Below are 144179 nucleotides of genomic sequence, written 5' to 3'. Positions count from 1 at the left end.
TAAAATAATTACCCAATTACCTGTAAAATAAATCCTAACCTAAGTTACAAATACACCTACACTATCAATAAATTTAATAAACTACAAACATCTATCTAAAAATACAATTAAATTAACTAAACTAAATTGCAAAAAAAAACAAACACTAAATTACAAAAAATAAAAAAAAGATTACAAGATTTTTAAGCTAATTACACCTATTCTAAGCCCCCTAATAAAATAATAAACCCCCAAAATAACAAAAATTCCCTGCCCTATTCTAAATTAAACAAATTTCAAAGCTCTTTACCTTACCAGCCCTTAAAAGGGCCTTTTGTGGGGCATGCCCCAAAGAATTCAGCTCTTTTGCATTCAACAAATACAATCCCCCCCCCCCCCCCATTACAACCCACCACCCACATACCCCTATTCTAAACCCACCCAAACCCCCCTTAAAAAATCCTAACAATACCCCCCTGAAGATCTCCCTACCTTGTCTTCACCACACCGGGCCGAACTCCTGATCCGATTCGGGCGATGTCGTCCTCCAAGCGGCAAAGAAGAATTCTTCCTCCGGCGACGTCTTCCTCCAAGCGGCAGCAAAGTCTTCATTCTTCCGGCGGCATCTTCAATCTTCTTTCTTCGCTCCGCCGCCGCGGAGCATCCATCCCGGCCGACTGCTAAACTTGGAATGAGGTACCTTTAAATGACGTCATCCAAGATGGCGTCCGCCAAATTCCGATTGGCTGATAGGATTCTATCAGCCAATCGGAATTAAGTTAAAAAAATCTGATTGGCTGATTGAATCAGCCAATCAGATTCAAGTTCAATCCGATTGGCTGATCCAATCAGCCAATCAGATTGAGCTCGCATTCTATTGGCTGATCGGAACAGCCAATAGAATGCGAGCTCAATCTGATTGGCTGATTGGATCAGCCAATCGGATTGAACTTGAATCTGATTGGCTGATTCAATCAGCCAATCAGATTTTTTTAACTTAATTCCGATTGGCTGATAGAATCCTATCAGCCAATCGGAATTCGGCGGACGCCATCTTGGATGACGTCATTTAAAGGTACCTCATTCCAAGTTTAGCAGTCGGCCGGGATGGATGCTCCGCGGCGGCGGAGCGAAGAAAGAAGATTGAAGATGCCGCCGGAAGAATGAAGACTTTGCTGCCGCTTGGAGGAAGACGTCGCCGGAGGAAGAATTCTTCTTTGCCGCTTGGAGGATGACATCGCCGGAGGAAGATTTCTTCTTTGCCGCTTGGAGGACGACATCGCCCGGATCGGATCAGGAGTTCGGCCCGGTGTGGTGAAGACAAGGTAGGGAGATCTTCAGGGGGGTAGTGTTAGGATTTTTTAAGGGGGGTTTGGGTGGGTTTAGAATAGGGGTATGTGGGTGGTGGGCTGTAATGGGGGGGGGGATTGTATTTGTTGAATGCAAAAGAGCTGAATTCTTTGGGGCATGCCCCACAAAAGGCCCTTTTAAGGGCTGGTAAGGTAAAGAGCTTTGAAATTTGTTTAATTTAGAATAGGGCAGGGAATTTTTGTTATTTTGGGGGTTTATTATTTTATTAGGGGGCTTAGAATAGGTGTAATTAGCTTAAAAATCTTGTAATCTTTTTTTTATTTTTTGTAATTTAGTGTTTGTTTTTTTTTGTAATTTAGTTTAGTTAATTTAATTGTATTTTTAGATAGATGTTTGTAGTTTATTAAATTTATTGATAGTGTAGGTGTATTTGTAACTTAGGTTAGGATTTATTTTACAGGTAATTGGGTAATTATTTTAACTAGGTAGATATTAAATAGTTAATAACTATTTAATATCTATTATACCTAGTTAAAATAATTAACTATTTACCTGTAAAATAAATATTAACCCTAACATAGCTATAATGTAATTATTAATTATATTGTAGCTATCTTAGGGTTTATTTTATAGGTAAGTATTTAGATTTAAATAGGAATATTTTAGTTTATAAATTAATTAGATTAATTTAATATAAATTTAGTTAGGGGTGTTAGGGTTAGATAGAGTTAATATAGTTAATATAAATACTATAGTAACTATATTAACTATATTAACCCTAATATAATTAGGGTTAATATAGTTAATATATATAATGTAATAACTATATTAACTATAATATACTTAGGGTTAATATAGATAACATAGCTGGCGGCGGGGTAGGTAGATTAAATTAGGGGTTAATCATTTTTATATAGGTGGCGGCGGTGTAAGGGGTCAGATTACGGGATAGATAAGGTAGATGGCGGCGGTTTTAGGGGCTCACAGTAGGGGGTTAGTTTATGTAGATGGCGGCGGGGTCCGGGAGCGGCGTTTTAGGGGGTAATAACTTTATTAGGGATTTCGGGGGGGGGGGGATCACGGTTGACAGGGAGATAGACATTGCGCATGCGTTAGGTGTTAGGTTTATTTTAGCAGATCGCGGTTGACAGGGAGATAGACATTGCACATGCGTTAGGTGTTAGGTTTATTTTAGAAGATCGCGGTTGACAGGGAGATAGACATTGCGCATGCGTTAGGTGTTAGGTTTATTTTAGCAGCTAGTTTAGGGAGTTACGGGGCTCCAATAGTCAGCGTAAGGCTTCTTACGGCTGCTTTTTGTGGCGAGGTGAAAATGGAGTAAGTTTTCTCCATTTTCGCCACGTAAGTCCTTACGCTGCATATTGGATACCAAACTGCGCGGGTTTGGTATACCTGCCTATGGCCCAAAAAACTGCGGGTGACGGCAGAAATATACGCGCGTAACTTCTAGCTTACGCCGTATATAGGATACCAAATCCGCGCAATTATTGGCGTCGCCGGCTTTTGCGGGCGACGCTTTATATCGGATCGACCCCTTTATCTTTCTCTCTTTTTCTAGGCTTAAGCACCTCATCAAGTTCAGATATTTGTTTGATATTATCCTGAATTAAATCCAATGGATAACCTCTAGAAATAAATAATTCACCCATCTCATTCAATCTTTTGTTAACCCTAGTTTTATCTTAAAGGGACATGAAACACAAATTTTTTCTCTTATGATTCAGACAGAATACAATTTTAAAAAAGTTTCTTATTTACTTCTATTATCAAATTTGCTTCATTCTCATGTTATTCTTTGTTAAACAGATATCTAGATGGGCAGCGTGCACATGCCCGGAGCGCTACATGACAGGAAATAGTGCTGCCATCTAGTGCTCTTGCTAATGTATAACATTGTTGCAAAACTGCTGCCATATAATGCTGCAGACACGTGAAATTGCCTTCCTGCTTTTTAACAAAGGTTAACAAGAAAACAAAGAAAATGTGATAATAGAAGGAAATTAGAAAGTTGTTTAAAATTGTATGTTCTAACTGAATCATTTTTTGGTTTTATGTCCCTTTAAACAATTCTCCTAGCCCTTAACAGTTGACTTCTGGGTAACAATCTTATTAAAGGAGTAGATTGAGCACTTTCATAGCAGTTTTCTTATATAAATCTGTTTCAAATCCATGCTCTCCATTGTAGATTGTGATGTCTAAAAAATCAATAATATTTTGCTGCGGAATCTGTTGGCGCTCTACAAATAACTAATAATAATAATAATAATAATACCAACCTCACTCCATGATATTTTTTAACCTTTTAATGCTGTTATGCCGTTGTATTCCGTCACAACGGCACTGGGCTTTAAAGCCATTATGACGGAATACAACGTCATCGCAAACGGCTATTCTGAAGCCTACTAGGCTTGCAGGATTGGATCGCGGTCTGGAGGGCTTTCCTAGCGTCTTAGGGACGCCCCCCAGACCCGATCCCATAATTGAAATCTCGCAATCTTTTGCACGATCGCGTGATTTTAATTTTCTACATCGGAACGCTGTTCCGATGTAGACTTTTTAGCCCGGTCATGAAAGGGTTAAATTGTATCTGTCTAGAGGCCTCTGAACATATTTACAAAGGGTTTCAATGTTTCCACTCCGAACACTAAATACATCATCTATAGAACCATCAGGTGGCACATATTTTAAAGAGGGGTGAATTCTCATAAACCAAGTGTTCCTCAAAAGTATTAATATATTGACGTAATTGGGGGCAACATTGGAACTTATTGCTGTCCCTTACATCTGCAAAAAAACATCTGATCTTAAAACAGGCAATAGTTATAATAAATAATAATTTCTAGCAATGCTAACAAAAAGGTACATTGTAATGGGCCTATTTATGATTGTGCGAACGGACATGATCCGATATAGGGGATCATGTCCGCTGCACATCGATAAATGCAGACAGCATACGCTCTTGGCATTTATCATTGCACCAGCAGTTCTTGTGAACTGCTGGTGCAATGCCGCCCCCTGCAGATTCACGGCCAATCGGTAGCTAGCAGGGGGTGTCAATCAACCTGATTGTATTCAATCGGGTTGATTTCTGTCCGCAGCCTCAGAGCAGGCGGACAGGTTATAGAGCCGCGGTTTTTAGACCGCTGCTTCATAACTTCTGTTTCCCGGCGAACCTGAAGGCTCGCCGGAAACACGGGGCATCAAGCTCCGTACGGAGCTTGATAAATATGCCTCTAAATCTAAACATTTCTAACTAGTAAACAAAGTTTCTCTTATGGCACCCAAAGCCACAAGTGTTAGTTATGGATGTATACAAGCTAATTACATGTAATGTGTACAAAATGCATTTATCACATTGGAAAGTTTATTATGTTTGTTTAGGAAGTCCCCTGTATGTTTAATGTATGAACTGGCCTGTGCCACAAAGGGTCTAATAATTACTATTATTGCACAGGTGTTGGCAGACGCCTGCAGCATGCACTTGAATAGTCAGTGAGTGTGCTGAACTTTAACTTTGTTTGAACTAGTCCAGCAATGCCCCCACTGCAATAAAAAATATAAATGATAAATGAACTGTTAAATATTATAGAAAAGTGTACTGCAAGAAAAAAAATATTTCTAAATCTGATTCTGCACACAAAGAATGCATTAGACTGTAAAAAAAAAAAAACAGCACACATTACAAGTAGTACTAGCACTAGAACAACTAAAACTGGTAGAAACTGTGGGGGATTTTGGCAGAGTGCCTGTCTGCACCTGCACTGACATTCCATATAGCTGTTTTGTGATTTGCATGGTAGAACAACTAAAAGTATAAAATAGCTGTTGATTGTATTTGAGGTAATTACAAATAACCAACAAAGGCACACAGATACACTTTACAAAAGCTGAAGTCAAAGTGATTAAAGATGACTGAGCATCCCCTACTCTCCCACCTCCCTATGCTAGGTTAAAAGTATATTGTACAAACCTGTATGGCATTAAATGACTGATTTGCTCCCCCTAACATTAATCATTTAGTGATGCTCTGTCAGGATTGGACAGAGGAAGTTGGACATATGTATGTGTACATCACTGCAGTAGAATTAGCTGATAAAACAAATAATCTCAGCGCTTTCCCCTTTTCCTCTGCTTCCTGCCCACATTTTTGATGCTGAAAGTAATAAATAAATTAAACAATTGCAACTAACAAAGTTTTGTTTGTATGTTTTGTTCCCTCGTTCATCTGGATAGTCAGGGTTCTGGCAAATGCCTGAATCAGCCAAAATTCAGACAAATCTTTATTTGTACGAGAGCTATGGGATGCCAATTCCAAATATCAATACATTCTCATTTTGTCTAAAGCATAGTCAAAGGTAATTTATATTGGAAAGAAAAAAGGCCTCTCCTCTCTAGAGCTTAATTAGAAACTTTTGTAAGAATTGGACTTAACACATTATAAGTTTTTTGTAAAACTCCGCAGTTAAGCCATCAGAACCTGAGGATTTACTGTTACTTAAAGAAGAAATAGCCAAGACTACTTCAGACTAGTCAATGTGGGCAGTAACCAAGTTTGTTAATCTGTGCCTAACTGAAGTACAGTGACTACCTCCAAGAAATTTGTCAATGCAATTCTGATCTTGTTCAACTTTGTCAAATGTTATATTTGTTAAAGTTTATATTATTCAAATATAAACTTAAAGCGAGAGTCTAGTCAAAATCAAACTATCAGGATTTGAAAGGGTATTCATTTTTAAACTACTTTCCAATTTATTTTTATAATAAAATTTGCTTTGTTCTCTTAGTATTCTTTGTTGAAAGCTAAACATAGGTAGTCTCGTATGCTAATTTCTAAGCCCTCGGAGGCCACCTCTTATCTCAGTGCATTTTTACAGTTTTTAACAGCTAGACAACGCTAGTTCATGTGTGCATATAGATAGCAGTGTGTTCACTCCCATGGATTTATTTATGAGTCAGCACTGATTGGCTAAAATGCAAGTCTGCCAAAAGAACTGAAATAAGGGGACAGTCTGCATAGGCTTAAATACAAGGTAATCACAGAGTTAAAAAAATATATTAATATAACCGGATTGGTTACGCAAAACTGGGGAATGCGTAATAATGGGATTATCTATCTTTTAAAACAAAAAATTGGAGTAGACTGTCCCTTTAAGTATGCTAGTTTTATCCTTAAGTGGCCCTGTTTGGCAGAGTTACCAACTGGAGTTATATCCATAATGCTGTCATCCAGAATGCCCTACTAACAACAGGTATGCCCAACTCTACAAGTATACATTTCTTCTGCTTCCATTACTACCCTGGCTGTTTGTCCACGTCCCTTTAAATTGTAATATATTGGTATGCATTTCTTCTGCTTCCATTACTACCCTGGCTGCTTGTTCACTTCCCTTTAAACTGTATTATCAGTATTTGCCTTAACTCCCATTTCTCTCCTTTTCCTCCTTTGAAGTTCACTGCATTTGGCTGTTCTCCCCCCTCAGAGTGGCAGTCACCTATCACCTGAAAAAAAACATTTAGTATAGCTCACCTCAAATAACTAATATTTATATTTATAGTGCAACCTAGAAATAAACGTATATCAAAATTGGTAAAGTAGAGAGTAGACCACACAAATAAGTGCAGTCTAAAAGTCTAGGCAAATAGCACCTATAAATAATGATCAAAAATAAAAAAAAAAAACAAATTGGAATGCGTGCAAAAATTGCTTTATGATATCAAGATATATCAATGTACATAATAATAAATAAAAAAAAAATTTTTTTATCCCATTCATACAGCCATATACACATACGCACACATACTAAGGGGATCCCCCAAAAATCAAAGCGCTTGTGAACAAATATAGTGGTGCACCACAAAACAGAGCATGCAGTCCTTTAAATGGAGTCTATGAAAAAGCAGCAATAGATGCAATCAAGCAGAAAGTTGTTAAAGCTTTGGCATGATGGTCATGAGTATAGCAGGTTTAGTATTAGCAGCAGATGCAATATCACAGCATATGGTTCATAGAGTGCTGGTATCATCCCATTCAAGGCTGTAGCTCACAATCACATGCATCAAGCGAAATAACAAGCCATACAGGCTCAACCAGGTGTCCTCATAGCAAGTTAGAAAAGCACTGCACCACAGATATCATATAAATGTTCCATGAACAAGGTGCTAATAATGCTTATGAACAAACACAGTTCAACCGCATCGAGCGGCGTGTCAGATGTTGCTGAGATCAAGGAAATACTTATCCACAAAGGAACATGAAGTAGACAGCCAACGTCAGTTCAGCTAAGAGGATTTCTTCCAGTGGACGATCCTCTTAGCTGAACTGACATTGGCTGTCTACTTCATGTTCCTTTGTGGATAAGTATTGCCTTGATCTCAGCAACATCTGACACGCCGATCGATGCGGTTGAACTGTGTTTGTTCATAAGCATTATTAGCACCTTGTTCATGGAACATTTATATGATATCTGTGGTGCAGTGCTTTTCTAACTTGCTATGAGGACACCTGGTTGAGCCTGAATGACTTGTTATTTCGCTTGATGAATGTGATTGTGAGCTACAGCCTTGAATGGGATGATACCAGCACTCTATGAAACATATGCTGTGATATTGCATCTGCTGCTAATACTAAACCTGCTATACTCATGACCATCATGCCAAAGCTTTAACAACTTTCTGCTTGATTGCATCTATTGCTGCTTTTTCGTAGACTCCATTTAAAGGACTGCATGCTCTGTTTTGTGGTGCACCACTATATTTGTTCACAAGTGCTTTGATTTTTGGGGGATCCCCTTAGTATGTGTGCGTATGTGTATATGGCTGTATGAATGGGATAATTTTTTTTTAATTATTATTATGTACATTGATATATCTTGATATCATAAAGCAATTTTTGCACGCATTCCAATTTGTTTTGTTTTTTATTTTTGATCATTATTTATAGGTGCCTAGACTTTTAGACTGCACTTATTTGTGTGGTCTACTCTCTACTTTACCAATTTTGATATAGTCACCTATCACCCTCCTGCACCAACCTCACAATTCTTCAACAACTTTGCCGCCTGGCTTCCTTACTTTCTCTCTCCAAATATACCTGCTCTAATTCTGGGGGACTTAAACATCCTGATTGATAACCTATTTGCCCTTGCTGCCTCTAAACTTCTCTATCTCAAACTCCTTCAGTCTCTCACAATCCACCCTATTCCCTACTCACCACAATGGACACTCTATTAATTTGGTATTCCTCTACCTCTGCTCTTTATCTGACTTCACCTGTCTTCCATTTCAGACCACCACCTGCTCAACTATAATCTTAATGTACAGGCTAAACTTACGTCTCTACCCTCACCCCCACACCTGTAGAAATCTGTACTCTGTGGATCCTCTCCAATTTTCCAACCTTATTCAACATCTCCTCCCCTACACTTCAACGATATCCTGCCCACTATAACAATGCTCTCTCCTCTGCACTAGACAATCTTGCTTCTCCAAAACTACATAAAACCCCAAGTTGTCAGTTCCTGTCCTGGCACTCTCAGCAAATGTGCTAGCTGCAAAAAATCTCCCAAACTGTTGAGCGTGACTGGAGGAAACCTCAATCTGAACCTGATTTCATTCACAATAAGTTGATTCTTCTTTTTTACACATCTGCCTTTCACTTAGCCAAGCAAACCTACTTCTCGTCTATCTACTCACTCCTCAAATCCTAAATGACTCTTCTCTACCCACCTGCACCACCCCCTTCATCTGCCTTTAGTGCTCATTAACTGGCAAAATACTTTTTAACAAAATGCATATTAGCTGAAGCAACATCCTAACACAAGCCTGCAATCTCCACCCCCAGTTACCCTCTCTGCCACTTTTTGCATCATCCCCCCAGCCACTGAGAATGAAGTGCGTTCCTTATTGTCTTCCTCATGCCTCACTACCTGCCCACTTAACCCTATCCCTTCACATCTAATACCTTCTATATCTTCCACACTCACATCTTCAACCTATCCCTTTCTACTGATTCATTCCAATCTTCTTTCAGACATACAAAGGTCACCCTCATGCTCAAAAAACCCTCCCTCAACCTTAATTCTCCTGCAAACTATTCCCCCAAATCACTGCCTTCACCAAGGTTACCATCTTCTTTCTGCTAAAAATAACTGCCACTACTCTATACTTATCTTACTTGACTTCTCAGCTGCCCTTGACACAATTGGCCATGCCCTGCTCCCACAGACTCTCAGCTCTCTTGGTCTCTGTGACACCACCCTCTCTTAGATTCACTCATCTCTCTAACATGTCCTTTTCTGTCTAATTTGCTGGTGACTCCTCTTCTTCAATGCCTCTGTCAGTTGGAGTACTGCAATGCTCTGTCCTGGGTCCTCTACTCTTCTCTATTAATACTTCTTCACTGGGTAAAGTTATCAACAGCTATGACTTCAAATATCACGCCATACCCCCCAACTGTCCCGATTTTCGCGGGAGAGTCCCGATTTTATGGGTCTGTCCCCCTGTCCCGGGTTGCTAGCCATCTGTCCCGATTTGCCCCAGGCATTAAAAAAAAATAAAAAAAATGTTTTAATTCTGTTGGGCCCATACTCAGAAGCAGCTGGCTTTGCTCTCACAGGGTTAGATACCTGTTAGATTCCCTGTGGAAAAGGAATGGTGTGTGGGTTAAGCAGGAGTAAGAAGACTGTATACACTCTGACCACAAGTAATGGTGACCTCTCTAACCTACCTCTGGTAGTGATGATGTCTAACCCCTGGTGATAATACTAGCATGCCTTCAGTTTTATACAATGAGAAGTGCTAATACCAGGGTAACGAACAGTGGCAGCCGCAGACTGCCAGCTAATGTGCTTGCCAACCCCAGGACCCCATACAATGAATTACAGATACCCCTATATGATGTAGTGTGTGTGTGTCTATCTGTATCCATAACTGTGTGTGTATCTGTATGTATAAGTTTATGCTATGTAGTGTGTGTGTGTCTGCATGTATAAATGTAAGCTATGTAGTGCCTGTATGTGTATCTGCATGTATAAGTGTATGCTATGTAGTGTGTGTGTGTCTGCATGTATAAGTGTATGCTGCATGTATAAGTGCATGCTATGTAATGTGTGTGTGTGTGTGTGTGTGTGTGTGTATCTGCCTGTATAAGTGTATGCTATGTAGTGTGTGTGTGTGTGTGTGTGTGTGTGTGTGTGTGTGTATCTGCCTGTAAAAGTGTATGCTATGTAGTGTGTGTGTGTATCTGCATGTGTATGTGTATGCTATGTAGTGTGTGTGTATCTGCATGTGTAAGTGTATGCTATATAGTGTGCGTGTGTATCTGCATGTATAAGAGTATGCTACGTAGTGTGTGTGTATCTGCATGTGTAAGTGTATGTTACGCAGTGTGTGTGTGTATCTGCATGTGTAAGTGTATGCTATGTAGTGTGTGTGTGTATCTGCATGTGTAAGTGTATGCTATGTAGTGTGTGTGTGTGTGTGTGTGTGTATCTGCATGTGTAAGTGTATGCTATGTAGTGTGTGTGTATCTGCATGTGTAAGTGTATGCTATGTAGTGTGTGTGTGTGTATCTGCATGTGTAAGTGTATGCTATGTAGTGTGTGTGTGTGTGTGTATCTGCATGTGTAAGTGTATGCTATGTAGTGTGTGTATCTGCATGTGTAAGTGTATGCTATGTAGTGTGTGTGTATCTGCATGTGTAAGTGTATGCTATGTAGTGTGTGTATCTGCATGTGTAAGTGTATGCTATGTAGTGTGTGTGTATCTGCATGTGTAAGTGTATGCTATGTAGTGTGTGTGTGTGTGTGTATCTGCATGTGTAAGTGTATGCTATGTAGTGTGTGTGTATCTGCATGTGTAAGTGTATGCTATGTAGTGTGTGTGTGTATCTGCATGTGTAAGTGTATGCTATGTAGTGTGTGTGTGTGTATCTGCATGTGTAAGTGTATGCTATGTAGTGTGTGTGTGTGTGTGTGTGTATCTGCATGTGTAAGTGTATGCTATGTAGTGTGTGTATCTGCATGTGTAAGTGTATGCTATGTAGTGTGTGTGTATCTGCATGTGTAAGTGTATGCTATGTAGTGTGTGTGTGTGTGTGTATCTGCATGTGTAAGTGTATGCTATGTAGTGTGTGTATCTGCATGTATAAGTGTATGCTATGTAGTGTGTGTGTGTATCTGCATGTGTAAGTGTAAGTGTATGCTATGTAGTGTGTGTGTATCTGCATGTGTAAGTGTATGCTATGTAGTGTGTGTGTGTGTGTGTGTATCTGCATGTGTAAGTGTATGCTATGTAGTGTGTGTGTATCTGCATGTGTAAGTGTATGCTATGTAGTGTGTGTGTGTGTGTGTATCTGCATGTGTAAGTGTATGCTATGTAGTGTGTGTGTATCTGCATGTATAAGTGTATGCTATGTAGTGTGTGTGTGTATCTGCATGTGTAAGTGTAAGTGTATGCTATGTAGTGTGTGTGTATCTGCATGTGTAAGTGTATGCTATGTAGTGTGTGTGTGTGTGTGTGTATCTGCATGTGTATGCTATGTAGTGTGTGTGTGTGTGTGTGTATCTGCATGTGTAAGTGTATGCTATGTAGTGTGTGTGTGTATCTGCATGTGTAAGTGTATGCTATGTAGTGAGTGTGTGTGTGTGTATCTGCATGTGTAAGTGTATGCTATGTAGTGTGTTTGTATCTGCATGTGTAAGTATATGCTATGTAGTGTGTGTGTATCTGCCTGTAAAAGTGTATGCTATGTAGTGTGTGTGTGTGTGTATCTGCATCTGCATGTATAAGTGTATGCTATGTATTGTGTGTGTATCTGCATGTGTAAGTGTATGCTATGTAGTGTGTGTGTATCTGCATGTGTATGTGTATGCTATGTAGTGTGTGTGTATGTTATGTAGTGTGTGTGTATCTGTATGTGTATGCTATGTAGTGTGTGTGTATGTGTGTGTGTATCTGCATGTGTAAGTGTATGCTATGTAGTGTGTGTGTATCTGCATGTATAAATGTAAGATATGTAGTGTGTGTATGTGTATCTGCATGTATAAGTGTGTATCTGCATGTATAAGTGTATGCTATGTAGTGTGTGTGTGTGTGTGTGTGTATCTGTATGTGTAAGTGTATGATTTGTAGTGTGTGTGTGTGTGTGTGTGTGTATCTGCATGTGTAAGTGTATGCTATGTAGTGTGTGTATGTGTGTGTGTGTGTGTGTGTATCTGCATGTGTAAGTGTATGCTATGTAGTGTGTGTGTATCTGCATGTGTAAGTGTATGCTATGTAGTGTGTGTGTGTGTATCTGCATGTATAAGTGTATGCTATGTAGTGTGTGTGTGTGTGTGTGTGTGTGTGTGTATCTGCATGTATAAGTGTATGTGTGTGTGTGTGTATCTGCATGTATAAGTGTATGCTATGTAGTGTGTGTGTATCTGCATGTATAAGTGTATGCTATGTAGTGTGTGTGTGTGTGTGTGTATCTGCATGTGTAAGTGTATGCTATGTAGTGTGTGTGTATCTGCATGTGTAAGTGTATGCTATGTAGTGTGTGTGTGTGTATCTGCATGTGTAAGTGTATGCTATGTAGTGTGTGTGTATCTGCTTGTGTAAGTATATGCTATGTAGTGTGTGTGTATCTGCCTGTAAAAGTGTATGCTATGTAGTGTGTGTGTGTATCTGCATGTATAAGTGTATGCTATGTATTGTGTGTGTATCTGCATGTGTAAGTGTATGCTATGTAGTGTGTGTGTATCTGCATGTGTATGCTATGTAGTGTGTGTGTGTATGTTATGTAGTGTGTGTGTGTGTGTGTGTATCTGCATGTGTAAGTGTATGCTATGTAGTGTGTGTGTATCTGCATGTATAAATGTAAGATATGTAGTGTGTGTATATGTATCTGCATGTATAAGTGTGTATCTGCATGTATAAGTGTATGCTATGTAGTGTGTGTGTGTGTGTATCTGTATGTGTAAGTGTATGATTTGTAGTGTGTGTGTGTGTGTGTGTGTGTGTGTATCTGCATGTGTAAGTGTATGCTATGTAGTGTGTGTGTATCTGCATGTGTAAGTGTATGCTATGTAGTGTGTGTGTGTGTATCTGCATGTATAAGTGTATGCTATGTAGTGTGTGTGTGTGTGTGTATCTGCATGTATAAGTGTATGTGTGTGTGTGTGTATCTGCATGTATAAGTGTATGCTATGTAGTGTGTGTGTATCTGCATGTATAAGTGTATGCTATGTAGTGTGTGTGTGTGTGTGTGTATCTGCATGTGTAAGTGTATGCTATGTAGTGTGTGTGTATCTGCATGTGTAAGTGTATGCTATGTAGTGTGTGTGTGTGTATCTGCATGTGTAAGTGTATGCTATGTAGTGTGTGTGTATCTGCTTGTGTAAGTATATGCTATGTAGTGTGTGTGTATCTGCCTGTAAAAGTGTATGCTATGTAGTGTGTGTGTGTATCTGCATGTATAAGTGTATGCTATGTATTGTGTGTGTATCTGCATGTGTAAGTGTATGCTATGTAGTGTGTGTGTATCTGCATGTGTATGCTATGTAGTGTGTGTGTGTATGTTATGTAGTGTGTGTGTGTGTGTGTATCTGCATGTGTAAGTGTATGCTATGTAGTGTGTGTGTATCTGCATGTATAAATGTAAGATATGTAGTGTGTGTATATGTATCTGCATGTATAAGTGTGTATCTGCATGTATAAGTGTATGCTATGTAGTGTGTGTGTGTGTGTATCTGTATGTGTAAGTGTATGATTTGTAGTGTGTGTGTGTGTGTGTGTGTGTGTGTATCTGCATGTGTAAGTGTATGCTATGTAGTGTGTGTGTATCTGCATGTGTAAGTGTATGCTATGTAGTGTGTGTGTGTATCTGCATGTATAAGTGTATGCTATGTAGTGTGTGTGTGTATCTGCATGTATAAGTGTATGCTATGTAGTGTGTGTGTGTGTATCTGCATGTATAAGTGTATGCTATGTAGTGTGTGTGTGTGTATCTGCATGTATAAGTGTATGCTATGTAGTGTGTGTGTGTGTATCTGCATGTATAAGTGTATGCTATGTAGTGTGTGTGTGTGTATCTGCATGTATAAGTGTATGCTATGTAGTGTGTGTGTGTGTGTGTGTGTGTGTGTATGTGCATGTATAAGTGTATGCTATGTAGTGTGTGTGTATCTGCATGTATAAGTGTATGCTATGTAGTGTGTGTGTATCTGCATGTGTAAGTGTATGCTATGTAGTGTGTGTGTATCTGCATGTATAAGTGTATGCTATGTAGTGTGTGTGTGTGTGTGTATCTGCATGTATAAGTGTATGCTATGTAGTGTGTGTGTATCTGCATGTATAAGTGTATGCTACGTAGTGTGTGTGTATCTGCATGTGTAAGTGTATGCTACGTAGTGTGTGTGTATTTGCATGTGTAAGTGTATGCTATATAGTGTGTGTGTATCTGCATGTGTAAGTGTATGCTATGTAGTGTGTGTGTATCTGCATGTGTAAGTGTATGCTATGTAGTGTGTGTGTGTATCTGCATGTGTAAGTGTATGCTATGTAGTGTGTGTGTATCTGCATGTATAAGTGTATGCTATGTAGTGTGTGTGTGTATCTGCATGTGTAAGTGTATGCTATGTAGTGTGTGTGTGTGTATATCTGCATGTATAAGTGTATACTATGTAGTGTGTGTGTGTGTGTGTGTATATCTTAGGGTTGCCACCAGTCCCTTAAAATACAGAACATTAAGCGTCCAGGAAAACATGGCTGAGGTGGCAACCCTAGTGTATCTGCATGTATAAGTGTATGCTATGTAGTGTGTGTGTATCTGCATGTGTAAGTGTATGCTATGTAGTGTGTGTGTATCTGCATGTGTAAGTGTATGCTATGTAGTGTGTGTGTGTGTATCTGCATGTATAAGTGTATGCTATGTAGTGTGTGTGTGTGTGTGTATCTGCATGTATAAGTGTATGCTATGTAGTGTGTGTGTGTGTGTGTGTGTATCTGCATGTATAAGTGTATGCTATGTAGTGTGTGTGTATCTGCATGTATAAGTGTATGCTATGTAGTGTGTGTGTGTGTGTGTATCTGCATGTGTAAGTGTATGCTATGTAGTGTGTGTGTATCTGCATGTGTAAGTGTATGCTATGTAGTGTGTGTGTATCTGCATGTGTAAGTGTATGCTATGTAGTGTGTGTGTGTATCTGCATGTGTAAGTGTATGCTATGTAGTGTGTGTGTATCTGCATGTGTAAGTATATGCTATGTAGTGTGTGTGTATCTGCCTGTAAAAGTGTATGCTATGTAGTGTGTGTGTGTATCTGCATGTATAAGTGTATGCTATGTATTGTGTGTGTATCTGCATGTGTAAGTGTATGCTATGTAGTGTGTGTGTATCTGCATGTGTATGCTATGTAGTGTGTGTGTATGTTATGTAGTGTGTGTGTGTGTGTGTGTGTGTGTGTGTGTGTGTGTGTGTGTATCTGCATGTGTAAGTGTATGCTATGTAGTGTGTGTGTATCTGCATGTATAAATGTAAGATATGTAGTGTGTGTATATGTATCTGCATGTATAAGTGTGTATCTGCATGTATAAGTGTATGCTATGTAGTGTGTGTGTGTGTGTGTGTGTGTATCTGTATGTGTAAGTGTATGATTTGTAGTGTGTGTGTGTGTGTGTGTGTGTGTGTGTGTATCTGCATGTGTAAGTGTATGCTATGTAGTGTGTGTGTATCTGCATGTATAAGTGTATACTATGTAGTGTGTGTGTATCTGCATGTATAAGTGTATGCTATGTAGTGTGTGTGTGTGTATCTGCATGTGTAAGTGTATGCTATGTAGTGTGTGTGTATCTGCATGTGTAAGTGTATGCTATGTAGTGTGTGTGTGTATCTGCATGTGTAAGTGTATGCTATGTAGTATGTGTGTATCTGCATGTATAAGTGTATGCTATGTAGTGTGTGTGTGTGTATCTGCATGTATAAGTGTATGCTATGTAGTGTGTGTGTATCTGCATGTATAAGTGTATGCTACGTAGTGTATGTGTATCTGCATGTGTAAGTGTATGCTACGTAGTGTGTGTGTGTATCTGCATGTGTAAGTGTATGCTATGTAGTATGTGTGTATCTGCATGTATAAGTGTATGCTATGTAGTGTGTGTGTGTGTATCTGCATGTATAAGTGTATGCTATGTAGTGTGTGTGTATCTGCATGTATAAGTGTATGCTACGTAGTGTATGTGTATCTGCATGTGTAAGTGTATGCTACGTAGTGTGTGTGTATTTGCATGTGTAAGTGTATGCTATATAGTGTGTGTGTATCTGCATGTGTAAGTGTATGCTATGTAGTGTGTGTGTATCTGCATGTGTAAGTGTATGCTATGTAGTGTGTGTGTATCTGCATGTGTAAGTGTATGCTATGTAGTGTGTGTGTATCTGCATGTGTAAGTGTATGCTATGTAGTGTGTGTGTGTATCTGCATGTGTAAGTGTATGCTATGTAGTGTGTGTGTATCTGCATGTATAAGTGTATGCTATGTAGTGTGTGTGTGTATGCTATGTAGTGTGTGTGTGTATATCTGCATGTATAAGTGTATACTATGTAGTGTGTGTGTGTGTGTATATCTTAGTGTTGCCACCAGTCCCTTAAAATACAGAACATTAAGCATCCAGGAAAACATGGCTGAGGTGGCAACCCTAGTGTATCTGCATGTATAAGTGTATGCTATGTAGTGTGTGTGTGTATCTGAATGTATAAGTGTATGCTATGTAGTGTGTGTGTGTGTGTGTGTATGTGTAAGTGTATGCTATGCAGTGTGCTACTGTGCATTTTTGCTGACCAGGCCAGAATTTAGAATATTAATGGGGAATGCAGAGAGCAGTTTTAAAGAATTTATTATTAAATGTCCAATTATGATAAAAATATTTAGCAATGTCTTTGCAAAGGATAATTAAATACATAGCTCACATAGCCATAATAGTGGTTTGAGCTTGTGTTTGATTTGCTGCCTAAGTGTATTAAAATCTATGACTTTATTTAGAATTTTAATTTATATTACTATGGTCTTATAATTTTCTTAAGCCGCGTCCACCACATTTAAAGAATTTTGCCGCGGGGGGAGGTATGCCTCTATGGTGATGATGCTCAGATCTAGCTCCCCACCACTGCTCTCCCTCTGTTCCTCTCTCATGTTAGTGACTGTTTATCTTGCATTTCCTGGATGGTCTCTCACAACTTAAAGATTAACATGTCCAAGACTGGGCTCCTCCTAATCCCCCCCTCTTGCTTTACTCAAATTTCTGACTTATCTATAACTGTTGGTAGCAACACTATCTCTCCATCACCCCATTCCGCTGCCTTGGGGGTTAAACTTGACTCCAATCTGTCTTTCATCCCCCACATCCAATTGCTCTTTGGATCCTGCCGCAACCACCTATGCAATATCTCCAAAATGTGTCTATTTCTAAGTGCTGACAACCATTTAGGAACTTATTCACTCCCTGGTAATTTCCCAATTAAACTACTACTAACGTACTAGCTGGCCTTCCTCTCTCCCGCCTCTCCCCCTTCAATCCATCCTAAATGCCTCTGCCAGGCTAAGCCATGACCTACAAAGCCCTTAACAATGCTGCCCCACTACCTATCCTCACTAATCAACAAATATACTCCAGCCCGCCGCCTAAGGTCCAACAATGAACTGTTTCTTGCATCTTCTAACATCACCTCCTCCCTTGCAAGACTGCAGGACTTCTCTCATATGGCACCAACCAACTGGAAAGCACTTCCTCAAACTGTCCAACCTTCCCCTAATCTGTCCTCCTTTAAACACCCCCTAAAGACACTTGTTCAAGAAATAAATAAAAGTTAGATGTGCCTAATATCAAAAGACGGGTTGGGGATAACACAATCAAAACACCTAGAGTGTAGATATGCGTTGCAAAAAAGAAAATATGGTGCAATATATATATATATATATATATATATATATATATATATATATATATATATATATATATATATATATAAATAAATGTGCACAAATAAGATGATAATATTTGAAACAATGAGCTGCCACAGATGACTTAAATCTAAAAGTTATCCGTGTGAAATAAATAGAACAATGTACGTGCAAATAGAGTGTATGTGAAATCTCTGTAAGTGTATCACATATCAAAATATAGACAAAAAAACAAAGACAAACATAATCACAATACTTATTAATGATAAAGTCCTCGGAAAGTCCCAAAATAGCAGTGCCAAATGATGTCCCTTGTGAAACCTTGTTGTGATCAAAAAAGGACGGGAAAGACCAGAGGCTGCAACCTTCTTTCAAAAACCTAAATGGTGAAGCAAGTATGCTGAATCTGTAGAAGGGTAGAAAAGAAGAGGGCGCCACAATAGTGCACGATCAGTGGTACTAGGTCTTCAGACACGCATTACAAGTTATACTTACAAAGTATAAAGCACTTGAGAAGTGCCACAGAGGCCTGCTGAACCTTTATCAGTTGTCCAGAATGCTATCCTCTCACAGTGTAGATATGAGGAGTCTCCAACAGAACTGCTTTCACCTACAATCTGTACACTGCCACTTAAATCCAATTCATTCCGCACACACCTTGGATGGAGAATGGAGCATTCCGTTGGAGACTCCTCATATCTACACTGCGAGAGGATAGCTTTCTGGACAGCTGATAAAGGTCCAGCAGGCCTCTGTGGCACTTCTCAAGTGCTTTATACTTTGTAAGTATAACTTGTAATGCGTGTCTGAAGACCTAGTACCACTGATCGTGCACTATTGTGGCACCCTCTTCTTTTCTACCCATCTACTTGTTCAAAAAAGTCTATCACCCAACTCCAAAACAAATTAATTCCACTAACCTAATGATTTCCTTAATCTCACTCTGTACTGACATCATTCTAACCCTTGCAGTCCCCACTTCCTGGTTCTCACCCTCCTACTGTTCTAGTTTTTGAGTTCCCATGGAAATAGGGTCCTCACGTATTTGTTTGAAAAATGTTGTCCTGTCTCTTAAAAATATTGCCAAAACCAATGATCAGTCCAGCACTCAAAGCAATGCACTCCATAAAGGGTTACTACTTAAAACCTCAGCATAATACAACAAAGTCCAATAAGTGGCAGCATACAGATATTTATTCATATAAGCACAAAGTTACAAAAATCAACATTTCAGGAATGTTCCCTTGATTAAGGGAGCAATCCCAAACAGTTGCTTTTTGTAACTTTGAGCTTATATGAATAAATATCTGTATGCTGCAACTTTTTAAGACTTTGTTGTCTTACAAATATTGCATCATCGTTGTACTTGTATCTTTTGTACCCATGGACAGTGCTGCTGAATTTGTCTGTGCTTTATAAATAAAGTGTTATCATAATAATAAATAAAATTATAATAATACGCAAACAAGTCAGGATTAAAATCACCTAAAGAGGGGGGGCGTGGCCAGGAGGCAACTATGGCGGACGCAAAATTCTGCAGCTCTGCAGCTTGATAACCTAAACTTATGATTCCTTTGGGAGCCATTCACAGTCTGAATAGACTAAATATATATCTAGCTTGCTGAAATACTCCGCTCTCAAAATACATGCTTTTATCGCCACTTTACCACTGAAGTTTGCTGGTATGAGCACATCGTGTGAGACAGAGGCCTACCACGTGGACTCTCCTTTCATATAGACCCAGCCACGGGAGCTAAAGTAAAGGAAGCATTACAGAAGACATAACATTGGACTACTCCATAACACCTCTAACTCCCAGCTACTATATCGCTATCTGTTTACAGCGCATCATGGAGATAGAGCCGGAGATGGTTGCAGCCCTCCTTGAGGGTCTGGGAAAGCAGATGGACCTGCACTATAGCCTGCTGACTCGCGACATCCGCTCTATGGGCTCGGATAAGGGCCGTCCTGGTCTTCATGCTATACCTGATGAGACATTGGAGGAGCGGCCCCGAGCGGTACTATGCTCTGACCCTCAGGCGCTCACGGAGATCTATAACACCGCGCTCCCGCATATCCCTCCATATACGACCAGACCCTCCACCTACTCACCACCCGATGCCTCTCCTGAGCGGTCTGTAAATAAACCAGACCATGTCCCTATGCCTCTGACATCTGCCGCAGCTTTACTCTCATCTCGCCAGTCCACCCGGCTAAGTGCTGGGCCGCAGGCACAAATCACCACACCCGCCTGGAGACGACTTGAGGATCTTTACACTGCCATAAGGAGACCCAATAAACAGCGCAATCCTATACATATTCGCGCTCCCTCATTAAGCCGCATCCCTTCAAAGGCACTCAGTAACTTTGATATAACACTTTTGCAAGGCTTTCAGAAGCTTGGGATCTGCAAGAAAGCAACTGAACTATTTCATGATGGAAATTTAATTAACTCTTTCGACCCAGGAGGATAGTCCCAATATTGGTCTGTTTGATTATTAACCCTGTCCCATTTGGCAACATCAGAGTTGATAGGGGTTCAAATCAACCATACTATTATCTGAGTTTTGTAAACCCCAGCTTGTTCATATGCTAATACTGTTAACCCCATGAGCTTCTATTATACCTTATCAATATCAATGTTGCATGTTCATAGTTCCTAACTGAAACCCCTTTCCTGCTTAGTATTACAGATCTATATTTGTTAATGTAGTCACACATAAATTTCAAAAGGTCTCTCAAGCTACCCCTCAGCCCTACGGAGTAACACTAATGACGATATGCTTACCATGTCTGATGTGGTGATTTATTGACTGTTCATGGTCTTACTTCTACTTTGTCCTCATGTCACCCCTTGTTTGAAGTGTTAACAATAACCATACGCGTAACTAGTTACTGTTATCTTATAAACTTTACTCAAGTATTTTTATATGTTGAGAAATGAATGTTATTGATTCTAGCTCTAGTATGACGTATCTGGTTAGATGCAGATATTATTATCCTTTACCAGCTACCTGATTGCAATCTGTCTCCCCTACGCTTAAGGCTCAAAACAGCATCATTGTCACTTTACCTACTACCAGCATATTACGTTAGTTATCTTCTGATCTATCTACTAGCTTTGCCCAACCTAATAACAGTATCATTACACTAGAAACTATCTCATGAGGTTTATTATAAATAAGATATATATAGCTTGATGGGAAACATATTATGTTGCAACCCTCAGTTAGATGGAGAGGTGATTTTTTTTTTTTTTAATGAAACGTATACCATTTTGCATCTCCAAACAGCTCCCTTAAATTTAGAGATACGCTGTCTAGCCATTACAGTGTCTCCATACAAGTATTGCTAGTTACTGCTGGGCGGTGCTAACTGGGAAGGCACGGTCCGGCATATAAATTTTTATTTCTTGCTTATTTAAACTTGCAGGCTTTTTCGGCAGGGAGCTGACATATATTGTAATATAGGTTACATGAGAAATTAACTCAGAATATATGTGCTACATGATTCACGCTTTTCACCCCCTCATCTATACACTCCTGAACTTATCACTGTTTAGCTTCTAGACTTAGGTATCAGGGTCTTCTACCCCTATATAGATTATCTCTATGATGTCTCCTTCTATATTATATCTACTAGTGTAAACATTGGAGCTTATGATTAAGCAGCCTTACTGTTAGACCCCTATAAGGTGTCTAGTCCTTAAGTTATCTATACTCTCCTCACATTCACTATGCCCCCCCCCCCTAAAATCCCCCCCAAACTAAAAGTGGCTCTTGTCCACTGATCTCCCCCTCCCCCCTTAAACCATACCACCACCAGTGAATAGTGCTGAGTCCCTTAATTAAATAACTGAATCTATGGGTTCCCTCTATCTAGAGTACTTTGACTCTTAATACTCCCCTATTCTCTCACATATTATTCGCCTTCCTATAAGGACTCACAAATATATATACTCATGCTATATTGCACTTTCTTATATCAGGCAGTGGTTGGTCTATGGTAAAAAAAATTAGAGGTCATTCCTACCCCTGCACAGGTTTGTCACTGTAAATCTCCTTACCTTTTTCCCAATACTTACTTCAAGTACTTGGATTGCCTAATCTATGTCTACTGTATCAAGCTGTAACACTACTATGTATTCTGTATTTAACCTGTGCTGTTGGTTCACTGTTTGTTAACTTTTACTTTCACCTCAATAAAAAAATATTTTGGAAAAAAAAAAAAAAAAAAAAAAAAAAAAATCACCTAAAGAACAATAATCTTAGTTTCCTCAGCACAGCTTTGACTTCAGTAAATAACTGCTTGGAAACATTCTGATTTTCTTGCACATCTAGGGTGACCATAATGCAGCTTTAAAAAGGACAAATATGAAAAATACATATGTCAGGGTTCTTATACAAAACATTTATTTAAACAGCCCTGACATATGTATTTTCTATATGTGTCCCTTTTTAAAGCGGCAATATGGGCACATCTGAAAAGGTTTCTGTAGTTTATACTTACATGAAAAATAATGAAAATATTAAATAAATTGAAGAGGTCTACCCAGTCATTATAAAAACATACATTTGTTTCTTGATCTATAATCAGAGTAATGCGATTCATATAATTTCATTCTCCATTAAATTAGAATTTAATTTCCAAAAGCAATGGCCATGAATTATAGACTCTTTAATCTTAACACCCAATAAAGCATAGTCAGAAAATACAACCAGGTCCAAGGAGACATCACAGAATGAATAGTGGACTGCACATACATTTTTTCTATATGGCTGCAGCACTGGTATATATATATATATATATATATATATATATATATATACATATATACACACATATAGCCTCCTTTATCACAAAACTATGTGACATACACATCTTTTAGCCATGCCTGTTTACACATATGATTAAGGAGATTATAATCAAATTTAAGCTTATCCCAATTCCTCATATCTTTGCTAAAAGTGGTACTGTTAAAATCACAAGCAAATATATGAAGTATGCAAAAATGGTTGGAAATTTGTAAAAAGTTTCATTCTTTCAAAGTTGTTTGCTGACCATATATATTAATCAAGTGATACTCATGATTTCTTATGCATACATCTAACAATAAACATCATCCTGGTATTATATCAGAACCTGATGACAAGATACATTACAACCTTTAAACTATACTGCCATCCCCCACATTTATGATTATTAAAGGACCCAAATTATGGACCCCATAGCCAGTCTTTCCTACATGCAAGAGCACCCTAAATTCTAGACAATATAGTCTCTTGCAGGAAAGCATGTCCATGGGCAAGTCTCTAAAATACAGATAAAGCCTCTTTATGAGCCTATTTAGACTTAAATCAATTTACATTAATTGCTATCATCACTGATACTGGAGGTGGTCAGGTAATTGCAGATTTAAAATACATGACTGTCATTTAAATGTATTCTTTTGTTTTAGATTTCTTACCCCTTAGAACAGATGAACGTCTCTTGTTTGAAGGAAGTACCATCTCCACATCAGAAGGGGGATGCTTGGCCTGTGATGCTATATAATAGTCCATCTTTTGATTTCCATTTGATGGGGAATTCAACCTACTGGACACCTCCTGTGAAGACACTGGTGTTACCAAAGAAGATTATTGGGAATTATTCAGTTCCAACAAAGGCAAAGCTTCCAAAGTACTTGTCCCAAAACAATTAGAGGTTGTCTCTGCCTCCTCTACTTGGTCACTCTATGATTTGTAGAGGGGCTGGAAACAATTTTAAGCTCCAGACTCCTACTTCCCAATCTGTACTCTTGCTTTTGGACCTCTTTACTGCTTAGGAGGTACACTTTTCCCTTTCCATTGTTGAATTTTCTTCTTAGTTGCTCTAATTATGATGAGCCTCTGGACTCTTAATATATGAATGACCAAGCTTATGGCACAAATTGCAAACAATGATGTAGGAACATTCACATCTTTGAAGAACAAATTCTTTAGTTACTGCATCTGATTCTTATATTATCCTGTCAAAGAAGCTCAACTTCAAACAAATTACCTCCATTATAGTAATCACCATTATAGATCTCCTGCTTAGGCCCACTAAGGACATTATTGTTTCAGCCAGAATATGTTCTCTACTGGAATGGTTTAATGACCAAATACAATGCTTACAGAAACAGACTCTAGCCTGGTAAATGGACTTGCCTCAGAATTCTTCCACTCAGATGTGTATTTTATTATTTGATACTTCTGTTAGAAAGTCTCTAAATGAAAGGCTGTAATCATAATTCTCTGAATATGCAGCATATAGAAGGGCATAAACAGCATCTGGATGAAATCCCAATGGTATCTTAATAAGACCCTGGCCCACGAAAACCAATCCTTATTCTCTTCATGATTGCCATAAAATTGTAATCTGACAGCATTCCTCCTTTTTAAATGATTTTTTTGTATATTAGAAAGAGACTTTGGGCCTCTACAAACATCATATCTGGTAGTTGAAGGTTGTTCAGTAAAGGAATTATGAGGATTTTTTTTTTTAACTTGATACAGATGCTTGGGGTACTTTAAATGCAGGAGGTACAAATGATACAACACTGGCAAAAGACTTACTGGGACCTGCTGCTGCAGGACCATGTGATCCTGTAATAAAAGGCTTTTTGGAAACAGCTCAATTCCTGGCAATGCTGTTGTTATAGGCTGATAAGTCTCACAGTTGCTCCATGCAGTTATGTGTGTGTGTCCCCACTGCTTACTGAAGCTTCTGGCTTATGCTGCAACACTGTGTTTTGTTTGCTACAAGCTGCAGGAGTTTCTTGAACTGTGTAATTAGTATTTCTTTTGCTTGCAGGCTGCATTATATACTGAGAATTACATACAGCTATTTTTTTTCCTCATTACTCTTCAGAATCCCCATTTGTGGTGTGTGCACAAACACCATTCATGTCTGTATTACTTTACCATTGCAGACTTCTCTCCCTTGGGTTGGGAATCAGCTTCCATGTTTACACACTTTAAACACTATCTGATTGAAGCACCTGCATATGGTTGCAAAAGTTCTTAGCTCAGATTCACTACAGCAAGATTCATTTTCTGCTTCATTTAAAGTCTTTCTTTTCTTTTCAAGCTCCAAATCCCTATTGTTTTTACTGTCTGCAGCAAAGATATACTTTTTAAACAACTTTACATTTTGTAATTCAGCTTTTTTTTAAGGCTTAATCACTTTGCACATCCCCAGTAAATTTTATTACCTCAGAAGCTGACATTTCATGCTGTTTTTTCCTTTTTCTTGCTAAATCCATGACAAATATTTATTTTCATAGCTCTTTTCCTTTTTACTTAAAAGGCCAGGCTGAAACCACAGTCTTTCTGTGCTTTCTCTCCTCAGGTTTCTGCACCTCCTCCTGGGTCAGCAGCCATACTGAGTCCCTAGTGGAAGTTCAGGAGAACACAACCTCACAGTGCAATACACACAGTGAAATGCAGGAAACGCCCATTTGCAAGACACACCGGATTAAAAGTGGAACAAAAAACATTTTATAATTTTTGAGTGCTAACAGTGCTCATGGTAAATCAATAGCGCTCCCATGTCAGTGCTTGTATTAGAAGTTACAAGCGAAAGGTGCGAAAATATCTGTAGGTCAGATATCGTGACAGCATTAAAGGGACACTGAACCCATTTTTTTTCTTTCATGATTCAGATAGAGCATGAAATTTTAAGCAACTTTCTAATTTACTCCTATTATCAATTTTTCTTTGTTCTCTTGCTATCTTTATTTAAAAAGCAGTAATGTGATACATAGGAGCCGCCCATTTTTTATTAATAACCTGGGTTATGCTTGCTTATTGGTGGGTAAATGTAAGACTCCAATAAGCAAGCACTATCCATGGTACAGAACCTAAAATGGGCTGGCTGCTAAGATTTACATTCCTGCTTTTAAAATAAAGATAGCAAGAGAACGAAGAAAAATTGATAATAGGAGTAAATTAGAAAGTTGCTTAAAATGTCATGCTCTATCTGAATCATGAAAGAAAAAAAAATGGGTTCAGTGTCCCTTTAACTTCTTCTTCACATAGATTTTTATGGGGCACTCTATTTAGAAAAATCCTAACACTTATTGCTTGCTCCCTAAACTAACATCACGTTAGACTAACTGTGCTAAACTCTAGGGTAGTTATGCATGCTTTACATTCCAATGTTCTTCACATAGAAGAAATGTTCTTTTTATTTTAAAATAGATCTCTCTCTATATATATATAAATATTGTACATACAGATATATATTTAGTAAGCGTGCCACTTGTAATTTAGCCCTAAATACATTTTAAAAGCACAACACAGAGATTATTCTCCGCCTTGCCCTAGTCATAGGTGCCACCATGTTGAAATCTAGCATTCACTGCATGTGCAGCAACACTCCTTCAGATACCTCTAGTAAAACTAAGGTTCCAAAAATGGAGGCACCTATAATTAGTGTTTAACCCTTTGAGTGCTAAGCACTTTCCCACCTGGGTGCTAAGAATTTTTAATGTTTTTTTTTTTTTTTTTTTTAATTTGTTGAACAATTTTTTTTTAACTTTTTTTTTTATTTTTTTCAGACCCCCAAGACTTACACTGTTGGAAAGGTTGGGCGATTACATTTCCAATGGTGGGTCTTGGGGGTCTGTAGCTGCTTAGATGCCTGAGATACAGGCTTCTAAGCAGCATGCCCCCTGCTCCTATACATAACATTGTTAAGTATAAATAAAGTTGCACGGTGACGTCATCACGTTATTGCGCGTGACGTCACCACGCAAAACTGGAAGCCCCGGAAATGCCTGTCACTCTACAGGCACGATCGCCGGGGTAGGAGCGGGTGGGAGCCCCCAAATCTCCCTCAAGGTGGGAGAGTGCTAGTGACGGCTCTGAGCCGTCATTAGCACCAGAGTGGGAAACTCTGTGACGGCTCAGAGCCATCATTAGCACTCAAAGTAACCCTTTGATCTTTTACTTAAAGGGACATGAAACCCACATTTTTTCTTTTGTGATTCAGATCAAGCATATATTTTTAAACAATGTTACGACTTTCTTCTTTTTATCTAATTTGTTTTGTTTCCTTGGTATCCTTTGTTAAAAAAATTGTACCTAGGGAGACTCAGGAGCTGGGAGCTAGCTGCTGATTGATGGCTGCACATATATGTCTCTTGTGATTGGCTTACCGATGTGTCCTGCTAGCTCCCAGTAGCTCCTTCAAAATATTGATAATAGCAATAAGTTGTAAAGTTGTTTACAAACCTATGTTCTATCCGAATCATGAAAGAAAAAATGTGGGTTTCATGTCCCTTTAACATTTTTTTCTGGCAAAATATAATCTTTTTGAGTTGTAAATACTACTTTTTTCATTTGCATGATAAAAAAAAATATCTTTGTATACAACGTCCTTTTAAAAAGGGACATTCCAGTCAAAATTGGCAATTTAGATTTAAATAGATGCATATTTGCAATATACATGTATTAGCAACAATTCTTCTAGTAAAGAGTGTACCTAAGTATACTCCGTGCACCAGCATTTTAAACACAGCGACCTAGATTTGGAGTTTGGCGGTAGCCGTGAAAACCAGCGTTAGAGGCTCCTAACGCTGGTTTTAGGCTACCTCCGATATTTAGAGTCACTCAAAATAGGGTCTAACGCTCACTTTTCAGCCGCGACTTTTCCATACCGCAGATCCCCTTACGTCAATTGCGTATCCTATCTTTTCAATGGGATCTTTCTAACTCCGGTATTTAGAGTCGTTTCTGAAGTGAGCGTTAGACATCTAACGACAAAACTCCAGCCGCAGGAAAAAAGTCAGTAGTTAAGAGCTTTCTGGGCTAACGCCGGTTTCTAAAGCTCTTAACTACTGTACTCTAAAGTACACTAACACCCATAAACTACCTATGTACCCCTAAACCGATGTCCCCCCACATCGCCGACACTCGAATACATTTTTTTAACCCCTAATCTGCCGACCGCCACCTACGTTATCCTTATGTACCCCTAATCTGCTGCCCCTAACACCGCCGACCCCTGTATTATATTTATTAACCCCTAATCTGCCCCCCACAACGTTGCCGCCAGCTACCTACAATAATTAACCCCTAATCTGCCGACCGCAAAGCTCGCATTCTATTGGCTGTTCTGATCAGCCAATAGAATGCGAGCTCAATCTGATTGGCTGATCGGATCAGCCAATCGGATTGAACTTGATTCTGATTGGCTGATTCCATCAGCCAATCAGAATTTTCCTACCTTAATTCCGATTGGCTGATAGAATCCTATTAGCCAATCGGAATTCGAGGGACGCCATCTTGGATGACGTCCCTTAAAGGAACCTTCATTCGGCTAGTAGGCGTCGGGAGAAGAGGATGTTCCGCGTCGGAGGTCTGCAGGATGGATCCGGAAGAAAGAAGATTGAAGATGCCGTTGATAGAAGACTTCATCCGGATCATGGACCTCTTCAGCTACCGCTTGGATGAAGACTTCATCCGGATCATGGACCTCTTCAGCTCCCGCTTGGATGAAGACTTCAGCCGGATCATGGACCTCTTCAGCCCCCTGCTTGGGCTTGGATCAGGACATCGGAGGAGCTCTTCAGGACGGATCGGTGAACCTGGTAGGGTGAAGACAAGGTAGGAAGATCTTCAGGGGCTTAGTGTTAGGTTTATTTAAGGGGGGTTTGGGTTAGATTAGGGGTATGTGGGTGGTGGGTTGTAATGTTGGGGGGGGGTATTGTATGTTTTTTTTTACAGGCAAAAGAGCTGAACTTCTTGGGGCATGCCCCGCAAAGGGCCCTGTTCAGGGCTGGTAAGGTAAAAGAGCTTTTAACTTTAGTAATTTAGAATAGGGTAGGGCATTTTTTATTTTGGGGGGCTTTGTTGTTTTATTAGGGGGCTTAGAGTAGGTGTAATTAGTTTAAAATTGTTGTAATATTTTTCTTATGTTTGTAGATATTTTTTTATTTTTTGTAACTTAGTTCTTTTTTATTTTTTGTACTTTAGTTAGTTTATTTCATTGTAGTTATTTGTAGATATTGTATTTAATTAATGTATTGATAGTGTAGTGTTAGGTTTAATTGTAGGTAATTGTAGGTATTTTATTTAATTAATTTAATGATAGTATAGTGTTAGGTTTAATTGTAACTTAGGTTAGGATTTATTTTACAGGTAATTTTGTAATTATTTTAACTAGGTAACTATTAAATAGTTCTTAACTATTTAATAGCTATTGTACCTGGTTAAAATAATTACAAAGTTGCCTGTAAAATAAATATTAATCCTAAAATAGCTACAATGTAATTATAATTTATATTGTAGCTATATTAGGATTTATTTTACAGGTAAGTATTTAGCTTTAAATAGGAATAATTTATTTAATAAGAGTTAATTTATTTCGTTAGAATAAAATTATATTTAAGTTAGGGGGGTGTTAGTGTTAGGGTTAGACTTAGCTTTAGGGGTTAATACATTTATTAGAATAGCGGTGAGCTCCGGTCGGCAGATTAGGGGTTAATAATTGAAGTTAGGTGTCGGCGATGTTAGGGAGGGCAGATTAGGGGTTAATACTATTTATTATAGGGTTAGTGAGGCGGATTAGGGGTTAATAACTTTATTATAGTAGCGCTCAGGTCCGCTCGGCAGATTAGGGGTTAATTATTGTAGGTAGCTGGCTGCGACGTTGTGGGGGGCAGGTTAGGGGTTAATAAATATAACATAGGGGTCGGCGGTGTTAGGGGCAGCAGATTAGGGGTACATAAGGATAATGTAAGTAGCGGCGGTTTACGGAGCGGCAGATTAGGGGTTAAAAATAAAATGCAGGTGTCAGCGATAGCGGGGGCGGCAGATTAGGGGTTTATAAGTGTAAGGTTAGGGGTGTTTAGACTCGGGGTACATGTTAGGGTGTTAAGTGCAGACGTAGAAGTGTTTCCCCATAGCAAACAATGGGGCTGCGTTAGGAGCTGAACGCGGCTTTTTTGCAGGTGTTAGGTTTTTTTTCAGCTCAAACAGCCCCATTGTTTCCTATGGGGGAATCGTGCACGAGCACGTTTTTGAGGCTGGCCGCTTGCGTAAGCAACTCTGGTATCGAGAGTTGAAGCTGCGTTAAAAATGCTCTACGCTCCTTTTTTGGAGCCTAACGCAGCCTTTATTTGGACTCTCAATACCAGAGTTATTTTTATGGTGCGGCCAGAAAAAAGCCGGCGTTAGTTTTTCGGGTCGTTACCGACAAAACTCCAAATCTAGCCGAGCATTTGCTTGTATCATCTGGTAATGACTCAGGGGCGTATTACAAGTGGAGCATTATTTAACGCTCTCACTCAAGCATTTACTGCGTTAGAAGTAAGCTTTTGCATGTAAAAAGCCAAAATTAGAATATTGTGTGCAATAAAGTTTTCCCTGAAGAAGTCGATGGAGCAAAAAAGGTGGAAAAAAACTCACACACAAACACGATCGCACAATTGCATATTCTCAAGTCTGATAACCCAACATGAAAATATTAATATTTCACATTCAAATTGTCTTTACATAGAAGAAATAGTTTTATTTATTCATAAATAAATAATTCTACATATATCTGATGACATTTTGGTACAATATATACATGATTATACTGCCACAAACAAAGTCTGTAGGGAAAAAAACGCTCTCTTTTTCAGTCAGAAGAAGACGGCACAATGGAGAATGGGTGTTAATATCCTACTGATGCTGGGCAATCAGTGCTGCAAGCAGTGTGTCTGCTCCACACACAAAACCAGTGACCAAGTGCGCATGCGCACGAAACGCGTTTGCGTAGAGACTAGACTACACTTACCTGTGTAAGCCTTTTTATTACACATCTGATGTTTTTGAATTTTGGATTAATACAATTTGAAGAATTTATTTTATGCGGATGTGGATTGTCCTTTGTTGGGAGTCAGAGCGCACTACTTCTGGATACCTATACATAATTATATATAGGTATATATTTATAAAAGATACAATATATATATATATATATATATATATATATATATATATATATATATATATATATATAGGAATATCTATTGAAAATAAATAAATAAAAATAAATTTAGAACATATTCCCCAATTTGCAGAACATTGGAATATCAAATATTTATAGTAAATACATAGTTAAAACCTTTAATAATTATGAATATTGCATACATTTTTTTTTGTTTGTTTTGTTTTTAAGAAGGTTTTATTGAGTGATAAACAGATACAACATAGATAATACTGCATCAATCTTTCAGTTGCTTCACAAAGCAAGTATGATCATTATACACAGTCAAAGAAAATCATAAGAAGAAAAAAGGAAAGAAAAAGAAAAAAAAAGGAAAAACTAAAGGGGAAATGGGAAAACATGGAACAAAAACTTGCGCACTCATGAACATTTTCTGAGCCTCAAAATCACAGCATTATTCCTCAATTCCATAAGATCTGTTATGGCTTAAAACAATTATACATGTAACTATTCTTCACAGAATTACACACCATTTTGGGGTAAAATCTAAATTATACCAATAGGATAAGGCCCTGTTCAAGTCAAGTGTATTACTACAAGCTGTATGATGACCTATATTCCTCCCACAAAAAGGAAATGGACAAATAATCATCTAACCTTTTAGATATCACGAAATGGTACTTTTCTAACAATATTGTGTTGGATACTAAAGCTCTCCATTTCTCCACTGAGGGCGGATCTATCTGCTTCCAATGTTGCGGTATCAATCTTTTGGCACTATTAATTAGTATATACAATAGTTGAAGTCTAAGTTTACATCTGACTTTTGGAAATTTATTAAATAATATTATCACCGGGTCTAAAGGTATTGTAATTCCAATAATCTTATTAGTTTCTCTTATAATATCTGCCCAAAAGAGGGATATTTTAGGGCATTGCCACCATATGTGCACAAAAGTACCCGGATTCCCACACTGCCTCCAACAAGCTGGTGAGGTGTCCTTAAATATTGTAGCTAGCCTGGAAGGCGTGAAATACCATCGACATTGAAGTTTAACATTCATTTCACGTATTAGTACTGAGGAGTTATATCTGTTCATATTCTGAAATATCTGCAACCACTCCTTTTGTGGTAAATGGAGCTGCAAGTCCTCCTCCCATTTAGTTGTATAGGAGGGAAGCTGTCTAGAATGGTATGTCAATAGTAGTCTGTATGTTAAGGATAATAAACCTCTTTTAGGAAATTCCATGTAACATAATGTTTCAAAGGCGGTAAGGGGTCTTAAAATATTTTCCTTCTCTTTATGGCTATTGATATAATGAGTAAGTTGTTGGTAGCGGAACCAATGGCTAAATATCCCACCCTGACACTCCTGAAGATCTAGTCTTGGTTTCACTGTCTTATTCTGTAGTACGTGGTAACACAGTGTGGCCTTAGATAATGTTGTAACCATTTTAGGGGAGTGGACAGCCTGTAAAGGTAGACTTGGATTGTGTAGTAAAGGAGTAAGTGGTGAGGTAGGGGAGGAAATGAGCGGTATTTTCGTAAAGTGTTTGTCCCATAATTTGTATGTCTCTAATGTCAATTTAGAAGTGTCTTGGGCAAGTCGTCTATTCTGAGGAGTGAGCCAACAATGACTTCCTAACTGTGTGACATCTGCTAAAGTATGTTCCAGAGAAACCCATTCTTTACTTTGAAAACTTTTGCACCAGTCAGCTATTCGAGTAAGAAACACTGCCCATCTGTAAAATTGCAAGCATGGTACACCCAGCCCGCCATTTTCTTTTGAACGGCACATTGTAGCTTTAGCTATTCTCTGTCTTTTATTGTGCCAGATAAACATGTTGATAATCTTTTGTAGCATATTTAATTGTGAGTCTGGGATATTTATAGGGAGTGTTTGAAGAACATAAAGTATGTTTGGTAGTATAGACATTTTGACTGCATTTATCCTTCCTATCCCAGAAAGGGATTTATTTTGCCAGGAATTTAACTCTTGCTGTATACTTTTAATGAGGGGCTGATAATTAAGTGTAGCCAGAAGATGTGACTTAGTAGTTAGGTGAATCCCTAAATATTTTGTGGATATTTTTTGATATTTAAATTTATGGGCCAGCACTATGGCTTGAATATCAACTGGAGTGAGGCCAGTACTTAAAAAGTCTGATTTGTTGACATTCACCTTGAAATTTGAATATAAGCCATATTGGGTAAGTTCCTCCATTAAAGCTTGGATAGAACTACATGGTGATGACAATGTAAGGAATATGTCATCAGCATATAGAGTGACCTTGTATTCCTGTGGGCCTATGCAAATACCTTTAATGTTTGTATTTTGTCTGATTCTGGTAGCCAACATCTCCATAGCCAATTCGAATAGTAGCGGTGAAAGTGGACACCCCTGCCTTGTACCATTACTTATAGGGAATGAAGAGGAGAGATCATTATTTAGTAGAGGGCAAATATTTTAGCAATATATGTGGCTGGAAATCCAAACTTAGTATGGGTTATTTGAATGAAAGCCCATTGTAGCCTTTCGAAGGCTTTTTCCACATTCATGGATGCAAATACAGAGGGAATGTGATGTGTCGATGCATAATCTATCAGTGTAATTATTTTAGTAGTGTTATCTCGGGCCTCTCGGCCTGGAGTAAACCCGGCCTGATTAATGTCTATCAAAGATGGGAGAACTTTGTTCAATCGGTGTGCTAGGATTTTGGCATAGATTTTTACATCCATATTCAATAGTGAAATGGGTCTGAAATTAGATGTACAGTCAGGGGATTTTCCCGGTTTAGGAAGAACCGTTATGTGAGCCTCTAACATAGATTTAGGGAAGGAGGTAGTGTGCTCTGCATGGTTAAAGACATTTAATAGATGAGGAAGTAAGATTGGTTGGAAAGTTTGGTAGTATCTAGTCGTCAACCCGTCAGGACCAGGGCATTTACCTGCATTCAGACTTTTGACAGCTGAAGCAATCTCCGAAGGCGTTATCTGTTAGTTCAAATTCTCAATTTGGTCCTCAGTGAGTTGAGGGAGATTATAGGAATTTAAGTATTGCGATATGCCCTCTTCCTCCCTATCCATCTCTGTGTGATTGTTAATATTATACAAAGCATGGTAATAATTATGGAATTGTTCTAAAATCTTAGGGGTTGTCTGAACCTTTGAATTGTCTGATAGCTTAAGGTGATGTATGTATGCCTTTAATCTTTTCCGCTTAAGTGCTCTGGCTAAGAGTTTACCTGTTCTATTCCCTTCATAGAAAAATAATTGCTTAGTACGCAAGTGGGTTTTCTGTTGTTCAATTGACAGAAAGTCATTGAGCTGGTTACGAATTGCTTTTATGTCTATTAGAATTTGGTTATTGGAAGGATCTCTTATGTGGTCATATTCAGCTCGGGTCAATTTAGCAGTGAGTGAGTTGTATAGTTGCTTGGTTATCTTTCTAATGCGGGACTTTAGTTCAATAAATTCCCCCCTAATTGTACATTTGTGGGCTTCCCACAAGGTATATGGGTTATCTACAGAATGTACATTTTTCTCAAAATATTCAGTCAAGGATCTGGTTATCTTTTCTAAAGAAAATAACATATCTTTTCTAAGAAATAACAATACAGCTTATATAGATTTACATTTAAACCTGTTAACGGACCATTACCATTCTCTCCTTTGTTGAAGTGTTCTCTGGGAAAGGTCTGCAAAAAACTGCAGCACAGTGCCTCTGAATCTAATCGGCTGATTCTTCCTCGAGAGGCCCAGTATTTCTTCCTTATCACGAAAATTCTTAAATTTAATGATAATGTCTCTCGGAGGAGCAGAATCAGGTGGTTTCAGGCGTAGTGCCCTATGAGCCCTGTCCCATAGTATATCTTCAGTAGAGTTGGTCCCTTTCAGATGATTAAATAGGGCAGGCAGATAGGTAGGCAAATCTTTCGGCAGCACAGACTCAGGGATACCACGGATGCGCAGGTTTTTCCTGCGGCTCCTATTCTCCAAGTCATCCACCTTGTCGTACAACATATTTATAGAGTGTTGTTGACGGTCATATCTAAGCTGTAGTAGATCAAACTCTTCTCTCATGGTATCATTAACATCTTCTAATGCCTCCACCCTAAATCCCAGTGCATGGACGTGTGCTTTAAATCTGCCAGTTCTTCTCTCACACATACACGGACAATGTCCGCAATGTCTTGTTTAGATGGCAGGGAAGAGAGTACATTTGCTGGGATTTGCACTAAGTCTTGTGCATGCTGTGTGACTTCCAGGGGTGCCTCAGTTTGTATTAGGTCAACACCTCCCGCCACATTATCATTAAAGCTACTCTGCTCCGCTGTCCCAAAGTAGGATGTGACTGAATTGCTCTTACTTGTCAGGGGTTTGCTTGCCTTGTCTTGTTTGGACTTTTGTTTTGACGCCATTTTAAGTGCCAGGCATACACCTTGATTTTCACACTAGGAAGTTATAATATGCTGATCTTCTTAATCTTAGTGTGTGATATCTGATACTTGAAAAGTTTATTATAGCAATAATGCTGCAGCAGATTATTTCCCCTTCTCTGGGCAGCTCGTGCTATGTTAGTGAAGCACCATCAAACCAAGCCCACGTGGCTTTATACTCTGTAATACTTTATGCTATGGTAATTGACCCTCTGTGCTTGTCTTCATTAGTCCTTTCCAAGATTATCCCTGATCCTGAGACAACCAAAGGGTATATGATTCCAGCTGCCTCCTCTCAAAGCACTAGGTGTAAATAACTTATAGCCATATGTCTCACCTCCTTTCTTGTCTTGACCCCACTTACATCTGCTCCAGCCCGTGCTGTGTATATAGGAGATAAAGGGTCTTTTCATGCACGCTCACCGCTGTCAAAAGCTGACCGATTTGTCCAAGGATCCACTGACCCCAATTCCTTCTGCTCTAAGTTGCGTCTCTCAGTCTACGCAGTAAATTTGAAGGAGAGGGTAGCGTGAGCTGACAGGCCACACCGGGAATCCCCAGCTGTAGTGATTGCGGCGGAGAGTGGCTTCAGAGTCGCCGGAAAAGCTCCGGTATTGGTATGAGGAGTTTAGTCTTCAGATTGCGCCAGCTTACAGGGATATTATCCGACTTGGGCCCCCCAATTTTAGCTATAGGTGCTGTAACATCAGCGGAGCATGGAATTACATGTCCATCTTGGATGCGCCCGGCTCCGCCCCTGCATACATTTTTTTTAACACCTGAGACATATCTTTGAGTACTTATAACTTTTTTGTGCAATATTTTTTCAAAAAATGTTTTATTAGATGGTGTTATTATAAGTGTAAGTGTACTTGGTAATGTATTTTTGATGTGTTTTGTGATACTTTTTTGTTTCGCAAAACAGTTAACCACAGCTCTGAGGTTGCGCTAACCCGACAAGCGTTAACTTCAATTGTGCTCAAGCGATCACATTTACGTTCAACTTGTAATATGAGCAAAAAACCTGACGAGCGCAAACAGCTGCTATAAACTCCTTATCGCTTGCTCGTAACGCGCCACTCGTAATCTGGCCCTCAATTTGCATCACTGCTAAAATGATACAAGCCGACCTAATTTATTATACAATACTGGATACCTGGTGTGATAGTATCCATTATAGCATCGTACCCTATACTTTCTAGCTGTTTTTAAATGTATCCCCTTTTTAAAAATACCTAATAAAGTTTATAATTTTTTATAATATTTTTGTTGACGTATAACTACCTATAATTATTACACAACTTTTGTGTGGGATTTTAGGGCTAAGGTGTATTCTTTCTTTGCAACTATCTGTCAGTTGCTTTTGTTGAAAAAGATGATACAAGCCCCACTGGCCCTCTTAGCAGCTGCAGTATTTAAAATGCTGGTGCACTGAGAATATCTCAGTATGCTTCTCATGACTGTGCAGAGAAAAATGCTAGCACTAAAACTGTGATAACATTTACTTGGAGGATTTTTGTCAGTATATGTATTTTGTAAATATGTTTCTATCCAAAGATGTCATCATTAGTTTTGACTGGAATGTCCCATTAATAAAGATAAATTGCAGCATATCAGTTATCTTGTGTAAAATGTGGGTTATTTAAACAGATACAAATGCCAAGTTTTTTCTTGTTTGCATCTAGGATTTTTTTTTATTACTGTCCCAAATAAAGCTACTGTTTTCAAACTGATTGAGGCAGATCCCTATTTAACAATAAAGTTGTTGTACTTGTCCCTATAAGCTTGAAATTGACCCCATATTAGCCAGTGAGTGTAAAAAATTATTTTGGGAAATTCCAATGTCAGTTTAGACACCTCCCTTTTTAATTGACTTTTATGCACCAATATGTTAACCCTTTGGCCTCTATTTAACAAAGTCTGGCGAACCTGATCCGACAGTGCGGATCAGGTCCGCCAGACCTCGCTGAATGCGGAGAGCAATACGCTCTCTGTATTCAGCATTGCACCAGCAGCTCACAAGAGCTGCTGGTGCAACGCGGCCCCCTGCAGACTCGCGGCCAATGGTCCGCCAGCAGGGAGGTGTCAATCAATCTGATCGTACTCAATCGGGTTGATTTCCGGTGATGTCTGCCCGCCTGCTCAAAGCAGGCGGACAGGTTATGGAGCAGCGGTCTTTGTGACCGCTGCTTTATAACTGCTGTTTCTGGCGAGTCTTCAGACTCGCCAGAAACAAGGGTCGTCAAGCTCCTTTCGGAGCTTGATAGATAAGCCCCTTTGAGTGCTAAGCACTTTCCTTCCTGGGTGCTAAGAATTTTTAATGTTTTTTTTTTTTTCTTTTTTTTTTTCAGACCCCAAGACTTACACTGTTGGAAAGGTTATGCGATTACCTTTCCAATGGTCGGTCTTGGGGGTCTGTAGCTGCTTAGATGCCTGAGATACAGGCTTCTAAGCAGCATGCCCCCTGCTCCTATACTTAACATTGTTAAGTTGTTAAGTATAAATAAAGTTGTGCAGTAACGTCATCACGTTATTGCGCGTGACGTCACCATGCAAAACGGGATGCCCCGGCGATGCCTGTCACTCTACAGGCACGATCGCCGGGGTGGGAGCCCCCAGATCTCCCTCAAGGTGGGAGAGTGCTAGCGACGGCTCTGAGCCGTCATTAGCACCAGAGTGGGAAACTCTGTGACGGCTCAGAGCCATCGTTAGCACTCAAAGGGTTAAAGGGACATTCCGGTCAAAACTGAAATTAATTACATCTTCGAATAGAAACCTATTTGCAATATACGTGTATTGGCAAAAATGCTTCTAGTAAAAGTTATCATTGTTTTAGTATTAATATGTTTCTCTGCACCTGCACGTGAAGCATAGCTATATATTCTTAGTGCACCAGAATTTAAAATACTGCAGCTGCTCATAGGACCAGTGGGGCTTGTATCCTGTCAGCAATTAACCAATCAAGTAATTACCAGATGGTACAAGCACCTTAGTTTTTCTGAACAAGTGCTGTGTTTAAAATGCTGGTGCACATAGCATACTTAAATACACATTTGCAACAGCTTATTAGAAGCATTTTTGCTAATACATGTACATGTTTCTATTCAAAACTGAAATGCATCCATGTGGATTCCAATTTTGGCTGGAATGTCCCTTTAACATACTTGCCACCTGCACTTTTATATGAATGAGAAAAACTTGGTGTGAGTAGATATCCGGGAACAGTAATATTTTAGCTGGTTCACAAAGTTGCCTTTTCCAGAAAACAAGTTCTGATTTGTGGTTCATCACACAAGCTGGTAAAAATGTTATCTACAGGAAATGAAACAACACATAAAAGAAATTATTTGCACTGGAACATTAATGAAATCCGATCAGATGGTGTGTAGGTGGTCTAAGTTAAAATAAATTCCTAAGACATTTGAAATGCCTTTGGCTAAAATAATATACACCAAAATACAATAAAAATACTGTAGTACATTGTAATAAAATACTGAAAGCGTGCTACCTACATATTAAATATAAGTTCCTGCATAATACTTAAAAATCATTTGGTTATATTATTAAAACTGTATCGTTTACGTCTAGTTCATGATCATTATATCAAACACATTTCAAAATGAACAGCATATTGGAACTAAAGTGCAATGATTCTACTCCACAAACTAATGGCAATGATCTGTTAAATAAATCATTTGCTGCTTGATGGTATGCAAGTTGTTATTGTTTTACTGTAAAACCAATATTACTACAGAGGGGGTTCCTTGCTCCAAAAACCCTTTTATAGAGTCTGTTGCTACAAGAGCACCAGACCCCCAAATGCTTGATGCATTTTGCCACTCTTCCTTGAGACACTGCATTAACCCTTGTAAATCAGATGTTTCTAAAGTCTCCTGGGTACAAATGAAAGAATCGTGTAATTGTGTAGATCAACACTTAGCTTTATTCTGCTGTATCAACCAAGCCCTTCTCTCCTCTTGGTTAGTGTTAGGCTTAGGAAGAAATAATTATAAGAAATACAAGGAAAAACTGAGATGTTTAAACTTAGCACCTAACCCACTCACCTACCTTTAGTGATCCAAAAATGGCAATAACATTGCAGGACAAAACAATAGAATCTCAAAGACTCTGAATGACAGATGTTCCCAAACATGTGGAGCAAACTAAACAGGCATTGAGTTATTATGGACACCCTAGCATAAGGCCTCCTCACTCTACTGCAACCCTGCATTACCTGTCTAGCCAGGATGGTACCAGAGGGAACTTGGAGACACATGCAATTTATTGAAGAACAAAGCTGGCAGAACCCCCGTTGACAAGAGCAAAACCAAAAATACCTGTGTACCAGCCAAGACAAGAGATATGTATAACGAATTCTCAGTCCCTCAAGTGCTTCATATTTGACAGCCATGTGGACTCAGCAGGGGGAGGCTCATACTAGCAGAAGGTTGACTCCTCACCCTACACAAGCTGCTAGAGAAAATTTGGACCAGGATGTTTATTTAGTAGAGACCAAAAGAGCAGCCTTCCTAAACTAATCCCACATAAAGTATGACAGGGCTTCAGCCAGCATATTATTGACACAACGCACATGCTTTGCTAAAAAAACAAATATTATATTGTAAGTAACAAAAGAAAATATTTTGAAAAGTACTTAAATACAAAGGGGGAAGACAGATGAAGGATCTGGTTAGACATAAGGTCAGACCTCCACAATAGAACAATATTGACATTGACCAAGCATTCCTCCCTGTCAAGCTAATATTTCTCATCTCCCCATTACCCTAAACTTGTATCTATCCCTGTCCTATCACTTTATTGGCCTTTCTAATCTCTTACTGAAAACCCTATTCATGGATAAAAGTTAAATGAATCCCAACATTGTATTGCAGCTCTTTAATGGGTAAACTGCTCCCAATATCTGCAACACTTTCGTCTTCAAGATAAAATAATATATTTACTATGTAAATCTTAATACCCAAGAAATATGAGTTATGTACAAGGGATCTGTGTCTTATCCTTAGCTAAGGGGACCTTAAAATGTGGCATTAGTGACTGTGTGGCTGACATCAGCTTTGTGCACTGATCTTAAAAAAGAACGATCATAAAATAATTCAGGTAGTGTGTCAACTGCAAAAAAAAATAAAAGGTTTACAATTCCCACAAGAAAAAGTGAAACCTATTAGCAGACATCTAGTTATATAAATGGAAACTTTAAATTTATAGCCCCTCGGGGGCGGAGCCTACAGCCACACTGAGCGGTCGCACAAGGCAGGAGCTCTCTCCTCCAAAGCCCATTAAAGTAATTTATTTTCCTTTCCTTTAGGAATTATATTGCAGATTACACCCTCTCCAGATCCCCTTTACCCTACCCAGGACAAATTGCCTGTCTGTGTAGCCATATTAGTGAACACACAGTCCCATTAAACTACTATATAGCTGCCTGCTCTGACGACGTGAACACTCATCCGGGGTAAGCAAGCCCTCCTAACTATCTACCCCCACGTCCAGGAGCCTACCCGACATCATCTGTTAGCCCTCTGAGCAGGTCTGGTGTAGCCGTTCTCCTCGGGACAGACCCCGTCAGCTCGGAGAGCCGACACTGAACAAGGAGCTACACGCAACCTCTTACAGCCCTCCCACCTATGTAAGAATCCTCCTGCCACTCACCCGAATTGAGATCGCCAGTTCCATGATCTGTGGGGGGACCTGTGGCAAGTGGTGCATCCGGAGAGCATAGATGACCGGAGCAGACACTTTTAGCGCCAACAGCCGACATTTTGAGACCTGCATCGTAGCGGAGCCCCAGAGATTCCTATGAAACAGAGAACCCAAGCAAATAAGGGTAAGCACTCTTAAGCCACCCACCACAGCACCATAACCTAATTAGAGCACAACAATAGCACCCCACATCTTATCTCCCATAAACCCTGGGAAACATATAAAGGAAAAATTGCATCTAAAGGAAATAAAGAAAAGGGAGAAAAAAAAAACAGGAAATCAACACAAAAATAGAAGAAAACAAGAAAAGAGAAAAAAAAGAGGGAAAGAGAAAAACAAAAGAAAAGCAACACAGAGAGAAAATAAGGATAAGAGTAAAAACAACATAGTTCCCTTACACACCTCCCGGCTCATTAAACTCCCTCCCTCCCACCTTTTACCACTAGGAGTTCACAGCAGCAGCATAACTCCAGAAAGATTATACTATACAAAAGAGCCAGCAGGACATTTGAAGAAACTAACATACTATACTGGCCCTTCTCCCAAGAGATAGATTAAGCCGAACTATACTTTCCCTTAACTACTCTAACAGGGGCATACAACTCCTAATCTGTCTATATTGGGGAGACTGCCGCTTGGTCTTGCAGGGGACCAATCCCGACTATACCTTTCCAACTGACGCTTTGAGCCTCCACAGCACAGCACTTACTTCATAGAGATTCCTCTCCCCCCTTTCTCGCAGCCCCTGTGGTCGACGGGTCATATCCATACTCCTTTTCCCGGCTTTGCCCAGTGGTGGCACATTCCCTGTGGTCGGCGAGTCATATCCATACTCTTTTTCCTGGCTTTGCCCAGTGGTGGCACATTCCCTGAGAGGGATCTCACTGCAGCACCTCGCATTCCAGAAAAATCATATAGTGTACTTGAACCCTAAGTACTCCTTGTGTGATATAACCTGAGTAGCGGAAACCTGACCATACTAGTTCCCATTCCGGTCCAACTATTCTCCCCTAACAGCCAGAAGTGATAATGATGGGCTAAAGTCAGAGTGGCAGAGGCGCGCCCCCCCCCCCAGTTTTCAACCCTAACAAGAAAGAAATTTACTCTATTTGTTTATGAAGATTCTGAGAGACACTCTCCTAAATATGGCGCATGCTGGGAAGAGAAAATCAAAACATCACGAGATCCCCAAAAGGACTCTGACAGATCATTTTAATAGCAAAAACATCTCTGACCCAGACCTCTCGGAAGAGGACTCCAGAGATTCTTCTGTTTTCAACGCTAGATATCCAAGACCAGATAACCCTGGTAAAGCTAGGGCTGCGCTCTCAAAATCTACTTTTCTAGATACCATTAAAACATTATCCGACAAGATGGATACTCATTATACATCTTTGCGGCAAGATCTCCGTCAATCTGTCAGTGAACTCAAGCGCAACATTTCCTCATTGGGAGAATGAACAGAGACACTTGAGAGGAAACATGAGGATCTAGCAATTGATCACTCCAACCTACTCTCCTACTCCCAGAATCTCGCAGAGTAAATCTCTGACTTGGAGGCCAAGTTGGCGGATTTAGAAGACAGATCCCGCCGAAATAATCTTCGGATCAGGGGAATCTTTGAAGAGGTAACCCCAGCTGACCTACATAACTATATGGCCGCCCTCTTTAGGGACCTCCTGGGCACAGTAACAGAACAAGACCTCCTAATTGACAGAGCTCATAGGGCGGTACGGCCGCGTAATTCCTCAACTGACACCCCGGGAGATGTCATTGTACATCTTCACTTCTATACAACAAAGGAGAAAATTTTAAGAGCATCTTTCAACAACAATCCACTTAAAGAACCCTACCACAAGTTGCAAATCTTCCCAGACCTGTCCCCGCACACATTAGCCAAAAGAAGAACATTCCAGCAGTTTACACAGGCTCTGAGACATCATAAAGTAAAATACAGATGGGGGTTCCCGGTGAAGATCTTCCTGCAGCATGACGAACAGTCATATGTAATCTCATCTCCGGATCAAGGTCTGAAACTACTCCATACCCTAAGATTAACCATCCCTCCAGACCTTACTACTAGGCGTCGAGAAAAACCCAAAGAGCTTAATTTGGCAGCCCCGGACTGGCACCCTTCGAATACTGCATCCTCCCATCAAGACGAAGACTAACACAGATCACTGATCAGAACTTTCTAGGAACTTTCAGTTCTGGAACTCTCCACATCCTAGAGCAGGATTTCCAGCTCCGCATAGGGACCTTGCTGAGCACACATAAGGGTACATACCTTACTCTTAAATGGCTCTTTAGCTACTGGTCCCTATGCTGAAGACCCCCTCACCAGAAGAGCATCACCAAGGTAAGCCCTGAGCTCACACATGGGTACATGCCTTACCCTTTCTTAGCTCTCGGCTCCCCTTCATCCTTACACTTTATCTTTATGTTGATATGCTGACATTACCTATTACATATGCTCATCTTGAGACGCACCTTCATCTCCTTAGCTAATTGAGATAGTAGACCAGTACAGTAGATATCGAATAGACTTCAATTACAGTACATAAAGAGGATATTTCTAGAAGACATTGTTTATACAAGTTTGTAGCTATACGTTCCAAAATGTCACCCTATATTTCGTTAACCTTGGTTTTACGCACACATTGTTTACCTATCATACTGTTAACTTGGTTTTGCAAATGTTTTATCTGTTTTTCTTTTCCTTATTGAGCCTAACAAACAGCACCCTTTTCACCCAGTTCCTTAGCTTGGATCCCCAGAGACCTGGTCTAATCCCTCTGGGAACAACTCCCTTCCATTTCAAAGGGGGATTATCTCACATCCAGGAGCTTTTCCCCACCTAGATACACCCCTAGGACCAATCCTCCACACACAACCTAGCCCCCCCCCTATGTAGACATATCAGCACAAAACTTTGTCACTGTCCTTCTCCTCTTCTCAACTATTGCTGAGGAGCACCAAACATGATCCCATACCATATTGCACTGCCTACCACCTCTTTTGGAATCCTTAAACCCCTTACCTTCCTAAACCACTCACTCTACCTAAAAAAAACTGGGGGGGTTTCTTGCCTGAGCGCCTCTCCCTTGTTCCCCCTCTTGCTCTCGACCCTTTTCCACATCTCCATATGCCCTTACTTCTAAATTTAAACTTTATAGATACCCTCCTGCCATCCGCTTAAACATATACTAAAACGCTTAACCTGTTACAGACTAAGACATATTACTCCTCCCCCCCTTCCTAACCTCCCCCATCCCCATTTTATCTATTAACTTAATTGGGGCTTCGGATCCTCATTCTTCTCATTCCCTTTTCCCCTGCCCTCCTCCATGTTTTTTCTCTTCTCTAACCGAAGCAGCTCCTAACCGCTGAATACCTATTAGCCCTTGAAATATACATAAATTAGTTATACCTCAATATCACTAGAAATATTTCTCTAAACAGCTTCTTCAGACCATACTCTTCATAGGCTAGCAACCCAGGAGAGACCCTCCTCTCCTCCAACACCCCCTTCCCCACCCTATCCCTCCCTTTTTTTTTTTTTCTTCTTCCCCTCCTCTCACAAAATAATGGAAGACCTACAATTCCTCACTTTGAATGTTCAGGGACTTAATTCCCCTACCAAGCGGAGTCTTCTCTTCGCCTACTTACGTAAAAGTAAAACAGATGTTGCCCTTGTCCAAGAGACCCATTGGACTCCTATCACACGCACCTCTTGCTGGTTCCCCACATTGATCGAAGCCACGTTCCCCTCCAAATCTAGAGGTGTAGCTATCTACATTGGCAAAAATGTCTCCTACGACCCCATATATATAGAAAGAGACCCCAAGCTAGGTTTATCATTATAGTAGGCAAGCTTAATAAACGCTTAATCACACTAATCAATCTTTATGCTCCCAACTCCAGACAGATAAAATTTCTTTCATCACCCTAGTAACAGCGGTGAAACAAGGGGAACTAATCCTAGGAGGAGACTGTAATCTAATCTGGGACATAAAACGAGACAAAACAGGACCTACACTTTTACAGCCAGACAGAGCCACCCACTCCCTCTCCAAAGCATTTCTGTTACTTATCGCCCAACACGATTTATACGATGCCTGGCGAGCGTTCCACCCTCAGGAGAGAGATTACACATTCTACTCCTCCCCACATAAATCACAAACTCACATTGACTATTTCTTTACCAGTGCCAAACTACTAGACATTTCCTATATCAAAATCACCCCGGTTGCTTGGTCTGACCATGACGCTCTGCACCTCCACCTAGGTCCCTATCTAACATCCACTTCTCCTTTTGTGTGGCACTTACAAGGCTGGACTATCACAGATCCCACATTTAAGTCTAAACTTCAAACTAAGATCACTGACTTCCTCAGCCTAAATGACGACAATCAGCCCACAATACAAAATGTATGGGCCACCCTCAAGGCCGTGATGAGGGGTCACCTTATTCAGATAGAATCTGAGGCTCGCTCAAGAAGCGGAACTACCCTATCAGCCCTAGTTATCCAATTAAGAAAATTAAAAACCAAACTCAGTCTTTCATATTCTACCTCAGTAAATGACAAAATTGTTGAGATCACTAAACAAATTCAAGCCCTAGAAATTAAAAAAATACATAATATGCTAGAAAGATTTAAGAGGGTCTTTTACCACCAGGGCAACAAAGCCTCCACACTATTGGCATTGAAACTCAAACACCGTACAGCCCAATCCCAAATAATGTCCATTCAAAATGATACTGGGAAGCCAGTCTACGCTCCTGCAGATGTGGAGGAAACATTTAATCAGTATTACCAAACCCTGTATAACATTGAAGTAGGTCTAGACTCGCCCCCTTATACCGTAGAGGAAATCTCCACTTTCCTGACCTCATTAGGTCTTCCCACACTCAATCCAGATGATGTCCCTATACTCACAGCTCCAGTATAGGAAGATCATTGCAAACATAAAATTTGGGAAATCTCCTGGCCCAGACGGCTTCACAGCTAGATTCTATAAAACTTTTCAGCATCTCCTAGCTCCTATTCTTTGCAGATTCTATCAGGAGACTATCTCTAGAGGCAACCTTAGCGCAGAATTCTTAGAAGCCACGGTAATCACAATCTTAAAACCAGGTAAAACTTCAGACCTATGCAGCAGCTACCGCCCAATCTCATTACTCAATCTTGATACCAAAATTTACGCCAAGCTCTTAGCCAACAGACTTTCAAGAATTATCTCTCCACTGATAGGAGATAACCAGGTTGGATTTGTCCCATATCGAGAAGGACCAGATGCGATAAGGAGAACACTTGATCTTCTTAACATTGCCTCAAGGAGAGGGACTCCCCTTCTGGCCCTGTCACTTGATGCCGAAAAGGCGTTTGACAGGGTCAGATGGGACTATCTATGGGAGACTATGAGGGCTCTTCAAATACCTAATTCCTTCATCCTGGCAGTTAAGGCCCTCTATACATCTCCCATGGCTAGAGTACGAGGAGTTGGATTCCAGTCATCTCCATTCAGCATAACCAATGGCACCAGGCAGGGATGCCCACTGTCGCCTCTCCTGTTTGCCTTAGCGATTGAACCATTGGCCCACTATACCAGACACGACCCACGAACCTCAGGCCTCTCAGTAGGGGCTTACTCACACAAAATCTCATTATATGCAGATGATATCACCCTTTTCCTCACGTCACCCAAAGAATCCTTATCTGTAGTTTTCACAACTTTAGAGAACTTCGGTAACCTGAGCTTTTATAAACTCAACGTTTCAAAGACAGAAGTTTTCCCTGTAAATATAACACCCAACGACCTTGCCTCCCTAAAGAGAACGTACCACTTTAAATGGAACGAGACCTCCATTAAGGTACTGGGAGTTTTCCTTAGTCCAGACCCCTCTACCACGATAGCATTGAACTATACAGATAGACTCTCAGAGTTTAAGAAACTGCTTGAATCTTGGGAATATAGAGAAATCTCCTAGACAGTTCGTATTGCTGCGATCAAGATGTCCTTCCTTTCGAAGATCTCGTATCTATTTAGGTCTATTCCATATAATGTCCCTAGACCTATCTTAAACAGACTACAGAGCCTGGTTACTAATTATGTTTGAACAAGGCAAGTACTTCAAAGCACAGTTCCTCCTCCATTCTCAAATAGATATCTCTAAATGACAGAGCAGGGTTAATGTTTTAGCAGATTTCTTGCAGAATTAATAATTGCTATTTTAACCTGGGGTTCGGGGGAAGGGGGTATTATGCGGTAGCCTAGGCCTGTGGTTTATACGGATCACTGATGTTAAAGGCGTCTAGTATGGTCGATGGTAAAGCTTACCACATGGTGTTACTAAAAAGTATATGCTGGTAGCATTTCTTTAAAGTGATGTCTCTCTGTTGTGTATTAGGTCTTGGGTGCTGTAGTAGGAGTTCCAAACCTATATTAATGTATTAATGCCACAGTTTGGATCTAAAAACCAGGAACACGTCCGTCAGCTTCAGCATTTGGCTCCGCAACCCCCCCCCCCTTAGTCAATATTCTATTTGGGCTGGGAATAATAATATTATTTATTTGGCAGGCAATAATAATATCAATAAAGATTCTAGACCAATGTAACTTGTTACCCGGGGAGAGCACAACATGAGATTGTAAATACAAGTTGTAGCAGATGCCATATAATCCCTAAACATACATAGGACATTTACATACATTTAAAGGGACATAAAACCCAAATTTTTATTTCATGATTTAGAGAGGGAATACACTTTTTTTTTAAAGTTTCCAATATACTTTTATTGTCAAATTGTCTTTGTTTTCTTGTTATGCTTTGTTGAAAAGCAGGAGAGGTTAGTTCAGGAGTGTGCATGAGTCTGCAGCACTATTAGCAAGAACACTAGATGGCAGCAGTATTTCCTGTTATGGAATGCTCTATACATGTGCATGTTACCTATCTAGCTATCTCTTCAACAATAGAATAACAAAAGATCAACACCAAATTTGATAAAATAAGTAAATTGGAAACTTTTTTTAAAATTGTATTTGTATCTAAATCATGAAAGAACATTTTGGGATGTATAGGGTGCGCTTAAAAAGTTTTGGCTGTGTTAATATGCATTTGGTTAAAATATTTAACCATACACTTATAATACCAGATTGTGAGTTATTCTTTGCACAAAGTTTCAGAAAAGATAATGCACCCCATGCATAATCTAGCCCTTAGTATTACTGTTTGTAACTTAAATTAAAATTTTTAAAACTTTTAAAAATATTACAAATTTTAAATATACCGGTAATTGAATTACAATAAAGTAGTACTGCAGTGCAGTAGTAGTACAATGAACTAATCACAGTTTCTCTCTTTTGCAGTATTGAGCATATTTCTTAAAAGATCTGTACCATATTATATGCAAAATTTTCTGGAAGGTAATGATTTATTTGCTTGCTGCTATTTGAGTGAAAATTATTAATCCTACTGTCAGGATATCTGTGAGTGTTATTAAATAATATATATATATATATATATATATATATATATATATATTTGTCTACACCAAATGGTTCATTTATTTGTGAGGCTGTTTGTGACACAGCCCCCCTCTCTCATTTATCAAGGACACAATGCAGGCCTTTGTCCCAATTCATCAAAGGAATTGTTTTCAAAGTTATCTTAGAAAGATCACTTCAAAGGACCTTTGTATAGATAAGACCAATGGGCCACTTCAAAGTAAATGTTAGCATATAGAGTCCTCAGATTTATATGCCCATATATGGGTTTCCTGCCCAAGATGGGTAATAAACTTACAGAACCCCTGTAGACAACAGTTGCTTAGTCTGTAAGGATAGTGGAATATACAAACATTCTCAAATGATGTGGCTCATATCATCTGGGTGTTAAGTACCCCATACTGAGTTCAAACTCATGGATTTCAGACGTCACATCACCGTGAAATAGTGAAGAAAGTCTTTTAAAACATGTTTAACCCTGTGAGTGCAGAAAGCATATAAGAATGCAAATATTGATTTTAAAAGAGGAAAATAGAACTTCATATAAAATGAATTGTGTAATTTTCAAATGTTTCCTTGATACTCAGACTGTCCAAGTAAATTGTATAAATGTGTATTTGTGGATCTGAGAAAAAAATGCCTAACAGTAGCATATTAGATAAGTATTTGATGAATTTAATAAGTAACCATATAGTCAATTTAAAATGTCCAATTTATTTCAAAATTAATTCTTTTTATTTTTCAGGCATCTGAAAAGTGCATATGTAATTGGTGCTGTAAATTATATCATTTGTTTTTATACACTCAGCAAGAGATATACAGATATGCAATATTTATATTAATATGGGATAATACTCCAATATAAATATAGATATGAAATTATAACTGACTGCTAATCTCAAGGTATGTATGTGATATTAAGATGATAACTGAGATATTAGTTAGATCCATGCCGAAGGTATTGTGATCCTTTTAAATCCTTTCATTGAAAATGTGATTTTTAAATGCATTTTAAAATATTACTAGAGATATGCTCATGTTTAGTCTCTATAAATGCATGCTAAATTATATCAGATGGGACATATATGTTGACCAGATAAGTTTATTAATATCAGGTAATAGTGAATATACTAAATATACATTTGACGATATAGTAAATTATATTTACTGTTAGCAGTGTTGAAAATGAAACTGCATTTCTGGCTGTCTGCTGCCACCTATAGTTCAAAAATGGTATTACAACCAAAAGCTATTTGGCTGCTCAGGGAGGCGTTTCTCAAATAGCCAATGATATGTTCAGCTCCGAGGGCCTAACAAACTCTCGTGGGAATGATTAAAGAAAAGAAGGAGGGGTTTTTGATAAAGATTGCCACACACACTAGAGGAGGGACAGACTCAAAGAAGCATAAAGTTTGGAGAGAGAAACACACAGATTCTGTGCCAAGTATCTCTGCCATTTTGGGACTTGGGCCACCGTACCACCTGGAAATGAAGATTATTTGATAAGAACGACAGGAGAACAGTAATTCAGACCACGCAGCAATGATCTAAACCTGACATACAAAGCATGTCTTATAGACAACAGATACAGCGTATGGGATTAACATAATGACACGTTATGGCCGCGTTATTTTACACAGTTTCACAGGGTTTGTCAGTAAAAATACTAGCTCATAAACAATATTTCTATAGTCATAATTAGGAGTGTATCTAGGATGAAGACAAGGTTATTTGAACATCTTATAGAGATAGTACCCTCCAGGCGTTGTGCCAGGGACATCTACAAGGTTAACTAGCTTTGCAGAGAATGATAACAAGCATGTGTTTCTCACTACAGAATAAACCACTATAATAAAGGTTATTCAGACAAGATGGATGCCAAAGAAAAAATGGCGGCCAAGAACAAGATGTCGCTACTTACGCAAACAATAATTCCTAACATACCAATCTTTTATTCTAACAGAATAACATAAAAATAGAAAGGCGCAGAAAATTAGTAAAGCCTTTAACAACAGTATGAGCCTAATACTACGGGAACAGGACTCTATGTGAGAATACTATAGAGAAAAATATTCACATGTCGTGGTATAATTTTATAGGCTAATAGCGCACAATTTGTCACTGCACATAGGTGCGGCTTCTCCAATACTCTCCGTCTACCTCCCAGCATCCCCAAACTACCGGTCTATCTGCACAAAGACCCAACCAGCCCCCATCTACCCCCAAACAACGCTGCATCTTTTATTTCTCCACCTGCATTGCTAGCACCACCCAATATGTCCAACAGTTCTTTGCTCAGTACATTCTCCACAGTAAAGCATGACATGGGAACAGCACAAATGTCTCTAGGTGGCCTCTGATCACTTTAAGAACAGTCTTTGTCCTCTTAGAGCGCTCCACCTTCCTCAGACACTTTGCTTTAATACAGTTCATTTGCTGTAGGGGTGCGTATCCAGTGTTCTTCCGCAGGTAGATGCTGGAAGTCTGATGGTTTGTTCATGGGGTAGACAAGGTAGCCAGTGGATCCCCATAGCAAGCAGACACTCGAGTCAGAAGGAATCTAAGAAGGAAACAAACCAGCACAAGATGAGTACACACCCCGATACAATCACAATTATGTCCAAATAAAACTTCTTTCATCTTTTTTAAGCATCACAATTCCTTTAGATTAACTCCTATGTCATTTAAAACCAAGAAAACATTGTTGATATATAATACAAACTAAATACATTGATACTTTTACAGAGAATAACTTACAGCTTCTCTATACAATTTAAATGATACTTCATGAATACTAAGCAAGTGAAAACTGCTAGACTCCATCAAGAGGCTGAATGGCTATGCTAAAATTTATGCTAAGGCCTGCCCTGTAACAAAAATGAAAAAAAAAAAAAAAACAGTCAATAAAAATATTTTCTTAAAAAATGAATCTCTTTACACTGTCACTTGGAACTACTAAAAATAAAAGAACCTAGTGTTGCTTTATTCTACACAGCTACTATCTATAATGTTTAAAATTCTCCAACTATGATCCTAATAGTCAACAATCTCATCTGATATAACCACTGCTAGTTTACTAATTATTTTATGCAACCTACATTCTCTCACACTCCTGTATGAGGAAAGAATACAATCATAACATTATTTAAAACTACAAAATCTCTTAAAGGTAAACACATCTTTATGGTAAAATAATTCCTTTCATTGACAAACCTCTGGAACTACAAAATTCAAATTGCTGATACTATACCAATTAATAAAAGGGAAACAAACTACATTTGCTTCCATAAACTATAATTATGCTACTCCCTAAACAAATATTTTTTCTGTATAATTAATATAAACTTCTAGCTGCGACATGTCCTCATTGCGTTCCATAGGATGGAGGGTCTAAAATATTCTGATATATTGCAGCATTTTCTTTAAACTATAAAGGTGCAAACATATTTTCTATACTCAGTGGGCCATTCAATAGGTTATAATACTGCAAGGTTAAGAGTTACACTTATCTAAAGGGTTACTTTGTTTAAGTACATAAACTACAATGTGCACTAATACCAATAAGGCATGCTTTTCTGCAGACAAAACTATATGACTTCTTATAACTAATATGATCAACAAAAATAACACAGATACAAAAGCATACAAAACAAGCAATATAAGTAAACAAGTTAAAACAATACTCCCCTAATTTAATTGGTTGACCCTGTAACAGCGTAACAGGTCCTCAATATCAACCGGCAAGTCACAGTCCAGAGAAGGATAGTCTTTATGTTCTGATGACACACATCAGAGGAAACAGTCATGGATTACCCAGAGTCCAGTTCTAGGGCTGGTACCAGCATGCAAAGCAAAGAATGGATCCAAAGATAGTACAGCAACTTTTACTGCAGTATGGTGGTTAAAACAAACCTGACAAAATGTCTTTTATCTTCATTTTTTTCTCCCTTTAAAAGGTTTACTTGCATTCAATCTTCAATCTTTTGGAGAGTGCACTATGGTATTTTATCTGTACAGATTTTACCTAAATATGGAAAACTCAAAAATAATTCAGTTAGTGTCTTTAATCTGTGGATACAGCTGCATGATCTCATCCTGCAAATACAAATATTGTGTTAAGAACAAAATAGAAAAATAAAAACATTTTAGGTTCACTTTCTTACTTAAAATAATAATCACCCAAATCAAATAAAGATACTCATCAATACTCATCAATATTTCCCCCTTGTTTGCGTGAAACATCCCATGTGGCACACAAACACAATATAACACGAAACTAAAAGACAAATCATGCACTCCACTCATGCATGCAGAATACTATTCTCAAAAGCAAGCAAAATCAAATACACCTCACTATTTAATATGCCATTCATACAGCACGCTTCCACACGCAGTCACGAAAGAGAAAAACATAACAATCTCTTAGAAAACATTTAAAACCACTTGTCCATTCCACAAAACAAAACATTAACAGCCGACACAAACTTTAAACAAACACAATTAACCTGAAATTCAACACATATACTTACATTCACTGAAACACAGCACTCGCAAAACACTACAAATAATTAAAATCCTATAAGAACAATCTATACTCTGGTTCTGCAAATTCTACTATGCACAATACTATGAGAGCATACTAATGATGCAATCACTGCAGATGATCAATAAACTCCAGTTGCATATTTACAAATAAAATCCTGAACCATAAATTTACAAAGGAACACACAAACACCTAATTATCCTATTTTGGGAAATATCAGATAACAATGGTACAGCCACTGTTCTATATAGCTCCTGCTCGCATGCACAGTGCAAATCCACTGTTAAATAAATCAGGTGTGGCACAAATAATTTGTGAAAAGCTCTAGAATCCAGTCTATACTTTTACATAACCAAAATTTTAATAAATACACATTTATTTGATTCAACTTTGTTTTATAATTTGATATTCACCATTTTGCAGCTCTCTAGCTAAATATAACAATTGCATATAACAAAAAATAAGCTTTCTACTAAAGAATAATAATAATAATAATTTACACAAATAGATTAAAAATGATAGTTTGTCTAAAAAAAAAAAATTCCCTTTAAATTGTTCCCAAGGATCCATTTGGCCTTACTTTATAATGAAAAATGTATATTGACGTTCATTAAATAGCCTAAGCAAACATAACCAGCATAAAAACACACTCACAGTAAGGTGCAGGCTAGTTAAAGGGACATTTTACCCAAATGAAAAAAATATCTTTAATTGAAACTGCTGACACAGTTAATTATACTAGTGTTAGGCTTACAGTAAATCTAATTTTCTCTCTCTGTAAGTATGTCTTTAAAATCTCAGATTTTATATCAGTTTGCCTGTATCCCTTTAAATATTTTCGCTCCTCTTTTTTCCCTTTTTCGCTAGTCTCACAGATCGCAACACCAAGATTGGAGGCAATTTATCAATTCAGTTTGCATTACAGAGAGAATTAAGTTACACTGCGTAAATGTCTGCTATCTAAACAGCAGATTGAAAAAGAATAATACAAGGAAACGTCTCAAAAATATATTTTGCCAACTGCTAATACAGTGCTATTACTGCTCATGAAATCCTTTCACATGAGTGAACTGATCCTTTAAATAATAAAATGACAATTTTCCATTGCTCTGTCTAAGCCCTGAGCTCCGGTTTTACAGACAAATATAAGATAAGGAACACAATAAAATATACTTATTATCCGAAATTCAACCCATTGCAATTTACTTCATATATACAAATAAACTTGCAAATGCAACTTCTCCTACATTTTAAACTATTCAGCTTGTATAACAAGCCATTGAAAATACCTTAATATCAAAACTATGTTACAGTGTACTGTCCCTTTAAGGACTAACCATTTATCACGTAACACCCATGTATATTAAAACTTCTACTGAATTAATTTACTTGCAACAGAAATGTACCCAAATACTTTTAGATAAATTTAATGATATACAGCCTATAACCATATTTTATCTTTTCTACTAACTCCTTGCACAAATCTTGCAAATACAACATACTTGAATCAACCTGTTAATCTTTTTCATTTACCAGAACATGACCGCAAGTCACTCAATCATCTGCACATTCACAAATCCCTTAATTAGTTCACTTGCAAAAACAATATATTTATATGCCGCAAGAGGTGGACAGTTTTTATATTTGCATACAACAATTATCACTTAAAACTAAAAACTGCTATTAATAACACACATACTTAAAAACATGCTTATGACTTTAAAGTTGTAACAATAAAACTTCAAAATACCTCATTACAACGTCTGATTTCTTAGCTAAGGAACTAGCTTAAATAATTACCATACAAAAAGAAAAATGCACCAAGGTCATTTTTACAGCAATACACACACACACACAAGCTCATCTCGCATACCAGAAATTCACTACCTTTTTTCCTTTCCTTCTCTGGAAAACATATATTTCATAACATACCAAAGACATATAAAAATACAATAAGATTAACTTTCCACCAAATTTAAAATGTATTTGAAAGTGTCCAAATTTGCAAGGAATGGTCATTTTCCCCACAAATTGAGAAAAACACATTTCAAATGGAATAAACATCCTCTTTTTCTCCTTTTCCTTTTTCCGTTCTCTGAATATGTGCTCTGGTGTGTGCGCTCAGTAGCCCCCCCCCCTCTATGCCCAAAACATTCTTTAACACAGAGGAAGTTTTCTCGTTGAATCTACAAAGCTGCCAGTTTTATAATCCCCCTCCCTTTCTAGAGTGGATATCTCCCCACCTGAAATACTTCTGTTAACCCCTTTGTAGACATTAAAAATGCAATCTCCTACATATTTTCTGTATGCATTATTATCCATATTTTGCTATAAGCAAACCCCATTTTTACATGCACAATAAGAGCAGCAATGCTAAAATGCACAGTCACTTAATATTCTCTAAGCACAGCAATCAAATAGCAATAAAATGCAAGCAATACAAATAATATTTCATTTCCCGTGATAGGTAACAAAAACTACTATAGGACTGTATAGGGACACACATGAGACTCAAACTCATTATAACAAAGCGATGCCAGCTTGCCCGGGGGAATGATAACCTCCCGTCAAATGCATGCTAATTTTTATCTTGCGCGCTTCACCAGACAGGACTACAATACCTGTCTTAAACTAGCACAGGACTATTAACCTGTCTAGAGGGATTATCACAAGTGCCGACAGGACTAAGAACCTCCGCTCCAACCCTGCTTCTTTCTTTACTGCAGGAATCCCCTTTAACCCTTTATCATATATTACCAACACCTATTACAAAAAATAAAACCAACTAAATTTAGGTTCAGATTCACAGAAGGAAAGTAGAGTAAAAAACACTCATCTACTTACCCAGTGCGAATCCCACTTCTGACACCAGAAACTGTAAGGTGTTGGTTTCAGAGGGGGAGTGTCAGTCAGGACTTGGGCCCACCGTACCTCCTGGAAATGAAGATTATTTGATAAGGACGTCCGGAGAACAGTAATTCAGACCATGCAGCAATGATCTAAACCTGTTCTATTTATTGAAAGATACAAAGCATGTCTTATAGACGGCAGATACAGCGTATGGGGTTAACATAATGACACGTTATGGCCGCGTCATTTTACACAGTTTCACAGTGTTTGTCAGGAAAAAGACTAGCTCATAAACAATATTTCTATAGTCATAATAAGGAGTGCATCTAGGATGAAGACAATGTTATTTGAACATCTTATAGAGATAGTACCCTCCAGGCGTTGTGCCAGGGACATCTACAAGGTTAACTAGCTTTGCAGAGAATAATAACAAGCATGTGTTTCTCACTACAGAATAAACCACTATAATAAAGGTTATTCAGACAAGATGGATGCCAAAGAAAAAATGGCGGCCAAGAACAAGATGGCGCTACTTACACTAACAATAATTCCTAACACCTGTATTCTTACAATAGTGGAAAAATCCTTTCTTATATGACCTACAAGAAGAAGCTGAACATTCATTTGGTTATTTGGTAAAGTATACGTGATTGTTAAATATATATATATATATATATATATATATATAATATTTAAATGCAAGGTATTCTATAGCTATAGTTAGATTGCAGCTGGTAATTTAAAGGGCATATTTGCTATTTTAAGTTTACATCCATAGTCCTTTGTAAGTTAGAACCAGTCATATTTAGTGCTAAGTAATTTATTTGCTAGACAGGATGTGGCACTCCAGATTTATAAATCAGTTTTATTATTTTGAACTCTCTTAGAACTGTACATAAATTGGTTATTGTGGTTAAATCTCTGGTAGTTATTAAGTTATTTGTAGCTGTTGTGATATATTTCAAAACTTGTTTTATGGTGGCTAAATAAGTGGTTATTTCAGGTCAGACATATTGGCATAAAAATTGGCTGTTTGCATTAATAATATATATAATTTCTGGTGTTTTTAATTGAAGTTATATAGAACCATTTGTGGGCTAAGTAGCTTAATTATACTTGTCTGAAAGTTATCTTAAGTCTATTAATATCCAGTAAGATTTGTGTGAAGTATCTTGTTATATTGTTTAACTAAACACTGTTAAGTTAGCGGTCCATATTCTGGTATTTTATTGTGATATTTTAATGCGATTCACTGTGAGTAAGGTTAAGGGTATATTTTTATGATCTGTTGTATAGAATATTGTAACGGAATTAGCATGCATAATTGATTCATAGGGGCCCATTTATCAAGTTCCGTACGGAGCTTGTGGGCCCGTGTTTCTGGCGAGTCTTCAGACTCGCCAGAAACACCAGTTATGAAGCAGCGCTCCATAACCTTTCCGCCTGCTCTGAGCAGGCGGACAGACATCGCCGCAATTCAACCCGATCGAGTACGATCGGGTTGATTGACACCCCCCTGAAAGGGCTAGATTACAAGTGGAGCGCACCCATGAACATTATCTGTGCTCAATTTTATCTAGTATCTAGGCACGCTCAGTTGCGCACATACAACAGGTCGTAAGTAAAAAAATTGTGCTCTCGCAATTGCATCCTCACCCTCATTTTTTTTGCAGCCTTATAACTTTTTAATGCAATATTTTTATGCAATATTTTTTATCAGACAGTGTTAATATGAATGTTACTGTACAGATAAATGTGCTTTTGTTTTTATTTGAGCTTAACAGTTAACCAGAGCTCTGAAGTTGCGGTAACCACACAAGCATATAATGCGATTGTGTTTACTTTCAACTTGTAATACGTGCACTTGAAAGGGTGCAAACATTAATAGCACATCACTTGTAATCTAGCCCAAAAACATAAATTATGCTTACCTGATAATTTCCTTTTCTTCAGACGGAAAGAGTCCACAGCTGCATTCATTACTTTTGGGAATTCAGAACCTGGCCACCAGGAGGAGGCAAAGACACAGCAGCCAAAGGCTTAAATACCTATCCCACTTCCCCCATCCCCAGTCATTCTGCTGAGGAACAAGGAACTGTAGAAGAAGCATAGGGTGAAAAGGTGCCAGAAGAACAAAAAACCGACGCCCCCCAGAAAAAATACGGACCGGGAGCTGTGGACTCTTTCTGTCTGAAGAAAAGGAAATTATCATGTAAGCATAATTTATGTTTTTCTTCATAAACGGAAAGAGTCCACTCAGATTATCCTTCCGGAGGACCACCCAAGGAAGAAGAATGCCAAGCATTCCGAATCTTAGCAGAACATCCCCTAAGCAAAAGCTAGGATAGGAGGAGACAACAGTCTATCGTCCCTAATATGGAACAACGAACTCCCAGAAGCAGAAAAGAGCCGCACGGCCCTCAACTTCTGCCAAGAAAAAGCAGACGAAGTCCAAACAGTCTCGACTCTAAAGAAGAGACTTTAAAAGGGAACAAGTCCTAAAAGGACAATCCCAAGAAACCTTGAAAGGCAAGACCACCAGAAACTGGCTACACGAAGGTCCGAAATCCTTGAACTTTCAACCCACAACAGGAGGGAATCACTCTAGATCCTGAAATCGGAACCAACTGAGTATGTCGTAGCAGATCTCAACCAACTAAAATGAAAGGCTAATGAGGACCAGACATAATCCTCCATGCCCCTAGACAAACCACGGACCATCAAATCCTCTCAGAATGCTAGCTGAAACTTGTAAAATAAAACTAAACAGTAGTGGTAACCACTCGGCGCCCTAACTGGACCAGCCAGGGATAGCAGGCGCCACATGTCTGAAATAGGCCTTAAAAAGAGAAGGATTTGTACCCAGTCAGGACCAGCCTGAAACCAAGGGCCCAATACTGACAATGCCACACAAAGTCACCCCCTAAATGGGAAAGATAAACAACAAACAAACATAGGACTAAAACATGTTCTCGTGACAAACTTACTTAGAAGTAAACAGTGCGATCACAAAATCGCGAGTATCGATTCCAGAGAAGAAAATTCCCAAAGGAAATATTATAACAAACATGAGCTTAAAACCAAACAAAACTGATCCTAACTGGATTAAAAATAAAAGATAAAGCAACCCGTAGGTTATCGCCCAGGAAGAACGGACACCCCCGCAGGACCAGCCCAACAGGAATCCGAGTCTTCCAAGCTCAGAACTGGAAGATACTCGATAAATAAGACTATAAGAAGATTACTTCACCTTAGTCTAATCCTGTATGCAATTCACATCGGAAGACAGAGGATCCACTCCCCCATATCTTAAACACACTCCTGGGAGATGTAAATGTGCCAGCACCAAAGATATGGCCATGCAGAACCGCTTTGTAACGACCAGAGGAAACAAGCCACCCTCCAGAGAAGGGTTACCTGCATGCGTAGTAAGAGTTGGTTGTAGGGAACGCGCCTCGCGGGAAGCAGAATCCCCAGAGGCAGATGGCTCAGCGGGCCCCTGGTTCCCTGATCCTGAGGAACGGAGCACTCTAAAACGGCATTCGGAACATAACTGATGGACATGTATCACCTGGGCCATTTCATATTCTTTGCAAAAAGTAGAATTAGAATCAGAGACATCCGTCTCCAAAAAATCAGAATCCCCCATAACTGGGATAATGATAAAAAATGGACCAATAAGAAAAATGTAAACAGCATCTTACACCCCCAATGGTTGGTGCATTTACCGCCTACTATGAACCAGACACCAGCGAACCAGAATTTCTCTGTTGCCACACGGTCAGGAATGCTGAAATGGAGAGCAAAAACGTGACCACGCCCGGTCACAAGGTGTACCGTGCAGTCCAAGAAAAAGCGTGCCCGACCGTAAAGGCCGCGTCACTTGCAAAAGGCCATTATGTTCCGAAACAGCCATGAGCCAAAGTATCACTACACGTTAGCAGACAGAATCATATAACAAACATGATTAAAAAAAAAAACCCTGTTCAATAACCCCCTCAGGAGATATTAACCCTTGATTCCAAGATACAAAAGGAACCTCAATGAGACCCTGTATTTAAGTTATTCCTGGGAGGTTGTAGCCTCTCGTATAAGCTATTGTAATTACAAGACATCCATGATGAAAGTAAATGAAACGGTCTTACCTGAATCTATGCCGTGGAACAGGAACATGGCTCTTCAAGTGTGACAGATAGTAGCGTCGCTTCTGCCATGGACTTGAGAGAAGAAAGCAGGCAGCGAAACTCGTCAACGCTGATTGCTTGTGGAGTTGTTAATCTGAGTCAGGATGGTTTTGCAGAAAGATTCTCCCTGCATCTCCGGACTCTAACTTTCATCCTTGCTCTCACTGAGAGGCTGACAGGACTATTTAAAACTCCAGTCCCATTCCGAAGAGTACTACCCTCCATAAGAGACTATCGAAAAAACTTCTGACACTTCTCTGCCAACTTCCTGGGATGAAAGGCAAAGAATGACTGGGGGATGGGGGAATTGGGAGAGGTATTTAAGCCTTTGGCTGGGGTGTCTTTGCCTCCTCCTGGTGGCCAGGTTCTGAATTCCCAAAAGTAATGGATGCAGCTGTGGACTCTTTCCGTTTATGAAGAAAATCTGAATTTAAATAAAATATTTATTATATTTTTAATTAATTTAAAAAAAAATTTAATAAAAAAAAACTTTTGACTATGTTTGTATTTTAATAAGACAGAAAAATCTAATGCAGTAGTAGAGTAAAACATAATTCTTTTTGAGTAGTCTAGGATGGTCTAGTATGTTTGTATTTGTGTGTGTGTGTGTGTGTGTGTTTGTGTGTCTTGTACCATCCTAACTCCCTAACCCTTATCCTTCACTCTTTTAGGGTAGCCACAAAAAAACTGGACAATCTGTGGGTGACTAAGCACGATGGCCTGTGGTGTCACATAATGTCCCAAAATCTCTACCTTAGCTCGTACTCCTTATACCACCATAGATACATTTCACAACTGAGCAGTCATTTCATCTCTTGGCTGCCAGTAACATACAAATAAATAATTTGACCTTTTTGGGACTGTAACACATGTACACAGAAGTGATTTGACCCTCTTGACTGCACCTTGCTACTTTCTGCACCATATTTGTAATGCATTGAGACATAGGAGGCTTTTACATTTATCTAAGACTCAGAGACTTTAAAAAAAAATGGACATTTAAGATTTTACTGGACAGCCGGCTAAAATACTGGACCGTCTGTTTGAATACTGGACGCCTGGCAACCCTACATCCTTTCCTAATAAGAAACCCTCAAATGAATCCTAAAACATTAATTTATTTTCTTAATAAAGTGCTTGACTGTAAATGTTGTCCACAGTCAATTATTTCCAAATGTTAATTCCTCAGAGAGAAATATTTTTTTTTCCTTGTGTGACATAGTTAATATATTGGATGTTTTGTATAAGAAGTTAAATAGTACTCACATATTTCAGAGCTGATTTCCAGCTCTCAATTTTAACGCATATAAATCAAATCCAAAGGCTTAAACAGGATTGCTTCTTCAATCTTCATTTATTAAAATTATAACAATAAAACCTCTAAAATATTAAAACCAATACAGCAATGTCACTCAGGGTTAAGCACATATGAAGGGAATTAGGTAAGTGATTAGCGAACTTTCCTAAACAGTTCTACACAGCAATCTGTTCCACCTAGTTCCGACTCCAGTCTCTACACTGGCTCTCCATACACTTCAGAATACAATTTAAAATATTAAAGGGACAGTCTACTCCAGATTTTTTTTTTGTTTAAAGAGATGGATAATTCCTTTATTACCCATTCCCCAGTTTTGCATAACCAACATGGTTATATTAATACACTTTTTACCTCTGTGATTACCTTATATCTAAGCCTCTGCAGACTGCCCCCTTATTTCAGTTTTCTTATTTCTTTTGACTGACTTGCATTTTAGCCAACCAGTGCTGACTCATAAATAACTTCCGGGGGGGGTATTGCACATGTGAACTAGCGCTGCCTAGCTGTGAAAAACTGTCAAACCCACCTATTCAGAAAGGCTTACCATATTTCCTCTGCTTTTCATCCTAACAAAAACAAATCTTGAACTGCCTTGACTCACTGCTGTTACTTCAATCCATGTGACAAGCTACCCCAAACCTTATGTCTCTCCATCCTCAACCTGTAGACTGTAAGCTCTCTGGAGCAGGGCCCTCTTCCTCCTGTACTTAGAATTGTTTAGCCCGTTATGTTTTTGTATCATATAACAAATCCTTGTCATTGTATACCCCTGTCTCTGTACCCAGCGCTACAGAATTTTGTGGTGCTATACAAATAAATAATAATAATAACGACATACAAATGCCTCCCCCTTCTTTGTGACTTGCCAAAAAAATGTCAAGGACAAAAGCCGCAGTGGACCCGGAGAAAGAACGTTCACTAATCGCTTACCTAATTTCCCTCCATATATGCATTCCTCACCTTTCCTTGCCCTCCCTCCACTATCCAGTCCACAGTGTGATTGATGAATGTTTGAAAATTAATGATTTGAAAGGAATAAGAATGTTCTTTGAAAAGAGAACTGAAAGTAGTGTGTGAATGGAGAAATCAAAGGAATGTGAAACTGTGGTAGAAGTGTGACTGGAGAAATGAAAAGAAAGTCTGAATTGAGATATGAAAGGTGTGTGAATGTAGGGGGAAAGGGGTATGAATGGCCAGTTAATTAGTATAGTATGGTATTCTATAAAAATGTGTTATTAACCTGCTTTGTCTTGTTTTTTCTATGTCTCTTACTGTTCTATGAAACTCAATTTTCCCAAGATATATGTGTCATGTAGTCTTGTCTGCAGGGAACCCACATAACAAGAATTATAGCAGAAGCAAAACATAATTTTGCCTAGAGAAATTAAACTCTCCATTGTTCTTTGTTTCTGTTATCGTTAATTGTGCTGTTTCAGCTAGTGATGCAGTGTGGTGTGAGTAACAATACCCAATTACATATATTGTCTCTAGGCAAAATTATTTAAGCTGCCTCACGTGGGGCATGAAGAGAAATCATGCAACATCTTTGGTAGGTTTTTTTTAAACCTTAGATTTTATCTCACTATTGCATAATGAGATAAAACATAATTTATACTTACCTGATAAATTATTTTCTTTCCTGGCATGGAGAGTCCACAAATCCATTCAATTACTAGTGGGAATTCAACTCCTGGCCACCAGGTGGAGGCAAAGAACACTCCAGCAAAGCCTTAAGTCATTCAGCAGAGGAATTATGGAAAGAGAAGACACAAAGGATATAGAGGTGCCTGAGGTTTAGAGAAATTACAAAAAGCGGTCTTAAAAATAAGGGCAGGTCGTGGACTCTCCATGCCAGGAAAGAAAAGAATTTATCAGGTAAGTATAAATTATGTTTTCTTTCCAATGGCATGGAAGTGCACTAATCCATTCAATTACTGGTGGGAACCAATAACAAAGCTAGAGTCCACAGAATGGAAGGGAGGGATACACAAGACAGGCGAACCTAAACAGAAGGCACCACCGCTTGAAGAACTTTCCTCCCAAAAGAAGCCTCAGCTAAGGCAAAAACATAAAATTTGGAAAAAGTATGCAATGATGACCAAGTGGCCGCCTTACAAATCTCTTCCACAGAAGCATAATTTTTAAAGGCCCAAGAGGAAGCGGCAGCCCTACTGGAGTGAGCCATAATTTTTATCTGGAGGCTGCTGTCCAGCTGTCTCATAAGCCAATCAAATAACACTTCTCAACCAAAAGGAGAGAGTAGAAGAAGTAGCCTCCTGACCTCTCAGTTTACCTGAAAAGACAACAAAAACAGCAGAAGATTGACGAAAATCTTTCGTAGCCTGTAAATAGAACCTTAAAGCATGCACAACATCCAGATGTGCAATAACTGCTCCTTCTCAGAGGAAGGATTAGGACAAAATGAAGGAACAACAATTTGGTTGATATTGCGTTCCGAGACCACCTTAGGTAGAAAACCTAACTTAGAACAGAGAACCAAACTAGTACAAAATATCTATCTGAGAGTATAGAGAAAATCGGTCAGCAAATTCTAAAAAGATTGTTCTCTGAAACCAATCCAAGTGAAATCAATATAGAAAAAAAGAAAATGCGCTAAAAAAGCCCAACCACTGTTACATGGGAATAATGGATGTCTTATAATATAAAGGAGTCTCAATATTACAATAAAGTAAAATACAATACTAAATGCAAGAAGTGCTAAAAAAATATTTTATATATATTTATAGAAATATAGACACAATGTATCACATATAAAGAATTGAAAAAAGACATCAAATATTCCACCAATGGAAATAGAAACAAACTAAATAAGATAATAAAAGGTATCAATACATCCCATTAAATAACATTGATACACACTGCTAAAAAAGTGACAAATATTCTACTTAACATATTGTGCTTGCAAACTAGGGCCTAGATTTAGAGTTCGGCGGTAGCCGTCAAAACCAGCGTTAGAGGCTCCTAACGCTGGTTTTGGCCGCCCGCTGGTATTTGGAGTCAGTGATTAAAGGGTCTAACGCTCACTTTTCAGCCGCGACTTTTCCATACCGCAGATCCCCCTACGCCATTTGCGTAGCCTATCTTTTCAATGGGATCTTTCTAACGCTGGTATTTAGAGTCGTTTCTGCAGTGAGCGTTAGAGCTCTAACGACAAAACTCCAGCCGCCTGAAAATAGCAGGAGTTAAGAGCTTTCTGGCTAACGCCGGTTTATAAAGCTCTTAACTACTGTGCTCTAAAGTACACTAACACCCATAAACTACCTATGTACCCCTAAACCGAGGTCCCCCCACACCGCCGCCACTCGATTAAAATTTTTAACCCCTAATCTGCCGACCGCCACCTACGTTATATTTATGTACCCCTAATCTGCTGCCCCAAACCCCGCCGACCCCTGTATTATATTTATTCACCCCTAACCTGCCCCCCACAACGTCGCCGCCAGCTACTTACAATAATTAACCCCTAATCTTCCGACCGCAAATCGCCGCCACCTACGTTATCCCTATGTACCCCTAATCTGCTGCCCCTAACATCGCCGACCCCTATATTATATTTATTAACCCCTAATCTGCCCCCCTCAACGTCGCCGACACCTGCCTACACTTATTAACCCCTAATCTGCCGAGCGGACCTGAGCGCTACTATAATAAAGTTATTAACCCCTAATCCGCCTCACTAACCCTATCATAAATAGTATTAACCCCTAATCTGCCCTCCCTAACATCGCCGACACCTACCTTCAATTATTAACCCCTAAACTTCCGATCGGAGCTCACCGCTATTCTAATAAATGGATTAACCCCTAAAGCTAAGTCTAACCCTAACACTAACACCCCCCTAAGTTAAATATAATTTTTATCTAACGAAATAAATTAACTCTTATTAAATAACTTATTCCTATTTAAAGCTAAATACTTACCTGTAAAATAAATCCTAATATAGCTACAATATAAATTATAATTATATTATAGCTATTTTAGGATTAATATTTATTTTACAGGCAACTTTGTAATTATTTTAACCAGGTACAATAGCTATTAAATAGTTAAGAACTATTTAATAGTTACCTAGTTAAAATAATAACAAATTTACCTGTAAAATAAATCCTAACCTAAGATATAATTAAACCTAACACTACCCTATCAATAAAATAATTAAATAAACTACCTACAATTACCTACAATTAACCTAACACTACACTATCAATAAATAAATTAAACACAATTGCTACAAATAAATACAATTAAATAAACTAGCTAAAGTACAAAAAATAAAAAAGAACTAAGTTACAGAAAATAAAAAAATATTTACCAACATAAGAAAAATATTACAACAATTTTAAACTAATTACACCTACTCTAAGCCCCCTAATAAAATAACAAAGCCCCCCAAAATAAAAAATTCCCTACCCTATTCTAAATTAAAAAAGTTACAAGCTCTTTTACCTTACCAGCCCTGAAGATCTTCCTACCTTGTCTTCACCATCTAAGGGACGTCATCCAAGATGGCGTCCCTCGAATTCCGATTGGCTGATAGGATTCTATCAGCCAATCGGAATTAAGGTAGGAATTTTCTGATTGGCTGATGGAATCAGCCAATCAGAATCAAGTTCAATCCGATTGGCTGATCCAATCAGCCAATCAGATTGAGCTCGCATTCTATTGGCTGTTCCGATCAGCCAATAGAATGCGAGCTCAATCTGATTGGCTGATGGGATTGGCCAATCGGATTGAACTTGATTCTGATTGGCTGATTCCATCAGCCAATCAGAAAATTCCTACCTTAATTCCGATTGGCTGATAGAATCCTATCAGCCAATCGGAATTCGAGGGACGCCATCTTGGATGACGTCCCTTAAAGGAACCGTCATTAGTCGGGAGACATCGGAAGAAGAGGATGGATCCGCGTCGCCTGCTTCAAGATGGACCCGCTCCGCACCGGATGGAAGAAGATCGAAGATGCCGCTTGGAGAAGATGTTTGCCGGTCCGGATGTCCTCTTCTTGCCGGATAGGAGGAAGACTTTGGAGCACCGGATTATGGATCGCCAACCCCCGCTTGGGTTGGATGAAGATCTTGGAGCCAGGACGGATCGGTGATACCTGGATGGTGAAGACAAGGTAGGAAGATCTTCAGGGGCTTAGTGTTAGGTTTATTTAAGGGGGGTTTGGGTTAGATTAGGGGTATGTGGGTGGTGGGTTGTAATGTTGGGGGGGGGGGGTATTGTATTTATTCTTTTACAGGCAAAAGAGCTGAAATTCTTGGGGCATGCCCCGCAAAGGGCCCTGTTCAGGGCTGGTAAGGTAAAAGAGCTTGTAACTTTTTTAATTTAGAATAGGGTAGGGAATTTTTTATTTTGGGGGGCTTTGTTATTTTATTAGGGGGCTTAGAGTAGGTGTAATTAGTTTAAAATTGTTGTAATATTTTTCTTATGTTGGTAAATATTTTTTTATTTTCTGTAACTTAGTTCTTTTTTATTTTTTTTACTTTAGCTAGTTTATTTAATTGTATTTATTTGTAGCAATTGTGTTTAATTTATTTATTGATAGTGTAGTGTTAGGTTAATTGTAGGTAATTGTAGGTAGTTTATTTAATTATTTTATTGATAGGGTAGTGTTAGGTTTAATTATAACTTAGGTTAGGACTTATTTTACAGGTAAATTTGTTATTATTTTAACTAGGTAACTATTAAATAGTTCTTAACTATTTAATAGCTATTGTACCTGGTTAAAATAATTACAAAGTTGCCTGTAAAATAAATATTAATCCTAAAATAGCTATAATATAATTATAATTTATATTGTAGCTATATTAGGATTTATTTTACAGGTAAGTATTTAGCTTTAAATAGGAATAAGTTATTTAATAAGAGTTAATTTATTTCGTTAGATAAAAATTATATTTAACTTAGGGGGGTGTTAGTGTTAGGGTTAGACTTAGCTTTAGGGGTTAATCCATTTATTAGAATAGCGGTGAGCTCCGATCGGAAGTTTAGGGGTTAATAATTGAAGGTAGGTGTCGGCGATGTTAGGGAGGGCAGATTAGGGGTTAATACTATTTATGATAGGGTTAGTGAGGCGGATTAGGGGTTAATAACTTTATTATAGTAGCGCTCAGGTCCGCTCGGCAGATTAGGGGTTAATAAGTGTAGGCAGGTGGAGGCGGCATTGTGGGGGGCAGATTAGGGGTTAATAAATATAATATAGGGGTCGGCGATGTTAGGGCAGCAGATTAGGGGTACATAGGGATAACGTAGGTGGCGGCGTTTTACGGAGCGGCAGATTAGGGGTTAAAAGTGTAATGCAGGGGTCAGCGATAGCGGGGGCGGCAGATTAGGGGTTAATAAGTGTAAGGCTAGGGGTGTTTAGACTCGGGGTACATGTTAGAGTGTTAGGTGCAGACGTAGGAAGTGTTTCCCCATAGGAAACAATGGGGCTGCGTTAGGAGCTGAACGCTGCTTTTTTGCAGGTGTTAGGTTTTTTTTCAGCTCAAACAGCCCCATTGTTTCCTATGGGAGAATCGTGCACGAGCACGTTTTTGATGCCGGCCGCGTCCGTAAGCAGCTCTGGTATCGAGAGTTGCATTTGCGGTAAAAATGCTCTACGCTCCTTTTTTGGAGCCTAACGCAGCATTTGTTTGAACTCTCAATACCAGAGTTAAATTTATGGTGCGGCCAGAAAAAAACCCGCGGAGCGTTAACAGCCCTTCTACCGCCGAACTCTAAATTTTGGCCTCTGTATCTATAAGTTCACAGCCCAATATCAAGATAATCAGTCTGTTCTTAAGTAATGAGTTCTTAGATAGATATTGGCTATCTTTTAAATCCTAAGAGGGTATGATGGCTCCGGATGGCTTAAAGAAACATAAAAGTTAATAATGTGAGATATCCGCAGAAATTTTGTTATAGCCGTATATCCATACCTTGAAATCTTATGATGAGGGGTTGCCTGGTATACTTCACCACTTTACCTTATTTAGAGGATGTGGCAGCACTTGATTTGCGCTGGTATCCTTTCAGCATCCGTTCCTCTCACTGTCTAAGCTGAATGCAGTCTGCTACGATTTCCTTCACGTACGGCTTAGTCACCTTGGTTCAGGTCTCCAATCAGGAGCTTGCACTTTGTAGTGATATTCAAACTCACAAATGACTTGTTTCTTTTTAAGGGTCCACAAAACATTCAAATATACAGGGCGCTCTGTCAGATTGTGGTAATGGATTAGCTTCTACGCATTTCAGCCCTTCCTGGGCCTTTATCAAGATGAATCCAATGTTCACAATCTGTGTTTTTTTATACCGGAGTATGTGGAACTCCTCCTCATCACAGGTGTTAATGTTCCCTTAGTAATTACCTGTGTTTATTTTTTGAGCATCCGGTAGCCATAGTGATGGTCCCTTTTGTTTAAGTAGACATTTCTCTTGTTTCCTTTAGTAAAAAACTGAGCCATAATGATAAACCCCTCTTTTTATAAGGGGTACATATTTATTTCACTTAGAGATCTAACAACTTTGAATAATCTTTTTATATATCTACACCATATAGCGAGCATATATAATTATATCTATGTGGGCAATAAGGCGTATCTTAGTAATATAAAAAATATATATATTTTCTTTTAAAAGTAGGATTCATTACGAATTACATCATCAAAAAATGTTTACATTTCATATGACTAGAAAGAGAGTAGGTCATAATCTATGTGAAAAAGTAAATAAATTATAATCATAAATAAATAAAATAATATATATATATATATATATATATATATATATATATATATATATATATATATATATATATATATAAAATATATATACCGGAACAAAAAAAAAAGAAAGATTACAGAAAATAGGCTAAATAGAGATATAAAGCTAGTGATTATCTATGTGCTTAAGTGTCTTTAGTAAATAATAATAATAAATTATATACAAATATATACACATATAATGTATAGGTGTATATAGAACACAAAAGGAACTAAATGTTCATATGTGCTCCATCTATGTGCTTATTATATAATACCAACATAGTTAAATGTAAATATAAATCGGGATATTTCTTGGTGATTTTTTTATCTACTTTATCTATGCGTTTATATAATCCCATTTTCTTACTAAAAACTAACGGCTAGATTTAGAGTTCTGCGGCCAAAGGGGTGCGTTAGCTACGCATGCTTTTTTTCTCCCGCACCTTTTAAATACAGCTGGTATTTAGAGTTCACAGAAGGGCTGCGTTAGGCTCCAAAAAGGGAGCGTAGAGCATAATTTACCGCCACTGCAACTCTCAATACCAGCGATGCTTACGGACGCGGCCATCTTAAAAAACGTGCTCGTGCACGATTCCCCCATAGGAAACAATGGGGCAGTTTGAGCTAAAAAAAAAACCTAACACCTGCAAACAAGCAGCGTTCAGCTCCTGACGCAGCCCCATTGTTTCCTATGGGGAAACACTTCCTAAGTCTGCACCTAACACCCTAACATGTACCCCGAGTCTAAACACCCCTAACCGTACACTTATTAACCCCTAATCTGCCGCCCCCCGCTATCGCTGACCCCTGCATATTATTATTAACCCCTAATCTGCCGCTCCGTACACCGCCGCAACCTATGTTATCCCTATGAACCCCTAATCTGCTGCCCCTAACCCCGCCGACCCCTATATTATATTTATTAACCCCTAATCTGCCGCCCCCAACGTCGCCGCTACCTACCTACAATTATTAACCCCTAATCTGCCAACCGGACCTCACTGCTACTATAATAAATGTATTAACCCCAATCCGCCTCACTAACCCTATAATAAATAGTATTAACCCCTAATCTGCGCTCCCTAACATCACCGACACCTAACTTCAAGTATTATCCCCCTAATCTGCCGACCGGACCTCTACTCTAATAACTTTATTAACCCATAAAGCTAAGGCTAACCCTAACACTAACACCCCCCCTAAGTTAAATATAATTATTATCTAACAAAATAAATTAACTCTTATTAAATAAATGAATCCTATTTAAAGCTAAATACTTACCTGTAAAATAAACCCTAATATAGCTACAATATAAATTATAATTATATTGTAGCTATTTTAGGATTTATATTTATTTTACAGGCAACTTTGTATTTATTTTAACCAGGTACAATAGCTATTAAATAGTTATTAACTATATAATAGCTACCTAGTTAAAATAATTACAATATTACCTGTAAAATAAATCCTAACCTAAGTTACAATTAAACCTAACACTACACTATCAATAAATTAATTAAATAAACTACCTACAATTATCTACAATTAAACCTAACACTACACTATCAATAAATAAATTAAATACAAATTAATACACTAACTAAAGTACAAAAAATAAAAAAATATTTACAAACATTAGAAAAATATTACAACAATTTTAAGCTAATTACACCTACTCTAAGCCCCCTAATAAAATAACAAAGCCCCCCAAAATAAAAAAATGCCCTACCCTATTCTAAAATAAAAATAGAAAAGCTCTTTTACCTTACCAGCCCTTAAAAGGGCCCTTTGCGGGGCATGCCCCAAAGAATTCAGCTCTTTTGCCTGGAAAAAAAAACCATACAATACCTCCCCCCCAACATTACAACCCACTACCCACATACCCCTAATCTAACCCAAACCCCCCTTAAATAAACCTAACACTAAGCCCCTGAAGATCTTCCTACCTTGTCTTCACCACGCCGGGTATCACCGATCGGTCCAGAGGAGGCTCCGAAGTCTTCATCCAAGCCCAAGCGGGGGCTGAAGAGATCCATCATCGGGCTGAAGAGGTCCATCATCGGGCTGAAGTCTTGATCCAAGCGGCGGCTGAAGAGGTCCATCATCAGGGCTGAAGTCTTCTATCAAGCGGTGGCTGAAGAGGTCCATCATCGGGGCTGAAGTCTTCTATCAAGCGGCATCTTCAATCTTCTTTCTTCCGGATCCATCTTCATCCCGCCGACTCGGAACATCCATCCTGCCGAACGACTTCCCGACGAATGACTGTTCCTTTAAATGACGTCATCCAAGATGGCGTCCCTCGAATTCTGATTGGCTGATAGGATTATATCAGCCAATCGGAATTAAGGTAGGAAAATTCTGATTGGCTGATGGAATCAGCCAATCAGATTGAGCTCAATTCTATTGGCTGTTCCGATCAGCCAATAGAATGCGAGCTCAATCTGATTGGCTGATTGGATCAGCCAATCGGATTGAACTTGAATCTGATTGGCTGATTCCATCAGCCAATCAGAATTTTCCTACCTTAATTCCGATTGGCTGATAGAATCCTATCAGCCAATCGGAATTCGAGGGACGCCATCTTGGATGACGTCATTTAAAGGAACCGTCATTCGTCGGGAAGTCGTCGGGCAGGATGGATGTTCCGTGTCGGCGGGATGAAGATGGATCCGAAAGAAAAAAGATTGAAGATGCCACTTGATAGAAGACTTCAGCCCCGATGATGGACCTCTTCAGCCGCCGCTTGGATCAAGACTTCAGCCCGATGATGGACCTCTTCAGCCCGATGATGAATCTCTTCAGCCCCCGCTTGGGCTTGGATGAAGACTTCGGAGCCTCCTCTGGACCGATTGGTGATACCCGGCGTGGTGAAAACAAGGTAGGAAGATCTTCAGGGGCTTAGTGTTAGGTTTATTTAAGGGGGGTTTGGGTTAGATTAGGGGTATGTGGGTAGTGGGTTGTAATGTTGGGGGGGGTATTGTATGTTTTTTTTTCCAGGCAAAAGAGCTGAATTCTTTGGGGCATGCCCCGCAAAGGGCCCTTTTAAGGGCTGGTAAGGTAAAAGAGCTTTTCTATTTTTATTTTAGAATAGGGTAGGGCATTTTTTTTTATTTTGGGGGGCTTTGTTATTTTATTAGGGGGCTTAGAGTAGGTGTAATTAGCTTAAAATTGTTGTAATATTTTTCTAATGTTTGTAAATATTTTTTTATTTTTTGTAACAGTTCTTTTTTCATTTTTTGTACTTTAGTTAGTGTATTAATTTGTATTTAATTTATTTATTGATAGTGTAGTGTTAGGTTTAATTGTAGATATTTGTAGGTAGTTTATTTAATTAATTTATTGATAGTGTAGTGTTAGGTTTAATTGTAACTTAGGTTAGGATTTATTTTACAGGTAATTTTGTAATTATTTTAACTAGGTAGCTATTAAATAGTTAATAACTATTTAATAGCTATTGTACCTGGTTAAAATAAATACAAAATTGGCTGTAAAATAAATATTAATCCTAAAATAGCTACAATAGAATTATTATTTATATTGTAGCTATATTAGGGTTTATTTTACAGGTAAGTATTTAGCTTTAAATAGGAATAATTTATTTAATAAGAAATAATTTATTTTGTTAGATAAAAATTACATTTAACTTAGGGGGGTGTTAGTGTTAGGGTTGGACTTAGCTTTAGGGGTTAATAAATTTAATAGAGTAGCAGTGAGGTCCGGTCGGCAGATTAGGGGTTAATAAGTGTAGGTAGGTGTCGGCGATGTTAGGGAGGGCAGATTAGGGGTTAATACTATTTATTATAGGGTTATTGAGGCGGATTAGGGGTTAATAACTTTATTATAGTAGCGGTGAGGTCCGGTCGGCAGATTATGGGTTATTAAGTGTAGGTAGGTGGCGGCAACGTTGGGGGCGGCAGATTAGGGGTTAATAAATATAATATAGGGGTCGGCGGTGTTAGGGGCAGCAGATTAGGGGTACATAGGGATAACGTAGGTGGCGGCGGTGTGTGGTCGGCAGATTAGGGGTTAAAAAAATTTATTATAGTGGCGGTGATGTGGGGGGACCTCGGTTTAGGGGTACATAGGTAGTTTATTGGTGTTAGTGTACTTTAGAGCACAGTAGTTAAGAGCTTTATGAACCGGCATTAGCCCAGAAAGCTCTTAACTCCTGGCTTTTTGCTGCGGCTGGAGTCTTGTCGTTAGATTTCTAACGCTCACTTCAGCCAAGACTCTAAATACCGGCATTAGGAAGATCCCATTGAAATGATAGGATATGCAAATGGCGTAGGGGGATCTGCGGTATGGAAGAGTCACAGCTGCAAAGTGAGCGTTAGACCTTTACCTACACGACTCTAAATACCAGCGGTAGCCCAAAACCAGCGTTAGGAGCCCCTAACGCTGGTTTTGACGGCTAACGCCAAACTCTAAATCTAGGCGTATGTGAAATATTCAATGTGAATTAATTATTTTATATGCTTTATCTATGTGTTTATATATTCAGTTTTTGTCCTAAAAGCATTAATGAATATTAGTTGTGAATGAATGAATTAAGGTCTAATTCCACATTTAGACCTGCTGTTATAAGGGTACCAAAATCATATTGTAGGTTAGCTTCCTGGTATAACATTTTTCTTTCAAAGTCACCTCCCCTACAATCCTTTTTGCCTTTTTTAATTCCCCAATATTTCAGACCTACAGTGCTTTCGTTATGGACCTCTTTAAAGTGTTTTGATAATAGAAATATAGATATGTTGTGTCTATATTTATATATATATATATATATATATATATAAATATTTTTTTTAGCAGTTTTTGCTTTTAGTATTGTATTTTACTTTATTGTAATATTGAGACTCCTTTATATTATAAGACATCCATTATTTCCATATAACAGTGGTATGGCTTTTTTAGTGCATTTACTTTTTTTCTATATTTAGAACAGAGAACCGCCTATCTGCATGAAGAATAAGATAAAGAAAATCACAACATAGAGCCGAAAGCTCAGAAACTCTACGGGCAGAGGAAATTGCCAGCAGAATCAAAACCTTCCAGGACAATAACTTGATATCAACAGAATGCATAGAGGCCCATTTATCAAGCTCAGAATGGAGCTTGAGGGCCTGTGTTTCTGGCTAGTCTTCAGACTCGCCAGAAACACAAGTTATGGAGCAGCGATCTAAAGACCGCTGCTCCATAACCCTGTCCGCCTGAGGCGGACAAGAATCGGCCCAATTCAACCTGATCGAGTATGATCGGCTTGATTGACACTTCCCTACTGGCGGCCCATTGGCCGCGAGTCTGCAGGGGGCGGCGTTGCACCAGCAGCTCTTGTGAGCTGCTGGTGCAATGTTGAATAAGGAGAGCATATTGCTCTCCACATTCAGCGATGTCTGTCGGACCTGATCTGCACTGTCGGATCAGGTCCTTAAGGGTACTAACTGATAAACCTTTCTCCAGGCCCTCCTGAAGAAAGGACAGATATGGGGAATTCTCACCTGACTCCAAGAAAAAACCCCTAGATCTGCAACAATTAAAGTATCTACCTTATACCTTATAATAAATCTTGTGAGAAACAGGCTTACGAGTCTGAAACATAGTCTCAATAAACTTCACAGAAAAACCTGAACAAGACTAAGCATTCAATCTCCAAGCAGTCAGCTTCAGAGAGACTAAGTTTGGATGGAGGAAGGAACCCTGAAGTAGAAGATCCTTCCTCAGAGGAAATTTCCATGGGGGAAATGACGACAACCTCACTAGGTCTGCAAACCAAGTTCTGTGAGGCCACTCTGGAGCTAGAAGAATCACCGAAACCTGGATTTTTTGATCTTGCTCCGTATCTTGGAAGCTTGGGGTTTAGATGAGATGCCATCAGATCCAGCTCCAGAACTCACCACTAGAGGGTTAACATCAAGAAAACTACTGAATGGAAAGTCCATTCCCCTGGATGAAAGGTCTGCCTGCTCAGATAATCTGCTTCACAGTTGTCCACCCCTGGGATATGAATAGCAGAGAGATGACAATTGGGAGAATCTGCCCACTGAAGAATGCAAGTAACCTCATTCATAGCTAACATGCTCCAAGTTCCTCCTTGGTGGTTGATATACACCACAAAAGAGATGTTTTCCTATTGAAATCTGATAACCCGGATAAAACTCAGTTTAGGCCATACTGAAGAGCATAGAAAATTGGTCTCAATTTTTGGTTATTTATAGGATGGGCACACTCCTCCTGAATTAAAAAGTCCCTGAGCCCTTAGGGACCCCCAAACAGGCTGACATCTGTGGTCACACTCTCTCAAGAAGGTCTCAGGAAACAAGTACCCTGAGACCAAAGATCCTTTTAGATCCACCAAGACAGAGACATTCTTGTCTGAGAGTCTATAACTATCCTCTAAGAGAGATCCGAGTGGACTCGGTTCCATTGATTGAGAATACATAACTGTAGAGGTCTCAAATGGAAGCGGGCAAACAGAATAATGTCCATGGATGCCACCATGAGACCAATTACTTCCATGCATACAGCTACTGATGGATTAACAGAGGACTGAAGAGAATGACAGGCCTCCAGAAGCTTGACTTTTCTGACCTCCGTCAAAACAATCTTCATAGATATTGAGTCTAAGATTATCCCCAGAAAACATACTTTTCCTTAGATTAATCTTCCACCCTTGAGAGTGGAGAATAACTAACAGAGAATCTGTATGGTATCTTGCTAACTGAAAAGATGGCAACTGGACCAAGATATCGTCTAGGTGAGGAGCCACCGCAATCCCTAGAGATCTGGCCACAGCCAAAAGAGCCCCTAGAACCTTCATAAAGATTTGAGGAGCAGCAGCGAGGCCGAAAAGCAGGGCTACAAATTGGAAATATCAATCCAAAAAAGCAAACCTTAGGAACTTGAAATGTTCCCTGTGGATAGGCACATGAAGATACGCATCCTTTAGGTTTATAGTGGTCATAAACTGACCCTCCTGAACCAGAGGGAGAATAGATTGAATAGTCTCCAATTTGAATGACGGGACCTTGAGAAACTTGTTGAGAGACTTTAAGTCTATAATGGGTCAAAAAGTTCCCTCCTCTTTGGGAACTACAAAAAGATATGAACAAAATCCTTGACCCTGTTCTGCTAGAGGAACTGGGATAATCACTCCCAGAGAGGACAAATCCCTAACGCAGTTTAAGCCACTGCCCAAGGATCTGGAACGTTGAAAATCCAAGCCTGCGGAAAAAAAGGAAACCCTGCCCCCTACCTGATCCAAAATTGGATCGGGGGAGGCCCCTTCATGCTGACTTAGCCTCAGTGGAAGGCTTTCTGGATTGCTTACTCTTGTTCCAGGGCTGGTCAGATTTAGAAGACGAGGAGGATCTTTGTCCTTTGAAATTACGAAAGGAACAAAAATTAGAAGTCTGATGTCCCTTGGGTCTATTCTTCTTATCCTGTGGTAAATAAAAAACAACTCCCTTACCACCAGTAACCGTGGAAGTGATCTCTGCCAGACCAGGACAAAATAAAATAAAGTCTTACCCTTAAAAGGTAGCGACAGAAGCTTGGATTTAGAAGTCACATTCACTGACCAAAACTGTAACCAAAGGGCTCTGCTGGCTAGTATCCCAAATTAGAAATCCTGGATTACAACTTGCATACTGGCATCATAGATAAAAGAATTAGCCAGCTTTAGAGCCTTGATCCTATCCTGGATCTCCTCTATAGTAGTCTCTTCTGAAACTAGATCTGAAAGAGTCATACCAATAAGAGGCTGTACCAGCAACTGTCGCAATACTAGCAATTGGTTGCCACTGCAAACCCTGATGAACATCTTTCAGTTTCTTATCCATAGGGTCTCTAAAAAAGGAACTATCCTCAAGAGGAGTTCTCTTGGCTAAGGTAGATATAGCACCCTCTACTCTAGGAACAGTGCGCCACAGATCTCACACTGAATCAGCCACAGGAAAGATCTTTTTAAACACAGGAGACGGGTTAAAAGGAACACCTAGCTTCTCCTGTTCCTGAGATATAATGTCAGACATGCGATCTGGAACAGGAAAAACCTCCACAGATTTAGGTTTGACATCAAAATACTCTATTCAGTTCATTAGCCTTTTAGGGGCCTCTGCAACAGTTTAAGAGTTATCCAAAGCTAAAATCTCCTTCAAAAGTAAATGGAGATGCTCCAGCTTAAATTTAAAATTATCCTCCTCAGAATCTATTGTACTAGGAACTGCAGATTCTGAATCAGAGATCTCGCCCTCAGAATCTGCAGAGGAATGATCCTCACTAGATAACTGAGAAAGACTAACCAAATCAGTCTTGGCAGAATCAGAACCCATAGAAATGTTCTTAGATTTCCTCTTCCTTTTACCAGAATTGGGTAAAGCACTTAGGGCTGCAGAAACTGCAGAAGTGAACTGCTCAGCAAAATCTTTAGGCAAACAAACACTCACAGAGACTGACTGAGAGGAACCGCAGGGCGCTGCATGTGAATCTGTCAAAGACTGGGACACCCACCCTAAAGCTCTATCTGTACCATGTGATCACTGCTCCTGGCATCTGCTACCAGCACAGCACAGATCGTGCCCCAGGGAACGTTATTGAGTGCTGCTGTGGTCTGTTTAAGTGAGGACTGAAAATGCTGCAGCTTCCAGCGGGGGATTTAGACAATCTAAGTTTTGTAAATAATGGTGGCTTTGGAAACATATACAGAGGCTGGAGCAGAACTCTCAAAATGGACGTTGCCTTCAAGACAATTAATGGAGCTGCGTGTTCAAATCTTAAAATGTGGTTGAAAAAAATAAAAAAGGAAGGAGACATGATGCTTAAAGCGAACCATACTTATGTCCTTCTTATCTTTGGGATGTACGAGAATGAGGAGGAAAACCCTTCAGAGTGTGGTCTAATTCTGGAATACATGCCCTGTGGTTCTGTACGCTCTCTGCTTGACGACCTACGATGTATTGTGCCATGGGCATTAAGATTTCAGATTCTTCACCAAGTCTGCCTTGGTATGAATTATCTCCACAACCTAAATCCACCGATAATTCATAGAGACCTAAAGCCATCTAACGTTCTTCTAAACAGGCACCTAGATGTTCAGATTACTGACTTTGGGTTGTCCAAGATTATTGGCGCATCGTCTTCTACAAAACCCAAATCTTTTGTTGGAACCTTGCCATACATGCCGCCTGAAGCCTTCGGTGACCTCAATTATAAGCCAACGGAAGCCTTTGATATATATAGCTATGGTATCTTAATCTGGACAGTTTTCTCGGGTGAAGAGCCATACAATGGAGCACTCCCAACACTGATTCAACGCAAAGTACCTGAGGGTCAAAGACCATCTGAAGAAGTCCTGGATAAGCTAAGCAATGTACCAATGGTGCCTAATGCTAAGCAACTAATGATACAATGCTGGCATGAAAATCCTAACAGAAGGCCTAGCTTTGCAAAATGTAGTGACATAACAACAGAAATGTTTGAAGTGTATAAGAGTATAACAGATAATGCAGTTCGATCAGTTCAGGATAAACTGAAGACCGATTCTTCTGGTTATGAGTCAGAAGACAGTGAAGAATGCACCAGTTCTTCATTGAGCACTCTGAATAAAAGTTACTTTGAATTTAGTGGAGATGGTGAAGAGTCAATACAGTCAAATCTAGTTGCCAAAAGCAAAGAAAAGTTACAGCTAAAAGAAGCTAAAACTTCAGAAGATGATGATGCTCAATCACCAGGGTTCCTGTTTGATAAGCTCTCAATGGCTCTAAAGGAACATGATGAAGACACTATAAAAAATGGGACTTTTAATGACATTGCAACTCGAGTAGATAGAATGACCAAGGATTCCAACAATATGGAAGAAGCAATGAAGAGGGCAGTTTATACATTGGGGCATATTGGCAGAGAAGTCATTGTTGATACTCCCCTTGCAGATGTAATCAAATTTCTTCAAAAGTAATTTTCATGAATATTAACTTTTCAAAGAATCTGGGATTATTCTTTGTAGCAATCAATATAATGAATAATAAACAACTCTAAAGAAAAAAAAAAAGACTGGGACACGTTAGCAGAAAACTGAGACAACCCCTGAACAACGATATCTTGAGAAAAAGAAGGCTCAAATAAAGAATCCTTGTCAATAGATAATAAAACTTTATTAAGGCAAGGGGAACAAAATTGCACATGAGGTATAACCTGGGCGTCAGCACAATGAAGGCATTTATCAAATGACAGAGAAAGCTTGGGATTGGCTTCCATAGTAAATAAAATAGCCCCTTATTTCTCTTATACTCAAATTTCAATATAAAAAAACTAGTCGATAAGCCTGCCCAGAGGGCAATCTAATTATTTTTTAAAATACAGATATAGGGGGATAGTTATCAACGCGTCTACTTTGCCTGCCTTCGCCGGTTCAATACGCCCGCCTAAGCTCGCCTACCATCGCCGCCGTGGACCTGCAAAATTTCGCCTAAGTTATCAATAAATCTGTCAAAAAGCCACGCTCCAAGTACGGGGCGATGAGCAGCGGACTGTGAGAGTTATCACTCATCCGATCTCGCTGCTCTTCGGCTTTTTCCCAGCTTTATTGCTAGCCTGTCACTAAGCACCCACACTAACTACACTGTTCCATCCCCTATACCGGCGCCCCTGGAGCCCCCCGCAACTCAATAAAGTTATTAACCCCTAAACCGCCGCGCCTAGACCCCGCTGCAACTCTTATAAATGTATTAACCCCTAAACCACCACTCCCGGACACCGCCGCCACCTACATGATACCTAGTAACCCCTATCCGGCCCCCCTATACTGTCGCCACCGATAATAAAGTTATTAACCCCTATCCTGACGATCCCGGACCTCGCCGCAACTAAATAAATAGTTTAACCCCTAAACCGCCGCTCCCGGAACCCGCCGCAACCTATATTAAACTTAATACCCCTACACCGTCGCCACCTATAATAAATGTATTAACCCCTATCCTGCCCCCCCTACACCGCCGCCACTGTAATAAAATTTATTTTGGGGGGCTTTGTTATTTTATTAGGGGGCTTAGATTAGGTGTAAGTAGCTTAAAATTGTTGTAATATGTTTTAAATGTTTGTAACTTATTTTTTTTATTTTTTGTAACTTAGCTTTTTTTATTTTTTGTACTTTAGTTAGTTTATTTAATTTAATTTAATTGTAGTTATTTGTAGCTAATTTATTTAATTAATGTAATGATAGTGTAGTGTTAGGTTTAATTGTAACTTAGGTTAGGATTTATTTTACAGGTAATTTTGTATTTCTTTTAGCTAGGTAGTTATTAAATAGTTAATAACTATTTAATAACTATTCTAACTAGCTAAAATAAATACAAAGTTACCTGTAAAATAAATATAAATCCTAAAATAGCTACAATGTAATTATTAATTATATTGTAGCTATCTTAGGGTTTATTTTACAGGTAAGTATTTAGTTTTAAATAGGAATAATTTATTTAAGTATAGTGTAGTGTTAGGTGTAATTGTAACTTAGGTTAGTTTTTATTTTACAGGTAAATTGCTCTTTATTTTAGCTAGGTAGCTATTAAATAGTTAATAACTATTTAATAGCTATTGTACCTAGTTAAAATAAATTTAAATTTGCCTGTAAAATAAAAATAAATCCTAAGATAGCTACAATATAATTATTATTTATATTGTAGCTATATTAGGGTTTATTTTAAAGGTAAGTATTTAGTTTTAAATAGGATTAATTTATTTAATAAGAGAAATATTATTTAGATTTATTTAATTAATATTTAAGTTAGGGGGGTGTTAGGGTTAGACTTAGGTTTAGGGGTTAATAATTTTATTACAGTGGTGGCGGTGTAGGGGGGCAGGATAGGGGTTAATAAACTTATTATAGGTGGCGACGATGTAGGGGGGGCAAATTAGGGGTTAATAAAATTAATATAGGTTGCGGCAGGGTCCGGGAGCGGCGGTTTAGGGGTTAAACTATTTATTTAGTTGCGGCGAGGTCCAGGATTGGCAGGATAGGGGTTAATAACTTTATTATAGAGGGCGATGGATAGGGGTTAATAGGTATCATGTAGGTGGCGGCGGGGTCTGGAAGCGGCGGTTTAGGGGTTAATACATATATTATAGTTGCGGCGGGGACCGGGAGCGGCGGTTTAGGGGTTAACATATTTATTATAGCTTGCGGTGGGCTCCAGGAGTGACGGTTTAGGGGGTAATAGGTATTTTGTAGGTGGCGGTGGGCTCCCCATAGCCAAAAATCCCCATAGCCAAAAAACAAACAAACAGTGCCCTAAATTGCTACCCAATAAAAGGGATATTCAATCCCATAAAGATCCACCTTGTTCTATAAGTATCCTTTTTTCTTTTTTTTTAAACAAGGAACTCCTAAGTGCTGCATCCTTCTCACTTGGGGCCCAATCTGATATGTAGCGTCGCCCGTAAAAGCCGGCAACACCAAATTTTGGCCGGGTTTGGTATCCTATATACGGCGTAACCTAGAAGTTACGCTCGTATATTTCTGCCTTCGGCCGTAGTTTTTTGGCCCATAGACAGGTATACCAAACCCGCGCAGTTTGGTATCCAATATACAGCGTAAGGACTTACGTGGCGAAAATGGAGAAATCTTACTCCATTTTAACCTCGCCACAAAATGCAGGCGTGGTAAGCCTTACGCTGAGTATTGGAGCCCCGTAACTCCCTAAACTACCTGCAAAATAAAACCTAACACCTAACGCATGCGCAATGTCTATCTGGCAAACAGTCCTAAAGCAGGAAAGAAGAGGCTCCAATAGGGTAATAACGTAATAGTAAAGATGATATCAGAGGACAAAGTGGATATACTCACAAACCAAGCGGCACTATTATGTGCCTAGAACAGCAAACAGGGACCTGTCAGTCGCCCGGCACACCACACACGGCAAAGAACGCCAAACAGTCACGTGGATCCTCGACCAATCAGGGATGAACAAGCGTCCACACCTTTCTCCATAGGATCTATCCGCCAATCGGTCGTGTACCACGGCTCACACCTTTATAGGTCCTGACTGCAGTGGATCTGGCCCTCTTTTGTTCCTGGTTCCAGACTTCAAGGAAGCTTTCTTCTATGGAGATGGAGCGTGCTAAGAGGAAGTCTGTGCCGCCAAAGCGCTACAGTGAAGTGGTGAAGGTGGTTCCAGGCATGCAGGGAGCTGCTTTGTCTCCCTCTGTGGTTTTGTGCTTCTGTCAGGTAATTCCTCCTTTACAGGAGAGAGAGCCAACCGTTGAGAGATTGTCAACTGCAATCCCCCGCCGCAATCCTTAATAAAGTGTTTAACCCCTAAACTGCCACTCCCGGACCCCGTCGCCACCTACATTAAATGTCTAACCCCCTAATGTGATACCCCTAAACTGCCACCACCTATATTATATATCTAACCCCCTAATTTGAGCCCTCTACACCACCGCCACCTCTATTAAAATTATTAACCCCTAATGTAATCCCCCTACACCGCCGCCACCTCTATTAAAATTATTAACCCCTAATGTAGTCCCCCTACACCGCCGACACCTCTATTAAAATTATTAACCCCTAATGTAATCCCCCTACACCGCCGCCACCTCTATTAAAATTATTAACCCCTAATGTAATCCCCCTACACCGCCGCCACCTCTATTAAAAGTATTAACCCCTAATCTAATCCCCCTACACCGCCGCCACCTATAATAAATGTATTACCCCCTAAAATACTAAAGTGTCCCTACACTGCATTGCCCCAAAGTAATCAGCTCTATTACCAGCCCTTAAAAGGGCCTTTTGTGGGGCATTGCCCCAAAGTAATCAGCTCTTTTACCTGTAATCTGACCCCCCTACACCGCCGCCACCTATATTAAATATATTAACCCCTAATGTAATCCCCCTACACCGCCGCCACCTATATTAAATATATTAACCCCTAATCTAATCCCCTTACACCGCCGCCCCTATATTGAATATATTAACCCCTAATCTGAGCGCTCTACACCGCCCCCACCTATATTAACTATATTAACCCTAATTATATTAGGGTTAATATAGTTATTATATTATATATATTAACTATATTAACCCTATCTAACCCTAACACCCCTAACTTAATTATTATTGCAATATGAATATTAACTAAAATATTCCTATTTAAAACTAAATACTTACCTATAAAATAAACCCTAAGATAGCTACAATATAACTAATAATTACATTGTAGCTATTTTAGGGTTTATATTTATTTTACAGGTAACTTGGTATTTATTTTAACTAGGTACAATAGCTATTAAATAGTTAATAACTATTTAATAGCTACCATGTTAAAATAATTACCAATTTACCTGTAAAATAAATCCTAACCTAAGATACAAATACATCTACACTATCAATAAATTAATTAAATAAACTACAATTATCTAAACTAAAATATAATTAAATACACTAAACTAAATTACAAAAACAAACAAACACTAAATTACAAAAAATAAAAAAAGATTACAAGAATTTTAAGCTAATTACACCTAATCTTAGCCCCCTAATAAAATAACCGGGAACTGAAGATCGGCGATGCTGGAACTGAAGACCGGAGCCATGGAGCGTGGAGGATCCTCTTCATACGATCGCCGCCGTACACTGAATAGGAATTCAAGGTACGCAATTAAAAAGGGCGTCCCTTGAATTCCTATTGGCTGATTTGAGCCTTCAAATTCAAATCAGCCAATTGGATGAAAGCTACTTTAATTCTATTGGCTGATTTGAATAGCCAATAGAATAAGAGCTACTGTAATTCTATTGGCTATTCTAATCAGCCAATAGAATTACAGTAGCTTGATAAAGGCCCCTGGCAGCTGAAACGCGTAGAGACTGCTTACTCTGAACCTCATTCTCTGAAATACCTCCAGCTGGTAAGACGCATTCAAGATACCGGTTAGGGCAGGTACTTTGAGCTATATCCTATAGCAGGAGTACACTATATAGGTGTAATTCCTGTCCCAGGACCCGGTATTCAAAACCAGCTGGGTAAGGTAAGAAAGGAAATACAAATTGTCCGGTACCGTAACAGATCATTGCTATGGTGTGATTACAGATGACACTCTAACCCGGAACATTATCCAAGAACACAAATACTTAGAAACAACTGTTTGGAAACAGTTTGGACCAGCTCATCTGACAATCGGATACAAGGAATATCGGAAGCGGACATGTGATTAAGGTTATATAAAAGCAAGAATAAACACTGTGACATTAGCCGAAGTTTTCACTTCTGAAGGATTTACTGTGAACGTACTGTGACACCTGTACACTGGTGTCTCATGTGTATATCCGCTACACTGTTTGAAAGATTTGATTATACCTGTATGTTTGCATAAGTCACAGATGTTTGCATAAGTCACAGATATATTGCATAAGAAGACACAGAGATATATATTGTAACACAGAGTTACAAATTACATTGCAGAACAAGTCAAGAGATACATGTAGCTACACTGTAGAACGTATTGACTTAAACTTAATTTGTAATATCAGATGCCGGCATCATATATTTTATCTGTATAGTTTCATTTTACACTGTTTTTATTTTATTTCGTACTGTCTTTTAACATATTCTATGTGTAGAATAAATGTGTTTTATTATTAATGCGGTTTCCTGGGAGAACCTCTTTTCTTCCTTTTTTTGTTATTTACTAAATACACCCACTGGGTCCTAGTGCCTCAAATTGAGACACTGTCTTAGCTATAAATTAGCCACACCTTTTACAGACGGTGGTATTTGCAGATCACACTGTGGCCTTTTAGGATCCATACTATATTTACCTAACAGTCGTGTTAGATCTGACCAATAGGTCTACTCTTCATATTTCTCACATTAGAGAACACACCTAGGACTATACCATTTTTCTTTTTTCTGTTAACATCCGTTAACAAGATATAAAATTTTAAATTCTTTACTCTTGAGCTTTTTTTTTTTTTTACCCCCCTTTTTTTTCGTCATTTTACCTAGGTGATTTTTTTGAGGTTAGGTCACCTATATTTGGGATCAGCAAAGAGTTTGAGTGTAGTATCTCTGAATTGAAATTTGTCTTTGTCTAGGTAAGCAAAGACCACCTCGCCGTCTTCCAAATGCTAAAAGCCACCATTACTCTTACTAAAGAGAATTACATGGACACAGCATAACCCCAATCCTTGCTTGCAGAAAAAAAGTACCCATTAAAGTATTAACAACTTGATTTCTTCAGACACCTTCGCACATCCCCTACAATGTTATGCAGGAAAAGAATGACTGGGGATTGTGGGTAATGGGAGGACACTTAAGGCTTTGCTAGGGTGTTCTTTGCCTCCACCTGGTAGCCAGGAGTTGAATTCCCAATAGTAATTAAATGGATTTGTGGACTCTCCATGCCATTGGAAAGAAATATCTTCCAAATTAAAATTTATGTCTCTAACATTTATTTAGGGACCTCTCCGCACTGACAAGAAGTTTCAGATAATCTCACCTGAGCAACAAGCTTTTGAATATCAGGTCAATAGTGAGAGCTCACTTTTTTTTGGTCTGTCTGTAAGGGAAGTCCTGCTAGCAGTAATATAAATCATCCCTTTGCATATCTGCTCTAGTCTCTTATTTCTCCACATCAATGGTAACACTACTGTTTTAATTTGTAGTACTACAACTTAACATACACCTAGATTACAAGTTGTGCGCTAAACCGGGCGCATAAAGAACGCAAAAAAATGAGCGTTATCGCTATGCTATCCTTATGCTGTGCGTTATGGTACGATGCTCCATATCTCCATATCATACTTGTAATCTCCAAAGAATTTATCCAAAATAATAAAAATTACACCTAATCTAATAGCCCTATAAAAATAAAAAAGCCCCCCAAAATAAAAACAGCCCCTAACCTAACAATAAACTACCAATAGCCCTTAAAAGGGCCTTTTGTAGGGCATTGCCCTAAGTTAAACAGCTCTTTTACCTACAAAAAATACAAAGTCCCCCCAACAGTAAAACCCCCCAACCAACCGACCCTGCAACATAAAAACCTAAGTCTAAAAAAAACCTAAGCTACCTATCAGGGGTGAAACTACAGGGGGTGCAGAGGTCGCAATTTTTTTACAATAAAAACATTAATCTGCCACTGCCTGCACTGATATCATGTGAGTGTGACATGAAGCTTCACTAGTGTCTCTGACTACAGGGGTTAGTGTTTCTGTGTTTCTGTTTTACCCATTGGTGTTTATGTGTGTGTATGTGTGTATGTATTTATGTGACTGTGTGTGTATTTATGCATGTATGTGTGTGTGTGTGTGTGTGTGTATGTGTGTATATGTTTGTGAAACCAGCAAATTACAGACCTTGCTACTACAGCATGGGGGGGGGGGTAAACAGTGTCAGTCTATACAATACCACTATATACAGTACAGGGGGGATGGACCATGTCACAGACTACTGTTTTCACTTTATACTGGGGCGGGTAGGGTCCGGCCAGCCATCTCACCGGCAGATTATAGACTGTTCACTGACTCACTATATACAGTACTGGTGGGTTAAACAGTGTCACTATATACAGTAATGAGGGGTCAGACCATCTTACAGACTGTGGGCACAGGGTACCTCCTTTTGTAGACATGTAATCTGATTCACTTTTTTTTCTGTTTTAAATGTAAAAAAAAAAAAAAAAAAGATATGTATCAAATTCACTTTTTTTGGGGGGTGGGGTGGGGCTTCTTAGATTCTTGCACCTGGGCCCTGTGGTTTCTAGTTACGCCTCTGCTACCTATTGCCCCTAAAGAGGCATTTGTATGAGCATATCAGCACTTTTACTGCCCATCCCTAATCTTAACCCCCCCTAAAAAACAAACAAAAAAAAACTAACACTAACCCCAGGAAATCTACTCACAGTTCCTGAAGTCCGGACATCCATCTTCATCCAGGCGGCGAGAAGTCTTCATCCAGGGGGTGACATCTTCATCCGTCCCGGGGGCATCTTCTATCTTCATCCCAGAGGCGCGGAGCTGTGGAGGTGCAACGCATCTTTGCCGGCATCGTTAACATCTAGCGTGGAGGATCCTCTTCATGCGATCACCGCCGTACACTGAAGCTTGAATGCAAGGAAACAATTTAAATGGGGTACCTTGCATTCCTATTGGCTGACATTTTCAAATCAGCCAATAGGATGAGAGCTACTGAAATCCTATTGGCTGGTTTGATTAGCCAATAGGATTTAAATAGCTCTCATCCTATTGGCTGTTTGAAAATGTCAGCCAATAGGAATGCAAGGTACCCAATACTTAAATGGGTACCTTGCATTCAAAGCTTCAGTGTACAGCAGTGACCATATGATGAGGATCCCCCATGCTGAATGTCCGCACCGCCGGCAAAGATGCTTTGCGCCTCCACAGCTCCATACCTCCACTGCTCCGCACCACCGGGATGAAGAAAGAAGATGCCCCCCGCAACGGATCAAAATGTCGCCGCCTGGATGAAGACTTCTCGCCGCCTGGATGAAGATGGATGTCTAGACTTCAGGATCAGTGAGTAGATTTTCTGGGGTTAGTGTTATTTTTTTATTTATTTTTTGGGGTGGTTTTTTTTTTTAAGATTAGGGATGGGCAGTAAAAGAGCTGAATGCCCTTTTAAGGGCAATGCCCATACAAATGCCCCTTTAGGGGCAATGGGTAGATAAAGTTTTTTTTTTTATTTTGGGGGGTTGGTTGGGTGGGGGGTTCCCTTTTGGTGGACTTTTTATTAGGGGGATGACTGTTTAGGGATTAATAGGTAGTTTATGGATGTTAGTGTACTTTGTAACATTTTAGTTATGAGTTTTGTGAACATTTTTATTTTGCAAAATCCAATCTGGTCTCAGATTTCGGAATGGATCGCGGCTGTATAAGCTATAATGCTAGCTTTATAGCCTGCCCCAACAACTTGTACTATGGCGCTATGGAAAATCCCGCTCTCAAACGTCATTATTTGAGTGCGGAATGGATCGTTGTGTTACAGGCTAAAACGCTTGCGGTATAGTTATTCCACAAGCAATGGCCAATTTTTCAGCGGAATAGCCGTACCGCACCATAACGCAAAACTTTAAAGTAAAAAAACAACATGCTATACCAGTGTACTAACTCACTCACATGCTAATTCAATTTGTGTATGTATGTTATTTGTAATATAAAATAATAAGTTGTGTTTTTTTTTATTGTTTTCTTTTGTGCAATGCATTATTGTGCAGTTGTGTTAGTTTGTAAATAAAGACAACTAATTTAAAAGGATATTAAAAAGTGATGACATTAAATGACTGTTAATTGCTCAATAAAAAATGTTTTGTATAAAATACAATATACTATAATTTGTAAGAGACTAATAACATTCCTGAGTCAACATAAGAAAGAAACTGGTTTAACAAAGATAACTATTAAAAAAATAAGTTATAAATAGCATTACTTTATGAGCTAAGTTGTTGACATCTATACAATTATGAACATTCCACATTCTATTACAAAGTCAGCCAACACCTGTCAGAGCCGACAGTATAAAAATAAGAGAAATTGCCTCATGTCTGCAGATACTGAAAGAGAATCCCTAATAAAAGCTTATAACATGCAATTCTGTTCCTACTCTGCAATGTTTGTCTGTTCGCACAGACATATCTGAGAGCGGCAGTTAGATTGGATATCTACTGTAAGTACAAAGAAACATAGAAACATAGATTTTGACGGCAGATAAGAGCCATAGGCCTAACAAGTCTGCCCAACATTTCCTAAAAGTATAAACATATCTACTTTGTAGGTTAGCCTTATGCTTAGCCCAGGCATTAATTAGTATATAGGATAGCCTTATGCTTATCCCAGGCATTAATTAGTATATAGGATAGCCTTATGCTTATCACAGGCATTAATTAGTATATAGGATAGCCTTATGCTTATCCCAGGCATTAATTAGTTTATAGGATAGCCTTTATTATGCTTATCCCAGGCATTAACTAGTATATAGGATAGCCTTATGCTTATCCCAGGCATTAATTAGTATATAGGATAGGTGTATGCCTATCACAGGAATTAATTAGTTTATAGGATAGCCTTATGCTTATCCCAGGCCATAATTAGTATATAGGATAGCCTTATGCTTATCCCAGAAGTTAATTAGTATGTAGGATATCCTTATATTTATCCCAGGCATTAAATAGTATATAGGATAGCCTTATGCTTATCCCAGACATTAAATAGTATGTAGGATAGTCTTATGCTTATCCCAGGCATTAATTAGTATATAGGATAGCCTTATACTTATCCCAGGCATTAACTAGTATAATGGATAGCCTTATGCTTATCCCAGGCATTAAATTAGTATATAGGATAGGCGTATGCCTATCACAGGCATTAATTAGTATATAGGATAGCCTTATGCTTATCCCAGGCCATAATTAGTATATAGGATAGCCTTATGCCTATCCCAGAAATTAATTAGTATGTAGGATATCCTTATGCTTATCCCAGGCATTAAATAGTATATAGGATAGCCTTATGCTTATCCCATGCATTAAATAGTATGTAGGATAGCCTTATGCTTATCCCAGGCATTAATTAGTATATAGGATAGCATTATGCTTATCCCAGGCATTAACTAGTATAATGGATAGCCTTATGCTTATCCCAGGAAGTAATTAGTATATAGGATAGCCTTATGCTTAACTCGGGCATTAATTAGTATATAGGCTAGCCTTATGCTTATCCCAGGCATTAATTAGTATATAGCATAGCCTTATACTTATCCTAGGCATTAATTGGTATATAGGATATCCTTATGCTTATCCCAGGCATTAATTAGTATATAGGATAGCCTTATGCTTATCTCAGACATTATTTGGTATGTAGGATAGCCTTATGCTTATCTCAGGCATGAATTAGTATATAGGATAACCTTATGCTTATCCCAGGCATTAATTAGTATATACAGGTATACCCCGCTCATACAGCGGGTTAGAGACCGGAGCCCCGCTGTAAAGTGAAAACCGCCTTAAAGTGAAACAAGGCAGTTTTAGCTTTCTTTTCAGTGTTTAAAATCTTGAAAACATGTTTGAACTAACATATATTAGGGGTGCAATAGTGCTACGTTTAGTTTAACACTAGCACAGCAAGAATTCAATTAGAATTAAATAAATACTGTACCTGGAAAAATATCTTCCTAATTTCTGTCATTGGTTGTCCTTGTGGAAAGGGTTTCCCAGGATAGGCTGTGAGTGTTAAGTTAGCGCAACACTTTTTTCTTTTTTTCTTACCATTATGCTTATCCCAGACATGAATTAGTATATAGGATAATCTTATGCATATCCCAGGCATTAATTAGTATCTAGGATAGCCTTATGCTTATCCTAGGCATTCATTAGTATATAGGATAACCTTATGCTTATCCCAGGCATTAATTAGTATGTAGGATATCCTTATGCTTATCCCAGGCATTAAATAGTATGTAGGATAGCCTTACGCTTATCCCAAGCATCAACTAGTATAATGGATAGCCTTATGCTGATCCCAGGCATTAATTAATATATAGGATAGCCTTATGCTTATCCCAAGCATCAACTAGTATAATGGATAGCCTTATGCTGATCCCAGGCATTAATTAGTATATAGGATAGCCTTATGTTTATCCCAGGCATTAATTAGTATATAGGATAGCCTTATGCTTATCCCAGGCATTAATTAGTATATAGTATAGCCTTATGCTTATCCCAGGCATTAATTAGTATATAGTATAGCCTTATGCTTATCCCAGGCATTAATTAGTATATAGGATAGCCTTATGCTTATCCCAGGCATGAATTAGTATATAGGATAACCTTATGCCTATCCCAGGAGCCCCACTGTAAAGTGAAAACGCCTTAAAAATCTTGAAAACATGTTTGAACTAACATATATTAGGGGTGCAATAGTGCTACATTTAGTTTAACACTAGCACAGCAAGAATTCAATTTGAATTAAATAAATACTATACCTGTAAAATAGTGACAATTACTGTAGTACAATTTGCCAGGCTATAGCACTGAGACACAGATTGCACTGCAATGCTGTTAACAGAGTGAACTAAGCATAACAAAATAGTGCCATTCGCTTTTCTTGCAATCTCACGATGATTACAGCACTGTTTCAAAATCCTTGGAGGTTCAACTTCAGCTCCACAAATCGCTGTATTAGCGAATCGCTATAAAGTGAAGCGCTGTAAAGTGAGGTATACCTGTAGTATAGCCTTATGCTTATCCCAGGCATTAAATAATATATAGGATAGCCTTATGCTTATCTCAGGCATTAATTAGTATATAGGATAGCCTTACTTGCCCCAGGCATTCTTAGTGTTCCCCAAAGTGTTTGTCATTACCACTTCTTGTGGAAGTTTATTACATGAGGCCTACTTATCAAGCCGTCAACTTTCTTGCATTTGACGGCACCAATACGCTTGCCTGACATCGCCTAACATCACGGCCACGGACCTGAATACGCTCTTCTTATTTATAAAAAAAGTTGTCAAAAAGTCGCGCACCAAGTACAGGGCGATGAGCAGCAGACTATTGTTAACTAACAGCCATAGATCTCGCTGCTATTCGGCTTTTTACCAACTTTATTTATACCCTGTCACTAAACACCGCCACTATACTAAAATATTTAAACCCTATCCCGCCGCTCCCGGAGCCCACCGCAACTCTAATAAACTTATTAACCCCTATTCCGCCGCTCCCCGACTCCGCCACAACTAACTAAATGTATTAACCCCTATTCCTCCGCTCCTGGAGCCCACTGCAACTAAATAAATGTATTAACCCCTAAACCCCTGGCCTCCCACATCACTACCACTTACTAAACCTATTAACCCCTAAACCGCCAGCCCCCCACATCGCCATAAACTAAAATAACCTATTAACCCCTAAACCTAACAACCCGCTAACTTTAAAATTACATCATCCCTATCTTATAACAAATGTAAACTTACCTTTAGAATTAAATTAAACTATATTAAACTATTAATTAATCTACCCTAACTATTAAACTAAAATTACATTAAACTATATTAAACTAATAATTAACCTACCCTAACTATTATACTAAAATTACATTAAACTATATTAAACTAATAATTAACCTACCCTAACAATTATACTAAAATTAGTACTGTAAGTACTAAGAAACATAGATTTTGACGGCAGATAAGAGCCATAGGCCCAACAAGTCTGCCCAACATTTCCTAAAAGTATAAACATATCTAGTTTGTAGAATAGCCTTATGCTTATCCCAGGCATTAATTAGTTTATAGGATAGCCTTTATTATGCTTATACCAGGCATTAACTAGTATATAGGATAGCCTTATGCTTATCCCAGGCATTAATTATTATATAGGATAGGCGTATGCCTATCACAGGCATTAATTAGTATATAGGATAGCCTTTTGCTTATCCCAGGCCATAATTAGTATATAGGATATCCTTATGCTTATCCCAGGCATTAAATAGTATATAGGATAGCCTTATCCTTATCCCAGGCATTAATTAGTATATAGGATAGCCTTATGCTTATCCCAGGCATTAATTAGTATATAGGATAGCCTTATGCTTATCCCAGGCATTAATTAGTATATAGGATAGCCTTATGCTTATCCCAGGCATTAATTGATATATAGGATAGCCTTATGCTTCTCTCTTGCTTTAATTGGTATGTAGGATAGCCTTATGCTTATCCCAGACATGAATTAGTATATAGGATAACCTTATGCTTATCCCAGGCATGAATTAGTATATAGGATAACCTTATGCTTATACCAGGCATTAATTAGTATATAGGATAGCCTTATGCTTATCCTAGGCATTCATTAGTATATAGAATAACCTTATGCTTATCCCAGGCATTAATTAGTATATAGGATAACCTTATACTTATCCCAGGCAATAATTAGTATGTAGGATATCCTTATGCTTATCCCATGCATTAAATAGTATGTAGGATAGCCTTATGCTTATCCCAGGCATTAATTAGTACGTAGGATATCCTTATGCTTATCCCAGGGATTAAATAGTATATAGGATAGCCTTATGCTTATCCCAGGCATTAACTAGTATGTAGGATATCCTTATGCTTACCACAGGCAGTAAATATTATATAGGATAGCCTTATGCTTATCCCAGGCATTAATTAGTATATAGGATAGCCTTATGCTTATCCCAGGCATTAATTAGTATATAGGATAGCCTTATGCTTATCCCATGCATTAATTAGTATATAGTATAGCCTTATGCTTATCCCAGGCATTAATTAGTATATAGGCTAGCCTTATGCTTCTCTCGGGCATTAATTGGTATGTAGGATAGCCTTATGCTTATCCTAGACATTTATTAGTATATAGGATAACCTTATGCTTATCCAAGGCATTAATTAGTATATAGGATAACCTTATGCTTATCCTAGGCATTCATTAGTATATAGGATAACCTTATGCTTATCCTAGGCATTCATTAGTATATAGGATAACCTTATGCTTATCCCAGGCATTGATTAGAATGTAGGATAGCCTTATGCTTATCCCAGGCATTAACTAGTAACATGGATAGCCTTATGCTGATCCCAGGCATTAATTAGTATATAGGATAGCCTTATGCTTATCCCAGGCATCAACTAATATACTGGATAGCCTTATGCTTATCCCAGGCAATAATTAGTATATAGGATAGCCTTATGTTTATCCCAGGCATTAATTAGTACTTAGGATAGCCTTATGCTTATCCCAGGTATTAATTAGTATATAGGATAGCCATATGCTTATCCCAGGCATTAATTAGTATATAGGATAGCCTTATGCTTATCTCAGGCATTAATTGGTATGTAGGATAGCCTGAAAAAGGGGATACTCTGTCTTTGAAACGTTACAATAAATGTTTGGTTTTTGAAGGAAAGACCAATGAGTGCAAGTTTTTGTTACTGGTATATATGTATATATATATATATATATATATATATATATATATATATATATATATATATATATATATATATATATATATATATATATATATATATATGCCTGTATATATATATATATATATATATATATATATATATATATATATGTATGTATAACATATATATATATATATATATATATATATATGTGTGTGTATATATATATATATATATAAAACCTGGGTGTGTATCTTGTATATAAATGGTTTGTGGCATATATATATATATATATATATATATATATATATATATATATATATATAACCTGGGTGTATGCAGGTTGAAAGTCATATTATACCCTGACCCAAAAATAATGGCCAAAAAACAGAATAAAACCTAGGGGGTTGAGGGGTTAGCAGAATTTTGAGTGCCTAGGGCAGCATAAAACCTAAATACGCCACTGTTGTTAACTAACAGTCATTGATCTTCCTGCTATTCGGCTTTTTACCAACTTTATTTATACCCTGTCACTAAGCACCGCCACTATACTAAAATGTTTAACCCCTATCCCGCCGCTCCCGGACCCCGCCGCAACTAAATAAAGTTATTAACTCCTATTCCGCTGCTCCCGGAGCCCACCGTAACTCTAATAAACTTATTAACCCCTATCCCTCCGCTCCCGGAGCCCACCGCAACTAAATAAATGTATTAACCCCTATTCCCCTGGCCTCCCACATCACTACCACTTACTAAACCTATTAACCCCTAAACCGCCAGCCCCCCACATCGCAATAAACTAAATTAACCTATTAACCCATAAACCTAACAACCCGCTAACTTTAAAATTACATCATCCCTATCTTATAATAAATTTAAACTTACCTTTAGAATTAAATTAAACTATATTAAACTATTAATTAATCTAACCTAACTATTATACTAAAATTACATTAAACTATATTAAACTAATAATTAACCTACCCTAACTATTATACTAAAATTACATTAAACTATATTAAACTAATAATTAACCTAGCATCAGAAAAAGTGTATAACAGGAGCACCAAGTATATGGATAAAAAATTAAACTTTATTTAGAACATAAAGGGTGTCTTCACCCTTGGGTAAGAACATACATGAATAGTCAAACAGATGAACAAAAGGCTGACCGGTTTCGGCTGTTGCCTTACTCCTAGGCTGCTTAAAACTGTCTGTCAGTTCTCAGATTTAAAAACCCTCATCTGTAATCCTATTGGTCCAAAAATCCACACCCCTCTTTTTAAACTCCCTTCAGCTTGAATCAATCAACCCTCCTCTTTAACATAGCTGTATTTATCTATTTACTCAATATTGCAAAAGACTACATTCCTAATCTCCTGTTTATCATTAATAAAAAAAAACAAAAAAAAACATGAAGAGAACTATTCACTGTCTATTTAACATACATTTTGTATCATTGTATAAGGAAATTGTCTTAGGGCTGGACCGCTTGTGTATAGAGATATATATTAACTCTAGTACTGTGTGTTAGTATATAACCAGACTTTTATATATACATAGCAGCTCTCAGTTTCTTTAGATACATCCTAGATCACCTGTTGTTGTTATGGAGAAAACGGTGTACTTTGCTTAAACTCTGTGCTTGTTCGTAATTATTGTTTATAAATGGAGGTTATTCCCCAATCACTATTGGTTAGATACCGTGTGTGCCGGCCAATCTGGTGCGATCTATCAAACCCCAGTGCTTTGCAGGAAGTCATGTCAGTAGCTATTGGTCCTTGCTTAGTGAGCCCTGATTGGTCAAATATCGTATGTGTGCACCTATCATAACGATGCCTGTCACATCACACCTCTCTGTCAGTCACTGTTTTCCTAAGCTGTGCTTTACAGGAAGTCATGTCAGTAGCTATTTGTCCTTGCTTAGTGAGCCCTGATTGGTCAAATATCGTATGTGTGCACCAATCATAACGATGCCTGTCACGTCACACCTCTCTGTCAGTCCCTGTTTTCCTAAGCTGTCACTGCTAAATGTTCATTAATTGTGAATAATGGAATGTATCCGTACACTGTGTGCGTGTATTGCCTGCCTAACCTGAATTTAAAGAATAAAGACTCCATTATGACGCTCCCTTTTGAACCCTATCCAAGTGTAAATACACATTTATTTAAAGGGGTAGGTGTGTTGCGCTCTAGCATAGAACTCATCTCCAGTGGATATCTCCAATTAGAAGTGAATCTTACTTTATCCAAGTGTAAATACACATTTATTTAAAGGGGGAGGTGTGTTGCGCTCTAGCATAGAACTCATCTCCAGTAGATATCTCCAATTAGAAGTGAATCTTAATTTACTATTTTAGGTATATTTACCCTAGCATTATTCTGATCTACTGTGCCCAACACCAAAAAAGTTATATGTATTAAACTACTCACTAATTAACGTATAACACCTTTGCTATGATGTACCCTTAAGAACTTCATTCAGTTATACCCATAAATACACATTGAAAAGTGCCAATTGTGTTATACTCAATCTATATACTTGTTATTAGTAAATGTCCTCAACAAGTGGAGAACCCTTATTTCCTATACAAAGTATATTTAGCTAAATTCCTTCAGGTCCATTGTATTTAGCTTTAAAATGAACTGCTAATTAATAAGGACCTTGGGAGTTCGTGCACTAGCTATGTATTTAACCTTAGTATTTCTGACAAACCATGTGTGTGCTACTTCCTACCAAGGACCTGATGTATATTGTGCTTTGTTTGTGTATTAATATTTTGGTAAATACTCTCTATACATATGTAAGTATTCTCAGTATACAGGTAGAATAGGGTTTACATGGTAATCATATTGTTGCCTACATATTTTAAATGTGTGAAGAGAGGTAAAAATGTAAAAATGTATACTACCAAAAATTAATGAGGTCAAATTCCGAATTGAGGCCGTCTGGAATCCTTGTTTTTAAACGAAAGATCCAGAAGGCCTCCCTTTCGCCTAGTTTGCGGGTTCTGTCCCCTCCTTTCATCTGGACTGGTACCTTCTCAATGATGGTCCAGGAAAAGAACGAATTATCTTTGTTGTGTGTAATCGAAAAATGCTTAATAAGTGGCGTTGTGAGAACCCCCGCTTTGATATCCGCTAGATGTTCTTTTATCCTTACCCTGGCTTCCCTTGTCGTGAGACCTACATACTGGAGGGCACAATGGGTGCATGAGATCAAGTACACTACAAAGGTAGACCTGCAGTTAAGACATAAATTCTTCTGGAAGTGTTCCCCCGTGACTAGAGAGCTGAAGGAGTCTCCTATAGTGACTTTCTCGCAAGCTTTGCAGGATAAATGGTTACACCTATAGGTCCCATTTAGTCTCAACCAAGAGGACCCATCCATCTGTTCCTTCCTCAGTCTTGTGGGTGCAATTATATTACCTATCGTTCTGTTTCTTTTATATGTACATCTGATGCCTTCAGATACTGTCTCCTTTAGAGCATCATCTGCAGACAACAGATTGTAATTATTTCTAATGATTTGACATATTTGTGTGTACTGTTGTGAATACTCTGTCGTGAATGTGATTTTCCTGTCCTCAGTCCCTTTTGTTCTTTTTTTGTACTTTGTGTTTTTTTGTCTCAAAAGATCAACTCTGTTGATTTTGGTAACTGCTTTTCTCTCTTTTGTAATTATTGACCCTGGATAGCCTCTTTCCATGAGTCTAACTGATAGTTCGTCGGCCTGTTTCTCATATGTACTTTGATCAGTACAGTTCCTTTTCAGGCGAATGAACTGACCTCTAGCTACACCCCTAAACACCCTCCTTGGGTGGCAACTTGCGGCATGTAGCAAAGAGTTCCCTGTGATTGGTTTCCGATATGTCTCTGTGGTAATCTTCTGGCCTGTCTCTCCCTTTAATGAGATGTCCAAGAAATTGACTGTATGCTCTTGTATCTCGGACGTAAAACTAATGCCTACATTGTTGTTGTTAAGTCCCTCTACAAACTTCTCTAGATCTTTACGGGAGCCTTGCCAAATGAAGAGGAGATCGTCAATGAAGCGCCTATACCACACTATCTCCTGCCTGAACAGGTTTCGCTCTCCAAAGACGTGGGAGAGCTCCCACCAACCCATGAAAAGGTTGGCATAAGAGGGGGCAAATTTGGCCCCCATCGCTGTCCCACGCCTCTGATCCAACACGCCAATTCCAGAGACAGTTGGTCTCCCTTGTGGACGATGGGGTTGAGATGGGCTATATTGACCAGGAAACTAAAGATTATCTTTTGGTACAAAATCCAGCCGTTCCGGTGTTTAACCATTTACCCAAAATCCACAAGTCTATTGACAATGTCCAAGGGAGACCAATTGTCAGTGGAATAGGCTCCCTACTGGAACACCTGTCAGGGTGGTTGGATGGCATCCTGCAGCCCTTGGTAAGCTCCCTTTGGAGTCACCTGTCGGATACCAAACATGTGTTGAATTTACTTTCTGATGTGGTATGGCAGAGTGACTTCAAGTGATTGACAGTGGATGTAAGATCCCTGTATTCAACCATACCACATGATAAGGGCCTGGAGGCCATAAAATTCTTTCTGTCAAAAAAGTATCCAAATGATCAGGATTTTATTGGATACATATTGAGAGTAACTAGATTTCTCCTCACCCACAACTATTTCCTGTTTGAGGGGGAGTTCTTTCTCCAGAGGCGTGGGACAGCGATGGGGGCCAAATTTGCCCCCTCTTACGCCAACCTTTTCATGGGTTGGTGGGAGCTCTCCCACGTCTTTGGAGAGCGAAACCTGTTCAGGCAGGAGATAGTGTGGTATAGGCGCTTCATTGACGATCTCCTCTTCATTTGGCAAGGCTCCCGTAAAGATCTAGAGAAGTTTGTAGAGGGACTTAACAACAACAATGTAGGCATTAGTTTTACGTCCGAGATACAAGAGCATACAGTCAATTTCTTGGACATCTCATTAAAGGGAGAGACAGGCCAGAAGATTACCACAGAGACATATCGGAAACCAATCACAGGGAACTCTTTGCTACATGCCGCAAGTTGCCACCCAAGGAGGGTGTTTAGGGGTGTAGCTAGAGGTCAGTTCATTCGCCTGAAAAGGAACTGTACTGATCAAAGTACATATGAGAAACAGGCCGACGAACTATCAGTTAGACTCATGGAAAGAGGCTATCCAGGGTCAATAATTACAAAAGAGAGAAAAGCAGTTACCAAAATCAACAGAGTTGATCTTTTGAGACAAAAAAACACAAAGTACAAAAAAAGAACAAAAGGGACTGAGGACAGGAAAATCACATTCACGACAGAGTATTCACAACAGTACACACAAATATGTCAAATCATTAGAAATAATTACAATCTGTTGTCTGCAGATGATGCTCTAAAGGAGACAGTATCTGAAGGCATCAGATGTACACATAAAAGAAACAGAACGATAGGTAATATAATTGCACCCACAAGACTGAGGAAGGAACAGATGGATGGGTCCTCTTGGTTGAGACTAAATGGGACCTATAGGTGTAACCATTTATCCTGCAAAGCTTGCGAGAAAGTCACTATAGGAGACTCCTTCAGCTCTCTAGTCACGGGGGAACACTTCCAGAAGAATTTATGTCTTAACTGCAGGTCTACCTTTGTAGTGTACTTGATCTCATGCACCCACTGTGCCCTCCAGTATGTAGGTCTCACGACAAGGGAAGCCAGGGTAAGGATAAAAGAACATCTAGCGGATATCAAAGCGGGGGTTCTCACAACGCCACTTATTAAGCATTTTTCGATTACACACAACAAAGATAATTCGTTCTTTTCCTGGACCATCATTGAGAAGGTACCAGTCCAGATGAAAGGAGGGGACAGAACCCGCAAACTAGGCGAAAGGGAGGCCTTCTGGATCTTTCGTTTAAAAACAAGGATTCCAGACGGCCTCAATTCGGAATTTGACCTCATTAATTTTTGGTAGTATACATTTTTACATTTTTACCTCTCTTCACACATTTAAAATATGTAGGCAACAATATGATTACCATGTAAACCCTATTCTACCTGTATACTGAGAATACTTACATATGTATAGAGAGTATTTACCAAAATATTAATACACAAACAAAGCACAATATACATCAGGTCCTTGGTAGGAAGTAGCACACACATGGTTTGTCAGAAATACTAAGATTAAATACATAGCTAGTGCACGAACTCCCAAGGTCCTTATTAATTAGCAGTTCATTTTAAAGCTAAATACAATGGACCTGAAGGAATTTAGCTAAATATACTTTGTATAGGAAATAAGGGTTCTCCACTTGTTGAGGACATTTACTAATAACAAGTATATAGATTGAGTATAACACAATTGGCACTTTTCAATGTGTATTTATGGGTATAACTGAATGAAGTTCTTAAGGGTACATCATAGCAAAGGTGTTATACGTTAATTAGTGAGTAGTTTAATACATATAACTTTTTTGGTGTTGGGCACAGTAGATCAGAATAATGCTAGGGTAAATATACCTAAAATAGTAAATTAAGATTCACTTCTAATTGGAGATATCTACTGGAGATGAGTTCTATGCTAGAGCGCAACACACCTCCCCCTTTAAATAAATGTGTATTTACACTTGGATAAAGTAAGATTCACTTCTAATTGGAGATATCCACTGGAGATGAGTTCTATGCTAGAGCGCAACACACCTACCCCTTTAAATAAATGTGTATTTACACTTGGATAGGGTTCAAAAGGGAGCGTCATAATGGAGTCTTTATTCTTTAAATTCAGGTTAGGCAGGCAATACACGCACACAGTGTACGGATACATTCCATTATTTACAATTAATGAACATTTAGCAGTGACAGCTTAGGAAAACAGGGACTGACAGAGAGGTGTGACGTGACAGGCATCGTTATGATTGGTGCACACATACGATATTTGACCAATCAGGGCTCACTAAGCAAGGACAAATAGCTACTGACATGACTTCCTGTAAAGCACAGCTTAGGAAAACAGTGACTGACAGAAAGGTGTGACGTGACAGGCATCGTTATGATAGGTGCACACATACGATATTTGACCAATCAGGGCTCACTAAGCAAGGACCAATAGCTACTGACATGACTTCCTGCAAAGCACTGGGGTTTGATAGATCGCACCAGATTGGCCGGCACACACGGTATCTAACCAATAGTGATTGGGGAATAACCTCCATTTATAAACAATAATTACGAACAAGCACAGAGTTTAAGCAAAGTACACCGTTTTCTCCATAACAACAACAGGCGATCTAGGATGTATCTAAAGAAACTGAGAGCTGCTATGTATATATAAAAGTCTGGTTATATACTAACACACAGTACTAGAGTTAATATATATCTCTATACACAAGCGGTCCAGCCCTAAGACAATTTCCTTATACAATGATACAAAATGTATGTTAAATAGACAATGAATAGTTCTCTTCATGTTTTTTTTTTTATTTTTTATTAATGATAAACAGGAGATTAGGAATGTAGTCTTTTGCAATATTGAGTAAATAGATAAATACAGCTATGTTAAAGAGGAGGGTTGATTGATTCAAACTGAAGGGAGTTTAAAAAGAGGGGTGTGGATTTTTGGACCAATAGGATTACAGATGAGGGTTTTTAAATCTGAGAACTGACAGACAGTTTTAAGCAGGCTAGGAGTAAGGCAACAGCCGAAACCAGTCAGCCTTTTGTTCATCTGTTTGACTATTCATGTATGTTCTTACCCAAGGGTGAAGACACCCTTTATGTTCTAAATAAAGTTTAATTTTTTATCCATATACTTGGTGCTCCTGTTATACACTTTTTCTGATGCTTTGCTTATTATTTGGCCAAACAGTGAGCACAGGTTTTGGATATAAATTGCGGTAGGTGAGCTAGAGGCACACTGCACTGACTGTCTTAATATCCAAGGGACACAGGTGGACTTTTTTCAGGGCCCCAAAAACAGAATAAATGGGCAGAGAGTAACAATCCTGGATTACAAGACACAACTGTTCACACCAAAATTGGATACAGCATCCTGATCTGAGAGGAAAAGGAAAAAAACACCTCACCAAGGAACTGAAGAGTGGTGAGTCAAGCACTTTATCTTGTATATACACGGATGTCTGGGAGTGGTCCCTTGTGAATGATAATATTGTGGGGGTTGTTTTGGGGAACGCCACCACATTTTTCTTTTATAAACAGTCTAATTTGTGCAGTGGCCTTACAAGGAATTGTTTTCAGGACTACTCATATATATATATTTCTTTAATAACAGTGCATACACCTTACCCCTCCCCCTATTGTATCATAATAATTAACCTACCCTAACTATTATACTGAAATTAGTACTGTAAGTACTAAGAAACATAGAAACATAGACTTTGACGGCAGATAAGAGTCAAAGGCCCAACAAGTCTGCCCAATATTTCCTAAAAGTATAAACATATCTAGTTTGTAGGATAGCCTTATGCTTACCCCAGGCATTAATTAGTATATAGGATAGCCTTATGCTTATCCCAGGCATTACTTTGTTTATAGGATAGCCTTTATTATGCTTATCCCAGGCATTAATTGGTATATGGGATAGGCGTATGCCTATCACAGGCATTAATTTGTATATAGGATAGCCTATATACTTATCCCAGGCCATAATTAGTATATAGGATAGCCTTATGCTTGCCCAGGCTTATGCTTATCCCAGACATGAATTAGTATATAGGATAACCTTATGCTTATCCCAGACATGAATTAGTATATAGGATAACCTTATGCTTATCCCAGGCATTAATTAGTATATAGGATAGCCTTATGCTTATCCTAGGCATTCATTAGTATATAGAATAACCTTATGCTTATCCCAGGCATTAATTAGTATGTAGGATAGCCTTATGCTTATCCCAGGCATTAACTAGTAACATGGATAGCCTTATGCTGATCCCAGGCATTAACTAGTATATAGGATAGCCTTATGCTTATCCCAGGCATCAACTAGTATAATGGATAGCCTTATGCTGATCCCAGGCAATAATTAGAATATAGGATAGCCTTATATTTATACCAGGCATTAATTAGTATATAGGATAGCCTTATATTAGTATATAGGATATAGGATTAGTATATAGGATAGCCTTACTGTAACCATCAAAAAGATAGTAACAAAAAACAAAGGCGCCCTCCACAGGCTGTCGTAGAGGATAGATGATCAATAGGTTCAGCTCTTCTTAACACACCTCTGTTTTCAGCTCTTCTTAAGATCGATGGAAAATCTGAGAAAAAAATTAAAGAGAAGAAGGCGCTCCAATGGTGCAGAATGTTAAAACACAACTGGATCTTCCCCAGAAATGATCCCCTTACAAATAAATGGGTACTCACAAACGAAGCGCACTATAATGCAGTGCTATTCTTGCAGGCTGGAGTATTCAGAGCCCACCAGCTAGCTCCCACCAGATTCAATGTGATCTTGAGTCTGGGATGAAAGAACAAAAATGGGGAGGGAAACAGGAAGACTCCAATGGTGCAGATGGTCACTAATGCTGTCAAAGCCCCCAATATGTGCCCCTTCTGTGATGGAATACTCACATATGCTGCGCACTATAATGCAGTGCAAGTAGTGCAAGCTGCTATATCAGAGTCTACCAGCTGACTCACTCCAAAGAACAGGATCCACAGTCCAGCAAAGGATATGAGACCCCAAAATAAAGCTCACGAACCAATAAAATAAATTAAAATATCCCAAGGCAAGGGATATATTTTATTAAAAAGTAGTATAAAAACAATAACATAATTTATGTAAGAACTTACCTGATAAATTAATTTCTTTCATATTAGCAAGAGTCCATGAGCTAGTGACGTATGGGATATACATTCCTACCAGGAGGGGCAAAGTTTCCCAAACCTCAAAATGCCTATAAATACACCCCTCACCACACCCACAATTTAGTTTAATGAATAGCCAAGAAGTGGGGTGATAAAAAAGTGCGAAAGCATATAAAATAAGGAATTGGAATAATTGTGCTTTATACAAAATCATAACCACCACAAAAAAAGGGCGGGCCTCATGGACTCTTGCTAATATGAAAGAAATGAATTTATCAGGTAAGTTCTTACATAAATTATGTTTTCTTTCATGTAATTAGCAAGAGTCCATGAGCTAGTGACGTATGGGATAATGACTACCCAAGATGTGGATCTTTCCACACAAGAGTCACTAGAGAGGGAGGGATAAAATAAAGACAGCCAATTCCTGCTGAAAATAATCCACACCCAAAATAAAGTTTAACGAAAAACATAAGCAGAAGATTCAAACTGAAACCGCTGCCTGAAGTACTTTTCTACCAAAAACTGCTTCAGAAGAAGAAAATACATCAAAATGGTAGAATTTAGTAAAAGTATGCAAAGAGGACCAAGTTGCTGCTTTGCAGATCTGGTCAACCGAAGCTTCATTCCTAAACGCCCAGGAAGTAGATACTGACCTAGTAGAATGAGCTGTAATTCTCTGAGGCGGAATTTTACCCGACTCAACATAGGCAAGATGAATTAAAGATTTCAACCAAGATGCCAAAGAAATGGCAGAAGCTTTCTGGCCTTTCCTAGAACCGGAAAAGATAACAAATAGACTAGAAGTCTTACGGAAAGATTTCGTAGCTTCAACATAATATTTCAAAGCTCTAACAACATCCAAAGAATGCAACGATTTCTCCTTAGAATTCTTAGGATTAGGACATAATGAAGGAACCACAATTTCTCTACTAATGTTGTTGGAATTCACAACTTTAGGTAAAAATTCAAAAGAAGTTCGCAACACCGCCTTATCCTGATGAAAAATCAGAAAAGGAGACTCACAAGAAAGAGCAGATAATTCAGAAACTCTTCTAGCAGAAGAGATGGCCAAAAGGAACAAAACTTTCCAAGAAAGTAATTTAATGTCCAATGAATGCATAGGTTCAAACGGAGGAGCTTGAAGAGCTCCCAGAACCAAATTCAAACTCCAAGGAGGAGAAATTGACTTAATGACAGGTTTTATACGAACCAAAGCTTGTACAAAACAATGAATATCAGGAAGAATAGCAATCTTTCTGTGAAAAAGAACAGAAAGAGCAGAGATTTGTCCTTTCAAAGAACTTGCGGACAAACCCTTATCTAAACCATCCTGAAGAAACTGTAAAATTCTCGGTATTCTAAAAGAATGCCAAGAAAAATGATGAGAAAGACACCAAGAAATATAAGTCTTCCAGACTCTATAATATATCTCTCGAGATACAGATTTACGAGCCTGTAACATAGTATTAATCACGGAGTCAGAGAAACCTCTTTGACCAAGAATCAAGCGTTCAATCTCCATACCTTTAAATTTAAGGATTTCAGATCCTGATGGAAAAAAGGGCCTTGTGACAGAAGGTCTGGTCTTAACGGAAGAGTCCACGGTTGGCAAGAGGCCATCCGGACAAGATCCGCATACCAAAACCTGTGAGGCCATGCCGGAGCTACCAGCAGAACAAACGAGCATTCCTTCAGAATCTTGGAGATTACTCTTGGAAGAAGAACTAGAGGCGGAAAGATATAGGCAGGATGATACTTCCAAGGAAGTGATAATGCATCCACTGCCTCCGCCTGAGGATCCCGGGATCTGGACAGATACCTGGGAAGTTTCTTGTTTAGATGGGACGCCATCAGATCTATTTCTGGAAGTTCCCACATTTGAACAATCTGAAGAAATACCTCTGGGTGAAGAGACCATTCGCCCGGATGCAACGTTTGGCGACTGAGATAATCCGCTTCCCAATTGTCTACACCTGGGATATGAACCGCAGAGATTAGACAGGAGCTGGATTCCGCCCAAACCAAGATTCGAGATACTTCTTTCATAGCCAGAGGACTGTGAGTCCCTCCTTGATGATTGATGTATGCCACAGTTGTGACATTGTCTGTCTGAAAACAAATGAACGATTCTCTCTTCAGAAGAGGCCAAAACTGAAGAGCTCTGAAAATTGCACGGAGTTCCAAAATATTGATCGGTAATCTCACCTCCTGAGATTCCCAAACTCCTTGTGCCGTCAGAGATCCCCACACAGCTCCCCAACCTGTGAGACTTGCATCTGTTGAAATTACAGTCCAGGTCGGAAGCACAAAAGAAGCCCCCTGAATTAAACGATGGTGATCTGTCCACCATGTTAGAGAGTGTCGAACAATCGGTTTTAAAGATATTAATTGAGATATCTTCGTGTAATCCTTGCACCATTGCTTCAGCATACAGAGCTGAAGAGGTCGCATGTGAAAACGAGCAAAGGGGATCGCGTCCGATGCAGCAGTCATAAGACCTAGAATTTCCATGCATAAGGCTACCGAAGGGAATGATTGTGACTGAAGGTTTCGACAAGCTGTAATCAACTTTAGACGTCTCTTGTCTGTTAAAGACAGAGTCATGGACACTGAATCCATCTGGAAACCCAGAAAGGTTACCCTTGTCTGAGGAATCAAAGAACTTTTTGGTAAATTGATCCTCCAACCATGATCTTGAAGAAACAACACAAGTCGATTCGTATGAGATTCTGCTAAATGTAAAGACTGAGCAAGTACCAAGATATCGTCCAAATAAGGAAATACCACAATACCCTGTTCTCTGATTACAGACAGCAGGGCACCGAGAACCTTTGTAAAAATTCTTGGAGCTGTAGCTAGGCCAAACGGCAGAGCCACAAATTGGTAATGCTTGTCCAGAAACGAGAATCTCAGGAACTGATAATGATCTGGATGAATCGGAATATGCAGATATGCATCCTGTAAATCTATCGTGGACATATAATTCCCTTGCTGAACAAAAGGTAAGATAGTCCTTACAGTTACCATCTTGAACGTTGGTATCCTTACATAACGATTCAATATTTTTAGATCCAGAACTGGTCTGAAAGAATTCTCCTTCTTTGGTACAATGAAGAGATTTGAATAAAACCCCATCCCCTGTTCCGGAACTGGAACTGGCATAATTACTCCAGTCAACTCTAGATCTGAAACACATTTCAGAAATGCTTGAGCTTTTACTGGATTTACTGGGACACGGGAAAGAAAAAATCTCTTTGCAGGAGGTCTCAACTTGAAACCAATTCTGTACCCTTCTGAAACAATGCTCTGAATCCAAAGATTGTGAACAGAATTGATCCAAATTTCCTTGAAAAAATGTAACCTGCCCCCTACCAGCTGAGCTGGAATGAGGGCCGCACCTTCATGTGGACTTAGAAGCAGGCTTTGCCTTTCTAGCTGGCTTGGATTTATTCCAGACTGGAGATGGTCTCCAAACTGAAACTGCTCCTGAGGATGAAGGATCAGGCTTTTGTTCTTTGTTGAAACGAAAGGAACGAAAACGATTATTAGCCCTGTTTTTACCTTTAGATTTTTTATCCTGTGGTAAAAAAGTTCCTTTCCCACCAGTAACAGTTGAAATAATGGAATCCAACTGAGAACCAAATAATTTGTTACCCTGGAAAGAAATGGAAAGTAAAGTTGATTTAGAAGCCATATCAGCATTCCAAGTTTTAAGCCATAAAGCTCTTCTAGCTAAAATAGCTAGAGACATAAACCTGACATCAACTCTGATAATATCAAAAATGGCATCACAGATAAAATTATTAGCATGCTGAAGAAGAATAATAATATCATGAGAATCACGATGTGATACTTGTTGCGCTAAAGTTTCCAACCAAAAAGTTGAAGCTGCAGCAACATCAGCCAAAGATATAGCAGGTCTAAGAAGATTACCTGAACACAGATAAGCTTTTCTTAGAAAGGACTCAATTTTCCTATCTAGAGGATCCTTAAACGAAGTACCATCTGACGTAGGAATAGTAGTACGTTTAGCAAGAGTAGAAATAGCCCCATCAACTTTAGGGATTTTGTCCCAAAATTCTAATCTGTCAGACGGTACAGGATATAATTGCTTAAAACGTTTAGAAGGAGTAAATGAATTACCCAAATTATCCCATTCTTTGGAAATTACTGCAGAAATAGCATTAGGAACAGGAAAAACTTCTGGAATAACCACAGGAGCTTTAAATACCTTATCTAAACGTTTAGAATTAGTATCAAGAGGACCAGAATCCTCTATTTCTAAAGCAATTAGAACTTCTTTAAGTAAAGAACGAATAAATTCCATTTTAAATAAATATGAAGATTTATCAGCATCAACCTCAGAGACAGAATCCTCTGAACCAGAGGAGTCATCAGAATCAGAATGATGATGTTCATTTAAAAATTCATCTGTAGGGAGAGAAGTTTTAAAAGATTTTTTACGTTTACTAGAAGGAGAAATAACAGACATAGCCTTCTTTATGGATTCAGAAACAAAATCTCTTATATTATCAGGAACATTCTGCACCTTAGATGTTGAGGGAACTGCAACAGGCAATGGTACTTTACTAAAGGAAATATTATCTGCTTTAACAAGTTTGTCATGACAATCAATACAAACAACAGCTGGAGAAATAGCTACCAAAAGTTTACAGCAGATACACTTAGCTTTGGTAGATTCAGCACTTGACAGCGATTTTCCTGTAGTATCTTCTGGCTCAGATGCAACGTGAGACATCTTGCAATATGTAAGAGAAAAAACAACATATAAAGCAAAATTGATCAAATTCCTTAAATGACAGTTTCAGGAATGGGAAAGAATGCCAAAGAACAAGCTTCTAGCAACCAGAAGCAATAAAAAATGAGACTTAAATAATGTGGAGACAAAAGTGACGCCCATATTTTTTCGCGCCAAATAAGACGCCCACATTATTTGGCGCCTAAATGCTTTTTGGCGCCAAAAATGACGCCACATCCGGAACGCCGACATTTTTGGCGCGAAATAACGTCAAAGAATGACGCAACTTCCGGCGACACGTATGACTCCGGAAACGGAAATAGAATTTTTGCGCCAAAAAAGTCCGCGCCAAGAATGACGCAATAAAATGAAGCATTTTCAGCCCCCGCGAGCCTAACAGCCCACAGGGAAAAAGTCAAATTTTAAGGTAAGAAAAAATGATCAAATCAAAATGCATTATCCCAAATATGAAACTGACTGTCTGAAAATAAGGAAAGTTGAACATTCTGAGTCAAGGCAAATAAATGTTTGAATACATATATTTAGAACTTTATAAACAAAGTGCCCAACCATAGCTTGGAGTGTCACAGAAAATAAGACTTACTTACCCCAGGACACTCATCTACATATAGCAGATAGCCAAACCAGTACTGAAACGAGAATCAGCAGAGGTAATGGTATATATAAGAGTATATCGTCGATCTGAAAAGGGAGGTAAGAGATGAATCTCTACGACCGATAACAGAGAACCTATGAAATAGACCCCTTAGAAGGAGATCACTGCATTCAAATAGGCAATACTCTCCTCACATCCCTCTGACATTCACTGCACGCTGAGAGGAAAACCGGGCTCCAACTTGCTGCGGAGCGCATATCAACGTAGAATCTAGCACAAACTTACTTCACCACCTCCATCGGAGGCAAAGTTTGTAAAACTAAATTGTGGGTGTGGTGAGGGGTGTATTTATAGGCATTTTGAGGTTTGGGAAACTTTGCCCCTCCTGGTAGGAATGTATATCCCATACGTCACTAGCTCATGGACTCTTGCTAATTACATGAAAGAAACAAGAAATTCTGCTACGCGTTTCAAGATGCTGCTGGCACCTTTTCATCAGGCAGTGGTAAGTGAGATATCCTTATGCTTATCCCAGGCATTAAATAGTATATAGGATAGCCTTATGCTTATCCCAGGCATTAAATAGTATGTAGGATAGCCTTATGCTTATCCCAGGCATTAACTAGTATAATGGATAGCCTTATGCTTATCTCAGGCATTAATTAGTATATAGGATAGCCTTATCCTTGCCCCAGGCATTCTTAGAGTTCCCCAAAGTTTTTGTCATTACCACTTCTTGTGGAAGTTTATTCCATAAGGCCTACTTATCAAGCCGCCAACTTTCTTGCATTCAACGGCTCCAATACGCTCACCTGACATCGCCTAACATCGCGGCCGCGGACCAAAATTTGTTCTCCTTATTTATAAAAAAAGCTGTCAAAAAGCCGTGCACCAAGTACAGGGCGATGAGCAGAGGACTGTTGTTAACTAACAGTCATCGATCTTGCTGCTATTCGGCTTTTTACCAACTTTATTTATACCCTGTCACTAAACACTGCCACTATACTAAAATGTTTAACCTTTATCCCGCCGCTCCCGAAGCCCACTGCAAGTCTAATGAACTTAATAACCCCTATTCCGCCACTCCCTGACACCGCCACAACTAACTTAATGTATTAACCTCTATCCCTCCGCTCACGGAGCCCACCGCAACTAAATAAATGTATTAACTCCTAAACCCCTGGCCTCCCTTATCACTACCACTTACTAAACCTATTAACCCCTAAACCTAACAACCCGCTAACTTTACATTAAAATTACATCATCCCTATCTTATAATAAATTTAAACTTACCTTTAGAATTAAATTAAACTATATTAAACTATTAATTAATCTACCCTATTATACTAAAATTACATTAAACTATATTAAACTAATAATTAACCTACCCTAACTATTATACTAAAATTACATTAAACTATATTAAACTAATAATTAACCTACGCTAACTGTTATACTAAAATTACATTAAATAACCTTAAACTATTAATTAATCTACCCTAACTTTTATACTAAAATTACATTAAACTACAAATTAAATTAACTATATTATATATTTAAACACCTAACCCTACTCAAATTATTTAAATCTACTATTAAAAATTACAAAGTTACAAAAAACTAACAACTAAGTTACACAAAATAACAAACACTGTTACAAAAAATAAACACTAAGTTATACAAAATAAAAAATAAATGATCAAATATTTAAACTAATTACACCTAATCTAAGAGCCCTATGAAAATAAAAAGCCCCCCCAAAATAAAAAAAAAACCCTAGCCTGCAATAAACTACCAATGACCCTTAAAAGGGGCTTTTGCGGGGCATTGCCCCAAAGAAATCAGCTCTTTTACCTGTAAAAAAAAATACAAACAACCCCCAACAGTAAAACCCACCACCCACACAACCAACCCCCCACCCCCAAATAAAAACCTAATCTAAAAGACCTAAGCTCCCTATTGCCCTGAAAAGGGCATTTGTATGGGCATTGCCCTTAAAATGGCCTTTAGCTCTTTTTCCTTGCCCAAACCCTAATCTAAAAATAAAACCCACTTAATAAAGCCCTAAAAAAAACCTAACACTAACCCCCGAAGATCCACTTACTGTTTTTGAATCCCCGACATCCATCCTCAACGAAGTGGCAAAAGTCCTCATCGAAGCCGGCAGAATTCTTTATCCAAGCCGGCAGAAGTCTTCATCCAGACGGCATCTTCTATCTTCATCCATCCGGCGCAGAGTGGCTCCATCTTCAAGACATCCGGCGCGGAGCATTCTCTTCAATCGACGTCTTCTTCCGAATGAAGTTTCCCTTTAAATGACGTCATCCAAGATGGTGTCCCTTAGATTCCGATTGGCTGATAGATTTCTATCAGTCAATCGGAATTAAGGTTAAGAAAATCCTATTGGCTGTTGCAATCAACCAATAGGATTGAGTTTTCATCCTATTGGCTGATCCAATCAGCCAATAGAATGCAAGCTCAAACCTACTGGCTGATTGGATCAGCCAATAGGATGAAAGCTCAATCCTATTGGCTGATTGCAACAGCCAATAGGATTTTTTCAACCTTAATTCTGATTGGCTGATAGAAATCTATCAGCCAATCGGAGTCTAAGGGGCGCCATCTTGGGTGACGTCATTTAAAGTAGACATGTGCACCGCTAAAAAATTCGGTTCGTTTTCGGTTCGGATCGATTCGGACTTTTAGAATTTCGTTTCGGATCGAATCTGATTCGGCAAAATTTGAATAAATTCGTTTCGGATTTATTCGGATCCGAATAAATTCGTTTCGGATTTATTCGGATTCGGCTGAATTCGGTTCTATTCCGTTCCGAAATTCGGTATGTTTTTACTACACTAACACCCATTTAGTACACTAAGTCACTAACACCCATAAACTACCTATGAACCACTAAACCGAGGCCCCCCCACATCGCAAACCCTATAATAACATTATTTAACCCCTAATCTGCCGATCGGATATCGCCGCCGCCTACATTATAGCTATTAACCCCTAATCTGCTGTCCCTAACACCGCCGACCCGTACATTATAGTTATTAACCCCTAATCTGCCCCCCCCAACGTCGCCGCAATCTAACTATAAGTATTAACCCCTAATCTGCCGACCCGATATCGCCGCCGCCTACATTATAGCTATTAACCCCTAATCTGCTGTCCCTAACACCGCCGACCCCTACATTATAGTTATTAACCCCTAATCTGCCCCCCCCCCAACGTCGCCGCAATCTAACTATAAGTATTAACCCCTAATCTGCCGACCCGATATCGCCGCCGCCTACATTATAGCTATTAACCCCTAATCTGCTGTCCCTAACACCGCCGACCCCTACATTATAGTTATTAACCCCTAATCTGCCTCCCCCCAACGTCGCCGCAATCTAACTACAAGTATTAACCCCTAATCTGCCGACCGCAAATCGCCGCCACTATAATAAATGTATTAACCCCTAAACCGCCACACTCCCGCCTCGCAAACACTATAATACATTTTATTAACCCCTAATCTGCCCTCCCTAACATCGCCGCCACCTACCTACAATTATTAACCCCTAATCTCCCGCCCCCATCGTCGCCGCTACTATAATAAGGTTATTAACCCCTAAACCTAAGTCTAACCCTAACCCTAACACCCCCTAACTTAAATATAATTTAAATAAAACGAAATAAGTTTACTATAGTTAAATAAATGAATCCTATTTAAAACTAAAGACTTACCTGTAAAATAAACCCTAAGATAGCTGCAATATAACTAATAGTTACATTGTAGCTATCTTAGCATTTATATTTATTTTACAGGCAACTTTGTATTTATTTTAACTAGGTACAATAGTTATTAAATAGTTAATAACTATTTAATAACTACCTAGCTAAAATAAATACAAATTTACCTGTAAAATAAATCCTAACCTAAGTTACACTAACACCTAACACTACACTATCATTAAATTAACTAAATAAATGAATCCTATTTAAAACAAAATACTTACCTGTAAAATAAACCCTAATATAGCTGCAATATAACTAATAGTTACATTGTAGCTATTTTAGCATTTATATTTATTTTACAGGCAACTTTGTATTTATTTTAACTAGGTACAAAAGCTATTAAATAGTTATTGACTAATTAATAGCTACCTAGTTAAAATAATTACAAAATTACCTGTAAAATAAATCCTAACCTAAGTTACAATTAAACCTAATTAACTACAAGTACCTACAATTATCTACAATTAAATAAACTAAAGTACAAAACCCCCCCACTAAATTACAAAAAAAAAAAAACACTAAATTACAAAAAATAAAAAAATATTACAAGAATTTTAAACTAATTACACCTAATCTAAGCCCCCTAATAAAATAACAAAGCCCCCCAAAATAAAAAAAATGCCCTACCCTATACTAAATTACAAAAGTTAACAGCTATATTACCTTACCAGCCCTGAACAGGGCCCTTTGCGGGGCATGCCCCAAAGAAAACAGCTCTTTTGCCTGTAAAAAAAAAAAACACAATCCCCCCCCCACATTACAACCCACCACCCACATACCCCTACTCTAACCCAAACCCCCCTTAAATAAACCTAACACTACCCCCCTGAAGATCTCCCTACCTTGAGTCGTGTTCACCCAGCCGGGCCGAAGTCTTCATCCGATGGGGCAGAAGAGGACATCCAGACCGGCAGAAGTCTTCATCCAAGCGGGGCAAGAAGAGGTCTTCCATCCATCATACAAGTACCAAAATACAAACGAACACTAAATTACAAAAAATAATAAAATATTACAATAATTTTAAACTAATTACACCTAATCTAAGCCCCCTACTAGCTATTAATATAGCTTCAATATAACTAATAGTTACATTGTAGCTATTTTAGGATTTATATTTATTTTACAGGCAACTTTGTATTTATTTTAACTAGGTACAATAGCTATTAAATAGTTAATAACTATTTAATAACTACCTAGCTAAAATAAATACAAATTTACCTGTAAAATAAATCATAACCTAAGTTACAATTACACCTAACACTACACTATCATTAAATTAACTAAATAAATGAATCCTATATAAAACTAAAGACTTACCTGTAAAATAAACCCTAATATAGCTGCAATATAACTAATAGTTACATTGTAGCTATTTTAGCATTTATATTTATTGTACAGGCAACTTTGTATTTATTTTAACTAGGTACAATAGCTATTAAATAGATATTTACTGTTTAATAGCTACCTAGTTAAAATAATTACAAAATTACCTGTAAAATAAATCCTAACCTAAGTTACAATTAAACCTAACACTACACTATCATTAAATAAATTAACTACAAGTACCTACAATTAAATACAATTAAAAAACTAAACTAAAGTACAACCCCCCCCCCCACTAAATTACAAAAAATAAAAAAATATTACAATAATTTTAAACTAATTACACCTAATCTAAGCCCCCTAATAAAATAACAAAGCCCCCCAAAATAAAAAAAATGCCCTACCCTATACTAAATTACAAAAGTTAACAGCTCTATTACCTTACCAGCCCTGAACAGGGCCTTTTGCGGGGCATGCCCCAAAGAAAACAGCTCTTTTGCCTGTAAAAAAAAACACAACCCCCCCCCCACATTACAACCCACCACCCACATACCCCTACTCTAACCCAAACCCCCCTTAAATAAACCTAACACTACCCCCCTGAAGATCTCCCTACCTTGAGTCGTGTTCACCCAGCCGGGCCGAAGTCTTCATCCGATGGGGCAGAAGAGGACATCCAGACTGGCAGAAGTCTTCATCCAAGCGGGGCAAGAAGAGATCTTCCATCCATCAGAAAAGTACAAAAAAACAAACAAACACTAAATTAGCAAAAATAATAAAATATTGCAATAATTTTAAACTAATTACACCTAATCTAAGCCCCCTACTAGCTATTAATATAGCTACAATATAACTAATAGTTACATTGTAGCTATTTTAGGATTTATATTTATTTTACAGGCAACTTTGTATTTATTTTAACTAGGTACAATAGCTATTAAATAGTTAATAACTACCTAGCTAAAATAAATACAAATTTACCTGTAAAATAAACCCTAACCTAAGTTACAATTACACCTAACACTACACTGTCATTAAATTAACTAAATAAATTAATCCTATATAAAACTAAATACTTACCTGTAAAATAAACTCTAATATAGCTACAATATAACTAATAGTTACATTGTAGCTATTTTAGCATTTATATTTATTTTACAGGCAACTTTGTATTTATTTTAACTAGGTACAAAAGCTATTAAATAGTTATTGACTAATTAATAGCTACCTAGTTAAAATAATTACAAAATTACCTGTAAAATAAAATAACCTAAGTTACTATTAAACCTAACTCTACACTATCATTAAATAAATTAACTACAAGTACCTACAATTAAATACAATGAAATAAACTAAACTAAAGTACAAAAAAAACAAACACTAAATTACAAAAAATAAAAAAAATTACAAGAATTTTAAACTAATTACACCTAATCTAAGCCCCCTAATAAAATAACAAAGCCCCCCAAAATAAAAAAATGCCCTACCCTATACTAAATTACAAAAGTAATCAGCTCTATTACCTTACCAGCCCTGAACAGGGCCTTTTGCGGGGGCATGCCCCATAGAAAACAGCTCTTTTGCCTGTAAAAAAAAAACACAATACCCCCCCCCCCCACATTACAACCCACCACCCACATACCCCTACTCTAACCCAAACCCCCCTTAAATAAACCTAACACTACCCCCCTGAAGATCTCTCTACCGTGTCTTCACCCAGCGGGCCGAAGTCTTCATCCGATCGGGCAGAAGAGGACATCCAGACTGGCAGAAGTCTTCATCCAAGCGGGGCAAGAAGAGGTCTTCCATCCATCAGAAGTCTTGATCCAGGCGGCATCTTCTCTGTTCATCCATCCGGAGCGGAGCGGCAGCATCCTGAAGACATCCCACGCAGAGCATCCTCTTCTTTCTTGATCCGACGACTAGGTGACTGTACCTTTAAGTGACGTCATCCAAGATGGCGTCCCTTGAATTCCGATTGGCTGATAGGATTCTATCAGCCAATCGGAATTAAGGTATGAAAAATCTGATTGGCTGATTCAATCAGCCAATCAGATTCAAGTTCAATCCGATTGGCTGATCCAATCAGCCAATCAGATTGAGCTCGCATTCTATTGGCTGATCGGAACAGCCAATAGAATGCGAGGTCAATCTGATTGGCTGATTCCATCAGCCAATCGGATTGAACTTGAATCTGATTGGCTGATTAAATCAGCCAATCAGATTTTTCCTACCTTAATTCCGATTGGCTGATAGAATCCTATCAGCCAATCGGAATTCAAGGGACGCCATCTTGGATGACGTCACTTAAAGGTACAGTCACCTAGTCGTCGGATCAAGAAAGAAGAGGATGCTCTGCGTGGGATGTCTTCAGGATGCTGCCGCTCCGCTCCGGATGGATGAACAGAGAAGATGCCGCCTGGATCAAGACTTCTGATGGATGGAAGACCTCTTCTTGCCCCGCTTGGATGAAGACTTCTGCCGGTCTGGATGTCCTCTTCTGCCCGATCGGATGAAGACTTCGGCCCGCTGGGTGAAGACACGGTAGAGAGATCTTCAGGGGGGTAGTGTTAGGTTTATTTAAGGGGGGTTTGGGTTAGAGTAGGGGTATGTGGGTGGTGGGTTGTAATGTGGGGGGGGGTATTGTGTTTTTTTTTACAGGCAAAAGAGCTGTTTTCTATGGGGCATGCCCCGCAAAAGGCCCTGTTCAGGGCTGGTAAGGTAATAGAGCTGATTACTTTTGTAATTTAGTATAGGGTAGGGCATTTTTTTATTTTGGGGGGCTTTGTTATTTTATTAGGGGGCTTAGATTAGGTGTAATTAGTTTAAAATTCTTGTAATATTTTTTTATTTTTTGTAATTTAGTGTTTGTTTTTTTTGTACTTTAGTTTAGTTTATTTCATTGTATTTAATTGTAGGTACTTGTAGTTAATTTATTTAATGATAGTGTAGAGTTAGGTTTAATAGTAACTTAGGTTAGGATTTATTTTACAGGTAATTTTGTAATTATTTTAACTAGGTAGCTATTAAACAGTAAATATCTATTTAATAGCTATTGTACCTAGTTAAAATAAATACAAAGTTGCCTGTAAAATAAATATAAATGCTAAAATAGCTACAATATAACCATTAGTTAAATTGTAGCTATATTAGGGTTTATTTTACAGGTAAGTATTTAGTTTTATATAGGATTAATTTATTTAGTTAATTTAATGATAGTGTAGTGTTAGGTGTAATTGTAACTTAGGTTAGGGTTTATTTTACAGGTAAATTTGTATTTATTTTAGCTAGGTAGTTATTAACTATTTAATAGCTATTGTACCTAGTTAAAATAAATACAAAGTTGCCTGTAAAATAAATATAAATCCTAAAATAGCTACAATGTAACTATTAGTTATATTGTAGCTATATTAATAGCTAGTAGGGGGCTTAGATTAGGTGTAATTAGTTTAAAATTATTGTAATATTTTATTATTTTTGCTAATTTAGTGTTTGTTTGTTTTTTTGTACTTTTCTGATGGATGGAAGACCTCTTCTTGCCCCGCTTGGATGAAGACTTCTGCCAGTCTGGATGTCCTCTTCTGCCCCATCGGATGAAGACTTCGGCCCGGCTGGGTGAACACGACTCAAGGTAGGGAGATCTTCAGGGGGGTAGTGTTAGGTTTATTTAAGGGGGGTTTGGGTTAGAGTAGGGGTTTGTGGGTGGTGGGTTGTAATGTGGGGGGGGGATTGTGTTTTTTTTTTACAGGCAAAAGAGCTGTTTTCTTTGGGGCATGCCCCGCAAAGGGCCCTGTTCAGGGCTGGTAAGGTAATAGAGCTGTTAACTTTTGTAATTTAGTATAGGGTAGGGCATTTTTTTTATTTTGGGGGGCTTTGTTATTTTATTAGGGGGCTTAGATTAGGTGTAATTAGTTTAAAATTCTTGTAATATTTTTTTATTTTTTGTAATTTAGTGTTTGTTTTTTTTTTGTAATTTAGTGGGGGGGTTTTGTACTTTAGTTTATTTAATTGTAGATAATTGTAGGTACTTGTAGTTAATTAGGTTTAATTGTAACTTAGGTTAGGATTTATTTTACATGTAATTTTGTAATTATTTTAACTAGGTAGCTATTAATTAGTCAATAACTATGTAATAGCTATTGTACCTAGTTAAAATAAATACAAAGTTGTCTGTAAAATAAATATAAATGCTAAAATAGCTACAATGTAACTATTAGTTATATTGCAGCTATATTAGGGTTTATTTTACAGGTAAGTATTTTGTTTTAAATAGGATTCATTTATTTAGTTAATTTAATGATAGTGTAGTGTTAGGTGTTAGTGTAACTTAGGTTAGGATTTATTTTACAGGTAAATTTGTATTTATTTTAGCTAGGTAGTTATTAAATAGTTATTAACTATTTAATAACTATTGTACCTAGTTAAAATAAATACAAAGTTGCCTGTAAAATAAATATAAATGCTAAGATAGCTACAATGTAACTATTAGTTATATTGCAGCTATATTAGGGTTTATTTTACAGGTAAGTATTTAGTTTTAAATAGGATTCATTTATTTAACTATAGTAAACTTATTTCGTTTTATTTAAATTATATTTAAGTTAGGGGGTGTTAGGGTTAGGGTTAGACTTAGGTTTAGGGGTTAATAACCTTATTATAGTAGCGGCGACGATGGGGGCGGGAGATTAGGGGTTAATAATTGTAGGTAGGTGGCGGCAATGTTAGGGAGGGCAGATTAGGGGTTAATAAAATGTATTATAGTGTTTGCGAGGCGGGAGTGCGGCGGTTTAGGGGTTAATACATTTATTATAGTGGCGGCGATTTGCGGTCGGCAGATTAGGGGTTAATACTTGTAGTTAGATTGCGGCGACGTTGGGGGGAGGCAGATTAGGGGTTAATAACTATAATGTAGGGGTCGGCGGTGTTAGGGACAGCAGATTAGGGGTTAATAGCTATAATGTAGGCGGCGGCGATATCGGGTCGGCAGATTAGGGGTTAATACTTATAGTTAGATTGCGGCGACGTTGGGGGAGGCAGATTAGGGGTTAATAACTATAATGTAGGGGTCGGCGGTGTTAGGGACAGCAGATTAGGGGTTAATAGCTATAATGTAGGCGGCGGTGATATCGGGTCGGCAGATTAGGGGTTAATACTTATAGTTAGATTGCGGCGACGTTGGGGGAGGCAGATTAGGGGTTAATAACTATAATGTAGGGGTCGGCGGTGTTAGGGACAGCAGATTAGTGGTTAATAGCTATAATGTAGGTGGCGGCGATATTCGGTAGGCAAATTAGGGGTTAATAAAATAATGCAGGTGTCAGCGATAGCGGGGGCGGCAGATTAGGGGTTAATAAGTGTCAGATTAGGGGTGTTTAGAGACTCGGGGTACATGTTAGGGTGTTAGGTGCAGACTTAGTGTTTCTCCATAGGAAACAATGGGGCTGCGGTGTTAGGTTTTTTTTCAGCCGAAACTCCCATTGTTTCCTATGGGGAAATGCCGAATTTTACCGAGCTAATTCGGATTTATTCGGAGATACGGCAGCTATTTCGGATTCATTCGGTAGATTCGGAAGTATTTTAATTCGGAAATCCGAATCGATCTGAATCTCCGAATTTACCGAATTTACCGAATTTCCGAATTAATCCGAAACGAACCGCACATGTCTAATTTAAAGGGAAACTTCATTCGGAAGAAGACGTCGATTAAAGAGGATGATCCGCGCCGGATGTCTTGAAGATGGAGCCGCTCTGCACTGGATGGATGAAGATAGAAGATGCTGTCTGGATGAAGACTTCTGCTGGCTTGGATGAAGACTTCGGCACGCTTCGATGAGGACTTCTGCCGCTTCATTGAGGATGGATGTCGGGTCTTCAAAAACTGTAAGTGGATCTTCGGGGGTTAGTGTTAGGTTTTTTTAAGGGTTTATTGGGTGGGTTTTATTTTTAGATTAGGGTTTGGGCAAGGAAAAAGAGCTAAATGCCCTTTTAAGGGCAATGTCCATACAAATGACCTTTTCAGGGCAATGGGGAGCTTAGGTTTTGTTAGATAGGATTTTATTTGGGGGGGTTGGTTGTGTGGGTGGTGGGTTTTACTGTTGGAGGGGGGTATTTGTATTTTTTTTTACAGGTAAAAGAGCTGATTTCTTTGGGGTAATGCCCTGCAAAAGGCTCTTTTAAGGGCCATTGGTAGTTTATTGTAGGCTATGGGGTTTTTTTTTATTTTGGGGGGGCTTTTTTATTTTTATAGGATTCTTAGATTACGTGTAATAAGTTTAAATAATTGATAATTTATTTTTTATTTTGTGTAACTTAGTATTTGCTATTTTTTGTAACTTAGTGTTTGTTATTTTGTGTAACTTAGTTGTTAGTTTTTTGTAACTGTAATTTTTAATTGTAGATTTAAATTATTTGAGTAGGGTTAGGTGTTTATATATATATAATATAGTTAATTTAATTGTTAGTTTAATGTAATTTTAGTATAATAGATAGGGTAGGTTATTAATAGTTTAATATAGTTTAATGTAATTTTAGTATAATAGTTAGGGTAGCTAATTAATAGTTTAATATAGTTTAATGTAATTTTAGTATAATAGTTAGGGTAGATTAATTAATAGGTTAATACAGTTTAATTTAAATCTACAGGTAAGTTTAAATTTATTATAAGATATGGATGAGTTAATATTTAATGTAAAGTTAGTGGGTTGTTAGGTTTAGGGGTTAATAGGTTAATTTAGTCTATGGCGATGCGGGGGGCTGGCAGTTTAGGTTTAGTATGTGGTAATGATGTGGGAGGCCAGGGGTTTAGGGGTTAATAACTTTATTTAGTTGCGGTGGGCTCTGGGAGCGGCGGGATAGGGTTTAATATATTTATTTAGTTGCAGCGGTGTCGGGGAGCGGCAGGATAGGGGTTAATAACTTTATGTAGGTGGCGGCGATGTAGGGGGCGGCAGATTAGGGGTTAATAAAATTATGCATGTGGCAGCCATGGCAGATTAGGGGTGTTTAGACTCGGGGTATATGTTAGGGTGTTAGGTGTAAACATAACTTTTATTCTCCCATAGGAATCAATGGGATATCGGGCAGCAGCGGACATAAGCTTTTGCTGCTTTCAGACTCCCATTGATTTCTATGGAATCCGCAGCCTCCAGGGCGGTGGATTGAAAAGCAGGTACGATGGGCCGGAATAGGGGCAAGCGTACCTGTTAGCAGTTTGATAGCTACCAAAAGTTGTCAGATAGTGCCGAATTTGCATTCGGAACATCTGTAATGACGTAAGCATCGATCTGTGTCGGACTGAGACCTGCGGATCGTATGTTACGTCACAGATTTCAACTTTTGCCGGTCTGTAGGCTTTGATAAATGAGGTGAATCAAGCTCGCCACAATTACGCTGCGGAATTCCAGCATATTTACGGTTGACGGCTTGATAAATAGGCCTCCATGAATCAATCGCCCTTTCTGTGAAGAAGTGCTTCTGTAAATTACTCCTGAATATACTACACTTTAGATTGAGATCATGTCCCCTTCTTGAATTTTTCTTTTTTATGAAAAAATACTCACAGCCTCAGCTTAGTAAAGATGGAAATATATTGATACCTTATTTAATCTACTATAGACACATGAACTTGCTGTTTAACGAACCATTAAATACAGTAGAATTACATAACCAACAAGTACATATGAAAAAGACAATGCAATAATACACACTCTGAATTTGAAATGAGCAGATTTTTTCATACATACTGTATTTCAAAAATTATTTCAATTTGCCGCCCCCTCTATCATGTGACAGCCATTAGCCACTGTGAACTCTTTTCATGCTCAGTAGTAGCTGGTGGTTTAGAAAAAGTGCATATGAAAAGACTATTCACAATTTCATAATGAAAATAAATTGGAAAGTCTCTTAAAGTACCATAAAACATGTTGAGATCTGTGCATATCCTCAAACGGCTAAGTAAGTAAAAAATATCTTGCATAAAAAAAAATGTTTAAAAATTGCTGGCAAGTATTTTAAAATAATTTTCAAAAGTAAGCAAAATTACCCCCCTATCACTGTTTAGCTACAGAAATACAGGCATTGTTTGTCACAGCAGCTTATTTGATTCTAGGCATGCTCAAGCAGATACTGAGTGTCTACTTCTGTGTGGGGAGCTGTACAATTTGGAAACTTAAAAGAAAGGGTTAATGGCGAGGCACTGCAGTATAAATTTGCAAGTAAAGTAATTAAAGTACATAATATTATATTTTTGTCTCTATCCCAACTTGTTTTATGTCCCTTTAAAATTGTTTCCTCTATCTGAATTGTGAAAGTTTAATTTTGGCTTGAGGGTTCCTTCAAAACACTCACAGGACATTTACTTTCTATATACGATAATACAGTTTTAGGCAAAATGTGGCTGATATTAGTATTTTACCCTCTACAGGGAGTGCAGAATTATTAGGCAAATGAGTATTTTGACCACATCATCCTCTTTATGCATGTTGTCTTACTCCAAGCTGTATAGGCTCGAAAGCCTACTACCAATTGAGCATATTAGGTGATGTGCATCTCTGTAATGAGAAGGGGTGTGGTCTAATGACATCAACACCCTATATCAGGAGTGCATAATTATTAGGCAACTTCCTTTCCTTTGGCAAAATGGGCCAAAAGAAGGACTTGACAGGCTCAGAAAAGTCAAAAATAGTGAGATATCTTTCAGAGGGATGCAGCACTCTTAAAATTGCAAAGCTTCTGAAGCGTGATCATCGAACAATCAAGCGGTTCATTCAAAATAGTCAACAGGGTCGCAAGAAGCGTGTGGAAAAACCAAGGCGCAAAATAACTGCCCATGAACTGAGAAAAGTCAAGCGTGCAGCTGCCAAGATGCCACTTGCCACCAGTTTGGCCATATTTCAGAGCTGCAACATCACTGGAGTGCCCAAAAGCACAAGGTGTGCAATACTCAGAGACATGGCCAAGGTAAGAAAGGCTGAAAGACGACCACCACTGAACAAGACACACTAGCTGAAACGTCAAGACTGGGCCAAGAAATATCTCAAGACTGATTTTTCTAAGGTTTTATGGACTGATGAAATGAGAGTGAGTCTTGATGGGCCAGATGGATGGGCCCGTGGCTGGATTGGTAAAGGGCAGAGAGCTCCAGTCCGACTCAGACGCCAGCAAGGTGGAGGTGGAGTACTGGTTTGGGCTGGTATCATCAAATATGAGCTTGTGGGGCCTTTTCGGGTTGAGGATGGAGTCAAGCTCAACTCCCAGTCGTACTGCCAGTTTCTGGAAGACACCTTCTTCAAGCAGTGGTACAGGAAGAAGTCTGCATCCTTCAAGAAAAACATGATTTTCATGCAGGACAATGCTCCATCACACGCGTCCAAGTACTCCACAGCGTGGCTGGCAAGAAAGGGTATAAAAGAAGAAAATCTAATGACATGGCCTCCTTGTTCACCTGATGAGAACCTGTGGTCCATCATCAAATGTGAGATTTACAAGGAGGGAAAACAGTACACCTCTCTGAACAGTGTCTGGGAGGCTGTGGTTGCTGCTGCACGCAATGTTGATGGTGAACAGATCAAAACACTGACAGAATCCATGGATGGCAGGCTTTTGAGTGTCCTTGCAAAGAAAGGTGGCTATATTGGTCACTGATTTGTTTTTGTTTTGTTTTTGAATGTCAGAAATGTATATTTGTGAATGTTGAGATGTTATATTGGTTTCCCTGGTAAAAAAAATAATTGAAATGGGTATATATTTGTTTTTTGTTAAGTTGCCTAATAATTATGCACAGTAATAGTCACCTGCACACACAGATATCCCCCTAAAATAGCTATAACTAAAAACAAACTAAAAACTACTTCCAAAACTATTCAGCTTTGATATTAATGAGTTTTTTGGGTTCATTGAGAACATGGTTGTTGTTCAATAATAAAATGAATCCTCAAAAATACAACTTGCCTAATAATTCTGCACTCCCTGTATTCCAGCCAGTCTGTACGTACACACATAAACATAGTAAAGCCTCTTCTTGGTAGTTTTTTATTGATTTCAAATTTATATTAATTAAAAAAATGAGATGCCATCTGAATTAGAAAGAAAAAAAAAATGCTTACATCACCAAGCTATCACCTAGATTACAAGTTTAGTGTTATAGAGGGTGTGAAACAAATGCAACAAAAGTTGCGTTATTTCACCCTCCATATCGCTGCCATTACGAGTTTTGAAAAAACCGCCTTGTGCGTGCGATATGGATGCGTTGAGCTCCATACCCCACAAAGTACAATCGCTGCTTTGACGTGCTCGTGCACGTTTTCCCTATAGACATAAATGGGAAGAAAGTGTTAGAGAAAAAACTAACACCTGCGATCGTGGAATGAAAAGCTCTGTAATGCAACACCATTGATGTCTATAGGGATAAAAAAGTTACGTTTAAACCTAACACCCTAACATAAACCCCACTTCTAAACACCCATAATCTGCTGCCCCCGACATCGCCAACACCTAAATAAATTTATTAACCCCTAATCTGCCGCCCCGACATCGCCGTCACTAAAATAAATCTATTAACCCCTAATCTGTCGCTCCAGATATGGCCGCCACTATACTAAAGTTATTAACCCCTATTCCCCCGCACCCCTGCATCTCCCACACTATAATAAAGATATTAACCCCTATTCCGCCGCTCCCTGACATCGCCGCCACTAAATAAAGTTATTAACCCCTAAACCTCTGGCCTGTCACATCACTACTACTAAATAAACCTATAAACCCCTAAGCCACCAGCCCCCCACATCGCCAAAAACTAAATTAAACTATTAACCCCTAAACCTAAAATAAAAACTTACCTGGGAAATTAAAAAAAACTAAGTTTAAACTATTAATTAACCTAACCTAACTATTAGACTAAAATTAAAATAACTACAAATTAAATAAATTACTCATTAAAAAAACCTAACACTACTAAAAAAAATAAATCTACAGTTACAAAAAATTAAAAATACTAAATTACAAAAAATAAAAAAATACTAAATTATGAAAAATAACAAACGAAATTATCTAAAATAAAAACAATTACACCAAAACTAATAGCCCTATCAAAATAAAAAGCCCCCCCACAATAAAAAAAAACACTAGCCTACAATAAACTACCAATAGCCCTTAAAAGAGCCTTTTGTAGGGCTGCAATGACTAACTAGTAGTGAACTAGTTAACATGCCTCTAAACATATAAATAACTTTCAAAAGGGGATAATGTATTTTCAAGGGTTGTTGCGGAGGTTTAGCAGCAGTAATACATAAATTAGAGCTGTAAAGCATATAAATATCAGCATGTACTGCAAAGTAATCTCCTAGTTATTATATATATATATATATATATATATATATATATATATATATATAAAAAAAAATCACAAAAATTCTGGGTACAGCGCTCACCTGGGTAGATGCACAAACACAGAGCCGGCACTATGAAGAGTGGGTAGGGACGAATCCTCTAATTGAAGTCCAATGATAAGGCTGCTACATCGGGCGGAACTGCCACACACGCCCCAACCAGCATTCAAAGCAATATAGTTTTCAAAGTAGTAGCGTTCTATATCCAGGACACATAAACAATTCCAAAGCTTGTGTATATATAAAACATCCAATATTTATTCATAGATTAAAATGTTCCAATATAGAACGAAAGTTATTCCAAAGAAATATGAAAAAGCCAGCAGTGACTAATCCAACAGGTCACTGAACAGGTCCTCACGCAGACGCGTTTCGTGCAGGTGCGTACTTGTTCACTGCTTACCTGGAGATCTGTTCAGGCACCCTTTAAGGCTGTTTAATTAATTACTTCCAAAACTACGAGACCTGATTGGTAGCCTTCACCTAACTCATCACAACTTAATCTTAAAGTAATAGTTCAAAATCTGTAGATATTAAACAAACTTTGAATCGCAAGAAATTCTAACTGCACTAACTAATTATCTAAACGGTCTTACAAAAGCCATAGCCTAAAACAATAATAATTTAATATAAATTTTTAACATATTTGTATAAATAGTAGAAAAGTAAGACCATTAGTTGTGTGCATATTGAATATTAGCATATTAATACAGATCTAGATATAATACATATGAAAGCAAATACACAGATAAAACAGGAGAAGAAATTCAAGCCATGCATTTATTCGTATATTTGTTAGTAAATGATTCTCCATTGTCATAGAGTGAATAGTTATATACTCAAAAAGGTGTCTAAATGTATACTGTACATATATTATAAAAAGCTCATCTATACAAAGTATATAGATTGATATGAGCATCACTGAAATTAGAGATAATGAGACTGGTTTAGATTATTATATCCATCGTCGGTTAAAGGGACAATGACTTAATATTAAACAGAAGACATCTATGTCTCTTCTCATATTTAGACCATCTGGATCACTGGTTTGAAGATGTCAGGATTATCTATGCTGTGGCTACCTTCCTGTCTAAACTCCTCCCACATTCCCTTTAAAAGTGCATCACACCCTTAATCTAGTGCTTTGTAATTTTTGTGATGTACTCGCACACACCTGATGTCTGAGCTCCATACTGGAATATTTTATCCGAGGTTCTCATACCTGTGAAAACACTTTATTCCAGACTTAACCTTTAAACAAGTTTGTTGCCGTATTATTGGCATTCAACCAGCTTCTACTCTTAACCTGCAGAGGCTGTTTCCCAGCCGGACAACAATTGACTCCAGTCTATCCTCTTTTTATACTTCCCCAACCTGTGGAATAAGGCAGGAGGTTTTGAGATTCAATATCGCCAAACTCAAGATGAAGAAACTTACGCTGTTTAGTGTTATCCGGATTACTCCCTGCTTTCCGAGACTCGAAGCGGAACTCTCAGCTGAGTTGCCGCTGACGTCACCCGTCAATCACACAGCTCCGAGTTACTTTGTTGCCGCTCTGCCATAAGACTATTAGGAACTGCACAGCTTGTTACTCTCCAGTCAGTTCACACAGACACAGCGTGTCGGCTTTCCTCCACTCTCCCTGAAGCGGCTGGTCTTACAATCATTATCCAGATTCTTTGCTTTGCACTTTCCACAAGTATCTATCAGGGTTAAAGGACCAGTAAACACAGCAGATTTGCATAATCAACAAATGCAAGATAACAAGACAATACAATAGCATTTACTCTGAATTTCAAATGAGCAGTAGATTCTTTTCTAACACATTTCAAAGTTATGTATTTTTCCACTCTCCCTGTACCATGTGATAGCAATCAGCCAATCACAAATGCATATACGTATAGTCTGAGTTCTTGCACATGCTCAGTAGGAGCTGGTGACTCAAAAAAAGTGTAAATATAAAAGACTGTGCACATTTTTTTTAATGGAAGTAAATTGGAAAGTTGTTTAAAATGAATCATGAAAATTTAATAAAACCTGAGTGTCCCTTTAAGCAACCTCCATTTGCTAATCACCTATTCATTGTGAACTTGGTCTTTTGATTCACTAAACAAATACTGTTGAAGCAAACTGCACTCTCCTAACAGTGTGTACTACTGAAAGCTATAGTAGTACCAAGTTGAAAGTGAAACAAATACAAAATATCCATAACATAAAGTCTGCAGCTGAGATCTTAAAATTAGAATTATATACTGGTTATACATAAAGATCTTACAGAAGAGTAAACATCCAGAAGATCTCCCTTTTGTTTAATATCATCTCTCTATTGCCACCTCTAGTTATGTGTGTACTGAAAAGTAATCTCCTAGTTATTATATAGATTATATATATATATATATATATATATATATATATATATATATATATACATATACATATACATATACATATACATATACATATATGTGCCAGCAGAGGAAAAAATAATTGGAATAGAAAAATTGGAACATAAACACAAGGATAGCGTCAGAGGAACAGTTCCTAAGTACTCAAAAATAGAACCCGGACAAAAGTAACTATGGACTGACTGAGTTCTAACTGAACGAGAGGCAGGGACATAAAGAAGTAGCTAGTACAAATGCTAGATACATATACGCTTACCCCGAGCGTTAGTTGAGGAAGCTTGAGGTAGAGAAAAGGTCCCAGATCAAATTGAGAGAGTTGAGGCTGGCAGACTGCCAGCAAATCTTTAGAGTGGCTCTACTTGTTGTTCCTTCCGTAGCGGTAATGTTGCAGGTGTCTGTCAGACCACGCTAGAGAGACTGGTTGAGCTGAAGTGACAGAGTTAGTAGCCCAGCAGGAAATTATGACAGAATCAGCTACTCACTGTCAGAGAAGTTTCCGGATATGGAAGGAAAATTAACAGGTACTGATTGAGATTGATCATACTTCGCTACTGAAGCTTTTTAGCCTCACCGCAAAACTCATAATGGCAGCGCTATGGAAATCCCAGGAAAAAACATAATTTTTTTGAGTGCTGGACTGACGTTGCGTTACAGGCTAAACACGAACGCAAAACTCATAATCTAGGTGTATGTAAGGGCAAAATTGAGTTAATCATGTGATAAATAAAAAAAGAAATAAAAAAGAAACAGGGATTAGGTAGACTTTTTTTAACAGAGCTTTACCAAAGATAAACTATAGGTGACTAGTTAATTTCAAATTCACAATAAGTAACGGCCCTACCATCCACCAGCACCTTAGCTACACAAAATTACAAAAAGAATTACCACAATAACATGCAAAAGCTAAAATCTAGTAAGACAATTTTAAACAGTTTTGAAATTTACCTCTATTAGTAATTTTACTCTATTCTATTGGTGAGCCAATGACACCAGATATGTCCTACTAGGACATTGCTACTCCTGAACCTACCTAGGTATGCATTTCAACAAAAGATGCCAAAGAACAAAGCAAATTAAATAATAAAAAAAACTATGAATCAAAGAAGTTTAGAAACCCTGTGCGCTTGGAGGCAGGAGGTTGTCTTTAAGCACATCTATATACTTCTTGTGGATATAGTAAATTCCCCTTTCTTACTTATTTAGGGGTATATATATATACACACACATTATATATATATATATATATATATATATATATATATATTTGTTTGTTTGGAAGTGAAGGGCACTCTCAGATTTTTTTTTGAAGAAACACAAAATGTTTTTATTTAGAACCACAACGAGTCATCAAGGACAAAGTCAGCGTTTCGGCTCACATCAGAGCCTTCTTCAAGACAAAGAAAATCTGTAAAACATATAAAGAAAAAAAAAAAACTAACAAAATATGCAACATACAGTGATAACAAACACCCAACACCATTATTAACCTAAATTAAAATCTTTTTGAAAGGATAAACTTTAACTCTAGACCAACAAAGAGGCCGTATTAGACACCCAATTACACTAAAATCAATCTCACTACCAGAGCCAAACTGATATGGAGCCAAAATACTATTAGAGAGATTCACCCAAACACATAACAACCAATACTCAAAAAGGGGTATAAACCTATATTGCATGACTCAACATTTATAAAATTCATGCCAACTCCAGGATGTGACTAAATAATTCACTGAATCTCAACCGTGGGTAATATACCGGTATAGAAAATAGTTGTCAATCAATAAAGAATAACCAGCTGAACATGTGATACAGTTTAACTATTCTGTCCTTTAGACGGGATCCAATAATTCATTAGCGGAAAATAATGTATAAAATACGTTATGATCTATCAATATGACCACAGCTGGAATTAAAACATATTTTATGAACAATCATTAAAATGACAAGCCTTGTATTTAGTCAGAAGTACAATATGTTACACATAGAAGCATACATCCAATCATGATTAAACTGTTGACCAATTAGCTGAAGACTTTTAGTGATTATCCAATACATATATTAATGTGAAAACAAAACTAGCGGTATATACAACATATTTAAAACCTAACATGCAAAGCGCAATAAAATTATATATGGATAACATGATAAAAATATAATAGCTGAGAGAAAACACAAAAAGTCGAAATCTATACTCAAATGAACAGGAACAGAGACAAAGATCATATGTGCCCAGGCTAGATTGAAAGGCTGATGCGACTTTGCTTAAATAACTAGATCATAATTGTACAAGGTACATACAATGCCGGAGCCGCGCCGTTCTCTGGATAACGGAGCATGAATCAAACAATAGCCGGAACTCCAGCATTGTATGTACCTTATATAATTATGATCTAGTTATTTAAGAAAAGTCGCATCAGCCTTTCAATCTAGCCTGGGTGTCTAATAAGGCCTCTTTGTTGGTCTAGAGTTAAAGTTTATCCTTTCAAAAAGATTTTAATTTAGGTTAATAATGGTGTTGGGTGTTTGTTATCACTGTATGTTGTATATTTTGTTAGTATTTTTTTCTTTTCTTTATATGTTTTACAGATTTTCTTTGTCTTGAAGAAGGCTCTGATGTGAGCCGAAACGTCGACTTTGTCCTTGATGTTATATTTTCACTTATGCAGCTGGTTCACTCCAAGCCCTCCTCATGTGGTTTTAATATTTCTGCTTGTTAGAAATATGTGGTTAATGATTTTGTATGAGGCAGTAAAGACTTTTTAACTGTCTCAGTACAATATATAGTAACTAATATATTTTCTATAACGTTTTAAAATTTGATATTTATTTGATTTAATAATAAAATCCCTTATTCTTTTAGCTTTGGGACTTTCTCTCTAGCATTGATCGCTAGAAAATCGATTGGCCATAAGTGCTGACATCCTGGACTGTACAATATTTTATGACTTAAAAAACAAGGAAAAATGTAAATTGTGCATTTATTGATTATATGTTGTATCTGCATATTCCTTAATGAAAAGATATTTAAAAAAATAAAACCCCTTTTTTGTATATGAATATACATAGGTGTGTGTAGAATGTGTACACTCCTAATACAGGGGATCATTTTATTAGTGCAGGCTGCAGGTCTGTCTCTTTATCTATATGTGTCCTCAAATTTGTTATATAGAGCAGCATGTAAATTATTACTATTGCTTATTATTAAGATACTTTTAGAGGCCTACAATATATGTTGAGTAGATCATCTTCTGCCCATGATGGTCAATACATTTCAAACATGATCTTGCCTTTACAAAGCCCCCTCAGAAACCTCACAAGCATCTATTAAAAGGGATAAGAAAGAAAAAATCTAAGCTTAGGAGCCAGCCCATTTTTGGTTAAGCACCTCGGTAGTGCTTATTGATTGGTGGCTAAATGCAGCCACCAATTAGCAAGCGCTACCCAGGGTTCTGAACCTAAAATGGGCAGGCTCCTAAACATAGTTTCCTGCTTTGTTTCAAATAAAGATACCAAGAGAATGAAGAAAAATGATAATAGGAGTAAATTAGAAAGTTGCTTAAAATGTCATGCTCTATCTGAATCATGAAAAAATAATAATCTGGGTTTAGTATCCCTTTAAATTTGAATGGTTCAGATAGAGCATGTAACTTTAGGACAGTTTTAAATTCACTTGTATTTTCAAATGTACTTTGTTCTCTTGTTATCCGTTGCTGAAAAAGAATATGTACATATCCTACACTATTGGGACCTAGCTGGTGATTGGTGCCTGCAAACAATTGTCTATGGTGACGTGTTCAGCTAGCTCCCAGCCGTGCATTGTTGCTCTTTCAGCTAAAAATAATAAGTGAATGAAGCAAATTTGATAATAGAAGTAAACTAGAAAATTGGTTAAAATGATATGCTCTATCTGAATCATGGATATCTAGGTCAATGTCTTGTCATGCGATATTAAGTGTGTCATACTGGCTTTCAAAACCACATTACATTTTTATATATATATATATATATATATATATATATATATATATATATATATTTATATATTTGTTTACTTTATCTATATTTAAAGGAGATTGTTCATTATACTTTCATGATTTAGATAGGGCATGTAAATTTAAACTACTTTAAACTACTTTACAATTTACTTTTTATCACCAATTTTGCTTTGTTCTCTTGGTATTCTTATTTGAAAGCTAAACCTAGGAAGGCTCATATGCTAATTTCTTAGACCTTGGAGCCCGACTTTTTTTTATCTGAATGCATTTTGACAGTTTTTCACCAGTAGAAGGCATTAGTTCATGTGAGTCATATAGATAAAATTGTGCTCATGCACGTGGAGTTACCTAGGACCCAGCACTGATTGGCCAAAATGCAAACCTGTCAAAAGAACTGAAATAAAAAAGCAGTTTGCACAGGCTTAGATCCAAGGTAATCACAGAGGTAAAAAGTGTATTAATATAACTGTGTTGGTTATGCAAAACTATGGAATGGGTAATAAAGAACATTTCTGGTGTAGACTGTCCCTTTAACCCATCTTATCATGCAAGACAATCCAAAGTGTGGAAGCTTGGGTCATAAAAATATTTGTATGAATATCTTGTGCATAATTAAATAAGAATGATGAAGGAAATCTATTTAATAATTAGATTAGAAACAGGAATGTCTAGTTTAAATCATTCTCCATGCAAACAGTTTTACAGCACATATGGTAGAATTTTATGAGGGCGAAATATATATATTTGTTTACAGATAAAGTTATAACAGAAATGTCAACCATGTATCTAATTTGTTTATAATAAATATCACTTTTATTTATATTTACATTTATATTTAGGTCTATAAATAAATGTATGGTTTATAAGTTAATAAATTAAAAAAGGCATATAGATTAAATAGTGAAATACTTCGGAAATAATAATTGCCAATAAAAAACACTAAAGCTGCAAGCAAAATTTAAAATCCAAATGTGATTTTTTTTTCTTCTTAATAAAGTCTCAGAGCAGATGTTCTATCGAGAGGAACAGCACTATTGCAATGATAAAATATCACATTTATTTATACTCATATATATTAAGCAACAGATGTTGCCATGGTAACAAATGTAAGTTAAAGCTTACCAGAAGTTACATTTCCTATTTAATTGGACCAGAAGAAATTGAATTATTTATTTATATTTTTTATGAATTGAAGTTTTAAGTGCAACTTTCTTTTTTATCTAATTTTTTATTTATTATAATTAAATTACACTACCATCACAAAATGCATTTACATTTCTTTTGAAACAGAAGCTAGCAAAGTGTCTCTGCTAAAAAAGAATTGTACTGAATTCTTTCCTTTTTTTTCTGTTGTCTCTAGCACTGAAAAACCAAGGGGTAAAAATCAATCCATCCATACACACTAGACATAAATTTAGTAACAGTAAACTTTGTTTAAAGGCTCCATTGGCACTGCCATATCGAAATGGAATAGCACAATTTTTGCAACAATATGCTATATATGAGTCGCAAGAGCGGACAGTTAAGGAGCTGCTAACCACAGTTGCTATAAAGCTGGTACCTATGTACCTAACATTAACAACAATTGACAAGTTCATAAACTATGCCTATTGCTATCGACAACCTTCCTTACAGAAATTATCCCGAGCCACTACCTCACTACTCTGACCACTAAATGACCCCACTGGCTTATCCCTTACCTACTACACAATTCCTTCTATCTCATTCCCCCCTTACACCCAATTCTCATTGTGAACCTCACCAACAGTCCCATTTGTTATTCCTCTAGTAATAAACCACTAAATACCAAAAATACCTCCTAGGGGAAACATTCCACCATAAAATGCCCTTATCTTTAACACCCTATCCAATCACCCCAAAACAAACCCATGAAATCTAAATCCCCATATTATCCCCCCATGAAATTATTTAAAATAATAACCCACTGACATGATTCCTCATTACAAACCTCCTCTAACACCTCACTATCACCAGCACTTTCACTTCCCAAAGTTAGAAAAGGTACTAAACAAAAGCAAAATTACAGACTTCAGGGTAGAAATGTGAGGGGTTGGATTGTTTACTGTAGTTATTTATTTTTACAAAGCTACTGTATTTCCTGTATAGTACACAACCCTTATACATAGCATTTGAATTATATATTAGAAATGGCAAAACAAACTGATAAGGGAGGCCCAGCTACAAAGAACTTACAACATAAGTTGGTTATCCTTCTTGAGTATATTAGACCTTGTATGATTATTAGATTGTAATTTAGATTCCAATTTATGCTTATTATATTGATCTCCTGTGTATGCTCCTTCTTGGATTTGGACTGTGCTTTGGGTAATAATTGTCTGTTACTATTGCTACTAATTCTGTATGACATTGGCCTACCTAACTACTCTTTTTCCTTCTTGGAGTAACATTAATGACCTTCAGATTCAGTACTTAGTTAACCAGTTACTGTGTTACTCAAACATTGTACCTCAGTGTAATTCTGGTAGAGGGTAACTGCATAACAAAGGTTGCTACTTGTAGCTACCAACCACTATCAAGCTTGTACAATAAATTGCAGTGTGCCAAGTATAATAGCTGGTGATTTGCTATTTGAGGTGTTCAATGGTATAACACTAGTGCTACAGGTAACACTATCTAGCTCATGGTTGTTATGAAATGACCATGTTATTACAATGTATGGCCTGATTACAACCTAGCCCTGGAATATATCTTCTAGCTGGTAATTACAGCAACACTGACTCCATTTTTTTAAATTAAAGTTTTTTTTTTTTTCCTGTGATGAAAAAAATTGCTTTTGAGGCAGATCTCTGTCCACCAATAGAACTGAAAGAGTTGTCCTCATTCAACAGAGAACATTCTGTCGCTATGGATCAAATGCACTAAAAGGGACATGAAACCCATTTTTTTCTTTTGTGATTTAGACAAAGTGTACCATTTTAAACACCTTTCAATTTTACCTCTATTATTAAATTTGTTTTGTGGTTTTGGTATCCTATCTTGAAAGAGCAGCAATGCACTACTGAGAGCTAGCTAAACACATTGAGTGAGCCAATGACACGAGAAATAAATATGCAGCCCCCGATCAGCAGCTAGCTCCCAGCAGTGCATTATTGCACCTAAGCCTAAATAGGCATGTTTTTAACAAAGAATACAAAGAGAATGAAGCAAATTAGATAATATAAGTAATTTGGATGTAGAATATACTTCCAAGCTGCTTTTCTTAAGTACAAATTTCAGACCACAAATGCAGGAATACATTTGCCATCTAATGGAAAAAGGAAACTAGAAAGATCAAATGATATTTTATATTTTATAGCAAAAACGATTGACATATTCTCTGTTATACATTACTTACAATGAGAGCTCAAAATTTCTACTCATCCACTAGCTCTTGGCAGTTAGAAATTTAATTGGGGCGAGTAGTGAAAGATAGCGATTGAATGTTGAATCAACATTAACTTACTATAGTAGGTTGGGCATGTAGGAGCATTGGTGAAATGCATTGGCTTGAAGAAAGAGCATTGCAGTGAAGGTGGAGAGTCGTTGCGTCAGCATGGAGGTGCTGAGAAGAAGCCAATGCAGCATTGGGAAGAACCAGCGGTAGGGACATCGTCAACAGGAGTTTGGCTTATGTGGTAAATAGGGCCCTTGTCTGGCTGTTTTGCGGTCCGGGGCAATCACCAGGTCTTTTAAAAAATGTAACCTTCAATAATTTCTAACTGACATCCAGAACCTCCCCTGGCACAGATTAAACCTAATCCCTGATCTAGACTCTGCAGTTGAATTCTTTCAGTATGAACTCCTACAAGTTTGGAATTTGCATGCCCCGCTGCGTAAGGTGAGAGTAAAAGGAGCACACTTGAATTGGATCACAGCTGACCTCATTCAAATGTACCAGTTTCGGGAATTATTGTGGTCAAAGTTCAAGCATACAGGCTCTATGAATGATCACTGTGTATATAGACAATGGTGAAATATATGCACTAAACAAACAAAATTGGCCAAGGCCCAATATTTCTGTGAAAATCTGAATAACATATCAAACCCTAGAAAGTATTGGAAACGCATAAATAACTTACAAAATCCACCAATCCACTCCCCCCCCCCCCCCCCCACTGTCAATGTGGACAACCAAACCCTGCAACTCACCTTAGAAGTAGCAAATGCCTTTAATAGTTATTTTGTTAGATGCTCCACCATTCTGATTGCCAAACTAATAAATGACACAGATCCTGAAACTACAAATGTGGATCAGGCCCCACTAAATCAGCAAAAACCCAATGTAGAGATGTTCAATTTTAGATTTGTACCCATCAATGTCATTAAAGGGCCACTAAACCCAAAATCTTTCTTTCATGATTCAGATAGAGAATACAAATTTAAACAACATTACAATTTACTTATATTATTTATTTTGCTTCATTTTTTAGATATCCTTAGTTGAAGAAAAAGCAATGCACATGGGTGAGCCAATCACACGAGGATTCTATGTGCAGCAACCAATTAGCAGCTACTGAGCATATCTAGATATGCTTTTCAGCAAAGAATATCAAGAGAATTAAACAAATTAGATAATAGAAGTAAATTAGAAAGATGTTTAAAATTGCATTCTCTTTCTAAATCATGAAAGAAAAAATGTGGGTTTCATGTTCCTTTAAGAAACACCTTAATAATCTAAAAATGAAAAACCAGTCTAAACCTGATCAAATCCCAGCAATGCTGTTGAAGCTCAGTGCGCCGGCAATTGCTAAACCTGTCACAACCCTAATTAACAAATATTTGGTGTCTGGATACATACCCAAACTTTGGAAAACTGCAAGAGTAGTGCCTATCCATAAAAGTGGGGAGTTAACCTTGGTTTCTAATTATCACCCTATATATTTGCTCCCAGTATTGTCAAAAATCTTAGAAAAATGTGTCCATACGCAACTATGTGAGTATTACCAACAATCTAACTATCTGACCCCTGATCAATCAGGTTTTAGCCCGAATAACTACACTACAACTGCCCTCCTAAAAGTTTGCAATAACATCCAAACTGGCATGGAACAAGGAGACCTAGCTGGAACAATTTTCCTTGATTTTGCAAAGGCCTTTGACACAGTAGACCACAACATACTACTGCTCAAACTAAAAAACTCTGGTATTGCTGATCATCCGATAACCTGGTTTCGATCATATGTATTGGATCGATCACAATATGTCTCCATTTCTGACAGGGAATCCCTCCCTCTCCCAGTCACTTGTGGTGTTCCCCAAGGTTCCCCCTACTATTCACATTATTTATATATGATCTGCCTAATGTCTGCAAATCCTCAACCGTACATATGTACGCAGATGACACGGTAGGTAATCTATGCAAACAATTCCGATCTGACGCAGCTTGAAGCAGTGCTCCAAGACCAGTTCACAGAGGTAGAAAAGTGGATCTCAAAAAACAAATTCTTCCTAAACACTGACAAAACTGTCACAATGATCTTTGGAACGGGACCTAAATTACACAAATTACAAAATTCCCATCTTCGCATCAAAACAAAATCCAATTGTACGCTGACCGCAGTTCACTCTTTCAAATACTTAGGTATGTTGTTAGACCCCAATCTATCTTTTGGCCTCCACATAGAAAAACTTGCATCTAAACTGTATCCAAAACTAGGTGCCCTGTACAGAAACAAATCCTGCCTCAGCCCTACAGTAAAGGAAAAGATTGTACAGCAAATGCTGATGCCTATTATGGATTACAGGGACGTAGTATATGCACCTGCACCGCAAACTCATTCTGCCGCTTTGTGCTACAATGTAACTACAGGACCCACCATTGTGACATGCTAAAAGAACTAAACTGGCTGTCGCTGGAATCCAGATGCACCCTTCATCTTTCCTGCCTTATGTTTAAGAGCCATTCTGGGAAGCACCCACCCTACCTGGGCAGAATGCTCTCCCCGGCTATTCCAATAACAGCACATTATTTAGTTTGCATCAATACAAAAAGAAAGCAGCTAGATCCTCTTTTTCATATAGAGCACAACAATTATGGAACAACCTCCCACACACTTTCAAACCTTCCCCAAGCCTAAAATCCTTTAAGAGATCCCTCACTACATATCTCAAAACAGAATGCACCTGTCATGGTTGATTAAATATTTCCTACCTGTTCTATGTTAAATTTTTGCATATTTTATGTATTAATATTGTTTCTGTATTTTAATGTACCCTATTGTATCCATGCAATGTTTTGTGGTCCCAGGACATACTTGAAAACAATAGAAATCTCAATGTATCCTTCCTGGTAAAATATTTTATAAATACATAAATAATACAAGATTAGGGGTGCATGTGTAAATAAAGAAAGCTGATTGTCCGTTAGTACCAATTAAGTAGTATCTCTAAATCTAAGTGGGAGAGTTTTGGAGCTGTATACATAAAATCTTGAGCCACAAAAGGTAGCTTTTAAGGTGATTTTGGGAGATTTTGTGGGCTTTTCAAATATATTTGCTTTCAGATATCCTAGTCAGGTTGAAAAGTAGGGGAATGTTTAAAATGTTAATTTAAAGTAATATTATGGAAATAATAAAAATGTTCTGTTCCCATAAAACAGTTATTTTTTTTTTTAGCAAAAAAGGGAGTACTGTACTCAATAAGAGACAAAGAGTGCGGCAGCAACAAGCAGAGGCAAAAAAAAGTATGTTAAAAATAAAATACTTTATTATTCCATTTAAAAAAAGCCAGTAGGCAAAATGTTTAGATACAAAGGGTAGCAGGATAGGAACCTCCTAACCTCCTAGTACTGTACTCAGGCAAGCAGCTAATAAGTTTTTTTTGTATTCAAAGTAACTGCAGCAACACTTTTTTTCAAATGGGTTGGGCTCTTCTATTCCCAGTGCCACTCCCTCTTAAAGGGATACCAAACCCAATTTTTTTCTTTCAAGATTCAGATAGCTATTGCTATTTTAAGCAATTTTCTAATTAACTCCTATTATCAATTGTTATTCGTTCTCTTGATATCTTTATTTGAAAAGGAGGAATTTAAGCTTAAGAGCCGGCCCATTTTTGATTCAGCCCCCTCAGTAGCGCTTGCTAATTGGTGGGTACAGTTAGCCACCAATCTGCAAGCTCTACCCAGGAACTGAGAAAAAAATGGGCCGGCTCCTAAGCCTAGACTCCTGCTTTTTCAAATAAAAATAGCAAGAATACAAAGAAAAATTGTTAATAGGAGTAAATTAGAAAGTTGTTTAAAATTACATGCTCTATCTGAATTATGAAAGAACATTTTTTGGGTTTAGTATCCCTTTAATTACATAGCTTTTCTACAGCAAATACTGCAGTAATAACAAGGTTAGTATAGGTGTCAGTTTCTGCAGACAAAATCAGCTATTTTAAATGATTGTCACCTTTATCAAGCTAAAGGCCACAAACAGTTTTGTTTCATGTCCCTGCTGCCTTAGATTGAACCAGCCCTGGTTTACACAACTTTGCAACAAGTGAGAAGGACATTTACCCCGTCTATACATTGAGCTAAATGTACAGCAAATTTAAATATTTATAATAATAGTATTAAAAGGACTTCATTTTTATGGTTCAACATAAAAAAATATTAAAAACTATTGCACAATAAGGTGTTTCTCAATGGCTAAACATATCTAAAGTGGGGGTAGGGTAATGGGTGTCGCGTGGGCACTAGTGGGTGTGGTGTGGGCAGCTAGAGGGTGTGGGCAGGTGATGCGTAGAATCAGAAGTGGGGATAACATTTTGGCCTGGTTAGTAGCTTACAACTTCAACTTTATTTAGAATAATATAGAAGCAGGGCTCAAAATTTTGTTTAAAAACCAAAAAAAACTAAATCTAAATTTATTTAAAATTCCCTGGAACAAGATAATAAAAAGAGAAAATTTCTAATGGAAAAAAAAATGTGTTAAACAAATACAATTAATAAAAAGTAATAACGATTCAAAATATTCCCTTCTGCAAGGAACTGGAATGTATAATTAGCTCAGTTCCTTTCTTTAAAAAAAAAGCTTGAATAAGTTCCATGTTTTAAAGCACTTTGCCTGTCTAAGAGAAGGCAAAAAAAACAAAACACCAGATTTGATAATGCGCGATGCCAGATATTTATTGCTATATGATTTGTTGTACTAGCAAAACAGACTAGTTTCACTTTTTCAGAAATTCTTTGCAGTTTTATATTTTGGCTATGTATGATGTGTAACTGGAATGACTTTTTGTCTTATAATGGTACATAAAATATTATCTAGAAGCAGTGTTTGTTTTATATTTTCAGTTATCGAGTTTCAGTTTCTCGCCACACCTATTTCACTGTAAGTCACACAACAAACTGATTTAGCTACTATAGCAAGTTAATATTTAACAATTTACTTTTGATACATATCCAAATTAATAGCAAGCAAATATGAGGACTGCAGTACCACAAAAAGGGAAGAAAAAACTAAAACATTATTAGTGAATTGAATGGAAGCATTTGTAGACATTTCACACTAGGGGCCTAGATCTAAAAGTCTCTTGGCTTGCGAGATTATTTAAGAATGCTCGCCAGTACAGTAAAAAAGTGCACAATAAAAGTCGTAATTTTGATTATCATACAAAACGAATAATTGAACCATTCATACAAAAATACTTTGGGTAAAAAAATGTATTGTTAAGGTGCATCAAAATCGTAACAAAATTGTTCACCAAAAATCATATTTATCAAAAATGTAACAGTTTTTATGTAAAATACACAGGAATAAATCTTATTAAATATGCACAGAGTAAATGGTAATTTAAGTAAACTGGATGTGCAAAAAACACATAAATACAAACTACACAGCGTAATTGTTTTTTTTTCTTCGTAAAATGGGCTGAACATGGGGCATTTGTAATGGAGTGTATAAAATCGTCCTTGTAAAAAGGGTTAATTTCTCTACAGGGAAATATACCTTCCTGAAAGAAGCAAAATGCTTTAAGGCAGACATCCTCAATATTGGCCCTCCAGAGCAGGGATGGGCAGACTTTTGTAAGGCAAGGGCTACCTGTAATTTTATTCCAAGTGACGTGGTCACCTAACTAAAAAAAAACAACACACCAGTCGCTGGCTGAAAATTGTATTTTTGCCACAAATAATACAGCTTTAAAAATCAGCTGCGCTCTTTAATAATAAATACAGTTGCGCTCTTTAATTACTGTGAGAGCTCATTCTTTACGTCACGCCGGGACTATCAAGCAACCTTATCTGTGTACCGCACAATCAAGACGGCTCAAGTCTAGGGCTAGCGGAGTAGTCAAGCCTGGAACACATGGGAAACCCACAGCTCAGGTACAACAATGACAATGAACTATTCTCAGCCAATCATAGACAGACTCATTCTACAAATTGTATTGGCTGGACGCCATGTCAGGTTGATTAGGGGGCAGATGCTGTTGGCTACTATCCGTCCATCCGCAGCCCGCTACTAGCTGAAGACTATTGCAAATAGTTGGGACAGTGACAGCAGCAGGACCTGCAGGCTCTGTACCGCCTTACACAGCAACCAGAGACTGGTATAGTAGCAACAACACTGACCTGCACAATTTGGTGACAACAAATTCTGGGGACAGAAAGCTGCAGAAACTAGCACAAAGTATAGCTAATATTAGTGTGTTAGAGAAAGTATCAGAGAGCAGCATCAACGCCTGGTACAGAGTAAGTAAAAGAACCTGAGGGGGAGTAACAGACCCTGGGGGAAAAAACACCAGACTATTCACCCAGCAGAGCCTGGTGACAAGTAACAGAGGACAGAACTAGAAAGTTGCAGCAGAATATCAGACAGAGCAGGACCTGAAACTGCCAAACTCAGGGATATCGAGCATCATCTCAGCCTGGCGCATGAAGAGTCTGTACTATGGACTGACCGCTCTTGAGACAAAAAGTAGGAGAGTTTGGGACAGGCAGTAACCAAAGCTGGGGCAGCGAGTTCAGCTACAGCCACCTCGCGCATGCTGAAGTACACATACCGCCGTCATAGACTCATAGCCGATTTCATAAGTTTGCATAAGAGAAACATTTCTCATACATCTACGGTGGCGAGGCTCTTCACTCATAATCCAGATGTGTGAGAAATGATTCTCTTATTATGCAGACTTTTGAAATCTTCCAGGCGGTCACCTCAAAATTCACTCGTGGTCCACTGGTAGACAACAATCTACCTCTTGCCCACCTCTACTCCAGAGGTTTTGGAACTACATTTACCATGATGCTCAGCCAGCTGATATGATGGCTGTGCATTATGGGAAATGTAGTTCCAAAACCTTTGGAGGGCCAAGTTTGAGGATGTCTGTTTTAAGGCTTGCCAACTCACTGCTGAAAACATTCCTATTACTAACAGGCAGGCAACAAGAAGCCATTTAACAACAACTGAGAACAGTTAGGGCTAGATTACAAGTGACGCGGTATATTGCATTTTTGAGATCACGGAAACTCCACTAGAGTTAAGCTTTTGCGCTAGTCGAGTTGCGCTCCTATTATAAGTAAAAAAAAACAACATTTTGCACAAGCGGTAATCAGACTAGCGCAAAAATCTGAACATCGAATATTGTGTGCGCGTTCTCGTATTCCACTATAGACGTCTATGGAGAAAAAAAAAGTGGGGGGGGAAAACACACCCAACAACCACGCAAACATGATCATATTTTCTTGTGAAATGGTTGTGCAATGCCGCCCCTGCACATTCGCTGCCAATCGGCCGCTAGCAGGGGGTGTTAATTATCTTAATCGTATCCAATCGGGATGATTGCAGTCCGCCACCTCAGAGGTGGCGGACGAGTTAAGGAGCTGATTCTTATCCTATGCTTTCGGCGAGACTGAAGGCTCATGCGAAAACAGCAGCATACGCTGCTTAATAAATCTACCCCAAGGTACAGCGTACTGAGAACAGTGTATTTTGATTTGTATTAGGCATAATATTACAGTTTAAAAATACAACGGTTTCTTGCTGTGGACGTCGTCCTCCATTGCAAACTTTTACAAAGACGAGAGTACTCATAATTTCTATGGGAGACATCTCGCCATTCACCATTCCTGCGAGGCTAAACCTGTTTTTTTTTTCACGTTTTTGCTTGCAAACTTTTGATAATCAGAGAAGAGTAGAGAAGACCGAGATCCCCATGTGATGCACATTACTACGCTTTTATTATGGCTTACTGAGCCCTGTATAATAAGGCAAAATTGTTTTTCCAATAGAGTGTACTTTTTCAGGAGCTAAGTTGTCTGATAGCTGTCAAAAATACATTTAATCATTTCCCACGAAAAGGCAGTGTTCCCTTTTCTAATGTTAATCCTTTTTTTTAAAAATTCTCTAAAGAATTTTTGCAGCATTTTCTTTTATAAAATATATATTTTTTAAGAGCTTTACTTGCTTGAAAACCCATTTTAACATTTTAACATTTCATGGAATAGAGCCCAAATGCTGTATGGTTTATACTTGTTTTTCTTCCCCACATGTTCCCACATAATTGCTTTATAAGCTATTTGAGGGGAGTTGAGAATTCAGTTCTAAATTGGCAGCTACTTCTAATCATATATATTTTAATTACATGAGGATACTGTACTGCTGGTGGGGGT

At 38.2% G+C, this 144179-nt stretch overlaps 1 protein-coding gene across 1 annotated transcript; it reads left to right on the top strand.

Moving 5' to 3' along the window:
• Positions 1-78059: 78059 nt before the first annotated feature.
• Positions 78060-79487, top strand: LOC128638833 (receptor-interacting serine/threonine-protein kinase 3-like). The gene has a single exon (XM_053690968.1). It carries the CDS (start codon positions 78165-78167, stop codon positions 79485-79487), a length of 1323 nt encoding a protein of 440 aa, XP_053546943.1. The 5' UTR covers positions 78060-78164.
• Positions 79488-144179: the final 64692 nt, after the last annotated feature.

This window comes from Bombina bombina, chromosome 8, assembly GCF_027579735.1.
Source record: "Bombina bombina isolate aBomBom1 chromosome 8, aBomBom1.pri, whole genome shotgun sequence".
In the NCBI taxonomy this organism is placed as follows: Eukaryota; Metazoa; Chordata; class Amphibia; order Anura; family Bombinatoridae; genus Bombina; species Bombina bombina.
Note: the sequence above shows the minus strand (reverse complement) of the source record. Positions and strands in the feature narration are given on the sequence as shown.

What these genes read in the sequence shown, in the direction of transcription:
- LOC128638833 (XM_053690968.1), top strand. Translation starts at nt 78,165, where the DNA reads ATGCTGCAGCTTCCAGCGGGGGATTTAGACAATCTAAGTTTTGTAAAT.